General features: G+C 37.8%; 2 protein-coding genes across 2 annotated transcripts; one reads left to right on the top strand and one right to left on the bottom strand.

Annotated features, from left to right (window-relative positions):
* Nucleotides 1–44,054: 44,054 nt before the first annotated feature.
* On the top strand, nucleotides 44,055–121,512 carry elfn1a (extracellular leucine-rich repeat and fibronectin type III domain containing 1a). The gene is made up of 3 exons (XM_026164452.1): nucleotides 44,055–44,635; nucleotides 94,836–94,916; nucleotides 115,618–121,512. The coding sequence occupies exon 3, from the start codon at nucleotides 115,954–115,956 to the stop codon at nucleotides 118,324–118,326; it is 2,373 nt and encodes a 790-aa protein (XP_026020237.1). The 5' UTR covers nucleotides 44,055–44,635; nucleotides 94,836–94,916; nucleotides 115,618–115,953; the 3' UTR covers nucleotides 118,327–121,512.
* Nucleotides 79,830–82,184, bottom strand: LOC113020463 (uncharacterized). Its single transcript, XM_026164453.1, has 4 exons — nucleotides 81,133–82,184; nucleotides 80,836–80,943; nucleotides 80,510–80,717; nucleotides 79,830–80,320 (listed from the first exon to the last, which is right to left on the bottom strand). The coding sequence occupies exons 1-4, from the start codon at nucleotides 81,306–81,308 to the stop codon at nucleotides 79,856–79,858; spliced, it is 957 nt and encodes a 318-aa protein (XP_026020238.1). The 5' UTR covers nucleotides 81,309–82,184; the 3' UTR covers nucleotides 79,830–79,855.
* Nucleotides 121,513–144,179: the final 22,667 nt, after the last annotated feature.

Raw genomic sequence — 144,179 nt, 5'->3', positions numbered from 1 at the left:
CCATGGAGAATAATCAGTGCTTCCTGATCAGCTGGTGAATGGTTGATGGAGCTTCCTGGCAGTGATAGTACTCTGTTTGGTGAAATTGGTCACAAAGTAACATGTAACATGTAACATGTTGCAATTAAATCTTCCTTGGAATTTCTTTGGTTGCTTACAGATGATCACATTTGCCTCTTGTTTGCATGGAAAATGCTGACTTGTCTGAAAGCACTTCGAAGGCAAACCTTTTCAAATTTACTACTGCTCAGCCAGTTGTTGTGAGTGTTTGAAGACAAGTTGGTTTCAGTGCAAACTACAGCTGTTCGTGGCTTTCTGCTACTGACCAAAGCAGGAGGTTTTTGGTGCAGCACCCTCTTTGTGACCAGTTTCACCCAGGGACAGCCAGCAACTGCCACTCACCAACTGGTTGGGAAACACATAATCTTCCTTAGTGGCTGGGGAATGCCAGGGATGTTACTGCCTGATATCTAGGGCTGACTGACTAAAGCTTTGTAACTTACAATTATTGAAATAGTGCACACTTACATGTTATGAATTGAACTGCCTTTATTCTTTAGTAAACACTAACAGATGTGTTATCTGGAAAATCAAGCTTTCCAACAGCTTGATGTTAAGTTACCTATATTGCTAAACTAAATCAGCAACATGTCCTGAACCATTTAGAGTGAGTACACCGCTTATCATGACTTAAAACTGCATCTGAGAATCAATGCTGACACGTGTCTGTGAGTGTGGGGGGTGAGGCGGTAGTAGCTGATGAGGTTAGGGAGGTGTGTGGGTCTCTGTGGTATTTGCTTCAGTTTACAATCTGTTTGGAAAAGACTCACAGCACAGGCTCAAATGTTCAAGGCTGTGTTTTTTCGAGTGTATCCAGTGTCCAGGGCTCGTCAGGCATACAGCAAAAATCTGCCAGTTTAATGTGCTCACTGAACAGGAACATTGTGTTTGACTGCGGCTGTTCTTATCTGCCCCTTGGTAGTATCCTACTCACATTCTAATTTACTTTTCACTGAAAGGCATTTTTGTTATTAAATTATTCAAATGAAGACTGCCACAGTATATGAAATAAACTTAAAGAGAATGGGCTTAGATTCCACTTTAGGCAATAATGGCTGCTTGCCATTTTCCAAAAAGAGAATCATTTAAACCAATAACCCTCAAACCATGTAGGAGGGGAAAAGCAATAAAGCCTACTCTGTCATGTGGATACCACACAACAAGAAGTGGTAAATCAAAACCCTCTATGAAGAGCATTTCCTTCTAAGTATCAATGCCAGTTATATTAAGTAGAAGGTATAATTCTTTGCTAATTTAATGCAATTCATGTTGCTTTAGATCATTTTTGTATATCGTCTTTGTTAAAAATATATAAAAAGGTAGAAATGTAGGTGGAATCAAAAGGGTGACCTACAGGGTTTAAGTTTATCATATGAAACTAATTCACTATTTCATTAATCTGACCATAACAAATAACACATGGGAAACAAAGTACACTAGCCCCACTTTTTCAGGAGTGTGTTCACTGAAGTGAAGAGCATAGCAGCATTTTTCAGAGCTTTGTAGAAGGTTTCAAGCTGAATTTCCACAAGTAATCTTTCAAGAATTTATTAGCTTAAGCTTTGACGCCACAAGGAGATATTTTGAGTGGAGTCTTACTTCCACTAGTGGTGGATTAACCATGTGTTGACAATAAATGTGATATTTATTTCATATCATAAACGACTGTGTGAATATTCTTTTTGCATGATTTAGTACACTAGATCATTGCACTTTGTTTTCTGATTTGGTTAGAGGAAGAAGTTAGAGGGTAATCTCCCTGTTAGCATTTATGATATATTATGGTATTATATTTCAATAAACATCATTATTGTGAAGTTTTTTGGCCATGATAATTGTTTTCTGAAAATCCGATATCTTGGCATCCCTAACTTGGATGTTGTCAGGTATATCATTTGCAGAGACTGATCCATTTAGTTTCAAGCCATATTAAATTGACTAGAAATGTCTGATGTTTGGATGGGACAGCTATGTTAATTTCACTCCTTTGTGGAAAATGACATGAAAGACCATCACATCATATTCACCTCATTACATTTGTACCTGTTGCTTGCCATTTAGTGCTTCTGAAGTCCAATAGTGTAGAGAGCCAAAAACATAAAAGAACAACAACAAAGCTGAAATCTGACAGGTCATTGCAACATCTGTGGTACGGCACACACACACACAAAAGGAAAAGACTGGCAAGAGTGATGATTGTGAAAAAGTAAACTTTTTTGAAAGTAGTTTAAATTACAGGAAAACTGCACTAGGAGGAAATTTCATTTAGTCTAAACTAAGTCATGCTATTTTGTAAGACAGTGATCAAAATACACTACATAAACACCACATACCATTAAAAAATATCACATGAAGTACAAAGCAAAAGAAAATGAACTCTTCCTTCAAGACATGCCAGCCTAGGTAAGGCTATTGCACCAAGCAGCCTTATTTAAAAATGTCTTACACCTACTAATCTATATGTGGTTCAAATATCTTTATGCAGGTAAGGGAATACCAAAGCTGATTCAGTTCATCTGGATGTTGTGTTTTCAGTGGTAGAAACCACTCATACGAGTGGCTTCTTCACTCTGTACAGTCTAGCCGAGACTGAAGAAGTCACATGGATAAATGATGAAATATTTCTCCCTCTGAAAAAACTACATCCAAATGAACAGAACAAACTTTCTGGCATATATATGTAAGTCATTACTCCCCAACGAGACCGTTTATACATTGCTGCACCTCCTTGTGGATGGTGAAGGACATGCAATTTCTTAACTAGATGTAAATAAATAAATATATAAGTAAATATGTCACTTATTTTTCACAATGCACTATATCTCTTTTATTTTTCAAAAAGTCTTTGATAGTATCTGATTGATGTTCAATGGTTACCTAGGTTCAGTCAATCCTGAGCACACGGTACACCTCACCTGCCAACACAGCAGCACAAGAAAATCTTTGAAAAGGTGAATTTTAGATATCTCAATATCAGATGATCTGATACCCTTGCTTAGTCTATAAATATAGTGTCAGTGATAGATGGTCAAGATATTTTATAAATCAGGCTTTCATAACAGCCAGTGCCGAACTGCTGTCATACTGTTGTATGCCTGCTATCAGATCATCTCTGGCTTTGCTGGTAAGTAACAGTGTAGGTGGGTGTTATTCTAAAGAGCGGGTCCTTGCAGGTATTTTCTTTGCTTGCTGGCTTTACCAGTAAATAGCGGTCTCTGTTTTATCATCATTGTTTATTGTGTAATTCTGCCGGACACTGTTGGTGTGTGTAGCTTGTTCTCCGTACGTATTTGATTATTATTTTTTTCATTGACAGATGTTATGTGGTTAGGTTATCATTAGGACAGATATCACATAGGAAGGCATGCATGACTAATGCACATTTTACAGCATATAACATTTATACATATTTTATTCATGTGCATATTGAGAGTGCTACCCAGAACTCTAACACATGCTGTGCTCCCCAACACTGTTTCTATTATTTACATCCAAAGCCAATACATAATGCAAATGTGGGCATATTTTTTATGTAATGCAGTCAGAAACAAGGTTCTGGAGTAAAACTGGGGTAGTGGATGGGTGTATGAGGTTGGAGTTCTCAGTCTTTTGATGTCTTCTAACATTTGATAGCAATGAACTGTTTCGCCATTTAACAAAAATGAAGAATAATTAATAATACAAAAAGATGCACCTGAATGCATTGTGAGGCAGGGTATTACACCACAGGAAGGTTTACACACTCTTCCCCCCCAAAAGAGACAAAAAATAAAAAATGCTGTTCTGCGTTACCATTAAACCAAATATTACCTATTAAAAATCCTCTGAATACCTCCAACAAAATGGCTTTGGAATCACCAAAGGCAAATGGCAATAATTTCTGTAACTCATTTTTACAACACTTCATCCCCAGAAAGCTGTAGAAAAATGTTAACTTTGCTCCTGCTGAAAGTGACTTCAGGCCCTGAAGCACTTTGGCAATTAATTAGAGATTTCTAATGATGGAACCATAGTTATGAATAATCTTGTCCCAAACCGCCAGAGTTAGCATAACCTTAAGGGAGCTCTACATGCAGGCTTATTGTAAGTATCATTACTATTCGTTTAATTCTTCCAACCATTATATATCACCCTTTGCTATCTACCATCTGATAAAATCTGTTTGCATTGCTCTGATCACAGCTCAAGTCAGACATTAAATAAACCAACAGTTTGTTTATTATTACCCATTCCCTTTTTCGCATTGAGAGTTTAGTAATTTTATAGCATCTCTGAGTGTTTTTTTTTCCTATTAACATCACAGGAAGGATTACTGTTGTGGATTAGAAGCACTGAGTCATGTGTGGGTAGAACAGGTAAGCAGAAGCGAAGTGTTGCTATGGTGTTGGATTTGAAAGTACTCTTTATGTTTCAAGATATCAGACTTGCGTGGGCAAAGTCTGTGCAGTTGTCATCCAGCCGACCTCCAAGCTCAAGTCACATTTCTCTGTGCAGCATTTGATCTCAAATACAATGATAGATGGATAAATCAGAACTGTGTTTGCAGCAATAAAACTGTGAAAATGAGTCAAAAGCTTGTTTAAAGATACAGCAACATGGAAAAACATCAAATTATTAATACTTCTGCAAGATATTTTGAAAGAAAAATAGTAACTATAAAAAGTTGCATATGATGAGTGGAGCTGAAACACAAAGAGGAAAATGGCAAAACTAAAAGAGCCACATGTTAGCATTTGAAGAGAAACCAGCAGGTTTCTGCCTTCCAGCAGAAGGAACCTGTTTTAGAAACCTACATTGCCTCTCATTAAATGTTCATAATATAACTATGTCATCCAGTGCAATCATTAACTTTTCAATAGCCAATAGCCAAAACTCATTAAATTTTACTTCAGCTCTACATCTACTCTACATTGGCAGTAAAACAACACACAAAAAATATAATTTCCGTGCTAACAGAATGATTTGTTCTGTAAACAGTTGAGAAAATTTCCCCCAAAATCACATATTTTCCTAAATATTTGCTTTACATAAATTCAAAACTGTAACTATTAAACACTAACTTTCTAAAGCAAAATGCCAACTGAATGAGATTAAGAGTTAAAAGAATACAGTATAAAAAATATAACATCAACTGTCCACAATATGCTGAACATGTCATCCTTTTGTGTAGTTTTCAAATTCTGAAAGCATATCATTGCAGATAAAAATATCTTATCATATCCTGCAGACACTATCACCTGTGAAGAGAACAGCACAACCCCCATAGTTAAGCTCTGGCATGCAAAAGCAAAGCTCCAGTAGACAAACACACATTCCAAAAAATAAAAATAAAAAACCCACCACACAATGACTTCTACTTCCCTTGTTTTCTTCCTCAGACAGGCATCCCAGTGGGCTGAACATACTGGCTGATATACTGTACAGCATGTGTACAAAAAAGTCCCATCAGTGCAAAAAGTGATCCAGCTCAGTCACAAATTGTTTGCCCTCTCTGCCTCAACATTCTGTGTGCCAGCAAATAACATTTTTAAGAGGCAGTACCTGACAATGAACCCCCCCTCAGGTATCTGGAAACTGTTGTCTTCCCACCAAATTCAACAATGCAGAGTCAAAATCTCTTTCAGTACAAGTGAAAAAAAATATTCATGTGAGTAGCAAACAGTAAACAGGTTATTTAATGATTTATCCAAATAAATGGTAATATGTTTAATAACCAAGTATGGAAAAAAGACTGGAATCATTTTTTCTTTCTAATTCATTAATGCAGGCTTTTCATTGCAATCAATGTTGGAATGACTCTTAATGCAATTAGTGTAGGCTGCATAAATTGGACTCAAGTCAGAATCAAGTCTTTGCTTCACTTTTGGTCAGGTTGGTTAAAAAAATAAATATGAACAATTATGTCTGCAAATATGAAAGTGGTTACATGGCATCATAATACTGTAGTTTCCATCCAACTCTAATTGATTTGCTGCTGCCAACATATGTGATTAGACTTGTTCTTCATTCTTCTCTTCCCTGCATTCTGCAGCTTTTCTTTAAAGTGTGATAGTATCTTGACAGGGTTTTGCCTATCTTTTAGCTCCATTCAGAGTCACCGCTTCACATACTTGTGTGAAACATCAATTGTCCAGGGTCCTGTTGCTGTAAAATTTCCTCTAAAACCCAATTAGAATCTGACACCTCTCTTTGAATATAGCTTTATTATATCACCAAGTGACCTCCTTTTATTCACAAAAGTACAATTTTGCTGTTATGCTTAGATATTCTGGCATTCTGATTATGTTAACTTAAATTCAACATAAAGGATGGGCATAGCTTCCACATCTGAAGGCAGAAAGTCCTTAAATCTAAATTATTCCTAATGACCATTTTCCTTGACAAAATGACCACACTGCATGTGATTCATGTTCTTACCTCAATTATTTATGGTCTCAACCGTTATAAAGTCCTATTTAATACAACACGATGTTCATTCTATAAATTATAGACCCTGGCAGAGTAAAATTGAAGCTCAACTAAGATTTGCCCCAGAGCTTAGCTACTCTACAAGTCCATACTTATTGGTTTTTCAGTTAGATCTACCACTAACTCCTGACATGTGTTAAAAAAAAATAGATGGTTATGGCCAAAATAGTTAAACGGGCCTTCAAAAACCAGTGTGTGATGTTGTGGTTGTAACCATCGACTGTTACCAGTTTTCATTAGCAGAGGCATCAGAAACGAACAACAGTACTGTGAAAAGCTATGAACTCCTGGTAAACCAGCTGCGCACATCACTGGGGCCCTGTGGTGTTATTTTAAGCATGAAAGCATCCTAATAAACTCTTAAGCACTCACAATGATTAGCTATTGCATAACTGTGCCAGGGTTAAAGCCCAGTTTTAATGTAGTTTGGGTATTACTAGGCTTTGGTCTTGGGCTGTATTCCAAAAGGACAATTTAGGAGAATTACTGGAGGCACTTCAAGATGTCAAGATACCCATTCCATCAATGAAACTTTGTGCTGCTGAAGAAAAATACATCTCTCACATGTGGCCTTTGCCAATTTGCCACATGCATACTTTAAATTAACTAACATACAACAGTACAGCTGACTGACTGCCAGACCACTGCATGCTTTATTCTGTTTTTCTTTCTGATTAGAAAAAGAACTGTCCACTGTGTGGGCTGATGCACAGAAATTCATAACAACATAATAGCAGCAGCCTTTTGATTTCATTTGAGCACATTTATAAAGAGAACATTTTTGTGTTAGGAAGAGGTGGGAAGAATTCATGGTATTCATATGGGTTACTACACTTACATACATACAGCATCTTTTGCACATATGCTGTTTAACATCACTGTCATCGCTAATATCTGCAATCGCATTAGAAAGCTAAAAAAAAGGAAAAAACAAATACCAATAAAGCACTGTGAGCCCTTATGCACTCCAGAGGATTTTTTTGTTTTGTTGTTTATTAAAAATGAATTAAAGTGATGTTCACTTTGGCAGGAAGCCTTGGATACACCAAGCAATTAAATGCATTATCACTTCTGAAATACTGATTTTTCAATGTTCTGGCAGGTACTCTCCATGCTTCCATTGAGAAAAAAATTATGTAAAGGAAAAACAAAGTGGCATGAATGCTCAAATGGAGACTTTGAACATGTTATTTATTTATTTATTTATTGTTAATATTTATTTTGCTTATTACCAGCATTGTTCCACAGTACCAAAAGATATATGGAAAAATTTAATGAACACATAATCGCCGTCTCTTTGAGGAGTCTCGGACACTGACTGTGTAAGAAAAATGGATAAAAGTAACCAATGTGCAAGCTGTGCCAAGTAAAGTAGATCCATCCCTGCAAAAACAAACATAATATATTAAATATTACTATTTCAGATGCATAGTCTTTGCCAAAATAATATACTAAACTTCAAACATCTACAAAAATTAAAAAGATTAATCTTGGTGATAAACATAACTGCATGAAATTTTAAGTTTTTCCTTTCATATGATCAGATGGTTGGAACATAAGGCTGTTGGCTCTGTCTTATTCTTTATTTGTATCAGACTTTTGATGATATCCACCAAAGCCTCTAACTTTAATACAAAAAATAACAATTTAGTTATTTTAAAGTTAGGTTAGCTGATGGCAGAGTATCCAACCAAAGGTCTTGTAAAGAGATGCAGCTGATATCCATTTTCTGGAGATATTTTGGCAACTGATAAAGAATTACTCATTTTTGAATCAGACCTTTTCAAGGGACCTTCAGCCTGCATGGTTCTTGTGAACTGACTGAGAAGAACTGACTCACAGCAGCTTAAATACTGTGAATCAGATATGCTACAATTCCTTACTATATTTTATCCTTTATGAATAAAATCCAAAGACCTCGCAAAAAGACGCATGCACTGCAATTCATTCATTGTATTTGAAAGTTCTTCTATATAATATCTTCTTTATTTAATCTCTATTTCTGTCTAAATTTACAATTTAAATTTACTCTGTGTATAGTAACTATGCTGGGAAATCACATATTCAAACACGCTGTAAATGACAATGAAAAAAATACGTCTTGTCAGACAAACTTTAATCAAGTCCTCAGGCCAGATACAAACAGAACCTGCATTCACTGATAAGTATTCTTATTGTTATTTATTGCAGAGCAAATAATGTCAGTTGAGTTGGCCTTGTTTATAGCTAAATACCATCAATCTGTCCATATATATACATCTTTTCTCAGCAACTTGTTCAAATTAGAGTCATGGGGGATTAGAGCCTATAGCTGTCACAGTGTAAAAGCTACAAGTTTAAAAGTTGGTAAGCGGAGAAACCAGTGACCAAAAATACAAACACCATAGATATAATAGCATATACACTGTTAACCTTTGCTGTATTTTTCACAGTAAAATACCACAAAATGCCCAGTAACTTACCTGAAAACATTTCTACAGTTAATTACTGTAATTTGCTTTGCATTATGGGTATATTAAGGTTATTTACATTTACTTACTGTATTTTTTAAAATTGCGGTAGTAGTTATACCTACCGTTAACACATTAGCAGTAGTGCTACTGTATTATGTGATTTGAATGGTTCATCATACTGTTTGTGTATTTTTACTCTTTCAGTGGTTGGTTGCAATAGTGCATTACATTTTAACTCTTTCACTGCCAACCATTTCCAGATTTTCCTCCAACCTATGCCATTTGTCAGTATGATACCAGTGAAAGTATTATGGTTTTGACTTTTTAGGGGACTTGCCTGTGTGTAAGGTTCAAGAATTCTGATCATCTAATCTGCTGCATGCAGTTGTATGCACATGCACAGCTGCTGCAAGTGTGTGCTTGCCACTGCGTTGCCAAAGGCGAACTTCAGTCAGTGGAGAATATTGTAATAATTTGGCGGAGGCTTCTCAGTCGAGCAGTAACTGAATTGCTCATTTACTGAACGTGCAACATGTACAGAACTCTTCTGGGAACTACTCAACCCAACTTAGTGAAACACACACTGAATGCTTGCTGGCCCCGCCCACCCAACCACCTCTACCAACCACCACTCCATATCCTGACTGACATGACCTGTGATCCAGTGATTGACAGGAGAGGAAAGACAGTCCAACTTTGTTAACTCTTCGTTACTATATGCTCGAGAGGACAAAAGATTTTGCACCTCGTTATTGTTGGACCTCTGTGTGGAAACTGTAAACGGGACGTCATAAGGTAATGCAAAGGACTCTCCTACCTAACATACTCGTTTATTAATTCTTAAGAGCATATATATTTGTTGTGTGGGGGGGAGGGAGGGGGGGCTTAAAATCGGTGTTAGCTTGGTCGGAATAGCACATTAGCTGAATTATTCTGGAAAAAATAGGTTGTGTGTGTTTTTTTCTTTTCTTATTTAAATATATATTTAGATATATATTTTCCACGGGGAGGGGCGAGGAACACAGGCGCAACCACAGTCTTTGTCTTTTTCCCGCCGAGTGTGGTGCATTGTCCTCCTGCGCTTCTGTTCTATGACTATTGAGAAGCTAGCCACGCTAACAGTGGGACATTTAGCTTCAGCTAAAGCAGCAGGTAAAAATACACATTTAATGAGAATAAAGAAAGACAACTTTTTTTTTGGAAATTTAGAGACTGCTAAAACAATCTTATCCAGTTTTGAGCTTGCTCATGTAGGTTAGCCTGCTTTATTTAATTTTGTGTGAGCTGCAGTACACAACATTAAAAAGTTAATATAACATTAGGTTGGTGGCGTGAGGAACTCCAACCTAAGTTTAATATTTATTATTTTTTTAGGTGGGAAGGGGAGCATGTTTTTTTTCCTTTAATACAACGTCTTCCAGGGTCTTTTTCATAGGAAAACCGTGTAACGTCTGTGTTAGGTTGGTCAAAAGAGCAATTAGTTGAATTATTCTGGAAAAGATGGGTTGTGTGTTTTTTTTTCTTTTATTTACTTATGTAAATATATTTTTCAAGGGTTAAATAAATGCAACATTAAATTAACAATTGTCTCTCTGTCTTTTCCCGCCCAGTGTGGTGCATTGCTGTTCTCCTGCCCTTGCTGACTGCGCTGACAGTGTGATGTAGCCTCAGTGTTTGTGTTTTAAAGGCTTTTTCCACCAAGATGTCTGTTGAGAGAGAGATGACCTTACCTATCACACCAAGGGTAATAGCGCTTGGTAAGTAAATAGTTTCAATCCTCTTGTAATATTTTTGTAAAAAATCTATGTAATTATTGTGGTATTTGTACCCACAACAACTTACTTAACAGGGGTTTGTCTGTTTTATATTGTATAAAAATAGAATACACACAGTTTGCTGCTGTTTCTCTTATTATTTATTATACACAATGACCAACAGGAAAAAACAGCCTAACATTTCAGCACAGGCCAAAATGCCAAAACATTAGGCAGTTTTTTCCTGTAATTGATCATAATTTTCATTACATAATAAATAATAAGAGAAACAGCAGCAAACTGTGTGGATTCTATTTTTTTACAGTGTGAGGCCTGCTATCCAGCATTCTTGTGGAAACCTTATTTGTAAGGGTGAGCACATTGTCTTATTGGACTCTTGTCTGTTTTTAGGGAATAATTTCATGTCTGCAAGCCGCTGGATGATCAGTTTGGAGGGCAAGACATTTTATGAGCCTGAGCAGATGCATGACTTTGCCAGCACCCTTGCTGTCTTCTTTGCGTCATACTACGTTTTCAACCTTGAGTATCAGGAGTCAGCGTCCCTCACACTGGAGATGATACAGAGGTAAATACTTTACACCATTTAAGAATGAAATATATGTGATAGCTTGACTACAGTTGCAGAAACATATAGGTGATTGCTGTAATGTATGTTTTAATTTTGAAATTAAAGCAGCCTTTTTTCCGTTAAAAGGTTCTTTGTGAGGATCAATCCAGACATGGAAACAAAATGCCCTGCAAAACTTGGTACAAGCTGCAAGACAGGTCGTGTCGTAAAGAGGAAGGTTACAAGCATCAGCCCTCGGATCACCACCTTCCTCCAGCGGCTCTCTGAGTTTGAATGAGTTTTTTGAGTTTTATTCAGTTGAAAAATGTTTTTCTTGTTAAAAAAATATCAACAATAAATGTTGGTTTAATTCACTATTCTGAGACTACTTTATTGAATTATATTGTTTTTTGTAAATGTTCTTATATTGAATATGAATGTTAATATTATTTTATATGCTGTAAAACACAATTACAGTCTAAACAAATTATACTGTACACAATTACAGTGTTATACCATAAACCACATTTGCAGTACAGTGATACTATAAAACGTAATCACGGTAAGTCTTTCTAACTGTAAACCACGTTTACAGTAAAGCTGTTATACTGTAATATATGTTTACAGTAAAGTGGTTGAACTGTAAAACATCACAACAGTAAAGATACTGTAGATCAGTAATTACAGTAACTTACTGGCAATAGTGTTGCCAGTAAGTTGCTGTAAAAATACAATAAAATGTCTAACAGTGTACAAACAGCAATGACTATACCCTAATAACAGAAAAAACGACTGGACACCCCTAATACCACATCCTCTACAGGGAACGTTACAAAGTCAGTATAATAAGAGAGGCACCTCAATATCAACTATATTTAATTTTGTGTACATATAAACTGGGATATTTATAATTAGAGCTATTTGTATATATTTTGCTTTATTGCAACATATTGTATTATTTAGTTTAGTTTAGTTATCTGCTGTTTTTACTGTCTTGTGATCACATAATTTTCTCTGGGATTAATAAATTATTCTGATTCTGATGATTCAGTACAAAAGTCACCATACCTAACCTCCATGCTAGGCTTCTGATTGTGTATTCGGTCCAAGAACAGGGTTATTACACAATTCATCAGGTTAGTTCTGTTGTTAAGTGTTAGATACAGTAGGAGTGCTGGATTTGCTTGCATTAGTATTTTCTTTGTTTTCCACTGGGAAAGCCCAGGCTGTCCTGCTGTACTCTCTGGATATTACGAACTTACCTGATGGACACTACCTGAGCATAAATATTCAAACTCGGTGCCACCATCTGTGCTGCCACATTAGAAATAGCATTATCATTTTACAAAACAAAAGCATTAATACCATACACTTGTAGAATTAGAATACTCCTTTTCAGCCTCAGAAACACTATGGCATTTTTAAGAGTGCACAATTATTCAAATTCTAGACATGTTTTAAAAGCGCAATTTGCATAATGCAAAAAAGGTAGGGCAGGGATTCACAGAGGTGCATTATTACCAGTGACACTGAGGGTAAACAGATGAAAGCACCACAAAATACAGATTTTAATCAAAATAAATGTTATATACTATTATATATAATGCTAACAAAAATACAACGATTTTCCTTTTCATTTTCTTTATGTTTTCATTTTAAACATTATTTAACTTTATATGAGTACTTATGCATGTGTTCACCACGGATTAGTTCTAATATGGTTATCCTAGCTTATTTCTTACAATTACCACTGAATAAAATCCTCTGTACAAAAAATTAAAAACAAAAACAAAAAAACCCCAACTGTTTTTAATTAAAGCCTGTTGCTTAGAAATGCTCAAGCCAGCCTCTAATCTCAAAGCAGCATGATGTTGAGTACAAGGGTAGATTATTTTCAGGTCAAAATTTAATTCTCTTCCCATCAAAATCAAAGACCTGAACAAAGGACGTCACTTCTTCATGTTGTCGAATTGGATTTTTCCCTCCTAAAATGTAAGGGAAAAATGTTGTCTGATGTCTTTACTGAGTAGAGGATGTCAATGAAGCTTTTTATGTGAGCTGCTGTCTAACTGCTTTACTCTGGTCTGCTTCATTTACTTAATAGTTTTCACCTTTTTAGTACAAGCTATTTTACTTTTTTACAGAAAGTAAAAAGTTTCTGCATCAGAAACTCCTGAAACCTGGAAGCAAACACCAAAATGCAGAAGAACAGCATGTGAGAGAGAATGTCTGCATTTAACAGTTGGTGAAATATTTAGTTTGGAAAATCCAACATTTAACTTTAGTTAAATATTTAGTTTAGAAAAACCTTAATTTGGGGTTTACTGAAATATTTAACTTAGGGAACACTCTGCGTGATTTCATTAAATATTCATTTTGGAAATGTAACATTTAGTTAAATATTTAGTTTGGGACCAACTTCTGTTACAGCAAAAGCATTTTTGCATGTTTTTAAATAGTGTCTTAAAACATGTTACAAAATATCACTGAGATGATATGATATGATATAAATATAATGTATTTATTCCACTTATTTTATCCATACAGTTCTTCAGCAGCCACAATATAAAGTTTAGGCTATTCAAAGATCATGACATACCACCTTTTCCTATGGATAACATGTCATATTAAACATATATCCCTCTTGGGAACAGCTAACATTTAAACTAACTGGAGCTGATGAAATCTTACTTGATGAAATGTAGTTGTCCACATTTCACTGAACCAGCAGATCAGAAAAAAACAAAAAACAAATAGGCTATATCTGTAGAGTGGTTGAATTATAATTCACAAATGCGTTTTATTAATTTTACTTAATTCAGGGTCCTAGGTGGGTTGGAATCTAGCCCACCGATTAACCTATCATACGTGTCTTTGGACAGTGTAAGGAAACCAGAGTCCCTGAAAAGAAACCACACATACACATAGAAAAGCCCCAGCTGACCAGCAGATTCAAACCCAGGCTCTTCTTGCTGTGGAGTGCAACCACTCCACCACTCAGCTACCCTTTAAATTAATCAAGTTGAAATTAAGAAGATAAAATTACAGACCTTACCTACACACATTATCTAAGAATATTACTTGAGTCTCAGTCTGGGAATACATCTAGTCTGCATACATCTAGTCTTATTTCACACATTCTAGGTGGGCCAGTGGGCATCCAGGCCAAGACTTCCTGTTCCATCTGCAGGTCATTGTTACAAATATTATACACTTTAAAAAGCTAATGGAAAGTTAAATTGCCATCAGATGATACGCAATGATTTCAATATTGTTTTTCATCTAATCCAATCTATCTTTTGCTCTCAACACACACTGTTTATTTCCAGACAAGTATTTGGGCTTTCAACATTGATATCTAGTAGCATCTTGTTTTTAATTCTTCTTGTTCTTTTGGCTGCTCTCATTAGGAGTCACCACAACTAATCATTTTTCTCTTTCTCACCCTGGCATACTCCTCTGTCACACCAACCCTCTGCATGACCTCCTTCACAACATCCACGAATATTCTTTGTGGTCGTCCTCTTTTCCTCCTGCCTGGAAGCTCCAACAACCTTTATCCTCTGCACATGAGCAAACCATGTCAACCTTGCCTCTCTAACTTTCTCAAAACTACTCATCCTCAGCTGTCCCTCTGATGTACTCATTTGTAATCCTGTTCATTCTAGCCATTCCCAATGAAAATCTGAGCCTCTTCAGTGCTGCCATCTCCAGCTCGGCCTCCGGTCTTTTTGTCAGTGCCACTGTCTCCAAACCATACAACATAGCAGGTCTCATTACCACCTTGTAAACCTTCCCTGTCACTCTATCCTGCCATCCTTCTGCCACAAATCACCCCTGACAGTCATCCACACCTACTCCACCCTGCACTCTCTTCTTTACCTCTCCTGTGCATCGTCCACCGCTTTGAGTGGTTAACCCCAAGTATTTAACTCGTCCGCCTTCATTGCCTCTGCTACCTGCAACTTCACTGTTACATCTGTCTCCCTCTCACTCACACGCATGTATTCTGTCTGTCTTCTGCTGACTTCCATTTCTCTTTTCTCCAGAACATATCTCCACATCTCCAGGCTCTCTTCTACCTGCTACCTCCCTACTCTCACTATAGATCACAATGTCATCTGCAAGTATCTTAGTCCATGGACACTCCTCCCTGACCTCATCTGTCAGGCTGTTCTGAGAAATCCCTGAGAAGGGGCTCAGAGTCAACACTGATGAAATTCCACCCCCCACCTGTCACTCCTACTTCATCTCACCGCTTTCTTCATCCTGCACCACCCTCACATACTTCTCTGCCATCCTGACTTCCTCAGAAAATACCACACTTCCTATCATGGCACCCTATCATATACTTTCTCTAGATCCACAACGACACAGTGCAACTCCTTCTGACCTTCTCTATACTTCTCCATCAACACTCTCAAATCAAACATCGCCTCTGAAGTGCCCTTTACAGCATGAAGTCATACTGCTGCTCCTGGCTGTCACCACTCTTCTTTACCTAGCTTCAACAACTCTGTCCCATATTTCATGGTATGGCTCATCAGCTTCATCCTGATAAGGACACTTCTTCTCCATTCCTCAGGCATCCTCCCACTCTCAAGGATTGTGTTAAACAGCCTGGTTCAAAAGTCCACTGTCCTCTTTTCCAGACATCTCCATACCTCCACAGGTATGTCATCAGTACCAACCATCTTTCCTCTCTTCATCGTCTTCATAGCTGCCCTTTCTTCCCCCTTACTACAGCTACTTTCCCAGTCACTGACAACATTTCCCTACCACCCAGAGCCTATCTCAGCTCCTTCCTGAAGTCTGTGCAACAACCTTCCTTCTTCAACTTCCACCATTTAATCCTTGCCTCTTCCTGTTTCTAACGTATTACTAATAAAGAAATAGTTGGCTCATTCATCAAATATACCTTTCCCCAATAGATCCCAACCAGGTGAGACAATGAGTCAAAACATAGTCCTCCATCTATATAGGTTTTAAACAAGCAAGTCAACAAACAACCTCCAAAAGAGGAGAGCAAAATCTGTGAGTTCCCCGATGCTTTGCATGGACAGAGCTGTCTGTTTTCCTGCTGTTAAATGCTGGCTACAGTATAACACATGTCTTTCCATATATTTTCCAAGCATACTCTGTTCCTATAACACGCATTTCTAGCTTCCTGAAACTATTTGACATTCATTTATATATTATAGTTATTCAGCCACACACGCACACAAAAGCGCGGCTAAGCCTCGCTCTTCTCTATGCTCCCATGCACTGAAAACCTTAGATAAGTGCTTTCAATAAACGACCTTGCACAAATAAATGTTCAAGACTGGAAGACTTGTTGGAGAGAATGTTCCTGCCCCTGAGCAGAAAAGCAGGAGAGAACCAAATCCAACAAGAGGCTAGTAGAAAAATATGATTTGTGTTTGTGTGAGGTTGTTTTTATGCTCGTTGATGGAAATCAATAAAAGCATCTCCAGAAGGACAAAGACACTGAACAATATGAATTAAAAAAGAAAAAAAAGGAAGATTCTATAAGACCGTAGAACATCTTTATCATCATGTCATCATTAAAATGCTTGTTTATGAAAGTAACTGTTCATTAGTTTAGCTCTTGTTTTTCCGATTCAGCTTCAAAAGGTATTTTTGTTTTCTTACTGAACATCCGATAAGAAATCTGCACAATGAGTAATGACAATCTCATTCTGACATGGGAATCATACTGAAAAATATGCTTATCGCTCTGTAACACAGTGTGAATATTAAACAAGCAGTTTATCTAAATGATGAAGTTAAATGATAACAATATTTTCCGCCAGATAAAATTATCATTTCAAATGTCTCTCTATTCAGTAGCCCCCTCACCTTTACAACCTCTCCCATAAAGTGAAAATGTCCTCTGAATTTTAAATCTGCAATATAAAGATACTTGTTGTGAAAAGGTCAGAGGGCCTCTTTCATTTAGCCTTTGAGACTTTCAGGGACTGTTATCATTACCAAACTTACGTTCAGTCCAAACTGCTACAGCCTCAACATGCTTTTGATGATGTTAAATTTCTGGGTGTTATTTTAAATATTCATTGAAACTTATGATCTGGTTTGAGTGCTATGAAAATGCCATCTGTGCAATCAAACTTTCATGATATATTGATTCTAAAAAAACTGGATTTAAAACAGACCTAAGCCTTTGAAGAGCACAATCCCATCCCATATTTTCCACTCCATCTGCTATGTTGATTTGCCAGCTTTTATACGTTGGCTTTATTTGTTTTTTCTTGAATCATATGCATTTGCAATTCCAAACTTTTGCCAAAGTAATATCTTTCTTTAGCACAGAGTGGACAAGCAAGCTTATCTGTTGAGAGCCAATTTTCTTTTAGAACTCATTCACAAAAAAAGAAAAAAAGAAAGAAGGGAAAAAAACATCACTGCAAGCAGCAAATTTCACTAATAATGTAAATTTCGTGTCTAATTGGCAGCTCACCAGCTGTTTCTCATCAAAATAATGAGTCTGTTTTTCCTTTATGAGAAAATTATCTATCTTCTTTAGACACTGAAAGCTTGGCTTCAGTTACTGTGTATTTCTACTGATGCAGTTTGCCCTGACTACACCACTGCACCCTGAGGTTTCCAGATCTGGCCTGAACTTGCCTATCATTGCCAGCAGCTAAAAAGGCGAGGGAGAGAAAGAGAAAGGGAGCGAGACAGAGAGAGACTTTAACTACCAGCAGGCAGCTCATTCACTGCTTAAGACTTACTGATTTATTTCCTGTCTTTGTTGGTTAAGACAACACAGACCCTTTCATAAGTCTTCCTGCTCATCTTCATCCTCCTTAATGGCTCACTGCACAGTTTGATTGTATGCAGATGAGGGAATCTGAGGAAGTCTCTTTTTTTGGACATGCATAACTGCAGGGTCTTAGATCTGCCACTCGAGTGTGACTTATTAATGATTTCTGGGACTTCAACCCTTGCATATGCACTGAGCAATATAAAAGGTTAATAGGTATTTTATTTTCACAGTCTGGAGAAAGGCTGGTCAGATTACAGTTATTGGTGGATATTAAACAAATGCATTATAAGCAGTCAGCATAAGAAATTGAGTGGCAGCCATTCAGCAGGATGAGCATTGGCTCAATAGATTGTTAAGAGAGAAACTACCTACAAGGACAAAAAAAAAAATCCAAGCAAAATCCAACCAAACCACCAAAGTGGGAGAATATGACAAATTTTCTGCAATTTTCTCATTAAAGACACAGGGAAATTTGAAATTTGGACCTGGTGATAGTCAGTGTAAAGAAAAGCTCAAACTATGGAGATTTAGAAACTCAATTACACAAGCACATTAACATACATGCCTCCTCAACATACACAAAACACTTTTGACACTTGCCACTATACATAAACATTAGTGTGAAAACCATAGCACTCCAACTGAGTTTCATTGTGACATCAGATATATTTCCAAAGCTCCACTTAGAGCATTTATGAGTCATTTTCTTCTCCAGCACAAAATATATTGCTAAGTGACTGCATGCAATTATGTAGTATGAAAGATGTGATACTGAGAAGGTTCACAGCATGAAGTGTCATTGTTCCAATATACATTGTATAGCGTGTTCTTCAGTATTACCTTCATATTGCTAATACACTTCATAAAGAAAAAAGTGCATATATATATATATGCTTATTGAATACCTCAGGCAGCAGAAATCCAAGATAGAGGAGCAAGAGGAGGAACCACTATTGAAGGTATGTACCACCGGTAGATAGAGGAAGTGGCTGAACAAAGCTGGGGTCTATCACACCAGGCAAGACACCAGGTGCAGGCTGTATAAAGATGCCCCTGACACTATCCAGCACATAACAGCAGGGTGTAAGATGCTAGCAGGCAGGGCATACATGGAACGCCATAACCAAGTGGACTACATAGTATACAGAAACATCTGTGCCAAGAATGTCCTGGAAGTCCTGAGGTCAAAAGGGGAGACGCCTCCTAAGGTGCTTGAGAATGACCGAGCTGAGATCCTGTGGGACTTCCAGATACAGACAGACAAAATGGCGGCGGCTAACCAACCAGACATAGTGGTGGTAGACAAGGAGAGGAAGACGCTCCCAGACCTCTGGTAGAGGACCCAAGGTTGAAGGATAGACCGCCACACATGTCTTTCCATAGATTTCCCAAATATACCCTTTTAGTATAACACACAGTTTTAGCTTCATGAAACTATCTGATATTCATGTCATGGTACAGTTAAAGCTGGAGACAGAGCAATACTGGAATAGCATTGGGGATATCTAAGAGCAGACCACGGCAACCTCCTTGAACAGGGTTCAGTAACCATCACAGTTACAGTCATCCAAGAATCCAAGGGTCTCCAGTATGAAGAGTTGGACAGCACCAGGCCCCAACATGATTCACACCTACTAGCTGAATAAGCTAACTGCACTCCATGAGTGTCTGGCAGTACAAATGAACCAGTTCCTAGTCAACAAGAGACACCTAGAATAGCTGACCAAAGGCCAGAAAGTGCTGATCCCCAAGCATCCCCCTGAAAGACCAGACTAATAATAATGCTCCTATCAGGCATTATAGCAGCACAGATGAACAGGCACATGGTTCAGTACATGTGCGGGACCCAGAAAGGAATTGGCAGAGGAGGACCCAACCAGAGGAGTGAAACACCAGATCTTGGTAGATGAGCAGTCGCCCAAGACTGCAAGACCAGGCTGACTAACCTATGCACCACCTGGTTGACTACAAGAAAGCCTACGACTCAATGGCCCACACCTGGATCCTGGAATGCATAGGACTATACAAAATCAACAGGGACTTAAGACACTTCATCAGGAACTCTATGGGAACAACACCAAAGGCCAACTTCAAGCCAACATCCCAAGTAGGCATCAAGTGCGGTATCTACCAAGGTAGAACACTGCTGTTCTGCACCCCCTCAGTGAGGTTATCAATATGATGTATACCTTGTATACCCCTGCTAGGTTTACATCATATACCGTCTCAATCTGCAGATTGTGGTGTTGATCTTATTCTTCCCATTCAGCGGACTCCTCAGGACTTGCCCTACTCTCTGTAGGTATTTGGTAGTTGCGGCTTTCCGTAACGGCCCTTTTATGGTTCTCACTTGCCTCTGGGATTCCCAGGTACCTTTAGCTGACGTAGATTTTTGTGGTATTGCCTTCCGGTAGTGTAGTCCCCTCATTTCTGACTGCCTTCCCTTTCTTTGTTACCATCTTACTACATTTCTACAGCCATTGCTGTAGATCCTAGTGGTATGGATCAGTCAATCTGTCATGTGAAGCTGTGTGGCAGGCAGGATTGGACCCAAATGCATGACTCATAGACGGAAGGTAAAACTAAAGGTGGCAGCTTTATTGTTGGGAAAAATGGTCAAAAACATAAACTCACAAAAAACAAACTAAACTTTAGAAAAATGGAAGGTAGAAACATAAACACTAGGGAAAAGAAAACTCTAACACCATGAAATAAGAGACTCACGCACATGAGGTGGTACGACATGACAAAGGGCAAAGGCAAACACGGGGCTTAAATATACAGAGGAGTAAAGAGGGAATGGGAAACAGTGGAAGGGAGACAGTTGTGATTAATTAGACATAACGAGACGAGGGAAGCAAAACTAGAAACTAGAGATGGCACGATACCACTTTTTTATGTCCGATACCGATATCATAAATTTGGATATCGACCGATACCAATATGAATCCGATATAGTGTATTTTTTAATCAATAAAACAGTTTTTTAACATCTTGCTGCATTTTGTATAAGTTCAAACTCAAGTTAAAAAAAAAACACACTAAAGCTATTCTGTTATACCTGTATGCAAAAAATACACTGCACCCAAAATATTTCATAGTTCAGCAATACTGATCAATCAAATAAACTTAAACCTACTCCATCATCCCTATTCTGGTATTTTAAAGAGTAAGCAACCTAACTAATAGGGTTGCAAACTCCCAGCAAAAAATAAATAAATAGGGAACCACTCCCCACCTCATGATGCTTAATCGACGTAATCAACTTTAATTTGATGCAGTGTGAAAAAAAAAATGCACAGAAATGCTAGGGTATATCAGACTTAATAGTTACTATATACAGTAATGGACTTCTATACATTTTTCATCAGATTAAAACTTTGGGTGTAAGATTCAGATATTTACTTATTAAAAGCTCGACATTTTAAATGAGAATAAGAAAGAAAAGTATGTCTTTGTGCCCCCTTTTCCCTGTTCATGCCCTATCGGCCCCCTTGGCTAAACTTTGCTAGATCCACCCCTGCACAGTTACCAGTGTCAGCTATGTAGAAAAAGATCCTGGTCTAGAAAGTAATATTAAATAAATTCTAACAACAGATTAGCAAGCTTAAACGTGCTGCTGTTGTTCAGCCGCTGGTTTCCTCTTTCTGGAGCGAAATGGGCGATAAACAAACAAGAGAGACTGACTCGTGACAGAAAAACCGATCAGCTGATCATTAATCAGTTTCATGATTGAAGTAGCAGCAGGAGAGGAAGGGAGAGAGAAGAGGCAGTCGCTCCATATATTGGTTGTTAAGCTTAACGCTGGAATGCTTTACAAACATTCAGAGAAGAACTTACACACTTGCTTTACTTGTTTCTGGGATAACTTTCTCGGAGATGAAATGCCGGTTTGGTAGTGAGGCTCCAATGCTCAACCAGACAACAGGTCTTGCACGCCACAGCCGCTCTATCACGTGATGCATACTGCTCCGACGTGCTACAGTTATGAGCCGAGTTATGCCATGTCGCAAGTTTTGTGAGGTGCTTTTTTGATATTTAATGGATCGGATTACATTTTTTTTTATTTCTCTCTGATATCCGATCCAGTAATTTAGATCAGTATTGGACTGATACCGATAGGTAATATCGGATCGGTCCATCTTTACTAGAAACACTGACATGAGACACAGACTTTCAAAGTAAAACAGGAAATATAACACAGAGATGCGGACTTGACAATGAGACAGAGAGACATGACTGACCGGGGAGACAGAGGGAACATGAAGCATGGAGACAAAGGGTAACCAAATGTGAAACACAGGGAGGGTACAGAAACAGAAACTCCAAGCTTCTTTAACAATAATCAAGAATTATAAATCAAACACAAAACACTGGGTCACACCCAGGACCACGACAGAACCAATGTCTCATTCACTTTTGACATATAGCTTAATGTCATCCATGTAGCGGAAGTGGCTAAGGATTGCTCCATTCCGTAGTTGGTATCCAAAACCATCCTGAGCCACGTTCATGTATGAAACTATGTGCCTGTTCATCATAGCCTGACAGGAGCTTTCATGTTGTACTGATGAAGGTTATTGGCAGGTAGTTGGATAGAATTGATCCTTTCTCAGGATCCTTGGGGATCAAGACTTTTTGGTCTTCAGTTAGCCATTTGTGCTGCCAAACACTCATGACACAGTTAGGTTCTTTACCCAGTAAGTGTGAATCATATCAGGGCCTGGTGCTGTCCAGCTCTTCATATTTGGCACTCTTTCTTGGATGTCTGCCATTGTGATAGTTACTGGAGCCTGTTCAGAGAAGTTGCTATGGTCTGCTCTTAGCTCCACTAGCCAAGTATGTACTCCTTGTGGTTTCCAACTAAGTTGTCCTTTTAATGTTATGATAATTTAACATTATTCTTGCATGATTACATAACATTTGCAGTAAATTGTACACCATCTCTAAGAGGTAAATCCTAACAGAAATGAGCAAACTGTCAATACAGCTGACTTTTATATCTTATGAGTCACAGACTGGAATACAGCGGCTATATTTACATTATTGTTTGTTTTTTTTAAATCACAACTAAATATATGTCAGTTAATGATACAAGTAAAGGAGAAAAGATGTGCACAATATGACAAAAGTTTTGCATTTACATCACATTAAGTCTGTGAAGGTTCTCAGTCATCCAGGTCATCGTAGTCAAAGGAGCTTGCAAAGAAAAGCGTCTGGACTTCGTTAAGTTACTTGAAGACGTTTCACCTCTCATCCGAGAAGCTTCTTCAGTTCTAAGGTCAAATGGTGGAGAGTCCCAGATATAAACCTAGTGGGAGTGATCCCCACAGAGGGACAAAAGGACCCCCTGATGATCCTCTAATCACCTGAGCCAAGGTGTGAAATTGGGTGTGGGACCCAATCAGCCAGAGTTTCGGGTGTGTTCATTGTGAAACCTGGCCCCACCTTGTCATGCGAATTCCTGAGGTCAGATGGCCCAGGATGTGAGTGGGCGTTAAGGCGTCTGGGAAGGGATCTCAAAACTGGATTATAGATGGCAGAGAGTTGGTGTCGTAAACCCCCACCTCTGTTCAGAGACCAAACAGCCACTTCACAAGCGCATGGCACAACACAGAAGAGCCACCACCACAGGACAAGACTCAGCAGTCCATCTGCATCTTAAGGATAAAGGACACTCTTTCGAGGATGCCAATGTTCACATTTTGGACAGAGAGGACAGATGGTTTGAAAGAGGAGTGAAAGAAGCCATCTATGTCCACTGTGAGCGACCATCTTTGAACAGAGGCGGGGGTTTACGACACCAACTCTCTGCCATCTATAATCCAGTTTTGAGATCCCTTCCCAGACGCCTTAACGCCCACTCACATCCTGGGCCATCTGACCTCAGGAATTCGCATGACAAGGTGGGGCCAGGTTTCACAATGAACACACCCGAAACTCTGGCTGATTGGGTCCCACACCCAATTTCACACCTTGGCTCAGGTGATTAGAGGATCATCAGGGGGTCCTTTTGTCCCTCTGTGGGGATCACTCCCACTAGGTTTATATCTGGGACTCTCCACCATTTGACCTTAGAACTGAAGAAGCTTCTCGGATGAGAGGTGAAACGTCTTCAAGCATCTTAAAGAAGTCCAGACGCTTTTCTTTGCAAGCTCCTTTGACTACATCACATTAACAAGAACTCATGTCACAACTCATCAACACATGAAGGCAACCTTGACTAGAACTGCATAATCTCTCCTGCTTGGGCTATTCAAATTCTATTTACATGTACTGAATATTGAGTGTTGAATTCAAGGTGAACTCAATCTCAGTCCAGTCTTAATACACTGATATCTGTAATGCTTCTATTGAATGTTTCCACATTTCAATACTTGTTAATGAATTTTGAAAATTGACTTTTATCTACAGAACTGCAAGAGAAATGTTTCTTGCAGTTCAAGCGATCATCAAAATAATTAATGTTTTGCTCAACTGCGAGATGCTGATGTTAGTTTTGATACATTACAATTCTACAGAATTTGCTAGAAGCAGTAAAGTTGTAACTTTATATATTTGTTCTCTTTGGAAAAGTTAATCCATCCCACATGCCCTAGTAGTTGACACACAGTAACGTCATAAATACTAATGCAAGCTGCAAACACATTTGCCAGGGGATGCAGCCAACAGTCTGTTTGGAATAATTGTCTTGGCTCTTTTTGTATAGTCAGTTAACTAAATAGCTGTATTTACCTCATATCAGGCCTTACTCAGAGATAATGTCAGTGGTGGTGAAAGTCAGGCTTGCTTTCATGGCAGCAGCTTGTTGCCACTCTGAAGACCCGAAGACATGGGACCAATCAACCACGAGAAGGTATAAATAATGTTTGTGCTGCTTATTAATATTTTTTTATATAATTGATTTAGACAGTATGACAGTTTTACTGTTCACATATTTATGTTGTTAAAAAATGGAAAATACTAATATTGGAAGAATTTAATGTTTGACACTTTATTGGAAGTATAGTGACAGATATTCAAGTGAAGCTGCCAGGAACTTGCTCATTCATACGCAGACTTTATAAATCCTTTAATGAGAATTATGCATTTGGTGTGACATAATGTAACCAAATTCTCTAAGGCGTCCTCTAAAACTTCCATTTGGACTTTAATTTAATGCCAAAGCTGTTATGGATTTGATGTTCAAAAACAATGAAAGAGGAATGAAAACTTGTAAGGTGACAGAGGAGACTGTATAATTGAAAACAAAATCATAGAGCCCCTGAAGAGCCCATAGTAATTTGCATAATAATGAATACGCATGTGTTATTTTGTAGTCCCGTACATGCTGTTTAACTACACTAAGACTTTGAAATTGTTTGTTCCTGGGCTTTGAACCTCTTGCTGTACAGCTGATGACTTTGCGCCGAGCAAAATGACAGAAAAATAATGGAACACCATCTCTTTCACGTCAGAGTTCTCTGTAAATTCATTTGAACACATCTGTTCCCCTGGAGTGTCATCAAGTGATGCAGCTGTAAAATGTGGAAGCATCATCTGTTAATGGGGATCAGCACAAATGGCTACCACAACCCATCAGCTACCATTTATTTAGAAATAAAATGGACTTATTTGTATACTCAGTCAGCTTTCTCTGCTCAGGGGACAACTGAAATGATATCCTAGCAGTGGAAACAATAAATTGGAATTGTACCTAAATGCTGAATAAAAACCAGTTATCTAATTTATCAATTAAAAAACTCACTTTGCCTGCCCATATGCCTGCCATTAGCAGTCTGTTATTCCTCGTGTTGGCGAACAAGTGCTTTTTGCCCTTGACCTGAATGAAATATTCAACAGAGAGCTACATACACACTCACACACAAACTCACATAGACGCTGAACAAATGCAGGTGCTAGCTTAGGATGAACAAAAAGCAGACATCTTCATCTCCAGTCATCGGAGTTGTCATTGCTCGGCTCCAAGCCTCTCCAACCTGCCTGACACCTGCATCATTTTAATGGTTTGATTAGCTTGAGCCTGAGAGATATGAAGAAGGATTACTGCGACTGCATCTGTACCACTTGAATCTGGTGGTATCACAGTGTCACATAAGTGTATGACTGAAGACCCTACAAAGTCAGAACTCACTAACACTCATTTGTAATGTTTTTTGTCTTCCCTGGTAATCCAAAGTGGGAAAAAAAAACCCAGTTAAATATCTCACTTTAATCACAATTTAGCACATACATGTACAGCCATGCAAACGAGAACGTTTTCACAGGAACCTCTTGTACATCCCACAGTTCAGCAGCTTATAGAACCACTTTTACCAGCAATAACTTGAAGTAACTATTTTCTATATGACTTTATCAGTTTCTCACGTCATTGTGGAGCAGTTTTGGCCCAATCATATTTACAGTATTTTTTCAATTCATTAAGGTTAGTGGGCATTCATTTATGCACAGCTCTCTTAAGATCCCCTCAGCATTTCAACCAGGTCGAGGTACCTTAATTCTTTTCTTTTTCAGCCAGTCTCTTGTAAATTTGCTGGTGTACTTAGGCTCAATTTCTTCTTGCATGAGCCAATTTGGTCCAAGCTTTAGCTGTTGGATCGATGGCCTCACATCTGACTCTTGAATCCTTTGGTATACAGAGGATCTCCTCTTGACCTCAGTGACTGCAGTGTGTCTAGGTACTGTGGCAGCAAAACAAGCCTAAATTATCACTGTGTATATCAGTTGGTATGGAGTGTTTGTACACATAATGCACATAATGCATTATCAGCACAAACACGTGACCATATTAGAGTTTTGCCAAATCAGGCACTATGCATTATGACCAGACATCTCCACCTCTCATCTGGTCAGTCTAAAGGAAACTATTCCTGAAGTCTTGTGGTTTGATTAGATACCATTTTACAAACCTAGGCTGTGCTGCCATGTACTTTTTAGAGAGAAGAAGTTTTCTCCTTGCAGCCCTTTCAACTTGTTTAGCCTTTTTCTAATTGTACTGTCATTAACTTTAGCATTTAATATACTAACTCGGGCCCATAGAGTCTGAGATGGAGCTCTTGGGCTTTTGAGCGTCTGACCTTGGGTTGAAGACTGTAGCATTGTGATAACACATACCTGAATCCTTGAGCTTTTAAATAAGTGGTCACACTTGCTAATCATCAGGTAATCAGGTAATGCACCTGATTTTAGCACTGCTTACCCTCTTAATTCCTATGGAATTCTCAGTGTTCATATTATGTACCCGTGAAAGCTATTTTTCACATGACTGCATTCGTGTGTATATACATATATAATACATGACTGTAAATACAGCTACCTTGAATTCAAGATTCAAGATTCTTGAATTGACTGTAAATACAGTTACCTTGAATTAAGGCTTACTAAGCTGTAAATGTATTTGCTGTTAGATGTTAGGCTTTGTAAGAAATGTACATATGCTATATTAATTTGTCTGTGTATTAGTGCTAGAATGTGTAGTTTGAACCGATACATGCTCAGGCTTAATTCCCTCCCGCCACCCACCAGTTACCTGTTCAATAACAAGGTTTATATAAAATGCCAAAAGGAATGTCTTTAAAATCTCCCTCACTAAATGTTGCATGGATAATGGCTACATTGTTGATAATGAAATGTATGTGTAGCTGTGGTTTTTTGTGAGATATGATGTGTTAATTAAAGATTTCATTGCCTTAGGACAGAATGAGGCTAGCTGATTTCCTCCTGTTTCCAGTCTTTGTGTTATCAACCCTAAGTACCTGCTGGTTGCCACTTCACATGCTAACTACATTTTTGAGAGTGGTGTCAGTCTTCTCTGACTGAAGAAAGCAAATGAGCATGTTTCCTTTTCTGTTGACTTTTCATCTGTTATTATGATTAATACAGAAAGGTGCTTACATACGCGCCGAGCAAAATACAGTTTTACGTTGTCTTTGCTGAAAGAGCCAGTGGGCTTTTTTGGATGAATGAGTCCATATGCTGCATCCCTCACACATAAGAGCTGCAGGCCGGAAACAAGGCAGAAGCTGTTCTCAGTGGTCCTTACGACATGCTGTCTCTGTCTCTGGGGCTTTTGGGTTTGCATGTGTGAGACCAAACTCATACAGCATTAAAATCCTTCCTCTGTTTCACATAAAAACCCCCATTTACTTAAGCTACTTTATCTCACTTTAACCTAAATGAATTTGTCCTAATCTGCCCCTAAAACTACAAGTTATAAAAAAAATTAAAACTGAAGAACTTGTCCTAAGTCTTACTTTTGACAAATATGTAACCATTTGACAGTGATGTAACAATCTTTTTGCTGACAGCAGATTATTCATTAGATCATAATAGTAACACCAGCTGCTGCCCTTATACTTGCTGATTTGTGTGTATTTGACACCTTTGTAAGCACTCAATGTGGAAGTATTCATAACTCTTCCTGGCACACTGAATAGAGCAGAATTGGAGCATTTTTTTAAAATGTACAGTAATAATTAAAATGCTGCTTTTGCATGCAGCAGAGATTTCATGATTTATTTCTCCTTGCTCGTTTCAGGGACCCCCCTGGTGATGTACTCACTCGATTCAACGTGTTTTCCTCTGAGAGCAGCTCTTTTAGAAAGTGATGCGTGATTATCTCCGCTAGTCACAATTCTAATCAAAATAAAGTTCAGATGTACCGTGGAGCCAGCATTTTGGGAGAAGCACAGATGTTTCAGATGGCATGAATCAGGTGGTACTCTCATTCTGCTAAGAACAAATGATGTGATTTGCAAAAAGGGAAGAAAAACCTCTAGAATTTTATTGGAAGTACAGTATAAGGCTTTTGAGTGCTTCTACAGTGGGGCAAAAAAGTATTTAGTCAGCCACCGATTGTGCAAGTTCCCCCACTTAAAATGATGACAGAGGTCAGTAATTTGCACCAGAGGTACACTTCAACTGTGAGAGACAGAATGTGAAAAAAAATCCATGAATCCACATGGTAGGATTTGTAAAGAATTTATTCGTAAATCAGGGTGGAAAATAAGTATTTGGTCACCTCAAACATGGAAAATCTCTGGCTCTCACAGACCTGTAACGTCTTCTGTAAGAAGCTTTTCTGTCCCCCACTCGTTACCTGTATGAATGGCACCTGTTTGAACTTATCTGTATAAAAGACACCTGTCCACAGCCTCAAACAGTCAGACTCCAAACTCCGCCATGGCCAAGACCAAAGAGCTTTCGAAGGACACCAGGAAAAGTATTGTAGACCTGCACCAGACTGGGAAGAGTGAATCTACAATAGGCAAGCAGCTTGGTGTGAAAAAATCAACTGTGGGAGCAATCATCAGAAAATGGAAGACATACAAGACCACTGATAATCTCCCTCGATCTGGGGCTCCACGCAAGATCTCATCCCGTGGGGTCAAAATGATCATGAGAACGGTGAGCAAAGATCCCAGAACCACACGGGGGGACCTGGTGAATGACCTGCAGAGAGCTGGGACCAAAGTAACAAAGGTCACCATCAGTAACACACTACAACGGCAGGGAATCACATCCCGCAGTGCCAGACGTGTTCCGCTGCTGAAGCCAGTGCATGTCCAGGCCCGTCTGAAGTTTGCCAGAGAGCACATGGATGATACAGCAGAGGATTGGGAGAATGTCATGTGGTCAGATGAAACCAAAGTAGAACTTTTTGGTATAAACTCAACTCGTCGTGTTTGGAGGAAGAAGAATACTGAGTTTTATCCCAAGAACACCATATCTACTGTGAAGCATGGGGGTGGAAACATCATGCTATGGGGCTGTTTTTCTGCCAAGGGGACAGGACGACTGATCCGTGTTAAGGACAGAATGAATGGGGCCATGTATCGTGAGATTTTGAGCCAAAACCTCCTTCCATCAGTGAGAACTTTGAAGATGAAACGAGGCTGGGTCTTCCAACATGACAATGATCCAAAACACACCGACCGGGCAACAAAGGAGTGGCTCCGTAAGAAGCATTTGAAAGTCCTGGAGTGGCCTAGCCAGTCTCCAGACCTCAACCCCATAGAAAATCTGTGGCGGGAGTTGAAAGTCCGTGTTGCTCGGCGACAGCCCCAAAACATCACTGCTCTCGAGAAGATCTGCATGGAGGAATGGGCCAAAATACCAGCTACTGTGTGTGCAAACCTGGTAAAGACCTATAGTAAACGTTTGACCTCTGTTATTGCCAACAAAGGTTATGTTACAAAGTATTGAGTTGTATTTTTGTTATTGACCAAATACTTATTTTCCACCCTGATTTACGAATAAATTCTTTACAAATCCTACCATGTGGATTCATGGATTTTTTTTTCACATTCTGTCTCTCACAGTTGAAGTGTACCTCTGGTGCAAATTACTGACCTCTGTCATCATTTTAGGTGGGGGAACTTGCACAATCGGTGGCTGACTAAATACTTTTTTGCCCCACTGTATAAGACTTTTAGTGGCAACATAGGAGTATTTGTCCAACTGCTGCAGTGTTTTGATACAGTTCAGTGCATCTTTGCAGGACTTGAGAGACACCAACATAGCATTCATGGTAGAGCTAGCAGGCATATAGAGTAATCCAGAGTTAAACAGGTGGTCAGGCTTTAATGATATTAACACAGTGGAGCTATTGTGTGGTAAACACACACAAACTATGTTCTGTTTGAAAGAAAACTTTGGGTGTATGGTAATGAAAAATAAAGTTTAAAGACTAGTTAAACTAGTTACATTGACCTAAAGAAAAAGAGTGGGTGTATTTAATTTTTGTTATGTTTAATATATCTGTTATTGTAAGAACATCAGATCTCTTTACATAAACATTTTATTAATTTTAACTGAAAAATCATTCATGCTAACATCACAAATCAGTAACTGGAACTATCTAAACAGTCTGAACTGCATAAGGCTCATGCATGGCTTCACTTTGTTCATAATTGTATTTCATTGTAAGCAGTCATATCATATTTGCTCAGGACAGAGAGAAAAAAAGCGTAGCTGGAGTTCTGGTGCAGGAAAACTCAGTATAATTATTTTACTGAATAATACATTTCTGATTTCTGAAACAAGTTTTGAGAGTTCTGTGTTGCATTTTAATTAAGAAGCACCACAGGCCCGAAGACATCTGATTTCTTCAAATTAAAGCAAACAGCTTTTTTTTTTTTTGCTTTTTTTTTTTTTAAATAGAGGCTACACACAAAAATGTGAAAATCCATTTCCCAAATATCCCTCTAGTTAAAAAACTTGGCAACCCACAAGGAAGCAGCAAAAGTTAAAAAATTATCCCCCCCAGTACCCTGTTGGGATAATAAGCTGGCCAAAGAAGGAGATAGAAGCCTCTGACCATGCATGGAGGATTCACCCCAAGTCCATAACCCTAAGATTGTAGGTTAAGCAGAATAAAGGAGGCTGGAGACTAGTGAGTGTCAGTGCCACAGTCAAGGATGAGGCAACAAACATCCACAAGTACATCAGGAAGATGGCCACGACTGACTGTGTCCTAAGTGAATACCTCATGCAGCAAAAACCCAAGAAAGAGGCGCAAGAGAAGGAACCACCATGGAAGGACAGGACCATGTCCCGTCAGCAGATACAGGAAGTGGATGACATCCAGAAATCCCACCACTGGCTGGACAAAGCTGGACTGAAAGATAGCACAGAGGCACTAATCATGGATGCACAGGAACAAGTTCTAAGTACAGAATCAATAGAGGCTGGGGTCTATCACACCAAGCAAGACCTCAGGTGCAGGCTGTGTAAAGATGACCCTGAGGCAATCCAGCACATTGATTGATTGATTGAATCTTTATTTTGAACATGTTGAAAAAGTATAACAACATAGAATTAAAAAGAGACAAATAAACAAAGGAAAACAAAAGGAAAACAAGCAACCACAACTACAAATAACTTTCATGTTCAAAAAGGAGCAGGAAGAAGCATAAGCTTGTTTGATCCCACCCCTTTTCCATTATCTAGTAATCAATAGACTACAGAAATACCACCTTGCAATTGCATTATATGTTACGTGTATTTTTATTTATTAATTTATTAATTTTTATATTAAAAAAAAAAACCCAGCTTGCCCCTGTGGGCGGTTAATCCTTCAAGCTCGGGTCCTCTACCAGAGGCCTGGGAGCATGAGGGTCCTGCGCAGTATCTTAGTTGTTCCCAGGACTGCGCTCTTCTGGACAGAGATCTCCGATGTTGTTCCCGGGATCTGCTGGAGCCACTCGCCTAGCTTGGGAGTCACCGCACCTAGTGCTCCGATTACCACGGGGACCACCGTTACCTTCACCCTCCACATCCTCTCGAGCTATTCTCTGAGCCCTTGGTATTTCTCGAGCTTCTCGTGTTCCTTCTTCCTGATGTTGCTGTCATTCGGAACCGCTACATCGATCACTATGGCCGTCTTCTTCTCCTTGTCTACCACCACTATGTCCGGTTGGTTAGCCACCACCATTTTGTCCGTCTGTATCTGGAAGTCCCACAGGATCTTAGCTCGGTCATTCTCCACCACTCTTGGGGGCATCTCCCATTTTGACCTCGGGACTTCCAGGCCATATTCGGCACAGATGTTTCTGTATACTATGCCGGCCACTTGGTTATGGCGTTCCATGTATGCCCTGCCTGCTAGCATCTTGCACCCTGCTGTTATGTGCTGGATAGTGTCAGGGGCATCTTTACACAGCCTGCACCTGGGGTCTTGCCTGGTGTGATAGACCCCAGCCTCTATGGATCTTGTACTCAGAGCTTGTTCTTGTGCTGCCATGATTAGTGCCTCTGTGCTGTCTTTCAGTCCAGCTTTGTCCAGCCACTGGTAGCCCTCCTCTTTCTTGGGTTTCTGCTGCCTGAGGTATTCACTGAGCACTCGGTCAGTTGGGGCCATCTTCCCAATGTATTCTTGGATGTTTGTTGTCTCATCCTGGACTTAGTCTGTTTCACAGCTTCACTCCACACACATAGATGCAAAAGCTTTTTAATGTTGTACGATACAAGGATGTTTTAAATTTAATTCCCCCCTCAAATTGTATCCCCGTTCCCTTTTAGAAAACAGTTTTAGAATATTGTCAGGAAGCAGGTTATTTATTGCTTTATACATAATTTGTGCAGTGAGAAAATGAACCTGTGAATTTTAGAATTTTTGATTTTAAGAATAGTGGATTTGTATGATCTCTGTAACCAGTTTTATGGATTATCCTTATGGCCCTTTTTTGTAATATAAAGATTGATGATAGCGAACATTTGTAAGTATTTCCCCAAACCTCTGCACAGTAATGCAAATATTGTGCATTTAGGGAACAATAGAGAATGTGGAGTGATTTGTGGTCCAGAATGTGTTTTACTTTACTCAAGATTGAAACACTTCTTGAAGTTTTGTTATGTATATGATTTATATGAGACTTCCAGTTTAATTTATCATCTATAATCACACCAAGAAACTTATGTTCAAGTACTCTTTCAATTTCCACACCATCTATATGAATCTGAACTTGTGCATTTCTAAGGGAATTCCCAAATAAGATTATTTTAGTTTTACTTCGATTTAGCGATAATTTGTTCCTGTTAAACCATTTTTTAAATTTTGTGCATTTCTGAAGTAATTGTATCCAGCAGCTCCTTTAGATTCCCCATTTGTGTGGTCTGCAAATAATACAAATTATAATATATCAGATGCCTTACAAATATCATTTATATAAATAATAAATAATTTTGGACCCAGTACAGAGCCTTGTGGAACACCACAAACAATGTCCAAGCATGATGAGGAATGGACACCCAGCTTCACAAATTGTTTCCTGTCACTTAAATTATTTTTCACCCAATGCAGTACAACCCCCCTGATCCCGCACCGTTCCAGTTTATTAATTAATATGTCGTGATTGATTGTGTGTAAGATGCTTGCAGGCAGGGCATACATGGAACTCCATAACTAAGTGGTCGGCATAGTATACAGAAACATCTCTGCTGAATATGGCCTGGAAGTCCCGAGAAAAATGGGAGATGCCCCCTACATTGCTCGAAAATGACTGATCTAAAATCCTGTGGGACTTCCAGATACAGGAGCTTGGATAAAAGGATAAAAGGATCTTGACAGATTAAAGATCTGTGTTCCATTACAGATAAAAGGGGCGAGAAGGGAATTTTTACAATTCTCCACCTCTGGTCCTCTACCAGAGGCTTAGGAACTTCAGCCCCCTAAACAATATCTTTGCTGTTCCTAAGACTGCGCTCTAAGGGAATTTACTATTTACTATTCGTGGTTCCCGTTTGTCTGTGGGATTCTCAGGTAATTGTAGCTGCCCTCAATGTCTGCAATATTGCCTTCTGGTAGTACAATCCCCTCAGTTCTGACTGTCTTCCCTCTTTTGGTTGCCATCCAACTACACTTCTCTAGTCTGTATGGCATTCCGATGTGATTGCTGTAGATTCTAGTGGAATGGATCAGTGAATCAATATCTTGTTCACTCTTGGCACACAGCTTGCTGTCATCCATGTAGCGGAGGTGGCTGATGATTGGTTTACGAAGCCTGAGTGTTTGTAAGATTAGCCTGCTGCAGTGGGGCTAACTAGTAATGAAGTTATGCATATTTGAATATATATAATAAGCAGTATCCTTGTATGCTGAGATATTTTAACAGCATCCCTGTATTAATATTGTCATGCAATAATAATACAAGCAAAGTTAATACAAATAATGCTTTGTCTAAAATGAGTTCATGAATAATTCTTCTCCTAATGACTGGTTATTAATATGTCAAGCTAATAAGCTTATGGGGGATTTTGTGCTTCATCAAAACCTTGGAAATTTCTGCTGAGACTGAGGCCGTATATGCCAGTCAACTTAACAGAAATCTGAGTGTGCAGTTGTGTCAGTGTTCATGCATGCCTATGTGTGTGAGTCATGCTTTTATTGCTTTATAGCTACAATAACACCACCTGCAATAATAGGTGAGCATGTTCCTGCTGCGTGTGAGTGCACTTCACTTGCCCTCTTCTCACCTTAACAGAAGCAGTGGTGTTCAAAAGAATGAAGTGCTTTTAGCCCGAGTTTATCAAAACAATCCCTTTCTCTGCACCATCTGTCAGAAATCATGGGTCAGCTCGTAACCTTTAACCTTGGGGTTTTTATTCAAGCATGGCAGCCCAGTAATGAAAAGTTTTAAAGGAACTGAAACAAGTATTTCCTCTGAACACTTTCCAACCTCCGCTGATCATACACTTCACAATCTGCTCTGGTTTTTTCATCGTTACGTGAGCTGGGGAATCATTTAGACAACACAGTGTAGGCGGATGTCCTTTTGTCAGTGCGCAGCATCTGTGTGGGCTGCCTGCTAGGCTCAGCTCTCTTATGGATAGGGCACTGGAAAGCACAAGCTCCCTAGCTGCAGTCAGACAGATGCAGACTGGTGGGCGCCTTATTGCTAACTGCCTGCAGACAGATGCACCAGCACAGGCTACAATGTACCAACACTTAGTTGGAAATCACTGCAAGAGTAATGTGTGTATAATATACATGTGTGCCTCAGTCCACTTCCCTGGCCTCTGACCCACCATCAGTCTGTTTACATCCTATAAAATGAGTCAGATGTTGTGAATGAAAAAACAAGACTGTGTAGGATGAATGTTTTATCAGGATGTATGCATATATTGTTGCCATAACTGTTTTATCTGTTACTTGCTCTTGTATCATTCAGCCACATGTACAGTTGTGGAATGAGGCTTACATATGCTCATCACAGACATGAATTTCATGGTATTTTAGGTTTTTAATGATTTCTTTGAACTGTTCTTTTTTACCAGGGTGGAATGATTGTACAGCATAAATCTTTAATGACTTAAAAGTTTCAACTTATTTAGGGTTTTATCTAATCCACACAGGTTCAGAAGTATGCATACTAGCCCAAATATATGGATACATCACCGCTAATATTTGCCTAAATGTCCCTTAACAACTTCCACCTTGGTCAGGAACTTTTGGCAGGCATTATAATGGCTAGATATTTGACCACTCTGCATGGCAGAATTTGTAGAGTTCATTTTTATTTGCTTGGTTTCCTGGCACTGAACTGGCTTTTAAACACAGTGCACAAATTTTTTATATGTTTGAGATTGGGTCTTTGGGTAGGCCATTACAGCAGCTTATTGTTAGCCTGCTTTATTCATTTCAAAACCACTTCTGATGTGTGCTTGCAATCGCTGTCCTGTTGGAACACCCAACTGTGTACAAGTTTCAATTATCTAGCTAAATTTGGAGATCATCCTTCTTCTTCATTATTTGAGCAATATATCAGCACCTCTGCTAGTAAAACAGTCGCAGAGCATGATGCTGTCACTACCATGCTTGACATTTGTTGTAGTGTTCTTAGGTTTGAAAGCCTTAGTTGTCTGTCTGTCTCTCTTTCTACGTATTTTTTTCTTTTGAGCCTCTATGTATAATGTATCATTTTGACACGGATGAGAGAAAATCCAATGTAGATTATACTTAAGCAGCCAATTGTTGTTGTTTTTTTAAATCATTCTAGATGTATGCTGTACAATCATTCCACCCTTTGAAAATTATGATGACATTCATGCCCATGATGAGTGTATGTAAACATCAGACCACACCTATACCTCTGCCAAAGCTGTAAACTCCCTCCATGCAAACCAAAAACAGAGTCTCTGGATGATCAGGATGAGTCTGTGTCATTTTTATTCAGAAAACTTCAGTCAGACAAACTTCAGTCAGACAGTATGCATTTGTGAAGATACGATGCCAAATGTCCACTATCCAAATCGTAAATAATCCATCCAAAATTTCCTGGTCCCAGATCCAGAGTTGGATCAAATACAAAAAGTTAATCACTTCTAATCTGGGCCAAGCCTCACTTGTGGTGAAAATTTCTTGAAAATCTGTAAACAACTTTTTGAGTAATCCTCCTAAAAACACCAAACAAACAATCAGACAGACTGTGCCAGTCGTATAACTATTTTGGCTGATGGAAATTTTTTTGAAAAAATATTACTATTTGTTTTGGGGTTTTTTTTTAATATCTGAGAAAGTTAAAATCAGTGTGGAAAAATACTGCATCAAGATAGCACGTTGGAGTTGATTAATCAAACAAGCTGTAAAACATTTCTGAACTTTGGCTTTGCTTAGAGGTGTATTTACTTCATGTTGGAGGGAGCTTTGCTGTCTATGCCTCTCTGTTTTCAGTTTTCATAGAAAGCTGCTCACTGTAGCTTCATGTTTATCATACAGACACGATTATCAGTCTTCCCAGAAGGTAAGTGAGCAAATATGCAGTATTTGTCAAAAGTCAAACAAATTCTTAAAAAACACTATCAACAAGTTGTTTATTAAGATAAGACCTGGCATGATGTGTTTTGCTGTTGTAGCTGTCAGCCTCTGAAATATCTCAGTATTTTTAAAAGCAAACATTAGCATTAAAAGGTAAAAAAAAAAAAAAAAAGGAAAAAGAGAAAAAAAACAGGTTTTGATCAAATCCAGTCGCAGCCATTCTGCAAGCTGATATTTGCAGTATGCAAATGTAATATTAATCTCATCTAATAAACAAATAGTTTCCTTGTACCTATATAACTTAAAAATGGTGTTTCAGCTAACACTAGGAGGGTTATGTTTATATATATATATATATAACTATAGCTCACATAATTACCATTAAGAAATATCATAAAGAACCTGAATGGGCAGCACATCCTTCACGGTTGAGTAGTTTCCACTAAGCCCCATGCCGACTGCTTTATTACATGTCTGTACTGTCTAGTTGAGATGTTTCTAAAGACATTTTATATGATGAAAGAAGGCATCAGTTCCACAAGATGAATAATTAACTAGTGATTTTTACCCCTTTAGGCCATGAAGCTGCTGCCAGTCTGTGTGCAGACAGGTGAGAGGATTGCTGACTGTATAAACGATGGCACTGAGTCAGAGGATCTCATGGTTTCACAGGCATGCAGCCAAGCTTGTTAATAAAAGGTAGGGTATTGTACTGAATTTAAAGTTTAAAATTTGAATAATTCAAATACACAGTTATACAGTTTACCTACACCCTTGCTGTTCTTATATATATATTCCCTATAAATATCATACGTGGTACAATCTAATTAAATATTTTTCATTACTCAGGTATTCGTGAAGCTGTCGGCATCAAAGACAAGAAGTGCTCACTGCCTGAATATTTGCTTGTCAAATCATCACGACATTGAGGTTAAATCAATCTGTCAAAGAACTTCAAATTTCAAGTCATTGTACTTACTGACATTGGAGAAATTGAGCCTGCGAGGAGTAGCAGGCCCCTGAATCATGCATGTACTACAATTCTCTAAGGTGTGATGTGTGAAATATAGGTATGGTCCTATTTCACTTTTTGCCTCCTAGCTAATGGATGGAGGAGTAGTTGGCTAAAGAAAAAAAAGAAATAAGACCAGAGTAGGCACACAGGCACTTTGCCATTTTTAATTATATATGGTTTGCATTCCTGTCAAAATAACCCCACTGTGCTTTCCTTGTAAGAGTATATACGCTGGTCACTATTTACGGATCTGGAGCTCCATTTCATTTAGTTGGAGGCTGGGCAGCCAATCCTAGACCTAAACCGAAGTAGCTGAGCTCTGAGAGCTGAAAGTACCCCCATCAGGTATTTTCAGCCTTTCTTCCATCTAAACCATAAATAAAACCTTGTTCATTTCAGAGTCACAGGGTGCAGGCTGCATGTCACAGCTGTCGGAATAGCCGTGTCTCTTTTGTAAGGCTTTTAGTGTAGGTGTAGTGTTTATCCCACCGGTCACGCTGAGGCAGCCACCATGGGGCCTCAGCCCTCCTCTCTGAGTGTTGGCTGAGTTTGCCCACGCTCTGCTCTCCACTGTGTGTTGTCTGCCTCACCAAGTACCCAAGTTGTCAACTATCTTCACAGGAAACATACAAGAGGAGGGGTGCCAAGAGGAGCCGTAATTCTCTCTAAATTACAGACCAAGCATGACCCTCACTCATTTATTTTTTTATAGCTCTTCTGGAAATTAGGAGGTAGGATTGTCACCTGGCTGCTGGATGATGAGTGCAGACACAGGCAAAGCAGAAAGACAATAAACATCCTTAAGGGTAATAACTTGGTTTAAGTAAAATTTCACTATCCCTTGAGAGCTGCCAATAAAAAGATAAGATCTCAAATTGGTCTCCTTGTCTTAGTTGAGAGGTGATTGATATTCTGTCAGAACAGAAGACATCTCTAATAAGCTAAACCTAAACCTGTGGATCTGAATGAAGTGAAAATAAATCCTTTGCTCAGTGATTCCATTTTCAAATCTGCAATGTAGAGCACATTGTAGAGTACAGTCAGTTGTTTGAGATGAGCTATCTCAATTTGTCTGCACTAACTAAATTAAAAAGAAAATGCAAATGGGACTCCCACATTAGCTCAGGGCTTTGGTTCTGTGTCCTAACCTGGTCCCACTCAGTGCTCCACCTAGTGATTATGCAAATGATTCTTCAGCATTAGTTTGCTTTTTGCAGTTCTTTGGGATACATTCCTATCTTCTCTTCCTAGTCTGATTTGACCTAGCCTTGCAATTTAATTTGCCCCCACACGATTGTGGCAGCCACTACTTTAATATTCTGTGACACTTTGACATCATTGTAAAATAGTATCAATGGAAAAAACTAAAATTTTTAAAGCTAAAACTCCAGGCAAGTTTATTTATGGTGTTATGACATTAAAGAAGACAAATTCATTCAGACCGCTGGTCAGACATAACAGGACATGAGAAGGCATCAACTAGACCTTAACTCAGGGTCAGGGTCGAGTGGGGTGTGCGTGTGTGTCTGCTTGTGTGTGTGTTTGTGTGTGTGTGTGTGTGTGTGTGTGTGTTTGGGGGTTGTTATTCCCTGCTATCACAGGGCATGAGAGGTGGAATACATTCTATCACAGGGCTAACACAGAGAGACAACCATTCTCACCTGTGTGCAATTTAGAATCGCCTATTAACTTAGCATGCATGTCTTTGGACTATGAGAGGATACCTGGAGAGGCATGTTCTCAACTCCATCTTGAATCTTGAATCTGGAATTCAAGTGATTTCTTCAGTCTTAAAGGTCAATGTTAGGTATTTGACCATGATCAGCTAACTTACTTCAGACACTTTATTTGTAATGTTTGATCATTTTCTCTCTTTGTCTTTTCTTTCTGTATTTTTGGCCGTAAACCGTGGTGATAACAGAGAACAGACATATTAATGCCGTGCCACATTCATCCACTTCGTTTCGATGCCTATCAAAGATTCAGCACTCCATCTGTTTGCATGTTGCTTGGTGGACAGTAAAGGTTATGCAAGTAGAGCTTTTAAAAGGGAGCAAACATCTCTGAGTGCACCTTCCTATACCTCCCATATAACCTTATCATTGGTGAAGTAGCTGCAGATGTCATACCCACTGCTTAGCCAGTAAGATAGATCTCCCGCACTTCACTGACAGCAGATATTCCATTATATCAACCAGCAGTCACCGTCTCTTCCTCTGAATTATTACCAGCCCTGTCACTTGCCTCAGCACCAAATTGGCTTAGCCAGTAAATGAAGGATTTGAATAATACAGTTCACCTTTTTTTTTCTCCACTCTCACTGCCTGGACTTCATTTACTGACAATATAATCTTTTCATTTTCAGCATTTTGTTTTTAGATAAACAAATCATTTCCTGTCCAGTCAAATGCAAAACAAGTCCAACTGCCTGATAGTGAAAGTGCCATTGATTTAATTTAATATAAATTATGCTTTTTAACTTTAACAAATGTTTCATCTCAAGCACAGTAGAGTTGAAAACAGTAACAAGAATGATATCACTGTATTTCCTCAAATGTTAAAATTTCAGGGGCAGTTGTATTTTTGAAAGATCCAGTAGTAGGTTTGCATTGTTGCATATTATTAAATACTATTATTTCATATGAATATCATTGCTTTTTAAATACTTTAGATTTTACATATTAAAATTGAAAACTGTATATGCTGAAGTCAAAAATGTACTTGTTGGTGCATACACTCACTAGCCACTTGATTAGGTACACCTTAGAAATAGCTAGAAGGACCCTTTTCCCTTCAGAACTACCTTATTTGTACATTTTTTGTGCCATAGATATAATTATATGTAATCATGTAATGTCATTTATTTCCCACACCACCATGACCACTAGCCTGGGTGGATGCATACTTTCATATCGTTCAAATTCTGACCCTGCCACCTGTCACATCAGAAATTGAGACTCTTCACACCAGGCAACATTTTTTCCAGTTTTGGTAAACTGTAGCCTCTGTTTCCTCTTCGGAACTGCCAGAAGAGGCACTCCATATGCTCTTCTGCTGCTGTTGCCCATCTGCCTCAAAATTTGACGTGTTGTGTGTTTAAACATGCTTTTCTGCATACCTTGGTTGTAACAAGTGGTTATATAAATTACTGATGTGTTCTAGCAGCTCAAAGCAGTCTGGCCATTCTCCTCTGATGCCAACAAGGCATTTTCACCCAGAGACCTGCCTCTCACTTGGTATTTTCTGTTTTTTTGAATTATTCTTTGTAAACCCTAGAGATTTACAGGAAAGTCCGAGGAAATCAGCATTTTCAAGTACTCGCGTCAACAACGTCACAATCATGCAGCATTCAAATTCACTGAAATCACCTACCTCCTCCATTATGATGTTCAGTTTGAACTTAAGCATGTCGTCTCGACTGTGTTTACATGCCTGAATGACTTGAGGTGCTGCTGTTGTTTGGGCCGATTAGATATTCCAATTAACAAGTAGCATAACAGGCATACCCAATGATTTGATCAAAGAATGTGTATTGCAATATTCAGTTTAATTAACTGGACAGTGATAGAACAGAAGCAGAATAAGTGCCAGTAGTAAAATAATGTAATAAAATGTATCTCAGAGGATATATAGACTGTTATACAGAGCATAATTCATTGTTGTGCTTCCTTGTTTTGAAAAACCAGTCAACCTGAATATACAGTAATGTGCATTATCAGCCTAAAAACCTGTGAACCTGAAAATGCAGTCAAGTCATAAGTATTACAACAAAAAGAGCTCAATATTTTCAATAAACCTATTGCCAGTTTTGATTATATCTAAAGTCTGTTGCACGCAGTATGCATTTCTACTGAAACATATAAGAAAGGGAGACACTCAAACTCTGGCAGCCTTTATGTCAATAAATTCAATGCTGGTCTGACATGTTGCCATTTGGCTTTGAAATGAGAAACAGACTACCTAATACATACTTACAATCCATTGTAAATGATTAATGTGTGATGAACAAAGACAGATTCGTCCACTGGGAATCAAAGCTTATACAAGGTTGACATGAAAGCATTCATGCCCTCTAGGTAAATTCAACTGGGAAGGTTATGACATCCCATCAAGCCCACACTATTTGCTGCACTTGAGTCTTCATGTTGTCGCTGAAATAAACACAACAAAGAGAAAACATAAAGACTTCATATAAAAACCACTGACTGAGGCATTTCTGATGTACCCTAAGAATTTCTTTGCACGTAAGGCTTCAGAATTGAAGCAGAAACATTAGCATTTGGCAGCGTTCACTTTACCTCCTCAAAAGAAGAATAAGACCTTTGGCTTCATCCTGCTCTTCTTTATTCTGCCAGCTGCTGTTCCTGATATCTTTAAACCTTTATTTTTCAATTTAGCGTGGTGCGCAGTGGCAGCACAGGCTCAAAGGCTACAGCGTCTATATGGGGTCACATATCAGGCGCTCCTCAGGGTTGTGAAGATATTAGGGAGCATGATACAGTGTGTCTGTCATTCTCAGAGCTGCAGCTGCAGTGCTCTGACTTCCTGGGCCAGGCTGTCCATCTCCACATTTCACAGCTCCAACGTGACTGCTGCAATGAGACAAGGAATTGCAGCGTCTGTGCCAAGTCCTAACACAACCACTTGCTCCCTCTCAGAGAACAGCATCTGCATCCTGGCTGCCACTTCCCGACTTGCTCGGGTCATCCCCCAGACTACGTCATTACAGAGGACATCAGGCTGCACTCTCCATAAATTAAATCTGGGACTGCATTTACACAGGGAGAGACAATCTGGGTTTAACCCTTGATGTACAGATGATGTTTTTCCGTAGCTTTTCTAAGCAGGAAAATGTTACGCTTTCAGCTCTTTCTGCAGTTATTTCTTGTGAATGCCATCCTGTATCATATTGTGTGGACACACATCCATATGGTTTGGATTGTGTTGTGAAGGTTTTTATATTCAATAATCTATCAATGATATGTATTGATTTACTATCACAGGAGCTGAGGCCTGACTTCTTCACTGAAGTATGGGGTACTTCAATAGATTTCTTAGCTCCTCCTTCTGCTGCCTTCTTATTATTAAAACTCTGAAATTCACAGACCTTCTACCAATCCCAGTGGGGTATTTTTCACTACTCTAAGGGAGCTCCTTAATGGTTTTCATTTGGATTAGTGTGCCTGACTATTGACACGGGCCACGCCTGTAATCCCATGAATTTCAGAGGACATAGAGACCGAAAACACAACAGGCAAAGGTGGATATTATTTGTTGTTACCAGGGGGAGTGTATTATACCTACCCAATAGCCTCACCCATAGCCGTATTCCCCGGATGCAAATTTTTAAAAGTATATTCACCAAGTATTATTAAATAGTCATGCTAATAACTTCCTTTGATTATTAAACTCCCACGCCTGCTGTTTGGAGCAGTGGACCTTTATGTGAGGAAGAAAATGGTCTCCCTTCAAGCAGTACCAAATTAAACATACCCCTAACCAGACTGTGAAATTGAGCAATTCAAAATCATTTCCAGCGCGTTGGTGCAGCCCATACTCAGAGGAAAAAAGTTTTCTCATAGATAGGACTGCCCAAGCTCTAAAGCCCAGGTGACGTAACTGACACTTTCCCCCCCCGACTGTCTTCATTAAGTCGAACCGATTCAGTTTTTACTTCACTTCAGTTTCCACTTCAGCCGCAGGAGTTGCCGTAAAACCCTCCAGGCATCCGTGTTGAACCGGCCACCATTTATAGCCTCGCGGTGACAGGCAATCTTATTATGAGATTTAAACTTTACCTCGGCTAGATTGGAGGATCAACACGCGCTCCTGTCGCAGTTATTCTCCGCCGTTTCCCAACTGATAACACACCTACTCTGCCTACCTACACGGCTCCTTTTATTGTGGTTAAACGCTGGTGTCAGCTCTCGGTGTAATAGAGAGAGAAAAAAGAGAGAGGGAAAAAAAAAAAGCCAAGCCAGGCTCCGGGTCTCTTCAGCATACATAAAGGCGAGCAATGAGAGGAGCTCAGCCTTGAATTAAATCACTCTCCGCTAAATGGATCTTTGAGACTCACCCTTGGCGCAGGCAGCTGCTGCTTTGCGCGTCTTTAAACCGAAACAGAAATCTGGATTTTTCTTTTGTTATTTTCATTTTTGTACTATCTGCCAGAAACATCTCCCGTCTCTTTGAATATGTCTTGTGTTCGCGGTGAGATACAGTAAGCAGACAGCTTTGTATCGGGAAGAGGCTCTTGCTCTGCGATCGTTAAGCAGGTAAGCTGTTACACTGTTACACTGTTGCCCGATTTTGCATTTTAATTTCGCAGACTTTACAGAGCTCGCATTGCACTTGACACTTGTGTTTTCTATTAAGGAGCAGTGGTTTTAGTATTTGAGTTTTGTTCAGCTGTTGTGCACATGCCATGCAGATAACATAACTCATATTACTAAGTGAATACAGAGCTTTCGAAATGCACCGTTTAACTTGGAAAACAGCACGCTACCGCCGCAGCATTTTGCATTTGCTTCTTTAAGATCTTAGCACATTGACGGGCACTGAAACGGGACATGGGGGCACTTTTTGGTCTGGGCTGCGATTCGTGTTACGAATTACGGCAGCTGCATTAAGTTCCTTGTTTTCCTTCCTCTTCTTCTTCTCCTCTTTTGTAAGTTATTTTCTTCATTAACTAAAAAAAAAAAAACGCAACCCACGCGCGCATTTGCTCTGCAAGCATTCAGTCTGCTACAGCTCCAGTCAAAGTGAAGTGGATACTTTGCAACTGTAAACCACCAGTAATACTGTCCGCTGGAGATGTCGCTTCAGCACCACGGACAGTTCCTCCACGACTCTACATAACCACTTTATTTTACACAAAGATACTGCTGTTACTTGACTTTGCACCCTGCTGTAGAGAGGGCTAGCTGTTGCTTTGTCAAATGAACACATTAAGCAAACACATACAGTGCGCATAGAACACACACACACACACACACACACACACACACACACACACACACACACACACACACACACACACATACACATACACACACACACATGTGCTCTCGACTGCACCTCTTCTGCTTCCTACATCTCCAGGCCAACACACCCTACACAAAAGTGACAAAATGACATCTAGTCTCAGTAATGTACACGTACAATTCACAAGCCACTATTAAGGGAGGTCATGACATGGTTAAGGCAACTTAAAAGCCCAATCTTAAATGATTAGTGCATTGCATGACCTGAACATACAGTACTATGTTGTTATTACACAGTCTGGTCCTTAGTGTAGCCCTGTTCAGTCTCACACAGATTAGCTGAGGATTTTGCTGCGTCTCTGCCATCTGTCTGGGAAATGCAATCTATATACTGCATTCTAGACGTGTTTATTTATTTGAATTGCCCAAGGCTTCATAGGGATTGATTTCTCTCTTTTTTTAATTCAGCAAAGACCTAATTTTCAAATAAATTCAGCCAGCTCTGAAGTGGTTTGCACAAATAAGCATCTGTAGTCTGCGGAATAGTGGTTTGAAAATGCAGAAACAATGCCAGGTTTAATATAAACTACGCCTGCGGTCACACAACGACCAAAGAAATTAGAAGCTATAGATATGATTCTGTGGTTTTCCACTGTGCACGTAGGTGTAGGAATGCTGTATCATTCCTCTGCTGGTTAAATAAGGTGCTACAGTCCTAGTGGTATTTAGAGCCTGGGAAGCATTTAAGATATTAAGCTTAAACAATCTGTCCAATTCCACCAAAACTGCGGGCAATGTATTGATTGTCAATGCTCGCTCTCATTCCAATAATTTCATTAAGATGATCAGACCCAGCTTTAACCCTTATCATCAGTGTGAACAAGTGTCTTACTTCTTGAAGATTTTTTTATGGCAGGAGTTAGGAGTGTTTCAAAACATCTTAATTTTGCTGCTGTTGCTAAAGCTATCTCTCGCATTAGCCTTCATATCTCTCTTTTCCTGTCCCCGTCTCCCTTATCTTGATTATGCAGCTGTATGATTGAGTCAGCTATTTTGTATGCAAGTTGCCTTAGCTTGGTTCTTTTTGGAGGAGAGAGAAAGAGAGAGATCGTGCTGAGGATACTGAGAGAGAATTACAGCTTCTCATGGCGATGAGGAGTAGAAAAGACGAGGCTGCCCTGTTCGATAAATTGCTGTTTGAGAGAAAGACAGATATCCTAGGGGGACAGTGGTTTTGGAAATGTGACCAACCTTTCTAAATGGAAATGGCAGTGCGCATTAGTTTTCCACAGCTCTGTACTGTAGACAGCATGAACTAGGCATCCAAAAGTCTTGGTTACCAAGTTATCCTGATACAAAACAATTTCATTCATCTGAGAAAGACTGTGAAACCAGCAAGCACTGTACCCTGAATGCACACATAGGGATAGGTGACAAATCTATGGAAAACTCTGAACCCTTGACCTCTGCAGTAAAAGGATCCAGTGCCTTTATTATAACGTCGGGGGCATGCTGCTGGCATGGTAAGATGAAACATTTCTTTCATAGCCCTATTCACAAAGTTCAAGGGGTTACTGAGTGGTTTAATGAGTATAAATAATGAATCATGTATTATTGTCGACACATTCACGAATTTAGTTCCCATCTATACACCCACAGAAGATTTTGGATGGACACGTCAGACGGTGCTCCCATTAACATTATTAAAAGACCAAATGAGGGGATGCTTTTTGAAAGAATGATGTTTGCTTCCACTAGTAGAGTTGTAGTGAGTCAGAGAGTCAGTGCCAAGGTGCACCGGAGCCCTTTTTGCTTTACATGTTGACACAACACCCTACTAAAACAGTGTATTCTTTCCTATAATTTGTTCCCTTCTGTAAATACAGTAGTAGTAGCATCATAGACAATTGTACAATAAGAAGCGTTTTTAAAAAGTCATTTTTTTCTGCTATAATCTCAGAAAATTCTTAGCAATTTGAAACTTTTACAGTATATCATTGGCAGTTATGGCTTCTTGCATGTTCTGATACTTTCTATGGCAATTTAGGGGCTAAAAGGACATAAAATGTTCTTTTCCCCCTTCCTTTATTGCTGATCCTACTTATGGTATTAAACTGGCAATATGTCTGTCCCCTGTCTATATGTCTCAGCTTTAAAGCCAAATAGTGCAATTTCCAAAGAGAAAGATAGAGAAAAACTGCAAAACGTTTCATGTGCTGTGCATTTTTTTTTTCTTTTCACACTGACGTCATGTTCTGAAAAAGTTACCCAGGCTTTGCCAACTGTATGTTCAGGCAGCGATGCTCTGGTTGTATGGTTAACAATGTGTAAAGTGTAATCAAAGGGGCCAGGCAGGGTTTGTAGACAAAGCTGTGAAACATATGGTTCAACAGCATGGCACATTTCAGTTCCACGGCTCTCCACAACCGTTAGGCTCAAACTGAAACTTCCTGTGCTGTGAATAGTGTTTGCCATTTTTACAAGAGCTGTTGTACCACCTCAATCTGCAGTATCCCATGTGACACTCAGGTGGGCTTGTTTTCCTCTGTGGTGAAGAATGGCAGGATCATGAAATTAGTCACAGAGGGAAGACAAACGAAAGGAAGACAAAAACTGTGTTCAAAGTAATGAACAGGTAAAACCCCACATGCATAGTACAGTCATACTGGATCTAAAAATCTATTTCTGCTTTTTTACCTCTGATACTGTTATATTACAGAATTATTTTTCAGTGTTATTAGCCATTTATATGATAGATAGATAGATAGATATTTTTTCCAGTGGCAAAACTTTTGAAAGGTTGTTGACGGTGAAGGACAAGACCATAAATGACACTGTCAGAGCTATGCCTTAGGACAACAGACATTGGGAAAGGTTGGCAATTGGTTGAGGATTTCTCAATGTCTAACGAAGGCTGTAACAAGCAGATAAGGTTGAAAATACAGAAAAAAAACAACCCCTGAACAAACAAACAAACAAACAAACAAACAAAAAAAAAAAACTGCTGTACCTTCAAATGCAGCTGCCCTTGGGCACCTTTTATTTAGCCAATGCAAAATAAGGGTGCACCTTTGTGGAGACAGTATCTTCTAGAAGACAAAACCATTAGCAAACTTCACCTTGAATCAGCACCTCATGAGTCATTAACTGCACATTCACAGAGCCGTGGCCCAGTCTCATCTCCGGAAAGAATGTATTTGAGTTTACTCAGGGGACGCTACTGAAAGTGGCAGCAATGGCCCTTTGGATTCCAGGCATGTTTCAAGGGAAAAAAAATATGGCAGGTTTAACCATTATCTCTCCTATCTCTTCAACCTTTTATTTTCTTATATGCTGATTACAGTTTAGCAGGAAATGAGATGACTGCCATTTATGGGGATTTTTACATATTCCCTGAAAAACTGATCAGCCCACGGCGCTACGGATATGTAAATGAAAAGACAGCTGCATACAAGCAAGTAGGAATCAGTTACTGTACCACTGATAGATTGTGGGGATCAACCCAAAGATGTAGGGATTCACTTGAGGGTGTGAATGAGTTATAATTAATTTAGGCGTGCACTAAAATTAATCCATCAGAGAATGCCAGAAACATTTCTGTGTAGTTTCCTCAACCACCTGCTGGCTGCCTTATGATAGACAAAACCTTTAGTAAACAAGGATCCTGAAATGGCAGAGTGAGGCAAATTGAACATTGCTGTTCACTTTCTGTCTTCTATGCAAAAGAATTAGATCCTAGAATGCAAAACAACGCATATCTGCAGGCAACTCCACTGCTTGAATATCCTGCACATGAGAGCCCATTAAAAGCGGCATGTCTGTTTCATTTCTAAATTGCAGGATTTCGTATTTCAGAGGACTGATCACTGTCAATTAATGCTTTTTCTAACACCTTGTGACCTTTTACGTTGTAGATAAAGTGCAGGGAGACAGGTTGAGAAATGTTCCACTAAAGTAGAATTTGTAGACACATTGTACACAGACATAGAGGTATCTATATATATGATTGGCTGCTGTATCTCAGTGAGGTATGCTACATATTTCCTCTGTGCATTGTGTGCAACACAGCACAAACAAAGAGATTATACATGGCATAAAAATAACTTTATTAATGAAACAGTATGTTTTTCTTACTTTTAGACAAAAGGCACATGACAGCACAATAATATATACTTTATAGATTTGCTTAGCTATATTTATTTAAAAAAAGAGTGGTAAAGGTAGCTTTGTTTCTCCATTTCTTGATAATTCAATTTGTCCTAATGCCAGGAAAGATTGAAAACAAAATATGATCTTGTTACTTTGCAAAAAGGCTTTTGTTTTTGTAATATAGTCTGGCAAAGAGTTGATAAATAAATAGGTGAATCTGACAGCTAGACAGTTTAGTGCATATCAAAAACAAGACAAGGATGATATATTGCAGCTTAATGATGGAAAGGATGAATCATAGCGCTGTTATTTGTACAAACCAGCTGCAGATGCACTTGTTTAAACATGTGCTGCTCTTACCTGCTCAGTCAAAGCAAGCTAATATGAATAAAATACCAAAGTTCATCAGACTGGGTGTAAATGTACCACCAGGTGTGAATTAACAATGGTGACATAATGACATATTTTCCTTTATGGAAGCTGAACACCTTCAGTTGAAATGCTGTTGCAAAGTACAAGATGAATTAGAGTTTAAAAACATCTTAAGAATCATTAAAATGACCGATACTTCATTCACTGGCCATTATTTTAATGACAGACCAAAAAAGGTCCTTGTACGCTACTCCATTACACAGAAAGAGGCATATATGTACAAAGCACACAAACATAATCTCTGTCACTGGGAAGTCAGGACACCAGTCACATTAATTGCTTCCTTGGGGAAATATAAAAAGCAAGGAGCTGCTCTGTAAAATCTAAGACTTTCTAAGACCACCAAATAAGAAAATATATTTAAGGTTGTGTGCAGTCAGTCAATTGAAGCCATTTATACTGCAGACTTGATTTCCTGTGATCTGCTTCAAGCCATACAACTTCTGTTTAGATAATTAAGTTCGATTTCTGTGCAGTTGCAAATAGTGCTCAAAGACGCCTCTGATTAGATCAGTGATTGGTAATGCAGCATGATTAGGCAGTTTGCAGTTTCCTATCAATTATGAAATTTAAACCAACACGCCTTTAAAGACGACAGATGCTCAGTGAATAAAGCCACTCCCACATGCTAACATGAAAGCAAATGCTGTTTATCAAAAAGTGAGGGAATTCTTAAAAGTTTAATGGGTGCCAAAAGTCACATCATGATAATCAAAACATGGCCCTCCTCTCGATGAATGTTAAGCAACTCTGGTCTGAGCTTGTAAACAGCTTAAGTAGTACACTAATGATGCACTTGAGGTAATTAACCTGTTCAATGGCTTCTACGAGCATGAAACGCTAAATGTGTTGTCTCTTTTTTATTTACTTTTTTTTTTTATTGTGGACAGCATTTAAATGTGCGGGCCTGGCTTATAAGTATGTTTTTTTTATTTTTTTTATTTCAACACTTTTTATTAAAACATTTAAGTTACCAGTTTATTCCAGCGTATACTGGTATATAATGTTTATATTTTTCATTTTTTAAATTCTTTGATGATTGAATTACCATATTTTTTCCAACTCAAGCAATGCAGTTAATTCCTAAGAACATTTCTATGTAAATACATAACAGTAAGGACCTCCTCATGCAGAATATGATACCAAGGAAATTAAGGTGGGAACAGTCATTTATAAGTGCTTCATTTTATCATAATAAAATAAAAACAAAACTCTTCTAAAATGAGCCTTTTAATTGTAGGCAGGTCAAAGAGAAAACTGTGCCTCCTTTACAGTTTCTGCAAACTATTTCAAACCTTCAGAAAAGTAATGTAAAACGAGAACAGAGTTAAAAATAACACACGCAATTATGCTCCAACTGTCCTTCACATTTCAAAAACAAACTGTGAAGGACCTGCGCTGCTCATAATGTTGTATAGTGTCTCCACTTTTTAACTGAAAGCACCAGTGGTCAAGTTGTTTTCCCTCTGTACCCCCAATTGGCCCTGGCCAGCTGAACAAACATTTCTGTAAGTGAACAATTATCTGAAGTGAAGCCTAGAAGACAAGGAGCAATCAGGTGATCAGACTCATCTACACTTTGATGTTGTGTGAAGGTCATTCCTTATTCTTTCTCCAGCACTACAGCCAAACACACTGGCTGTAGTAGAAATGTCTGATGGATGATTTGAGCAAGTCAATTGCTTCCCATTGAGCCAACCCAGTAAAAGCCATGCTGGGGACATATTGCAATTCTTGTGAGTGCTTGATGAGTGATGGGCAACCCCCACAAACATCCAGCTGGCCCAGATAACAAGGTTATCTTGGTCACGATCAAACAGTGTTATAGGAATTCAAGGACTGTGACTGAACTTCTGACCTGCTAAAATTATTTCTAGTTATTTGGATAACTATTCATACCACTTCCCTTAAAAGGTCACCTGAAGGTGAAACGTTAATATAAACAAAACAGGAAGCACATCATTTGAGTCACCTATGGCAACCGGCATTCCTTAAAGGTTTACTGCAAACTAACAAGCACAATTCTCTGTCGTTTAAGAGCGTAGGGCAGATGGACCTCAAACTGATATTATATACACTTTAGAGAAAAATGTATCTTTTCCTTGTCAGCCTCTCTCTACAAGACAAATCTAAAAGACATTTGTTTTCTTCTTTCATTTTAGAACAAATAAGCTTTTATTGCACTTGCAGTAATAGAAATACTGAGTTAACTCAAGTAATATTATGGTCACTTCAGTGTAGTTTCCTCTGCTCAGCCAAGCAAGCAGTGAAACAGGCACTTGTACACACTGATGGAAGAAACAGAGCAACCACATGTAAGAGCAAAGATGAATAATAATTATGATTAGATAAATAAAATTAGGGAATCAGGTAATTAAATGAAGAACCCCTAGAATGGAGATTTAATTGGAGGGGGTCTAACTAACAGTGCAGTCGCTTTAAGGTATTGCATTTGCTTAATCGAAGCGAATCATCAGATAAACAACTATGAAATACGCATATATATAAAAACATTAATGTTCTTTATGTTTTCTTAAAGTTACGATTTTCAACACCACTGCATTTACGTAACAATTGTGGTTACTTTATTTTGCATGGACAATTTACAGTGAATTTAAATACACCCGTATGTAGCTCTACCTTATTGAGCTACTAGATGCCATAAAAGCGTCATTAAAAATTAATGTATCAGTAGTTCTCATTTAGCTGGGTGCTGCTAATTTACTTAAGTAAAGGATCTGAACATTCACCTCTCGAGTGTTTTCCTGCAGATATACTATGAGAGATACACTGTGGCTTCCAAATTTAATTCTCATTCATAATGAAGAATAATTTCACAAAGTGATTGCAAGTGACAATTTCCACTTCCTGCCATAACAGGCTCTTGACTCAGTGTGCGGCTGTTGTAACAGAAGGCTTTTTATCTCAAAACAATCCCAGCATCTGTTTTTCCATTAAAATTCTGTATTCTTGCCTTTTCAAAGGTGGTAGAAAAAGAAAACTTGAACTTCTTTCTTTTTATTTTCAGGACATTTAACAGACACTTAACAAAGTACTATCTAAAAAAAAAAAACATTGTTTAAGAGAAGCTGAGGTATTCACAAACCATCAGTCCCTAACTTTAGTTCCAAGGGACCAGTTAGTTTTCAGTATCACAAAGGATCTACAAAGATTAACTGCACCAAATGATAAGATGGCTGCTTTAAAGACCAGCTGGGAAGAGCAGGTTTTAAATAAAAGGGCCACTGACTCATCAATAATTTCATCAACCATATGTCTAGCTTTTGCAATCTGTGAGTGACCTTGTTGGCTGTAATGTAGAGATCAAAGGTCAGTTCATGAGAAAAATAATTAAGAAAAATGTCTTTGATAGCTACTGATATGCAAAGTGTGCAATATCCCAGATTTCCTCAGATACAGCTACACCTATCTGTACTTAAACACCTTTAAGCACTTTTGTCTTGTGCATACCATTCATGCTGCAGGCTTGGAAATAGTTTTGCTCACCTGAGCATGCCCTGTCATGATTCAAGAGTGTGATATGTTCCAAACAAGCTGTGCAATGTCACGGATCGCTTGGCTCCCTATTAGATCATACAGTAATTCTTGACAGTCTTGAATAGAGTTAGTTCATTTTTAAACTGTAATCCTGTATAAATCTACAGATTGTCACAGAGAAAGTGAAGATAGGACACCGTTACCATAGAAACTGATTCCAAACTTGGAGCAAACATACTAGCATCTACTTATAAAAATGTGCCAGTATTCACACCATTAGCAGGCCACAGTGTACCATAACACTCATACTGGAGAGCATCGCCGCATACTTGACTTACTGTTCATTGACACTATCATAAGGCTTTAATGTAATGCAAATTATACAAAGAGCCTGATTTCTACACAGTCATCTCAGTGAAGTCTTGAATAGGCCTTGGTGTAAGTGCTCTAAACAATGACTTCCATAAAGGACCTCAAAACATCTAACATTTTAAATTAATTAAGGCTCATACAGTAAAGAATTCCATTTAATCACTTATGTTGTTATCTTTATGGCTAATCAAACAATGCAGTTGCTATGCTTTACAGAGTAGGTTGATTGCAAAGCAACAAATAAAGGCAGAACAGTGGGCTAACTGAACCAAGCCACATCAACGGACCAAAAAAAAAAAGAAAGAAAAAGAATCTCTATATTCAGTGTGCCCAGAGCAATGAAGTCAGTGTTGTACTGTGCCAAGATTTTAGAGTGCTGTTACCAAATACTACAGATCATGATTCAGATAGGATGCAAGATCTTTCTTGGCAGCTTCCTTGCTGCTTACAGCAGCAAATCAGAAACATATCAATATTTACCTGGATAACTGCCATGCTCAGAACTTAATTCTCTGAACAACAGCCAGATGAACAACATCTTGTGAATATAAGTTATTTCTCTCAACAGCTATGATATCACAGACAAATACCTTGGTAGCATGAACATTTTTGCAAACATACTTTTTTAATGATTATTATCTAGGTCGACAGCTGGCAAGAAAAGTGGTCCATCCCCAGCTGCAGAGCATCAATCTGACGCTCCACCTGTTGTCTTCTCACTCACGCCCTCCATTGCTCATTAAACAGTGCTGCCTTTCAGGCCGAATCAGCTCAGACTGGTGATCACCCACTGTGAGACTAGAACACAGAGAGAGAAAGGATCTGGGTGCCAGATTGTCAGACCTGTGAGGTGTTATTCCTCAAATAAATATGGAGATTATGTGTAAAGCCTGTGTGCCAATTATGCTTTCCCACTTCTTTAGCAAGATCATTTGGAATCTGTGTAAAGTTATGCACAATGATTAAAATGCACAGTTAGGGTCTATAGAGCATGACTGCAGGACATGCTGTTAAAATGAGCCTTTAGTCAACAGCAGGTGACATTAACAGACTGTGTTTCTGTACAGCTTCTGTTGGTGTCTCAACAAGCCAATTCACTGGGGCAGTGAGTGTTTTGTATGACTGTCCTTTGTAGTAGGCTTGCATAATGTGAGCAGGGCTTCACCATTAAGGTGCTTCTCCATATGCAAACTTTAAAAAGATCCGGATTGAGCCCAAGCTCTGGGTTTAGGTCAGTCTGTCGACGTGGATCACGTGAAGGAGCTGGGCAGTCAACTTAACTGACCCTGCAAAATCTTTTCCTGTGTGGTAGGACACTGAACAATCAAGGGATTTTACCACATATTTGGGCATTGCTTATTCAAAAGTGTGTCATGTTTTTCTACCATTGCAGCCCTGAGACATGGTTAGTGGCGTGCCTAGGGTTAGCTTTCCAAAAATGTATAACTGACATATTTACCAAAGTCACAAAAATTGTATTTAAGTTTAAGTTCTGTTCTCCATGTTCATATGTGGACTCAAAAACCCGATTAAATATGAATGAAGAACTGTTATCATATATGTGATTTTTAAAAATTAAATAGCACTAACAATTTCAACCAACTGGACTTTCAATCGGTATCTTTTGATTGTTCTCATTTTAAAAAGTGACTTTATTGAATGTTTAGACTAGCCATTAACAAACAATCTTTTAACTTGTGCTAAGTTGGCTGGAGATAAAAATAGACCAGATTCTGTTCTGAAAAATACAGCTAATGCAGATGTGCTTTAACACTGCATTCTTCCCTGTGGCCAGCAGGGGGAGACTGTAGTTGTAAAAAGAAATATAAATACTATGGAAAAATTACCTTTTGGTCACTTGACTTAAAACCTTAGTATACCTTCCTGATGAATTTGTAACCTCAATTGTTAGTTCAATGCCTTAACCAACAGAATATGATGTTACTTTTTTAAAAAGACCTAATTTGGTGTAAATTGCAATCAGTCAGGTTTTTCAGTCAGTTTAACGCTCAGTTGTGACATCTAGCTTCAAGAAAAAGAGGAATAAGAGTGCAATGGGCAAAATGCTGAAGTCAAGGCTTCGAGCAGGACTTCAACATGACTGATATGCCACCCATGACATACCAGTGGTGACTTCAAGATTGCTGTCTATTTCTTACAGTCTATAGTTAAGTGACACTTTAAATAAGAAATCCACTTATCAGCCCAGAGCTTAGACAACATGAGTAGTGGATTCAGATCCACAGTCAAGTCTTTGCACACATCTGCCAAATGCATTTATAGCTGGTAAAATTCAGCAATGCTGATCAAAATCTCAAGCACGCACTGTTGAATACAAATTATTATCATCAGCCATCTTTTGCTCGGTAATTTGCAGCAGATAAATAATAACAGTGGCGTTTGGTGGGTAGCAATTTCAGTAAAGTGATTTCTGCCTTTCCCTAAGATGTTTTCTATTTAAGAATGTTTTCAGCTGACAGACTGAACAAAAAGACCATTTGTGTGTTGTAGAAGCACAGCAGAGAGTGTCGAGACAGTTTAAAGCTTCAACACAACATTTCTACAATTTTGTTTTCAATTTAAAATTAAACTTCACTGCTGCATTGATATGGCGATAACATAGAATGAGCATAAAAAAATGGTGATTTAAATAATTCAAGTTTTTTTGTTGTATTAGACCGAGAGAAAACAGGTATGCTGGGGGGAGAAAGCACTGGGAAGAAACTCCCAAAAATACATCAAATTTGACAACTTTATTAAAACTTGTTAATACTACACATATTAATACATAGATAAGATATGTTCTTCCACACTTTGGGATTTTATTTTGGTAATACTTGCTGGGTAAAACTATGACCTCCTTTTGTTCTTCTTTAAAACTCCGTCAGTGTGCTTAGGATTGTTATTATGTTGGACTATTCCTCTACTGCAGAGCTTGTGGGGCCTCATCTTGTCATTCAGTAGTTTGGTATATCCACAAGCCTTCATGCCATCTACAGTATAAATATAATCTCCTCAGCGCCTTTTGTTCCTTTGCAGTTCATAATCATCCCACTCCCTCCTCTGTCTGCTTCACTGTCCTGGCTAGGTTCATGTCAGCAACTCCAGACTCTATTTAAGCAGAACAAATTGATCCAGATCTTATCTGAACAACGAGTATACCCAATATTCAACTGGCTTTATTATTTAATTATTTTTTGGATTTTGTCCACAAAGGCAAACTTTATACAATGTCAGTTCACCAACTGTCCATTCATTGAGCAAGAGGAGCATTGTCCATTGCTTTAATTTAGGAGGCAGTCATTGTCTCTGGGATTAGAGGTATGACTCATTCCATACCTCTTGATTACTGGTGAAACTTGCAGATCTTTCAATTCCTTCTCCACTTCTTTTTCCACGTGTAGCCTTAATATAGAAAGACACAGCCTATAAGCCCCAAAGTGAAAAACCTACCTTATGTGGACAAAACTTTCTGAAGAGAGCGTAAATATTAGATAGAAACATAGAAAAAAAGTGCTTGTCTGAATCTGTGTATGAATGGGTGAATGAGACATGTTGTGTAAAGCGCTTTACAAAATTTGAGCGTGATACTGTAATAGGATGCCGCTGAAATTTCTTCCCTTCCAAAAGGAATTGGAAGCAATATGATTAAGATTTGGCAATATTTAGGAAAGACACCAACTCAGTTCAGTACAATTCAGTTCCATTTATATAACATCACAGCAACAGTCCCCTCCAGGCACTTTATACTATGAGGTAAAGACCCTACAAATAATTAAACTCACCGTGTAAAGAGTGGGGGTCACTGAGCGCTGGATGCACTGTATATGAAAGGCAGCAATGGTCTACTGACTCAACAACGAGTTCCAAACCTCCTCCGGCATTAACAGCACAGAAACTGTGTGCTGGAGGCTTCATGGCAGAGCATGCCCTGTAGTTGTAATGTGTAGTGGCCCAGTACTTTTTGTCACTATAGTATACATAGTGTTCACAGGTCATTTCATAATTGTACATTACATTTGGTTCAGTGATCACAGGTTTTCTAATCTGCATGTTAGTGGTTGGGGTTAAGAGTGAGGGGTGAGGGAGTGTGCTGGAGGGCAGTTTTCATTTGAAAATGTTTTTATTATCAAGAGGAAATATTGTGCATGTCAACTTTACAAAGGTAATGCAATTCTGAATTATGTGAAATTTAAGCGATATTGTACCAGGGCGTGCACTTCTGTTGTATAATGATTCCCAGATAGCCAATTGAGCTTTAGCTGAATTTTAAAACATGACAATATAGTCCAAAAGTATACAATTCAATTATATCAAATATATATCTCCCTGCTCCATGAAGTCACCACTCTTCAATATCCCCAGAGTGCTGGATGAACTTCAAAAATCAGTCTGAGAACAAAATCTTTCTAGAGTATTCTGTGTGTTTTATTCGAGGACAGGGCTTCCCTTGAGGGTCAGAGTGCCTATTAGCCCTGGGGGTGTGCCTGAACAGACTTCAATCCTATCTGCTGTGGGCACAGTCCCTCTGTCAACTCGTCAGTGTTGTACCTCGAGTGTCTCCTCCAGGGAAGTTTTCAAAGAGGTACATCTGTTATGTCACAGTAATGTCAGTGATAACATGATGATCAGCTTGTAAGTGTTTCTTTTCTTTTTTTATCTTTGCAAATTATCAAAAGGATTTTGTCAGTTCATTTAGATCTACTACATCAAACAGGCCAACTATAATAACCAGTGTAACTGCAACAATGATCAGAGGTCTTAATTTAAATCAATAACAAAATCAACTTTTCAAAATTGTTCACGCATATTTGTAATAACACCATTCATTCTGTGATAAATATACTCCTGGAAGTGTGTGTGAGACAACCCCCAAATTAGCATGTAATGCAAAAATTAGGTTTATTATAATTACATTAATCAGAGCATAAAAGAGGCTGAAATTTTAATTAATTTTAGCCTCGTTTGATAGTCTGTTAAGATATGAGCCAGATTAAAAAAAAAAGTAATCCATTTTGACCAGCGTATAAACTCACATCAGAGGAAGCAGATATGTCCATGAGGAAAAAGTACACACTGTAGTGAGCTCTGTACCTTCTTATTAAGGTTCAGGCTGACGAACTATATCTTTTTCGGTCTAATCTGATTTACACAGCTAAATGCTTATGTCTACAGTAGTGTCACTGTACTTTTAATTAAAAATGCCACATCTTTTATTTTCTATAATTCTTGCTGTTGAAGGATTTTCTGTATTCCCTGTTCGCCATGACCTGATTACAAAGATACACGCTGCATCTGATTCTGACTGGAGACACTGAGCATAGCAACCTAGAGAACAGGTGAAGCAATCACTTCACACTGGCTTGTAATTATCAGAAAAATGTAAATAATCACTTTAATTTACACAGTTATTGCCTAATTAAGATTCTAATACCTTCTTAAGATATTACATAAGCAACAGTGCAATAATGAGAGCTATATACAATGTGTGCACCCCATAGCGAATAGGCCTACGTTGCAGAACAAAGTTCAAAGCATACTTATCTCTTTCCACATTAATTACCGCTCTGCATGTGAAATTAGCTTGAGGGAGTCGTGATGCATAGATCTTTTATGTGGACAATGTTCAAAGCAGGGACGATGCAGCTTCTATACAAAGATCGTAGCATGTACTCATAGTTTAAAAATTAAATAAAATTTGCCTGCATGTACGTCAAAGCTTTTACAGTTTTTGTGGCTGAATGCATCGGTGACTGGAGGCCAAGAAACAGGAGCTGGGTTCTGCAGGCGATCTTGGCTGACGTCCCTGCAGCTCGGACTGCAGCCAGCGTTTCAACTCAGGCAGAACCACAAAAGGATGAAGGAACCCCTCATAAAAGAGCCCCATTTTGAACTTTCTGTTTTATTGATCGAGTGTGTTTTCTAAGTTTCCTGTGAAAATGAACTCCCTGACACTAAGTGACTTTGACCCTTTTGTCCCATCTTTCATTAGAAGCTTTTATTTGTTTGTTTTGGTGTTTCTTTTCTTTTCCTAAGGTGCACAAAAGTTTTATCAGAAGTCTATTATAAATTATAACGGATGACAGAGAGTCTAAAAACACAGCAAGCTTAGTTATCTATTGTTTTTATTATCTCTATCAGATATATCAGATATATATACATACATATCTCAGAAGAATTTTTAGTTCTCTTTTGTTGCTTTCTATTTTTCTATATAAAGCCTGCTGTCTGGTTCTGCTGTAACCTGAACTGCCCTGTCATGATTCATTTGCATTTATATGCATCACAAACCATGCAAGCACTAACCACACAGGGCTTCCTGGTGACCCAGTGGTGTAAGACGCATACCATTTAACCAAAATGTCCTCAGTCGGAATCTAGCTGAGGGGTCTTTGTCACATGTCATGTTGGTTCTTTCCCTTTCACTGGTATGTGTCATGGTCTACAGTGAACTGTCAAATAAAGGGAAAACAACACAGAATAATACATCATACTAATTTAACAAGAGATTTAATTTAACATAGAAAAATTATGATGGTGATTTAGATCTTTTTTTTATTATTCTAATTTGAGTCTGCATGTGCAACAAGCACCACTTGCCTCCAGTGTGTCTGATAATCCTACTGTATCCAGTAATTACTCTGTGTCAGGATGTAGATTTACATTTTGTAACTGCCACAGTACATATGAATGAGCTTGACTGCTTATATTAAGATAGACAGCCAGCAATGGATGATATACAGTATTCAGGATGCAGAAAAAACTGTAAAATATGTTCATAAGATAGATTTAACACCTGGATTTTTGCTTTTTCTGCTTTAAAATGAAAAGAGGGATTGCACTATCTGACTGTAAATTATATGCTTTGTTTTTGTGAATAAGTACACATTGTAGTCTGTCGTAATGTTTATTTTTTCATGAGACTTGGAATTTATGCTCATAGTAAAATACAGTATATGCAGCATATTTTATGCTTGGCTCGCACTGTCAGCTCGGTGTTTTGAGTGAATGTCACTGTGCTTGTGTGTGACCCACATTCAAAACAAGACATTGTAGTTTCAGGATTATTCGGTGCCTCAAAGGAAACATTAAAGACTTTGCGAGTACACATTCACAAATATCGTAAAGTCTGCACATTTTCTTTCATCTTCTTTTGCTACTTTAGTGGCCGGGCTTTTGATGACCGCCAGCCGTGTTGGTTTTAGCAATAGACAAGGATGAGAAAACAGGCTCTTGTGCAATTACATAACAAGTCCTCTCGCAAAACTGGAGAGATGCCAATGGCAGCTTTGAGGGACCAGTTAGACATGAGTTCTCTTCTCTTTTTAATGTGCTCTGGATACAAAGCCATGTGTTATCACACTTCCCCTGCTAGCCTACATACACCCTCCTCCGTTTTTTGGCCTCTGGATTTGGTCTTTATATCCTGCAGTATCTGAGATTTTTCAAAACAACAACATTAGTTTAAATGGGTAAGTGGGAGGATTGCTCACCTTTGTATGCTGTTTTTATTGACTCAGACAGTTGAAAAGCACAGAGTGAGAAACTTGGGAGAGGAAGCAAGTGTCACATTATGTATTAGGCAGTTTATGTTGGGAGACTCATTAATACTATGGCAGCATAATATTGTATTGCACTGCTAAATTGGGCAAGATGATAATGCAGAAAGCACCAGATCAGACCAGAACAACGTTTATCAAAGCCAATTAGAAAAGCACAGCAGCTTTCAGATATTCATGTGAATGAATCGGAAAACAATTATATTATCCATCCGTTTTCTTCTGCTTATTCAATTCAGGGTTGAGGGGGCTAATTGAGAATCTCAGTTAACTTAAAATGCATGTCTCTGAAGTGTGGAAGGAAGCTGTGGTATCCAGAGGAAACCCATGAAGCATCCAATCTCCACACACATGAACCCATGACCTTCTTGCTGTGAGGGGACAGTGAGGTGAAAGTGTTGACCACTCCACCTTGCTACCCACAAAAATGATATCAATGTTACCTTAGTAACCTTACATGGTTGGCTGTGATCTTTGTGGAATTTTGCATGTTCTTCTTGTGCCCACTTGCTTTTCCTTCTGCTTGTCTTCCACCGACAGTCCAAAGCAACGCATGTCAGGCTGACTAAAATGCATGTCCCTACCCTGACCGCCCACAACACTGAATTGGATAAGCAATTAAGAAAATGGAAAGATGAATGAATCAGTCAAGATGCCTTAATTATGATAATTCATTTTCTTTCTTTTTTTTTCTTGCATGACATACACTTGTGATGAATGAGGCTTTTCTGATACAAATTAAATAAGAATTAATCAGATTATGCAAACTCCAAAAAACCAATTTACTTACATGGGGGTAAATGCTGACTCATAGTAGTCTATATATTTAAAAAGAAAAACAACCAAGTATTAACAGAAAACACTTTAATTTGCCAATTTGTCAAAATGTAACATAAACCAATCAATCAATCAATCAATCAAAATAAATATATACACAATATTGCACAAAAGACTTGAGTTTGAAAGAAAATATGCTGCCCATCTTAATTGTTCAGCACCACCTGGACTCTCTTCAGTAATAGTCCTCCAGGCTTCTTGAAGATGCGTTGATGGTGTTTTTTAGTCCAGATCTTGTCTGATTAGGCATACCTCAGCTTTTCTTCCTGTTTCCCATTCTTAAGAATGGCTTCTTGCCAGTGACCCTGAGAAACTGTGTTATCTGCGGTATTTTTAATAGATTCAACTAAAGAAGGAGAAACAAATTTTTCAGAGTAACAAAGGGCCTAAAGTTAGAATTTAAAATTGGCTCTTTCTTTGCTGGTTAAGTGTAGACATAACACTAGTTCATTCCTTGAGAAAAGATGCCTTTGGCAAGAAAAAGGGTAACTGGACTGAAAATGGACAATGACCAGAGAAAAACTTTTAAATGCTATTAGCCTGAGGAACTATTGTTCAAGATCACTTTAAAAATTACAAGATGGCCTGACTCCTGGGAAACAAAATACAAAGAAATGAGGGATAGCTCAAGACTTTATTTGCCAATTGGCCAATACTGATTCATCCATCACATTCATTCATCCATTCATCTTTGCTGTTGTACGCTCAGCCACCTCCTCCAGTTCTTCTGGGGAGAACACAAAGGTGTTGACAGTCCTTAAGGAGACATAATGTCTTCAGTATGTCCTGGATCTGCCTCGGGGCCTCCTCCTGGCAAGACACCTCACCTGGGAGGTGTCCGGGAGCTACCTAGGCAGATTCTCCAACAATCTCAACTGGTTCCTTCAGTGTGGGGGAGTAGGGGCTCTTCTTTGAGGGCTCCCCAATGACCCCTTTCAGAAAACACATTTCAGAAGAAGGTAATTTCTGCTGCTTAAAACTTGATCTCTGATTTTAAATTCCAAAAGACTTCACCTCCCAAAATCTTAGCATTTCAGTACATTTTATTGTGAAAAAAAAAATATTGCATAGTTTATGACATATCTGGACAGGAATTGTTGGTGACACTTCAGAGAAGAGAGGAACCGGACACCTGTGCTTGGCAAAAATCCAGAATCCAAAACTTTAATATCAATTTGGAGGTCTTAAAATTGGGGGCATTCAGCAAGGTAAACAAAATAAAGAAGGAACAGCAAAAATGCAAAGTCCAAAAACTGTTTGAAAAGCCAAAAGTATAGGTAGAACCTTACTTCATTAAACAGGATCACACAAGAGCAAAAGATCCAGGAAATGGCCACAAAGGTCATACAAAAAGAAAACAAACCTAGAAATGGCTGTAAAGCTCGACTGCAGCAACTAACAAGACAATCCAGCTCCTGAATGAGGAGCAGCAGGGGGTTACATAGAGAGAGGAGACTGACTGAGTGATTGAATTCAGGTAGCGCACAAAAATGGAGAAAAAATAAGCAAAGCCAGGAATTAAAATGAACCAGGATGCATTACAGTGGTTATTTTAAACATACAGTGGTTATTTTAAACATACAGTGGTTATTTTAAACATAAAATAACACATAAGTGAATAACAAAACCACGACAAGGAACACCACTAAAAGTCTATATGAAAAAAGAACGACTATCATGATACCACAATAATATGCAGATCTACTAAAAGTTTCTTCTTTTTTTCATCAGTAATTTGATTTGAGACCAATCCTGTTGTCACTAATAGATGGACAAATAACTACCGTGAATTTGACGTTTTGCTTTTTGGTCACATTCATCATCATTAGGTGCCCTGCTAAATTAGGTTTTAACTCTTCTAAAATATCTGTTTATCTGGACATGTATTAGAACTGCCAAGCACTTTGATTGCTTATAGTGTTACAACCAAGGCCACACAAATGCCCTGCCAGTCGTGGAAGCTGTGAGCTCTCCCATGCACTGCTCTGAATTACCTGTCAGCATCGATTACAGAGAGTCTGTGTGGATGGGATCTTGGATTTTCTCTCCCTCAGAATTAAGATAAGCTCCTGCCTGCCTGTTTGAGATGCCCCTTGTTGACCCACCTGTTGAGTGTGATGTGAGATGTGTGTTCCGCCACCGTGGCCATATTATCCTCCAGCCCCACACACATGCACTCACACCAGGCTGGCAGCACTCCCTGTCCTCATCTGTTCATTTCTCCCTATCGCCTATGTTGCTTGTCTCTCCTCTAACCTTTGTTTTCAGTCCTTGTTTTTGTTCTCTCTTCTCTAACCTCTCTTGCTAAGCTATCTGTCTGCTTTTATTCAACCTCATCTCTCTCGCCACACCTCGTTGACAGCAAATTCCAAAGAGAATGCCTCATTTCTGCTGTTATCCAAGCAGAAAAGTGGCATTCTGTTCATTTGCTTTGGGAAATAGCAAATACATAAATTTAAATAGGCCATTTCCCAATAGTTAGAGTGCACAATACCATCTACTATGTATTAAGAATGCAAGAAATGCCTTGATGTTTAAAGTCATACTCTAGGTTTGCCTTTAATGCATAAAATTATCTTTTGCTGACATTAAGTGCAAGGTTAGAATAATAGACTGTACACAAAAGATGGCACTGTGAATGAGAACAGTGCCTTAAATCTGCACCAGATGGGGGCAACACCCTTGATTTTAAATAGAGATCAAAATAGAACTTAATAGGAAAATAACACTTCTAATATAAAACCTCAGTAAACATTTTGTGATGAGTTTATGGTCCCAGTCATTAGTCTTGGTCTTATTGAATACATCAAGATGTGAATTTTTTAAATTATGGTCACATATAGAGAAAAAAAAAGATGAAGAAGGGCATGTTTAAGTCTATATAATAAACATGCTCAAAATCAGAGAAGTTGAAATATGATAAAGTACAACACAGAGGCCTTTGAAAACAGTAGTAGGGCAAATGTGTGCATTTATTACAAAAGCATAACCTTCCTGGCATATGTTCACCACAGTTTCACCTGCAGTAGAACTTGGAATCAAAACCACAAATTGGAATAGCAACAGATGCATGCCCGAAATCAAATTTTGTTTGCCAATTTTTTGAAAATATTTGAGAAAGTCCCCATCACATTACTTCCTCTTTTGCTCCTTACAGAGAAGATAATTGCTTTGGCACTGTTAGGCCTTACCAGAGGTAAATAACAATGCTAACAGTGGTTGCAACAAGTCTGCACTAAACTTTGTTAAAACATTTTAAACAATAATAAATACAATTTAAAAAATGAATAAAAAATGAAAATAATTTTTGTACTGCAAATGTGTTTTCAATTAATACATGCATAATATAGTTCTTATTCAGTAAGATTTCAGCTTAGAGCTGGCAGATATTTTTAGAGGACTTTGATCTGCTGACGTTTTGTTTCATTATCAGGAGAAAAAGAGAAAGATTTAATGTCTCTATGTTTAATATACAAAAGAAAGTGACGGGCAGATAAGGTAATACTAGCAGTGAAGAGAAGATTTCTATTCTTAGCACAAGGATTGATTACTTTACTGTTAAAGGATGTAAAGCTCCTTGGGGTCAAGTTCGGACAAACTATTTATGAGTCATCAAAGTGTATTTCCTATTCATTATCAATGACAGCGCTCTAGGCTGTGCATCAATATGACACAGCAGATAAGTATTGCTTCTCTGGCTTTGAGAGTGACTTTTTCATTATCATGGATTCTGATTATTGTTTCTGAAACCCTATGAAAATGATATGTGACTTTGCAGTGTTCTAAAACCATCACAAAAGGCTTCATCAGGGGAGAGAAGCCAGCCCTTAAACGAACGCCTTCCATAATTTGCTAGCTTCAAGCCTAATGTTAGGTTGATGAGAGTCTCTTGGAAGGGAGTCTGAAATCTAATATAATTTCAGAAGAGGGCTGATTATACTCTAAATGGTGTGCAGATTTTCAATATGTTGGATTAAGTAGATACCAGGAAAAAGTATTTTTAGGTTTCTTCAGATGGATTTCAATTTTACAAATACTAATAGGACTTTTCACTGCCAGGAGAAATAAGCAGTGACATTGTGTGGTTTCTAAAACTAAAAATACAATATCAGTAGGAACCTGCTAGGTTCCAGTGCTGATGAATAAATCATATTTTTTTATCATTACTGTATGCAACGTATAGTCATAATGAGAATATAAACATTTAAGCTATCTCAACAATGGTATGCGGACATCAAGTGATTCCAATTTTTTATTAAGTGTGCCAATACTCTTTACAATTTTTTTGAGCACTTAGGAGTCAACCTACCTCGGAGCCAATTTGCATGTCATGTTACTGTTGCAGAATTTCCCTTTGATTTCCAGACTTCAACAAAATCATGAAAACAGTATGTTTATGATGTTTATAATATGTGGATGAACTTAAACATGGAAAATAATTCAAACCTGACTCAGTTTTGGCCCAAACTTAAAAGAAAAAAAGACTTCACCCATCAAATATAATAGGAAAAAATCTCCCTGTTTGTTATTATTAGTATATGATTTAGACTTCCGAATGTCGTGATGTTATTGAAATCAAAACAGGCTATAAGTGATGTGTTGGTCTTTTTATTACAACATTTTGATCTTTGCTCAAATCATGTTTTTAAATGTGACTCATTTCCTGCTTTTATCAACTTTCCTCAAACACGGCAGGGTAATTGTGTGCACATCGTGCCATTTTGTTATTGTACTTACAGTAGCTAATCCCTTAGCTAATCCCATCGACTTCACTACAGCCTCAACCTCCACGGTTGAGCTTTCCTGGACAGCTGTCATCTCCTTTTATTTAACTGTCAAACTGTTCAGACAAATGAGAGTTTATCAGCAAAGTATGACCTGTTCAGTAACTTTTTTTATTAGATGCGGACGGCTGACTAACTGTTCTTTTATGAAGACGTGAAGACTTGTGAGGTGCGAAAATAACAACCTTGTAATTGGATTCATTGGGAGATGATCATTGTCCCCATTAGTACCATATGTGTACAGTGATGTAGGCTTAATCTTTCATTGCCTCCTCCTCTCCCCTTGGAAATGAACAATTATCTTCTGTAAATTGATTTCTACCACACATCGAATTGCTCATCAAAGACATGCACATAAAAAAAACCCACTCTGTCCAGCATCCCTTTTCTCTCACTTTGTGGTCATGCTGCACACCTGCAAGCACACTACACTTTATATTTTCCTTAGTGCAAAAACACATCTAGGTCATGAGAAAATTCAAAACATATGATTCGTTTTATGTTTGCTTGCCTCTAATCCCCTTAATAATATTTGTCATGCTCGGTGTGCGCTCGCCATTTTTGAACTTAAGTGGGCTCAAGTGCTACTGGTGGAGAAGAACTCAGTAGCTGTGGTTATCAGCTGATAGTCAACACCACCTTGGGCATATCCTATCCTGAGGTTGACATCATTGCTTTGTTGAGCTCACCGATCTAATGCGTCTAAGTTGTCCAGAATATGAGCCAACTGTACAGAGAGGATTTAATATCACAGATCCTATGCAAAATACATCACCTAAATGCTCAACTTGTTTGTTTGGGGGGGGGGGGTTGTGCATGTATCTGTAGTCTCTGATAGTCAGAGATAACAGTCAGAATAAGAAGTTATTAAGAATAAGAAGAGTTATTTCATAAAATTAATGCCATTCAAGGTCAGGTACAGCTGATTAACTAAGCACAAAAACAGAAGAACTGTTACCGTTAAAAGACCATTGTGTTTCGTGTATAAAAATACTTCAATTTTTACAGTCTATGTGACTATATACTGGCCAGGCACTGTCTGCACCGAGGGCTTGGCCAACAGTCAATTAGCCAAACTGCAAGTTAATGTTTTTTCTTGTCTTAAGAAGTAAGATTTTTAAAAAATGATGCAAAGAAAAAACAATTTTCCCTTTTTTGTCTCTGAATAATAGAAATGCATTTCTTTGATGTTAGTTACAAAGCAAAACAAACACTTAAATTCTGTAGTAAATATCCCCGTGTCTTATTGGCTTGTGTAGAGGATTAGAGCAAAAAGCCAGAACAAAGCAGGGCTCAATCTCTGCATTGTTTTTTCATGATCTAGAACAGCTTGGGATTTCTTTACATGCAGAATGTTCACAAACATTGTCCAAACTTGGAAAGAAACCCAAGCATTATAATAAAGTACTACTACACTGGTTGCAGAGCCCCCATGGAGCGCAGTATAACACCTTTATATGCTGAGCTGGAGGCTGGAGGTATCGTGTAGGTGCATAAGCTTACCAGGTGTTGTTTAAGATGCAGTTTAGACCTCAGTCTCCTCTCTGCTGCTGCCTTCAGGCTGTCCAACTTCAAATCTACAACACAGCCACTCTGTCTCTCTCTTCATTTATCCTGCCTGCCTCCACAATATCCACCACAGAGAGAGGAGCACTGACTGAGCCTGTTGAGAGGAAAAGGTTCCCTCATTTTTGTACGACTTCCACCTCCTCACAGTGAGTGATTTCTGTGTTTGCAACTTCTGTTGAGCAGCCTATTTCTTTTTTTTTTCCTGGTTTATGTAGTGCACATTTTGAATTTTGCTCAGAAATGGCTAAATGTCTGAACTTGTTTAGGGAGGTAGAGCAAGTTGATAATGAATAAGCAACAGAGACTTACAACTAAGGATCACTGCAAATAAATAAATAACTAGATGAAATGCAATTAAAAAATAGTGTTTGTATTTTTGGTTTTAATCTTTAAAGCTGGGTTGGGGAACTCCAAGCCTCAAGGGCCATTGTACTGCAGGTTTTAGATATCACCCCGGGTCAACACACCTGAATCAAATGATTAGTTTAATACCAGGCCTCTGGAGAACTTCAAGACATGTTTAAATCTGCTGTGTTGAATTTAAACGGCTAAGGAAGGAAGGAAGGAAAAATGGGTTTAGTGGGATTTCACTAAACCAACTCATCTTTATGAGATATGTAATTTTATTTTTAAGCTTATTCTGTAAAATGCATTTGTATGAAAAATTCTCATGCAACAGATCTGAAACCCATTAAGCTTAAGAATCTTTCTTCAATAATACTTTTTTCTCTTGTTTAAAGTGACTTAAATGAGGCAAAGTTAAATACAGCAGCTTTCCCAGCAGTTTTCTACAGAAACACAACCATGTGCCCTGTATTCAAACACACTATAGTATTCTTGTTGAATGGCAAGCTACCTAAAAACTGGTGTGGTGAGGAAAAACAAAAGAAGGATTTTTGTTGGGCTGCTGTGGCTCAGGAGGAAAAGCGGATCATCTACTAACCAGAAGGTCATTGGTTTGATCCCCAGCTCCTCCCATATGCATGTCAAAGTGTCTTTGGGAAAAGTCCTGAACCCTGAGTCACCCCCAGTGCATCCACTGGAGTCTGAGTGTGTGAATGGTAGGTAAAAACTGCTGTGGTACTGAAAACGATTTATGGGTTAATGAGGCTTGTATTTGAGTGCTCAGAGTAACATTATATAAGTACACTACCAGTCCATTTGCCATTTTCTTCTTATACGTAACTATGCTATAGTTTTACTGGTCCGGCCCACTTTAAAGCTAGTTGAGCCGTACAATATGCAGCACTGTTTTAGCTCTCTGAAGCAGAAACACGATGTCACTGACAGCTTCAGCCACTGCGAGCGATATTCCAAAAATGTATTTGCATAACAATTTCAGCTATCATGTTACTGAACCATTCAAAGTCTGTTCTCTTGTTCAGAAGAGTGTAATTTTCAGTACATAGCAAAAAATGTTATCATCTAATTTTAAAAGTGGATTCACTTTTCTTTGTACTACACGGCCAGATAATCTTTAGAACTAAATCTGTTTGGCTTAGTGACACTTGTAAGAGTCTTTCATAGTTATTATTCATGCTATGTGAGTCTCACACTGAGCAGCACTGCTGTTCTGAATCTCTGAGGGAACATATGCCCTTTCATTTGTTGATTTGTGATTTTACAAGGCTTTCAACTTGCATATGTTGAGCCACAACCTATATACTGAGAAAACACGCTTGTCCTCTGATGCTTGTTTGGGTCCACGGCAGCCTACAGAGTTGACAAGCACCTGAGAGATGTGCTGCACCTTCCTGAGCACTGAGGCATGACTCAATCACAACTCTAAGCACAGGACATCCCTACATGTCCTATCACCCCTCAGCTCCTTCTATGTAGAGTGATGTATTTGTGTCAGTTGATAAAGGAAAAGTCAAGTGACATACACCAATCATTTGCTTCCTCACATGTCGGCAGCTCAGTGGCTTAATGTAAAAAGAAAGATAGAAAGGACGAAAGTGTAGCTCAGTTTTCTTGGAAAAGAAGGCCTCTTCCTACAGATCAGCTGTTAAACTCACTGAACTGACAGTTGGTTCTTGTCTTCCTCAAAGAAGGTGTAGACTGCTTGGTGTGAAAATGTTCCATTTTTGAAACACTGTTTCTTGTACAATACTCCTCTGAGTATATCTCCTAACGGGTCTGGACAATGTTTTCTTATCTACTAGTTTATAGAGAAGGCTCAAGTGTTCTGACAATTTGTGAATGCACTACAGTCATTGAATACAATCCCAGATGGCACCATATCTGCCGTATAGGTGTGACCACACCTGTCAAATAAGCAAGTTTTTACAATTTGTGAAATACTGTGAAAGGTGGGGTTTTTGTCACACCTGCTCTGACACTTCCAGCAAGACTGCATGAAGTAATTGCAGGAAATGTTACAAATGATGGTAACAAATGGTAAAGAAGATTTTTGCACAGATGTATTGGTTAGATGATTATTAAATATGCTAAAGTGATGGACAGATAATTAATCAGCAACTTTTGAAAACAATGAAACATTTTCCAAGCAAAATGCTAAACATTTCCTGGCTTCAGTCATTAGAATTACAACTGACAGTTATCTAGCTCTGTCAACCAGTCAAGTTGCATGTCCATTTGTTTGTCTGTCCTTCAACATTTTAACATTTTTGATGTTTACTTAGATTAATGGAAAACTCACCCAAGGTTCAAGATTACTGTGACTTCAGGTAACACTTAGTGTACTATTTATGACAAAATGTCATGCAAACGTCCAAAACTCTTATACGTTCAGGTCAAAGTTTAAGTATAAACTGTTACGTCTTTGAAGTTTTCATTACACAAATGGTTGCAAAAGAAATCAAGTTTTTCATTATGCTTTTCACATTTTATACCCAGTAAATAATGGGCCTGATCTTGTGAAAATTAGCACATTAAATAATAATGAAAATAATCAATATCTGCTTTACATTGACGTTGTGAACCAATAGTCAGGATTTTAAATCAGTAAATCAGCCCAACAGACAGCTATAGAGAGTGCGGTTGTTTTTTTGGTTTTACTGATGGAATCGTATCCCTCTTTGTGGTGTCTATACAGTCCAAGGGTGCAGAAATTAATGAGAGCCAAGGGGGAATTATTAAGCACTTGTGATTAGCTTAGTTGGTAAATTTCAGGCTTTTCTGATTGCATGAATCGGACGTCATGAAATCAAAGCAACCACATGGGTTGCCATTAGAGATGCACGATATTGGTGTAAGCAGGAAACCTGCTGGTTTTGACAGCACCTGTGGATCCATTGTTCTAAAGCATCTATTAAGCGTAAGGCTACTGAAAGTGTGATTAAAAGTTGCCATGGTGATGAAAGTTACATATAGCAACTCTAGCTCTATAATCACGCTGGGCTGTTTAATGGGGCTCTCTGTCACCTATTTCTGAATCTTGGTTAAATTTGCATATGCTCATTCAGGCAGGATGATTTAATTCAGCCCCTATGGGAGCTGCTTCAAAACCATACTGCGCTTAGGTTTTGTGTTAAAGTGCTCCTAATTAGGTCTCTGTCCTGGCACTTACTCATCAACAAAATTATCTCTGAAGTTAGTCCAATGTTTAACTCTCATGTAACAGGTCAGCAGAGATAGTCTGCCAATTCTCTTGATGAAATATGTTGTGTCTCACTGGCAAGTAACACTAGATAACTTCCTTTCAAGTCTGATATGAGCAATCTAACAACAACCTTTGTTCATACAGCAGCTGATGAGTAACCGGATGCAACTTTTTACCTGTGAACTGAGAATCCAACTGTGTAGGACAACAGACAGGAAAGACAATGCCCGATATGCCACTTGTTGCACTGTATCTGGAATGACTGGACATATAAAACCAGTTGTTAATATCTAACTCTCCTAATGCACTTATTTCTAACACCTTAATGCATTTACACTGTGCAGTGCTCCTTCAGTGAATCAGCACACAAGCTTATGTAACAAAAACAATACAAGAATGTTTCCACTCAGGATAACTATCACATAAAAATAAATTTTCTGCTGCTTTGATCAACTTTACTGGTAGCAAAGAACTTTGACTGGCACTTAAAGAAACATTTTCTCAACCCACAAGTTCTTCTTTTAAAGTTTGTGTGCATTAGGTTATAACTCTTTCTCAGTGGGCATTATGCCAGTTCTGCCCTTTGTCAAAGATGCAGTTCATAACTCTTATGGACAACATTTTTTTGGTGCAATCAAGAGGTGTAGGATGTCCAGTGTGGTGGGCTCCAGATTTTTTGCAGTTAATGTGCTGGAGTGCTGACCTCCAGCTTGCACTAGGATGGTCTGAAGCCAAGTGCGAAGTGATCTGGGTGAGGACTCGCCATGGTTCATGACGGGATAAGGTGAATTTCCCCCACAAGTGGATGTCAAGACTGGGAGGAAGGATAGAGCAGGAAGAATGGAGCAGGGAGCATGATAGGCACCATGTGCAGTGATGCACATATTGTACCAATCTGTTCTGGCGAAAAGCGATCTGAGCTGTCCATTTACTGGTTGATCTACTTTCCTGCCCACACCTACGGTCATGACCGGTAGGTGTAGTGACCGAAATAATACGATTGTGGATGCAAGCAGCTCAAAGCTTTTTCTAAAGAATGTCTGGGGTAAAAGATTGTTTCTCTTGGATTGTTTGGGAACGCCTGAGTATCCCCTGAGAAGAGATAGAGAAGGTGATGGGGGAGAGGGAGTTCTGGGCAGTTTTGCTTTGATGCAACCCTGACCACGATAAGCAGTAAAAAGTAGATGGACGAAATAATGGTTGGAACTGTTTCTTGTTATGTTACCTTAACATGAGTTTTTGTTAGTTAGTTTGAGCTGTACAAAACAAAACCTGTATTAATATGGCGATTTCCATAATCCTGAAAATGTATATCACACGGATAATGAATCTGTAATAAAAGCTACAACAATCCTTTGTAACATAGCCTGTGTTTTTCAGTATTCCCAAAGTCTTCTGAATCAGATGGTTGTGGACATTTTTGCAAACATCTCTTCCCAGTAGAACGATGATGTAAGCACACAGGCTTTTAGCTTGCTGGTGTGCAGCCAGGTAGAATGACATATGGCAAAGAGGCATAGGCAATGTGCTGCAAATCACACTTAGGTGAACACAATCTCTGCCTTGACTTTCAGGTTTCATAAATAATGCAAAGGAAAACATTTGGATTTCCCAGGAGTGAAGACAAATACCTTTGAAACTCTACTTTTAAGTGCACATGTTTAAAAAAAAGGAAAGGAATGAAGATATTCTTATCGACTGCAGCTACATGATAGTAGAAGACTAAGTCCAAGCATTTAATAGAGTAGGCTGAAAATACCACTTTGCTTGTTTAACTTTGACCTCAAAAGTACAGATCTATTTTAAAACTTGACATAAATCTTATCCATGCTGGTCTCAAGGTTCAGCAGAGACAGATCAGTGGCTGGTTCAGTGACATTTGTCCAGCTGAGCACAGTTCAAATAGATTAATGATGAAGCCTAAACTAATTGATCGTGATTTCAGTTTTTTTTTACTACATAGTTAATGTAAATATTAAATTGTCTATTTTTAAAGACTTTATACTGATAAGTCCGGAGAAGTCAGCTGAGCTTCAGGTGATAAAATAGTGTGATAAACAGTGTTAAAGGTGTGTAAATAATAGTCGGTGTTTGTATTGGAGATATTGTCAAATAAGAAGGATTTAGGTCCTAATCAGGACTATATAATTATCCTCTGGTGTTTTATTTTTTCAATCAAGGGTTAAGCTTTTTGATTATTATCAATGGGGCCTTAAATTTCAGGGTAATAAATAAAGTAATGAAATAATGTATCAGTACAGAATTTAGAAAAAAAATAAAAGAGAGATTCATAAACAAATTCTGGTAATAGTGTTTTTCCTCAGGTGTTTCTTTTTTCAAGAGAGACTTCCCTGCTAAAGAGGATGGAACAGCTAAGCATGTGCATATGTGCTAAGGAGACACATTAAATAATAGATGTCTCAAATGCATTAAGTCTGACTTCATGGTGGACATCAGACTTCAGAGGGCAGTGACACTGAAAGAACCGGAGTAAGACATGTGTAAGGTTACAAACACAGAGTGCACGGTGACAATAGATAGGAGACAAGATCACTTTTCATTTAAATGAAAATACTGAGTTCTGATACACTGAAATCACACTTTTACTGTACTGTACACACTTTTAAGACTCTGAATTTTGTAATACATATGCCATTTTAATAATATGCAATATTTTTTTAAATTAAGACTAATGTATATATTAAGGTGAGGCACCCACTAACACAGTAGCACTGAAAACAAGTCATAAATAAATGAGGGCAGATGTGAAAAAGAGGGCAAAGAGGGAAAAGAGGAAAGACGGAGAGAGAAAAATAAAGCTTTTCTACCTCTCACAGCTTGTGGGCTTTTGTTCGATAGCTGGTGGCTGTGAAAAGATAAGGTTTACTAATGGGGTGTTCAGGAGAATGTTTCATTTATTATGATACTTTACTAATGCGACTGTGGAGTAATATCGAGCGGCGGCGCTATTCATGCAAGCCCTGAGAGGTTTACATTGTAGAGCCTGTTACCGGTGCTTCCAAAACTGTTAGCTCTGGCAGTCACAGCCCTGAGAGGCTCTTAGGAAGCTTTAGCATAGCACCTGGAAACATTACGTCCACGGGTGTGACATAGAAGCTTTGCTCTTTTTCTCTGCATATATTTTCAGGCTATATTACTGAAATATCTACTTTACCTAACTTTGCTTACTAGCATAAGAATGTCACCACACCCACTATGTGTAATGTTTTTTAAGAGCCAATTTACACTTTCAGTGCTTTAAATATTGCTGTTTTTTGTTGTTGTTGTTGTTGTTGTTGTTTTTAATTAAGACACTGGTATCTCTGAGTTTCACACTTTGGCACTGGTGCTCATGAGAGAGTGTCACTTCCAATTTTTCAAATGTGGATATTAATTCAGGACTGCTTTGTATTACGTTGGAATGCAAAATATCATTTTTCACTTGCAATATTAATGTTGTGAAGCTGCATTTTTTTCAGTTAGTGGTGGCATTTTTTTTTTGATTAATGCCACTACAAAGTCTTTTGCCTCCTTATGTAGATTCTGTCCAGACCACTGTTTCTCCAGCACCTTCTGACAAAACTACAGTATTTGCTGCCCTTTGGTGAGAGCATATTGGTTTACACTTTAGCCAAAGATAAATCATTGGTCATGAAAAATTAGCAATATATCATGATGACACACACACACAGCCATAGAGCCACAAGAAACTACAAGGAGATCGCAAAACCAGTCACACACTACTCCTCCTAGTACACATCAGGAATGTAACACTCAGAAATGCTGCTTCATTTCACTGGACTCTCATCAGGAATGTTTGGGTATTTTTTGATCATATTTGATTGACCACCAATCCATCTATGTTCTACTTCTAATCAATGCAGTGTTAAAGGTTTGCTGGAGCCTTTCTCAGCTGTCACTGGGCAAAAGGGAGGTCTATTGCAGGGCTAACACATGGCCAACTTTCAAATTGCCAATTAACCTAACCCATGCATGTCTTTGGACTATGGGCAGAAGGTGGTGAGTTCATGCAAGCTCCACAGAGAATGACATCAGTCAGCTAGAGGATTCAAACCAGAACCTTCTTGCTTTGAGGCAACAGTGCTAATCACTGCACTGGAGTGCTGCCAGATTGACCAGCTATCATAATAAATAGCTACACATTTTTCTTAACACTATTACGTGATTTAAATATGAATCATATATCCTACTCTCAGCATATGGACCCCACTGACTGCAACAAGAAAGTGATTTTCTGGGCTTTTAAATATGAAATGAAAACGTGAAATTTAAGATGTGTTAATTTAAAACTCAAGGCCAAGATGGTAAAGATACTGTACTGTATAGACATGTAATACGTAATACACATTAAGTATTAAATATGTAGTAGTTGGTATGTTGAAAGACTTCTAGATTCACTTTTGGTTTGAGATGGTATTTGTTATTTTCAGTTGCAATCTCTGAAATAAAAGCTTTCCAACTGTTGTTTTCTGGGATATTTCTATTTCAACATTTAATGCACTGAGCAAGCCACCATGCTCTCTACCTAGTTTTGATCTGAAGCCAAAAAGCAAATGAGAAAGAGCAGCATTGTTGCTGCAGTGCTTAGCATCGTGATATATTACCTCATCAGTGAACATTTCTCCTGGCTCTCTCCTGATACTTACGCATTGTAGTCGACTTTATTATTTTGTCAAGTTACCATCTCTGATGTTGGTGTGGCAGAGTTTCTGTAGGAGCCATTAAGCAACACAGATAGTTTATTATGAAGAAACCTTTAAATGCAATGAGATAGAAAATTATCCTTGTAAATGGGGTGGGTAATTTTATTTAATTTATTTTAAGAATTTGATAATATTAGATATTATGAGGTGGGGATGGGAAGCTATACTTTTTGCTCCTCTGACCGTTTAAAGCTTATATACCACAGGCAATGGAAAGATCAGTCATTTTTACTTCCATAATATAAGGGAGATTAAAAATGAGGTATATCCTAGAGAGTATCGAAGACAATACAATCAAAACACGTGAAACTGATATATAAAAGCCTACCACACAGCAGATAATCAACAAGAAGGAATGCATGCAGACACTGGACAACACCAACCCAGAGGTGTTCTGGAAGCAGAGAAAAAAAATTGAAGCTGAAGAACAGAGCCAGCACAAACAGATGTTGGAAAATGTACCAAAATCCAATAAAAACACAAAAAACTGCTAGAAAAGGTCAACTTAACCAAATCATTGCTAATTTGTAAGAGGCCTGCATGCAAGATAACAAATTAAGATCAAAAAGACATTTAAAAGGAAGGCAAATGCATTAGCTAAAAAACCACAGTGCAACACAAATGCAGACAAAAGTCAAGAGCCTGACCAATTTGATCAAACTCTGGTCTCGGAGGTCACAAGAATATAATACGTGGTTCAACAAGAAGGCTCAAAACAAGCAATCTACAAGGGAAACAATAGAATAGAAAGCATCACAAATAAGCTCAAAGACTATAAATTGCATCTTTCAGCTTTGATTCAGTTCCGACACACTGCATCTGTAATAGGAAACAGCAAAGGAAGCAAATCGAACCTGGAAATGCAACTTAATGTACTTAACATGCAGTTCTCTATTGATAACTAGAATCTCATTTTTTAGACTGACAGATGAACCGGCAAGTCTGACTGCTACTGAAAGCCAGTCTGAGATGCTATTGTTCTAAGTCAATTTGTGTCCAAGGTCAAAGTATGCTACAAAAAATCCCACTTCTGTTCCCCTTTCTTACTACCAATCAAGCTCTATTAGATCGTGAACCCTTTTGGGAGGGGAAACAAGATCAAGAAGAAATGAGAGAAGAATTGGAAAAGGGAGGGGAAATGGGTCTGCTTTTGTACTTCAGCATTAATAATGAGACATTAGCCTTAGCATACATAGAGCCCCAAGATAACCCAAGTAACTAAACCTTTGATTGCAAATTATAGATGTCACAGTTTTATTCACTGTTTTAATACACTGAAATATATTAAATATCAGAGAATTGATAGTATACTATGATACCTAAAAATGAATTAGTTGTAGGGATGTCCTATAGTACGTTGTTAATGTATTCTTTCATTCTTTGTTACCTTTTCTATTTTTTAAAACACAAAGAACAATACATATTTTTTATAAAGAAAATGACCAAACATGTTTTGGTCTTCTAACTCATCAACACACACAGTGGAACATTAGGCCAGTGCAAAATTCATTTGCCCTGTGATGCTAATAGTGTCCAGAATTAGAACAAGAATTAGTGAAACTGTAAAAAACAAAGACGAAAGATTAAATAGAAACTCCTTTTGTCATGCAGAGATACAAACGTACTGAGAATCTTCATAGTGAGATTGAACCTTAAGCTTTAGGTGCACATGCCAGTGCCTATAATTTAGTTAGTTTAATCTTCATATCACAGTAGAACTTGTCTTCATTTTTGAGAGTAAATACTGTGTCACTTTGTTATATAGAACACATATTCTATAGTGACTTTTGAGTCAAATTTAAGATGTTTTTTCAAACTATTTGAATGTAAGTCCTTTTTACTTGAAGATTTTCAAACCAAGCTATTTACTTTATATTAGTGCTGTCCGTTAAAATTACGTTAATGCCATAACCGTATTAATGCGGCAAATCTTTGTTAGCGAGTTAGAGCGGATCACCCCATGCGTGGGGATGCACGGCGCTAAGGCGTTAACTAACTAACCATGCTAATGCGTTGACGCTGTGCAGCCCCACGCACAGGCGATCCGTGTTAATGCGGTTATGCCGTTAACATCATTTTAACGAGATGATGCTGACAGCTCTTTATATACGTTATTCATTCAACAATTTCTTAATTTTTGACACTTGCTGTGTACGCAAGATATATAATGTCAATATCCCCTTATAGATGCTAATAAATAGTTTATAGCTATATTATTAATTAATTTGTAAATGCTTTATAAACCATTATTAATGGTTTATTATGCATTAGTTAAGGGTGAGAAAGAGGAAAAAAACTGACCGGTTTCTTGCCAAATAGTGAGCCAAATGTGTTCACCTATATATTTCATCTAGAGTTGCTATATTAAACATTTCAGACTAAGTTACTATCCTGTAAGCACAATCAGCATTTGTAAACATATTTTTTATCATATAAAATTGTACTTCAGAAATGCATTATAAATATCCACAACTATCAATCGGAGCTTTGTTGTAAAGTGTAAAGCATAAAACCATTTATTAATGAATAATAAATATTTATAAATGCCAAATGGGAGCCTTATTGTAAAGTGTAAAGCATAACACCATTTATTAATGACTACTAAACATAAATGACAAAAGAGAGTTTTGTTGTAAAGTTTAAAACATGTCAACATTTATTAAGGACTAATAAACATTTATAAATGCCAAATGGGAGCCTTATTGTAAAGTGTAAAGCATAACACCATTTATTAATCACTAGTAAACATTTATAAATGACAAAAGATAGCTTTGTCGTAAAGTTTAAAACATGTCAACATTTATTAATCACTAATAAACATTTATAATTGCCAAAAGTGAGTCTTAAATGTATAATGTCACCATTTATAACACTTAGACCTAAATTACAATCAGTGCTTGAAATAACATTTAACTACTGTCAACAATGGCAATGTTTTGTAAGAGTAACACATGTAAAATTAAATGTGTTTTTTAAAACACCAAACAGTCACCCACTCCAAAAAAAGTTCATGCCAGACTGGTTCAAACTGGAAATATTTTTTGTATGTCCTTAAATAAGCGTCCCAGTGGTCCATCAGGGAGTCGCGAACCAAGCCAAGATGACCACTCAAGAACCATCAGGTGTTCCTCCAGCAACTTCTCAGTGCGATTTCCTCTTAGTCTACGGACATGTCCTTTGATGGTCATCCAAGCCCTTTCGATATGCTGTGTATGACTGCCAGATTGAGGATCTACAAACCACCTGCTGTGATTTACAGTGTAATGTCTGTACCTTATGTTTGTCAAAACATTCTTGTAGGCTCTCCACTCATCACTGATAATGGCACTACCCAACTTAACATGCTGTCTGATCAGAGGAACAAGGTGGCGCCTTGATCGTTTTTCAACAAGTTTTAACACGAGCCTTCGCCTTTTGTCTTTAATTCCCATCATTCCAAATACCCATTTCTTCCTTTTCCATGCATTTCCAAAGCGTCCACGTGCATACTGAAAACAAAAAGAATAAAATTAAACAGAATTAAAATGAAAAAGAATAAAATTAAATATCTACAAAGAAACATTCAAAAAGATGGTTGCTTCTACTAATTTTTTTTACTTATGGTAAAGGTTTCCATGTTTAGAGGACACAGTCAGATCTGCATTGATTCTAACAAACCTGTCTGAGAGTTTACCAACCTTTCGCTGATGACGGAGACAGCTTTCATCTATAACCACAAATTCTCTGTCACCACCAAGACGGTGTCCATTGTTTATTCTGTGTCTTTTAATTGCACGTATACAAACATGTCGAATGTGTCTTGCCATGCTACTTAGTGTTCTGGAGCTGCCAGCCACTTCATCATCGATCATATCTACTTGTCTGAGCCTGAGCCCTTGTGAAAATCTGTGATAGAAATTGAGGCAATTATTACTTACTGAGGCCCTAATTTTATTTCACAAGTCTCGTATTGGTGTTCAATTATGAAAGGTGCATTGCTATTAATGTCTACATCTACATATACCTGTAAATGAACTTCATCCAACTGAAAAGAGATGTTTTTGATTTCTCAAAGAGGGAGCCAGTTCTAATTGTTCTGGAAACTTTCCTATGACTTGCTCTTTTGCAGCACCTGAGAACATATCAATGAGTTAAGTAAAGAAATGGACCCTTAAACAAGAGCATTAATTGAAAAGATAATCACAAAATTAAGTATGAAGAAAATAATAATGAAAAGAGGTTAATGCTCCCTCTTGCATTGATAACCGAAATATTTTGTTATATTTACTACATGCACTACATTATCATGCATTATACATACCACATATATTGGTCTTTCTTCACCACGGAAATCATTTTCATCTTATGGTGACAAACAGGACATCTAAGCTTCTTTTTTAGCAGGTGTTTCTTCTGCAGCCATTTAATGAGCCTTAGTGCCTTATATTTAGTTTGTTTTCCTTCTATTCTGGCGCGCAATCTCATTCCCAAAGACATTGTGGTGGAAAAAAATGAGTAATTTATTTTATTATCACCTCGAAACACCGTAAAATACTCTATGGGAGTCTAGTGCAAATCGGTTCAGAGTTAAAGAACTTCACATGCTATATAAAACAAGCCCTATAATCAAAAATAGTCCCACGCAAAAAAGAGGATTGTCTCACCTGTTATAATGTATCTCCGACTTTGTTATGTAGATCTAACCCGCTGGATTGATGCTAAAAAAAATATGTTCTGCTGCCAAAGGGAGGGAAAACAAATTTAATTTAAACGCAGAGGAGCTTATACAACCATCCAATCACAGTTAACTTTATTAAGGAAAGCCCCTCCTCTCAGAGCGCGACAGGCAGTGGAGCGCTCTGGAAGGTCAAGCCAAAGGGGCACGAACAGACACACTGAAGGCGCTCGTTCAAGTTGCTGCGCCATGGATGGAGCAGAAGATAAAAATTTGTGTGCGTCTGCGACTTACACAGTTAGCACACGTTCGAAGAGATACAAAAAGCAGAGACTGGATGATCTAGATTGCACTAAGCCAACGACGTCAGCAGTTAGACATGAAGGTGAGTATAATGCTAGCTAGCTAGCTACCGAGCCATTTGGCTGCTAGCTACAGTGGCTAACTAACGTCACATAACATGTGAATAGCTCTATTACTATTGGTTATTCCAAACGATTGATATCACTTAGTTGTATATTTTTAGTTTTGTTTATGTGCATCATTAAATTTATATTAAACACCCTGGTAAGGCAGTACACATAAGAATTATTTGCCTTGTTTTAGAAATGTCTGAACCACCACATGTGTATATCTTATATATGTTTTTGAAAATCAGTTCATTGATCCACTTTAGGCTTTTTTGTCACACACTGAAATCTGAGGCAATTTTTAACATGAGTATGTCAAAAACTATTAAAGATACATAAAAGATTATCTGAATTTTGCTGAGTATTCCTTTGATAAAATATGAAAACTTCCACACTCCTTGAGTTGTGTAATTCAATAACATATCATTCAGAAATCTTCAGTGCAATTTAAAAGATTTTTTTACTCTGCGCTCAAATATGCGACTTTGCATAGATGTTAGACTTTTTTCTTTTATTTAGTAAGCTCATCATCAGACATTTTTTAATGCATCTGATGTATCTGTTGCAGATCTGGATTCATTTTGATGGTAAGAAAGAGAAGTGAATTTATTTATTTTTTCTTTTTGCCACAGACTTTGAAAAAATGGTTTGACAGTGGGTAGACAGACTATTTTCAAATATATATATACATTGAAAAGTAAAATATATGATGCTAAGATTTTCACTGGAATTATTATAAATATTAAAATTTCCTGTCATAACATTTTAATGGGATGGAATGGCCCACAGTCCTTCTACAAGTGTTGATTAAGGAAACAGGAATTTGGAGGCACTGTTCTCATTTGTGCTGCCAACCTAAAATGCAGTAATATCATTAAGTTGATAAATTTCCCATAAAGATAACTTTTACATTAATGTCTCGTCATGTATGAGCAGTGATGGTTAAAATCTTAAATAAAATAGTTTTGCTCCTTTGCGATACCCTGTAAATTGAACCATGAAATGTAACACCAGTTTCTGCGCAAGGCTTTTAAAGACAACAATACCTGTACATGCATGTTTCTCAAGTTACTTTCTACTCATTGTATTATAGATGATGTTCCTTCGTTATCCCTTTTTAATTATTCAGATCATTTACAGGTGCAAATTACAGCAACTCATCTCTCATGTTGCAGTAAAAGTGAAGTGGCCAAAACGTCAGTTTGATGTAATTTTCATAATCCAAATTAATTTTTCTACATTTTTTTTTAGATATTTTTGTTGGGATTTTTGAAATAGAAAGCAAACCTTTTCAGGCAAGTCCGCTGAGTCATGACAATTCATCCTCACAGCCACTGACATTAGTGTCTTAGCGGCTACAGAGTAAAGGTAGCGCTTTGCACTGTGATTTATTGAGTGGCCCCACTGCAGAGGGAAGTGGAGGGAGAATAAAGTGCTCTCACCTGAAAAGTGAGGCTCACTTTGGTCAGAGAGATTTTTTTTTTTTTCCAGAGGCTTCACTGCTCACATTACTGTAAAAAGAGCCACCGAGGTCTGAATGATTCCATATTCATGAGTGGATTAATGAACAGTTGCAGGAATCGTGTCTGCGGCAGTAAATTAATTCTCAACATTTATCAGTGTTGAATATATGAATGGACAAAAACAAGTGTGCAGGAGGCTAAAGCGCTGACTATTTGCACTAAATAATGAACAGAGAGGGAATGTTTGCATCTTTCTCCTGCATGTTCAGATGAGTGCCTGGGATTTGACCCTGTAAACTGCTTGAACATACTCTTCTTCTTGGGTTTACAGATTTGTGCTATTGTAAGTTTCTGTGTTAACATATGTACAGTGCAGTCCATGAATCCAACACTTTCTGTGCATGTTGAGTTTTAGAAGTTCATGTCCCAGATTTAACATATTTTATCACTCCCATATAGTGAAACCTTCAATATGAGTAGGTTATAGCATAAAAATAAACATGAGTAAAAGGATTTTATGGCAGTCGGTCATCTTGACAACTTCTACAAACAACTTGAGGGCCTTTTTTTCTGGCTTTTACATCTTCAGTCCTCTAAGTCTCCTCTGATCCCATCAATTAAACTGCAGGCCTCTCTTTATAGAGGGCTTATGGCTTTCGTCCTTTGCACAGACAAGGTTGCACAGAGCCTCCACATAACTTGACTGAGTCGTTCACAGTAAATTGACATGAGTGTAAATTTTATTATATTGAATGTAATGTACAGTTACTATCAAAGAATATTAGCAATACATCAGTTTCATTAGGATTAAAAGTCAAATACAATTTAAATGCTGGGATTAAACTAACTAGATTAAGCAGAATTTTTCATTTTAGCACAATGTTAAGCATGTCTACATCATAAAGTCAAGATATGTGCTTCCTTTACTGTGTCTCAAACAACAACATTGCCAGGACATACATAGGAAATATATCTATTAATAGTATTAATATTATTAATATTAATTTGATGTAAATGCCTCAGTCCAAAGATCAGTCTTAGACAGGCCGCCATGCTCACCATACTATCCAAAATGTAATACAATTAAATAAAAAAAAAAAAAAAAAAAGAAGGTTGGGTTGTGCCTTAACTTACCTTGTCAGGTACTAGTAAGTGAGTGGCAACGCTCCTGACTTGATCTTCCTGGAAAACCCTTCTAGTCAGTAAAAAGAATTTCACCATCAACTCAAGGAAAGTCTCTATGTGGTCATCCCCACCCTACAAATCCTAAACCAACTCACACTCACATCTCATCTCATTTTCTGATGTAACTAATAAGGATGGGGATTGATAACAAATCCAATTCCATAATTCCATTATCATTATCACTTATTGATTCGATTCTCATTGGGATCTTATTTGCTCTCCTTTGAGAGTCACCACCATTGCCACCAGTATACCGAAGAGATTAGATTGGTGGAAATTGCATGCTGCGTGTTCAAATGTTTGTGCATGTGAGGGGTATGTCCCTTCTTTGTTGTGATCAGTGTCATGGTCGTTAGTCAGAAACCTGCAATGTATTATACAGATTACACAGAACACTTTTTGAAGCAATGCATTGCATAACATTACTTTTTTGAATCTCTATAAAATGACCTGAAATGCATCGTCTTATAATTGCCATTTAACAAAATAAACCTCAGGCTACAGTTCCACACACCAACACAAATCCCTATCCCAGTGAGGAAACACATATGATCTTTCTCTAAATCTTTAGGTATGAACATAAAGCTGAAAGCACAAAGCAAAGATGAAAACCAGCACAAAAGAAACTGGCACAATGGTTTTACTTTAGAAACATGTGCAGATAGAAATGGAGGCTGCAGCCTGACTGCTCATCACTGTCTTTGTTAGCCACTGCCACTGTCTGGCTGCTGGACTGGGGTTTGTATTCACTCAGCTTACTTCACTCTCGGCTCTTTGCTAGCTTAGCGTTAGCATTTAGTATGTGCAGGTGCTTACAAAGAGCTGAAGTTGTTTTGCTAGCATAATGCAGCTGTTTCTGTCCTGGATGCAGTTTTTATTTTACCATCAAGCTTTTGTCCTTTTGTGCTATAAAAATATTATTAATTTCTGAATCCACCCTGTAGACTGCACCACTGTTTTCCGCCTCTGGCACGGGAACTAAAATCAACTGACTTTAGTGCGAGTGCAAGAACTGATAAGTGGTATCGATAGGCAAGCAGACTAACGATTCCAAGAAGTTGAAATACTTTGAACCGGTTCTCTACATGAATTGGGAAGAATGAAGAGAATAAATTTTGTTAGATTCACATACTAGTTCGAGTCTCCCAAACACAGCAAAAAAATCAATTTTATGTGGACAAACAGAGTCCTTAAGCAAGGAAATTGCAAAAGTGGCTGCATTATAGATCAGAAAAGCCTTGGTATGCATTTACATTGTAAAAACCCTTGTTTTTTAAAAAGTGACTCATCTATAATCGTGGGAGGTTGTGGCCAAACTACGCAAACATCTTTTTAAATCAGACCTATGTGTTAATTTTCCACTGATGATATCAATTACACTGATTAACGCTTAGAGAAAATTGTGGGAAGCTTCACGGACATCCTTTGTAAACCAGTAAATCTCAGTTTAAAATCAGGTTTAATGATGGCCCTGATAACAGGACTCAAATTAATGCTTAAGCTGCCCATTTGTTCTGGTGTTGAACTTGACTGAATTCTTGCTGTAGTTCAGGAGATGTCCTTCAGCTTTGCCTAGTAGAAGTGAAGGACAATGTGTCACTGCAACATCAATGCTCCATTGCATCATATCTTTCCCGATGTCCTCGGTGTTTACTCATGGGCATTTTAGAGAGGATTCACATGAAAAAACTTTTCTGCTGTCTTTGTCATGGATGGCCAGTTCTGTGGTTATGAAAGGATGCAAAGATTCTCTTGTTGGTATTTTTCTTTTACTGTTGTCTTTTAGAAATATTTACTTTTAATACTGCTGAACAGGAACACCATACAGTATATGTTTTACGTGACTCCAACTGAACAATGCAGGATGACTCTTTTCTTTTCCTTAAAAGAGCTTCTGTGCATTAGTCCGTTCTCAGCGTGCACATCTCTCTAACTGTTCTTCTCAAACAATCTAAGAATACCAAATGCCCTCTTTAGCTGGTCCTGCCCTGAAGAAAATCTGCTAAAAGCAATAAAAGCAACAGTGTAAGACCACATAGAGCCCCTGCTATACTTGTCATCCTTATCATTCTACCCCACTTATTCCAGATAATAACAAATTATTCGCCATGCCACTCAAGAAATCCTGCTTTTGCCAAGAATAAAAGTCATTATGGTGCTTCACAAGATGTCCTTGATGAACAATCCTCGAGAGCAAAAACAGACATGGGAGTACATTAATGTCTTCATCACATGCATGTGTAAAGGCCACTCTTCATCACACCACTCTGCCACTCTGTTATTCATTCATCACTACGCAGGGTTGCCCTGGAAGCATGGACGAAGAAACTACGAGACAAAGATCAGACATTAAATGAATGACTTCTCCAGAAAAACAAAACAGCCCCAGAGTTTGTGCCACTTAATAGCTTTTCTGCTTTTGTACCCTAGGGTCCAGTCTACGCACAGAGCACAGAGATGGCTTTAACAAAAGATTATGAATGTACCTCTGAAACCAAGTGTCAACAGTAGGGTGTCTTTAAATATGGCAAAGGTTAAGTGCACAGCTTGTTTAGGTTAAAGCAACACAGGAGGTAGTGCACATATTTTAAAACAGTTTTATACAATATACAGTAATACAGACAAGAGGTACTCTGTTATAAAATACTGAAAGTGAGGTTAAACTATTTAAAATCTTAAATTCCACTAAGCATTTTGCTATTAGGCCTACTCTACTGAAAGTTGTCTTGACTGAGATGTCTAAACTACATGCAAGCAAGCTAGGATGGAGGATTGGAAATTTATACTTCCTCTCTAAATATAGAGAGGAAAGTTTAGGGTCTCTGCCTGCCCGCTCTTGCTTATTTCTAACTTTTGACACTCTGAAAGGCTGGGGCTAACTGATTTAACTGATATTAGTTAATGTATGGTTGAATAAATACTAAATACTAAACTGATATTAGAATTTACAAAGAGCTAATCAGGGACAAAATTATTAGGTGAACTAGTGAAGCAAAATAAAGAGAGGGCATTGTAACGTTCTGAGAGGAGAATATCCAGGGATGTTTTACTCGGCAAAATGTTACCACCTCCTCTTTTATAAAGAATATGCCTAAACTTAATAAATAAACACAAATTGCAAAGTTATTACCAAGATAAAACAATGTATTTAGTCTAATTTGCCTGTCTAAGAAATATTCCTCAATTAAATCTAAGGTTTTATGTATGAGGATTTCAAATAGCAGTGTTTCTATACCCTTTCTGCCTCTGTGTAAGTAAGCAACAGCCAGGCACAACTATTATAAGATCATTCCTCATCATCAATGATGTTAGAGAAGCAACTGTTGCTGTCCATTATTCTGGGAAGGGTTATAAGGCTATTTCCAAACAATAAGGTGAGAAAGAGTATCCATGACAGAAGAATTTTTTTTTTAAAATGAAGAGGTTTGCCTCTTGAAAGCCTCTTCTTTCTAAAGAGAAGATGGCAGCACAGCTTAGTTTTCCAAAGTTGCATCCAAAGAACCCACAAGCCACAGGCCTGGACACCTTGCAGTCAGTGACCCGTCCAGGAACACTTTTTCTCTAGAGTCAGTGATCATACTGATAATACTAAATGGTTTTGTTTCACAGGCATACATTTGTTTCCAAATTATCACCCCCAGTTTCTAGCCAGTTATTACAATACATAAATTTACTGTCATTAAATTTAATTAAAGGTCTTATTACTCAGCTATAACCATTGTTGTTACACGATAACATTAGAATCTTATTTGGCCATTACTTTGGTGATTAAGTGGTAATCATTTCCTTCTTCCATATTATTATCTTCTTATTGCCTCCTGGTTACCTCACTAATACCACACTATTAGAAAGCTGTAATAGTTTAGCAAACAACTACAACCTGACAGAAAGTTTAGGTTTCATCTGTTGTAATTTTAAAACATACAAATTCACGTAAAAACCTAAAAACAATAAACTATAAATAAATGTGTTTGAACTGTAAAATTCTATAACCAAAATTTAGTGTCAAGCATTCATGTTGTACTTTACAGATTTTCTCAGTTGTCCAATTGACTATTTTTAAATCACAGTTACACAGTTTCCAAAATAAAAAGAAAGTCAATTTTTTGTTTGCTCTTGAAAACTTTTTAGAATTTTTAGACAGCTGTCTACAGTTTGAACAAATATTAGTTTACTGTATATGGCTTTGTGAGCAAATCGGGTCATGTTTCTTTTAGCTGCACAGTTTCACTATCCATTATACACCAGAAGATTTTAATTGTGTATGATTATTCTAAAAGGGGCGGCCTGCTCAGATTAATATTTAAGCCTTCAGCTGCCTGGAAAAGTTGCAAAAGAGGACAGATGTGGTCTAAATGCTGGTTCTTTCCCTGTTGCATTGCAAGGAGCAGCGTTAGACGTGACGGCGGTGACATCTGTGGCTAAAGGAATAGGAGAAACAGAACAACTGCCTTCACTGTTATATACAATTCCACTTTGTAGGCTTATGTTTAATTCCTCTTGTTTAGTTCTGTGAAGTGCTGCATTATTTTTCTTTTTGTTGTTACTTTAGTCTGTGTACTGTATTATTTAAAGGCTGGCTGGATTATTTTTGTTCTCTCTCCATACATGCAAATGTACATGCTCTTTGTCTTTACAAACTAATAATGCCTTAAGCCTTTTGACTGGTACTTATATAGCGCTTTTCTACTCTACTTGAGCACTCATTCATAGCTAAGTGCTTTCTTTCTAACATTCAAACACATTCACACGCCGATGTATGCATCTTGCACAAGGATAGGTGGCATGCAGACTGGAGCAGCCAGGGATCAAACCACCATGTACTAATTCGCAGACGAACGGCTCTACCGCCTGAGCTCAGCCAACCCAACACTGGAAATCAGCATTTGAATAATGTTACTTTTGACACATAAAAGAGGACAATTCTCCCTAGAAAAGTTATTGTCAAGTGCACTGTCCAATATTAGCAAAAACATGTGGGACAATAATTTTTCAATTAAAAATGAGAAATGCCTTCTAGACTCGATCATTGGACAAAGAAAATGTAAATATTTCAAATATTAAATATGCATAAACCCACCCTGGTTTACATATTGCCAAAGGACCTTTTGATTTTTGTCGCAATAATTTATTCACTGACACAAAAACAGACAGATTAATTAAAAGTTTTAGGATTTGAAGGGAAATGCATCTTCGGAGCTGACAACTTCAAAAATATTGCGAGAAATGCACCAAAGCATTTAAGAAAAACTGTAAGCAGCAAAGCCATGTTCCATTTTCTGTAAACCCATTACAACATCATTATAGTGGCTCTAGACAGCATGCCATGCTACTTTAATATTGAATGAGTGAGGGAACAGCACACCAACATCTTGCTTTCATGAAGCTATCAGGAAACCCATTCTGTCTCCAAATGTGTTTTTTACTGTAGATAGGGGTTGAGGGCACAGTAAGTATGCCTGTCTATTTTTAGAAATGCAATTTCAAAGTTTTCTGTCTTCATACACATGCACATGGGCCAGTTTTTAAATGAAAGGATGAATTTCCATGTGTGTGTGTGTGTGTGTGCGTGCTTTACGTGTGTGTGTGTTTTTGCTTTGCTTAGGGCTTGTTTGTAGTTTTAACAGGTAGCAAATACTTTCCTCTGTAGAGGAAACGAGCTGTGAAACTTTCCACTTCCTTACCTTTAGGCTTAAATGGGACTTAGTAACTGAGATATAAAATCTAGAAATCACCTCCCAAGTATTACCAGACAAAATGTAAATTTAATGACTTCACCCTCTAGTTCAGTTATTTCATGGTAGGTTGGAAAGCTTGGCTATAGTGTAATCACCTGAATTTAGATTTGCACACAGCCTCAGGTGATGGTTTCCTGCACTCATTTTTTTTAGTTCCCACTTGCCCAACACCAACGCAGTCAGGAAGCTTAACTAAATGGACTCACAGTGCAGTGTTCATGAAACACCTCCTATCACACAGTCTCTTTCTACATCAGAGTGGAAGTTTTAAAGAGCAGCGATACTTTTAGCTAGTCTGCTTCTCACTGCAGGGCTGTTGCTTGTGACTGCGTTTGGCTACAAAGATGGGTTGTGCCTCCTCCACCCTACTTCGGATGATTTTAAGAGCAACTAAATTATCTCAGCGCTTGCTGAATGACAGCTCTGGAAGTACATAACAGAAAAATGTATTTACCAGCATAACCTTGTCATCTTATCAAGATAAAAAAATGTCTTGATGTAATAAAAGGAAATGTGACTCATAGTAATTCCTGTGTACAGTTTTTGAAAAGCAAGACTCCTGTCACATCTTAACACCTCTCACAAGCTCAGAGTGAGATCTGGCCTTTAGCCAGTAGTAGTAAATGTGTTATATTACAAGACAAAATAACCTTATCAGAACTGTCAGTCTATGCAGCTTGACTTTATAATCATGAACAATTAAGAACTTGAATTTTTTATAACATGGTCCATATTTTTAAGTTGAACTTCACAAAACTATTTCATTTCCATTCGTTTTAATGTATTTTCAAGTTGTATGCCATACATAGCTGTCTACAGCTTAAGGTACTAAGGTCAATACTTTTCTAAGGACATGTTCTCTAAATTGCAGATGGTTGTAGCTGCCACCTGATGCCCACAGGGTTCATCCAGGAATGGAACATTTGAGACGACTCTCTTGAGGCAGAGCAAGAGCTGAAATCATGTCTTTATGGAAACACTCTGGACTGGCCAGAGTAACAGCTACATGCAGTTAATTCGAACCAGTTTAATTTTCAGAGTTGCTCCACTGAAGGTGGACTCAAAAGTTAAAGTAACATTTATAACTTTTTAATGCAGTCTTTCTATTAGAATTGTGAAAATGTGTATGAGAATATAAATGTTAAAATTAGCCCCATGCCACACTGGGCTAGTGACTGGTCAGCGAACATCTGGCAATTGGGTCACGAGTGAAAAATGGGTTAAGGTGAAACTGGTGAGCCTTTTGAGATGTCGGCTGAAGCAGAGAGGAGCAACTTTTTTACTTTGAAGGTCAATGGACTCCTTTTCTGCCACTTTTTCAAGTCTTACCACTGGCAGGAAGCGGGTGTTTGCAGACAAGTTGCTGTCTTCCATGCCAAATATGGGCAACCATGGCAATCTGCTACTGACCAAATCACAAAGAGGTACCATCTTTCCAATACAACACATTTTCCCCCAGTGACCAGAGGTTGCCAGTGGGTTATCAGGGAGTCACGATCTGCTCTTTAGGCTTCTGTGACTGAGCTGAATCAGACATCAAACACCCTACCACTTCTCCTATACAAAGCAAACCCCTAACCTAAACCAACCGAGCGTTTCCAGACAAAAGAACCTGGAGGATTTCCTTTTGTGTGAATTTATTCTCCCACCAAGGTCTTTGTCACTGAGGTCACTGACAAACATGGAGCTGCTCATCAGGAAGCGTTTGTACACTTTGTAATCAGACTGTAAAACTAAATGTTAAAGAATGCCTAGCAGCTTCCAGCCATTGTGGCCTCCTATGATTTAACAGTGAGATGAGCTGAGGTGGTGCTGATGGTGGATTACAATAACAGGGCTTACTGTTGCTGACATTAAGGGCCATGATACATTATGTCTGATGTTGCCATTGTGAATTAATATATAAATCATAGAACTGAGTTCTTGATGTTCAAGGAGAATAGAGACATCACCCAGTTGGAGAATCTATAACCGTTTTCTGGGTCATTCCTTGTTCTTTTATGTATTACAAAATCAGAATATTATTTATTATCTCTCTACTGTCTCTTTTTTAGTGCTAATGTGGAGACCTTTCTCTGCAAACCACTTAAGGCATTCATTTTGCTGCTACTGCACAGAAACAACAAGATTATTTGTATTTTTACAAAAGAAGAAGAGGGAAGCAGTTGGAACTTGACTTGTCATTTTTTCTTTATATGTCAGACTGCAAACAGTAGGAGAATCTCTCCAAGCATTAAAAAGTATTTTTATTTTACAGCTTTCACTTAAGAGAGTAATAGTACAAATAAAATGAAATTACATGAAACATCATTTATACACAATATCATACAGCACTCTTTTATTGTGACAAGTCTTTCTTTGTCTTAAAAGCATAAATCATTTCATGATTTTATTTTCATTGAAACTGTATGAGTCATCTCGGAAAAAGTTTACATGGAACAGAAACAAATGGCAATGATTTAAATTCTGAACAGTTGCGTCACGCTGTGGTCGATACAAGCTATTTTTGTACTCATATCCATGTGTGCTCCTCTGCACGTCAGCAGCTGAGAAAAATCAGTCAGATTGGTGCCAATGCTCAACCTTCCAACGCTCTGGGTCAGCATCCTGGAGATGTGCCAGAAAATCCAGCTTCTCGCGACCATATGGGGTCTGCTTCTCTTCACCACCTCCGCACCTCCCCTCCTTCATCCCTACCTCCAGGGCTGCCACCTGACAAATCTTCAAATATATCTTCTTGCATAAAAAGCAAGAAAAAAGTAAAACAATAAGACTTTCTGTTAACAACAAGGAGGAATATTACTTTGCATCCCAACATTTAAGTCTAGATGGGAAAATTATTTAAAATTAATACATATATGATGAAAACTTGACATTTATGCCATAATTTACTTTATTAAGTAACCTGTTATTAGTGCAATGGTTCAATCTTTGATATTAACAAGAATAACAATGGAGGTTGGAGCTTTAAATGAAAATATCTAGATTTTTAATTATTTTGCATTTTTTTTAAATACAAGACTTTGTCTTTAACAAAGAATTGTAGGTGGTCTTGTTGCAAAACTTTTTTAAACAATTCACTGCAGAAACAAAACAAAAACTAGTTATTTGCATATCTTGTTCCTTGCCAGCTTCATGGCAGGTGCCAACACGACAAACTATCTTTATTCTTCATGAATGTTTTGCGCATTTGATAATTATTGTCTTCCATATAATGAGCACCTCTTTGAACTGAATTCCCTCGCGGAGTGACATTCGGTGCATATCTAATTTGTGGTGATGAAGCCAGTGTGCGTATGTGAATGTATTTGAGAGCGAATTCTTGAGCTACCTGACTGTTAGAGCCCAGTGTAGGGAAAATGTTCCCTATTGGTTGAAAGATGGCAGCAGGGGCAGCTGCAGGACTGACCCTGCCAAGGACGGAGAGCTTCCCATGCCTGTTCAATGCCATAAAATGGGTCATTGAACAGCTAAATGGAGTCATTATGATGAGTAATTAAAAGAATACGGCTAAAGACTCCCAAATTCCCCTTTTCTCTTGGTTCCGCTGCTTTTTGTGTTGTCATGGGTCTTTGCTGAAAGGCAGCTGTCTTGGGCCACTTTAACTATCACCCCTTTCACTGGAATGCAAATAGCAGCCTCCACCACTAATTGGATCACATTATCTATTGTCCTCTCATAGACTGAAAATCTAGCCATTTTGCCGTTTTCCATAACTGATTGTTGGAGATTTGATTTTTCCAGTGCTTTTCATTTGACCCAACATGTTATACACTCTGAATCACAAGAGATGAGAACAAAGAATTGTTTGCTTAGAGTAAAAAGAGTAACATGAATACTGAGTGTAAATGTCATTTAGAGCTTGCTTATGTAGATATTAATATTTATGTAAGTGTGAAAATTGCAGCCTTGCATTGCGAACAGAGAAATATACCAGCACGGATGAGGCATGGACAAAGGATGAAGAAATTGTGTTTTCCTTCTGTTTTGATTATTGCAGCGAATACAAAGCGTGGCTTTCTTTTGAGCGTAAAGCTTTTCTTTCTCTTTATTTTAACTTCCAATAAAAATGCATGAATTTGTGCACAAGTTGCTTCCCCCTGGGCAATGTGTGTAGAATATTCTATTTTGCTTTATAGGCAGTCATTAAGACGATGGGGGATGGGGTGGAGGGTGATGTTTGATTAATTAGTGAGCCTAAGTTTGGCAAGACCGGAAACTGAAACAGAGGATTTCATTAGCTTGTGCTTGTTAGATAAGGTTAATGAGGTAGTTCTAATTCTTGAAAAGAAAATACATATATTCATGCAGCTGAATTCATTTTGGAGACTATAAGCCAAATGAAGGTGAACAAGCAGGGGGGGTGTTATTGTTGTTTGTTTGTTTTGGTTTTTTTTATTCATGATTCATTGAGAATGGTATCCATGGATTCTATTAAGATGTTGACTTAAGGTTAAATGGTTGACATACTGACATAAAAAAAATCAATTTTATGAACCTCTTTGTTGAAATTGAAATATTTACATGATTCTCTTTCAATTATTGTTCCTCAGTTGACATCTGCAGACATCTGTATTGCTGGAGGACACCAGGGATGCTTTCCCTCGCTGAGGATTTCAACCTAGACTACAGTGGTAAGTGCAGGTGTTTGGTACAGTCTCACATAGCTTGAGTCAACTCGAGTGCTGCATGAGCAATCACCTCCTAAGAGGATAACAGGCAATCCATCGCTAATCCACCGGTCAATATGCATGACAAGAACAGTACAGTAGCAAAGACAAACTACTCAGAGGACATGTCATTCTGAGAGTGGACAACTCTTTTACCATTTCACCATCTCAATTTTTTTAAATTAATTATCTTTTTTCAAAAATATGGACCCGAAATGTCCATACTTGATTACTCTCGCTCTTTCTGCCTTTCTGGCTATATCTATATATCTATATGTATAACTATCTATCTATATGTCTGTGAAGGTTCTCAGTCATCCAGGTCATCGTAGTCAAAGGAGCTTGCAAAGAAAAGCGTCTGGACTTCTTTAAGTTGCTTGAAGACGTTTCACCTCTCATCCGAGAAGCTTCTTCAGTTCTAAGGTCAAATGGTGGGGAGTCCCAGATTTAGGTTTAAATCTGGGACTCCCCACCATTAAAGCTGGAAGTCTGTAAACCATGGTAGAGGCTCTGTCAGGGTTTGGTGCTGGATTTTAGTCAGTGTTGTTGGGGATCTTGTCAAAATTCACTGAATTATGACCAGAGAAGTACCATCATATTTTGACCCACCATGAAATACCATCTGCATCAGCATGACAATGATCCCAAGAACACTGCCAATGCAGTTAACCCTTTAAAGCCGGTGGGAGCGGACACGCTCCATTTTGCGTAACTATTTTTAAATCCTGGTAGCACTGCAACCACGTAAGCTAGCACAATAATTTTTTTTGCATATGAAACCGGAGGAGTTGTACTTACATCTTATGCCATCAGCTTGTCCTAGGTCACAGTTTCCTTCCACATATAGCTTTTCAAAAACTGCATAAAAAGCACAGAAACACGCTTTGCTGATCCGATCAGCTGTTTGTAACACTTCCTATGTCCATCAGCGTGAACTATCGCATGTCCGGCATGACCTGCCCGGAAGCGGAAGTGACGTCATTTTGCGGAAATGTGGTTTTTTACCATCGTGGCCTCATGAGCCTATACTTGTGTTTTTAAAAGTTTATTTGACTTTATGACTTTCTGTGTCGTTTCTGGGATGCTGAGGACTCATATTGCACTGCTGGAAATATTTTATTTTGATGCATATGCTGTTATTTTGCAAATTTGCACTATAATATATTTTTTCATTTTTCCTGCAGTATATGAAAATTGGTGTATCTCAAAAATAAAACTATGAAGACACTTAAAATAAATTTCCTTTGGTGGGAAACTAGTTTGTGCAACTTTTTTGTATTTACAGTTTTGAGGGATAAGCCTCTTAAATTTCTCTAACTAGAAATATATGTTAAAAAAACAAAAACGATTTTAAATTTTTTTGTATTTTATTGCACTTTTTTGCAATTTATGTAATTACTATGCACTTAATGCAGACATATTATTAAAATTTGGGCTATAGTGGTTGTATTGATGTATAGCAACTTAAAATGCTCCAAAAAATGGCTCCACAGCATGTAAAAATATACTATAAGCTCTGGCGGACTTGGTTCTATGGTAGGTCTTAAAGGGTTAAACACAAAATAGAAAAACACATAATAGAACACTGTAATTCATGAATTCACATCCCCAATATGGACTTCAACATTACTGAGGCAATGTGGGATTATCTTAACAGAGAACAGAACAAAAGTCAGACAACTTTCAAAGAAGAGCTTTGAAATGACCTTCAAGCAGCCTGTAGAATGATTATTGAAGAATACTTGAAGAAGTTACAAGGAAACTTATTTAAGAAAGTTTAGGCTGTGCTGAATAATAAAGGTCGTCATAGCGATATCATAGGGAATGTTGACTTTCAGGCTTGTTAGAGGTACACAAATTGTGTTTTGCTGTATAGTTTCAAGTATATCTGCAGATGTGAAGGGTGGCTCAAAACCTTTGCATAGTAGTATATCCTATATTAACACTGCATTAAAATAAATACATTAAAATGGACAGGGCCTTGAAGAAGTATGGTCAGTGGCCTTATACCTCAACGTCCACTTTCTACGTCCCATTGCTTCATATTCATGGGACAAAGCCATATTTGAACTCATTTAAATAAAATACCTTATCACAATGTTGCTGTTTTTTAATAATATATTCAGTGAATCTAGACAGACCAGCAGATACAAACACCTGCCAAAATACTAGAAACAGCCTTTGTTATAGTACACACCCAGACAAACACACACACACACCAGCCTGGTTGTTGCAGTGGATAATAATTTATCATCGCAAAAATGGGAATGAAAATATCTACAGTCTGATAACAGTGATACTGTATCACACTATTGATTAGAGTTGTTTTACCTCATACTGTATAATCTTATGGTTTTCCCCTACTGGGACCTTTTTTCTTTTTTTTACTTTGTTTATCACGATCCTACTGGAGAAGCATTTTTGCAACCTCACTTATGTTATACTGAATAGAAAGTCTTACTGAAGATGGTGATTTTCATGATCACAGTATACGTTTCTGACATTTTTCTGACCGTTTTAAAGGTATAATTTTGCCTTCCATGATAATTCCCATTTATTTATTTATGCTTTCTTGCTCTGATAAAACTGAAAAATAATGAAAAATTAGAACTCATTAAGTGGCCCTTCACAAAAGAGATGCAGAATCATCAGTGACTCACTTCCTTGCAATATATATTTACATAACCTGCAGAACCTTTCAACTTAGCTGACTCACTAGTTACTCAGCTTGTCTGTCATGTAACAGAGAGTAGGAGGGAAGTGCCCTATGGGCCATGTTCACACAGTGACAATTTTCCTCTGACATTGCAATGAGGGTGGGCAGATGAGGTGCTGTAATAATGCTTTACTGCTGTGGTCCAGTTGTATAAACGTAAAGGCTCTGACAGACTGTTACATCCAACTCAAAAGCATACTGTATTTGGTGCAAAAATTGTGTGAAAATACACAAAAATTGCATAGACGGAAATATGAACTCTACTGAGTCAATATGTAAACATGTTCACTTACATATTGGCAGCTAAATTTGTACTAACATGTGTAAGAAGTTGCAATAATGTTGGTGTTCCAGCGATTTTGTAACATGCCTGTAAAAAGATTTAAAAAAAAAATAAAGTACATTAGATATTTAATTCAGTCCTTCAGACTATTTAAAAGGATGAATTTGACATTTTTTCACATTCCACAATCCAAATTTCCATATATTTTTGTGTCACTGAACACAGCCTTTCATCAGCCTAGTCTGGTACGCAATGATTAATGTCTATGTACATGAAATCAATATTTTCTATATTTAAAAGCCAAAAAAAGTCTACATTACGAGGCTGGATGGGTTGCTGGTGTAGCATAGCATTTTTCTAAAAGTCTTACATTACTGGACTACTGTCCCAGTTTTCCATTTATTTCCATTCTTTTAAAATATGTAATTAATTATAAATATTGTAGTCAAATAACAAAAACTTGGTTTGGTTTAATCATAAAAACTACTGGCTTAGAAAAAGATCAGGATTTGGGTTAACAATGCAACAATGTCTTTAAAGCTTTGATTTCTCAGTCACACTCGCCTGGTTTCAAAGGACAAAATATGAAATTCTAATACAATTTATGCTTCCTATTGAACTACGTTACTTAAAAATTCATGCTCATGTATCATGAAAAGATACATTGCTTTTCATGACTAATTTACATTTTGAGCTGTACATTCGGGACATAATTGGTCCATTACTGTTAGCATGTTAGAAAACAATTAGTGCTGATGTTTTTTTAGTGACTTGAAAGAAGGTTGTGTTTAACGATCTGTTATGAAAATGTGTATTAATATCACATCAGTTTCCTTTTAGTATATCGTACTGACTATAGCCTCGACCCCTACCCCGAACAAGAGTAGAGGCAGGGGTCTAAGAGCTAAACAAATTGAAATGAGTAGTTGAAAAAAACCCCGAAATGAGTAAAATGTGTCTAAAATAAAATTATATGTGTTGGTAATTTCACAATTAAAAATACATGCACAATACACGTGAATGACTGGCCTTCTTGGTGTATTCACAGGTGAGAAAAGGACATTTTCTGAACAACAGGACCTTAATGTAATTATGACCTCTTAATAGCATTTAAATAACAATAATAATAATAATAATAATAATAATAATAGTAAACAAATATTATTTATAGATTGCTTTGATAGAAGTTTGAATGCAGAATGCTCAAATGACATATTTAAGGAAAACATAAGTCACACTAGCAAAAAAAAAAATACACACACATACATATATGTATACAAAAATATTGATACTGATTGATAAATAACTGCTGTGGTACAAGTGATCCAGGCACTATGAAGAAAATATGTCGCGGCCTTTTACGTTCCAAACACCAAAAAAGTCCAAGAAAAGGCTGTGGGTGGCAACGGGAGGTTTGTTTTAGAACGCACTTCTGACTCCATTGTTATGCCGTCATATGCCGTTTATTTCGTGGAAAATTATAAACAGAAATCAGTCAAATAACTTCTTAAAACTTAAAATTAAACGAAAGTTAACTTAATTTGCTTTAACAACTTCAAAAGTGGTCAAAAAATCATTTTCTAACCCTCCCGTCTTCCCATCTGACATTTGGCAAACAAAAAACAAAAAACCTCTTTACCACACCCATCCAGGGTGCTCTTAATCTCTTGATTAATGGGAGGGTCCATAAGCTAATAAACCAATCACTTTCCAAAAGCTTCTCCAATAAAATTTATTACAAATTTACATAACAAAACTAGGTCAGTATATTCTTACACCTTTAAAGAAAAAACAAAAATGAATACAAATTTTAGTTATTTGTAATCATTTCAAAGTATACCTAATAACTCTCCACAAATCAAACCCTAATAAACAAGACTATGCAATCTTTAAATGAAGTAGATTAAATAATAATAATAATAATAATAATAATAATAATAATAATAATAATAATAATAATGACTCTGTAGAAAATTAATGAGTCATCAATAATAAAGCTTCCTTCATTGTTAGAGATGTTTTCCTTGGTTTTTTGTGTCATCAATTAGATGTGCCGCTGACAAGCCATTCATTGTATGAGGTAACACCTAAATGGATAGTGACTCTCATCTTTTATCTACCAAAGAAATCATCTTTAGTACTTTTTATGTAAAACACTCCTTAAAACAGTTTTTTTGTTTGTTTGTCTTCAAAGTGGGAGTGGATTTATGTCATTTTAATCAAAACCAGAATTTCAAAGGCAACGGGTCTTTAAGTGTCCTTTATCCTTTATATACATTCTTGTCAATCATATAAGGATAAACAGTTTTAATAGGCACCAAACATCAAATCCCAACATCAAGCATGCAGTGATCAATTGACTGACTTGATTAAATCCTTGCTGCCTTTCAAGTGCAGCTAAAGAGATTCATTTATTTTTTTTACTTCTTTACCCATTGCTAGGGTATAAATTTTAAACTATATTATGCAAAGAGCATAGTAAGCTGATCTGCTCTTGTTATTTACTGCTATCCTAAAACAAATTTGGCAGCCATTGAAAAAAGGAGTGCAGCTATGCTTTAACCACTGTCAATAAAAGATGTGGGTCTGCTGAGTTTCAAGTGACAGATCTGTGAGTTCAGAGCTGGAGAGGGACCACAAAACTCCCAGTTTAATTATTTTATTCTTGAAAAGAATGTCTAGAGCAATATTGTTTTAGGGCACCCATATTTCCTCGATTCTGTAGAGACGTATGTGGTTTTACTTCACTGATTTGTGCTGGGTTTGCAGTGAGCACGAAAGGAAGAAACATCTAAATCACACTGAGGGATAATCTTTCTTTTAAATTGATTGTTAAACCCCTTTGCCTTTTCCTTAGGATTTAGTTTTACAGCTGCACCAACCTCTTTTAATGGTAATTTCTCAGAAATTCAACAGAAATTTAGTTCTATTGTGAAAATCTAAATCAAAATTGATACAGGATTCTGAATATCGAGTCTTCGATCACTGTCCTACCTAGACAGCTAGCCCTATCAAGTTGTATAGTGCCAGCTCCTCCATTAACCTGCATTCCTAATTGATAGTGCTAGAGAAGAGTTATTTGAATGGATTACCGTAAAGAGCATCATGGATTAGCTAGTGAGAGACATGGATCTTGAGGGAGTCTTAAATTAGTCACATAAAGTGATTATAAAACATCCATATGGTCGGCAGTGATTGGGCTCCCTCCTTATCAAAGCAGTTTAACCCTTCTTGTAATTTCCTCAAAGCATTGATATCAGTTTGGCCTGTTAAACCTTACGTTGGCTGTGATGTGCATGGGCAGAGTACACTATGTTGTGATCAATGCCTAGAGGAAAGAAGTGCAACTGACCGTAAACATGGCTTTGGTTTGTCATTGATTACTTAGTTGCCAGGACATCAAGCTGGTAACACATACTGCAGCGAGTATGTGTGAGACCAAAGTCTCTTTAAATCATTATGGTCTTTGAGGAAAGACTGATGCAACGTGCTGTATTCTCTGAATATGACTGAACCAACCATATTTGAAAGATAAAAAGGCTTTTTTTAGGCCTTTGATAACATTACTGGTGGGAATGACAGTGCTATAGCATAATAAAAGAAAATCCCAAACTGCTGCATCTTCTGTGGTGCTGTTGCAATTCTCTATTGGTGCATTTCCCATAAATTAACTCATCCACTTGCCTTTCCCAGGCTGTCATCAGCCTTAATGCACTGCAGTTTTAGTAATCACTTCACTCACTTGATGATACCTCAGTACATTAATTTGTTGATGAGATATATCTATTAGAAATATTGCTTTAGAATTTGCACCACTGAAATCAAAAATATACATGAGCCAATATCCTGTACACCTTCTACTACTTTTGTATATAGACTTGTGTTAAAAAAAATTTAAAACAAAAGTAAAATTTCAAAAGGGGTCGTTTCACTTCAAAATGCTTTGCAGCAAATGGGTCAGTTGCACCCGAAAATAATCAAATCCACTAAAAGTGCCTACACCTTCAGAAGAGCAATGTTAAGAGATGTTTTAAGCATCTTCAGCATGCATAGATAATTTGAAAAATGTAGAATGTGAGACTATGATCAGGAAAAATCCTGTAAAGAAGTAGCGGTGGTCTCAAAGGAACCAATATTGGCTGCTAAGCTACTTCTGAGGAGGGGGAACAAGGCCAAGTACACAGACAAGAATTTCACAGTGTGTGCCTGGAAAATAGTCCTATTTATGAGTCCAAGTTTGAGATTTATGGCAGCAACCAAGGGGTGACAAGCAAGAAAGATAATGATAATTCAATGTATCAAACCAACCGGCAACCACGATGGTGAGAATATTTAAAGTCTGGGGGTGTTTTTCTCTCTGGAGCAGCACTACAGTGCTTTACTTTCAGGTTAGCATCTGAGTGAAGCATGCATACTGCAGCGTAACTGCATGTTGTCAGATTTTACATAAAACGTGCAGATGTACAATCTCATTGAAGCAAAATGGAAACAAAGGAAATATTTATTCACACTGTCCAAAGACAAGATTATATTAAATTCACCATAAAAGAGCAAAAACAAACTGGAACAAATGCATGATTCCAAAATGTTGACAGTCCCGACAAACATACTTACAAGTCAACCATAAAGCCAATCAACACAGTGCTTGTTCTTATATTGTCATTTCCATTATTTTAATTAAACCCTCTATTTTGTTAATAAAGATGTGCACAGGAAACCAGTCTGTGACTCGGCAATGAGAAAAGCAATCATGGAGAAAATGAATAGAATTTAAAACATGGAAGCCCAGTTTTGACAGACAGCTGTCAGCCATTCATTACAGACTCCCTAATGATTTTTTTTCCACACCGCTGATGAAATGCTGCAGCACCTTTCTCTGCATGACAGGGGACTTTTCCCATAATGACACCTCAGTTCTTCCATCTTATTACATGCCACTCATTTAGTGAGTCAACTGAAAACAAAACCCCCTGCCTGTACGGGAAATTTCAGTGATAAAACATACTGTAAGCAAGCCACAAAGAAGCTGTTTTTTGTTAATGAGTACACTGCTTTTGAAAACCAGATTTAAGAGATGTAACTGAGTGGAGAAAGCGGGAATATGATGCTTGTTACATTGGTATTTAATTAATGTTTTAAGAAATTTGCAACTGTGCTTTATACTCGGCAAGTACTTTTGCTGAACAGGCCAGAGAGGATCTAGCTTTATAAAATTCCTAGAGCATCACTTCTTTTCACATTTTTTAAAAGAGATGGAAATAAATTTGTTTTGTTTCAGCATCCTGTTCGCTCCTTTGTGTTTTACAATTTATTTGAGTCAGTGATTCATTTAATTTTCATTTGGTTTTTATTTACACTTTGACTTGGTGCTTAGGTGTTGATGCCAAAAACTACTTGGTTAGGTTTACAAAAAGGAAAGTGGTTTGGATTAAAATATGCCCCTTTGAAAAGTAATGCTGCATATTGAAAGGAGAACTGACAGACTGTTCTCACAATCAGGTGGATTCTGTAGCATCGCCAAAGTAACCCATAAGTATGATACACCATTGGCTTTGGCAAAACTGCATTTAGCAATGCCCTGGGAAAGAGAACAGGTCACAGGTGGCTCTGGAGCTTCATCTTGCTCTTTTGCCCACATCTAGTGGCTCCCTGTGGTTTTTACAAGCAACTAGATATATCTTTATTAATATGAAAAGGAACAGTTGTTGCACTTTTAATATTTTATTGGTATTTATCATCACTGTAAGTGGTTCTTAAAAATTTCCAACCGTAGAAAAGTGCAGACTATACACTCAATACATTTGGCTGCTGTCCCCATTAAGTCTGGCTCCTTAGAAGGACTGTTAGCTTTCTAGCCTGACCAGTGTTTTTAGATAGCTCCGTGGATCTGGTGACTTGCTTGTAGTTGTTTTTCACCGTGACAGTGACTGACACAGTGAAACTCAAACTTCAGTTTCTATGACAGATTAATCTGATTTCGATTTTGATATCAACACTGATGGGAGGTTGTTCTCCAGACATGACCCGGTGACCAAAAAGCAGCTCATCAGTGGAAGAATGCTCACTCTCCCAGCTCTTAAAGTGATGCATCAGGTGACCATGAGCACACTTCTTTCTCCTGAGGCATCGCATTGTCAGATTTCTTCCATCCAGTAAAGCGTAATTTCTGACTGACCTTTAACCAAACAAAAAATAAATACATAGCAATGAAGCACTAGTCCTTATGTACTAATAAAGGTTGCAAAGTGTGATCTAGACCTTCAGCTTTGCTTTAATGTTACAAGACTCCTGCCGTACTTGGATCTTGAAAAAAAAGCATATTTATCTGACAGTTTGACAGTTTAAAGTCTATGATCATGACTAAAAGCAATCACTTCAACAGAGCACCATAAAAGCAGAGTGCCTGCATTGGTGAAATGATTAATCACATCACAAAACCATCTGTCTATGTCCACTGTGTAATGTGACTTGTCATGTGACCTTTCGACTCTGCTGAATGATAATTGCCTTTGTCTCTTTCCCTTAGTAGGTTATGACACAGATGACATTTGGTGACTGCACACCTCTGTATAAGTACTTTAAAAGAAGTATGCAAAATACAACACAGATGAGGAGAGTCTGCAAGAGAGGCATTTATTTTAATTTGGAACATTTGTATTATCTATAGTGGTGACTGAGGCTGGTGTTAAAAGCCTGACTGCAATGGCTCTCTAACTAGAGCGAGATCTACCTTAATGCCTATCACACAGGGGGCTCACTCACATTACATCACAACACGCAGTGTTTTTAACCTCTATTTTTTACCTATAACTTAAGATATTTTAACCTCATGAAGAAATAGTTCAAAATATAGCAAAGCAAGTACTCCTCATTATGCATGTGCAAGTTAATTCAAATGGACATCAACAGTAAAAATGCAAATTGTGCGACACTATCATTAGAGCATTTATTTGTTTATCATCCAAAATGTATGTTTGCTCTCTGTGGATTTATCCATTGCATCCTGCATACTAACAGGGATAAAAGTCCTCCCAGCAGTGTAGCTATCATCTCTTGTTGCAATCTCCTTCCAGTCTGCACCCATGTTTTCTGTGGTGGACCAAAATGCCTTTCACTCCTTTGATAGCAGAGCACAAGCTCAGCATTACATCCTCTGCCCCTTGTTGAGCCTGAGAGAGTTTGTCCTGTCAGAAACAATAACTTTCCTTTCAAGGCAGGGATCGTTTTATTTCTTAGAGTAGCGATCACACAAGGTGGTTGTTTCCATTTGCCACCCTGGTGTTCCTTTTCATTTTTGCACTCATCGCAGATGTTTCAGTGCCTACAAAAGTTACATTTTTCTTGCATCCTTGCTACCACCAATTGATTTTGTTTCTTACCACCTTGTCCATCCGTAATGGACTTTTGTGTTCTGCAGAAAGAAATGATCATGAGAGACTATGTAGTCGTGATTTCAATCATATCAAGTAATAATCACTTTATCTTTCTGGCCACTAACTACACAGTTCATTTGCATAACAGATTACAACATGTTCTCAATAAATCTGTTCTTTCTGATGCTCCTACTGGCTGTCACTCAGCACCAGATGCTTAAGTGCAACAGCCATGAAGGGAATATTACATTTGGGCACAGGCCTCAAAGCATCAGCTGAGTGATTGAAAAGTCAAATTTGCTGAAGAAGGTAAATTTGTTATAGTTTCCTGATACCAAAACTAACTTCCCACTATGTAGATTATTGTAGTCAAACTCGTCTTGCATTGTCTTTATGGAGCTAATCTGAAAGTGATAATGTCCTCTTCCTAAATGTGTCAGGTAGCCCACTGGGTCACACAGATATAAACATTCAGCACAGGGAATGACTGCTCTGGTTCACAACTTGTCAATCAGAGCACCAAGGCAGGTTGAGCTGTCACTCAGAAACACGGCGCCGCAGTCCAGTATAATTGAATTAGCTACTGTCTCTTCCTGAAGGTTAATTGGTGGGGAAACCTCTGCTGAGCATGGCAAGGCAATTGACAAAGATAAGAACTGCCGTCTTATCTGTCAGATTTTGTCAGCATATGTGAACTTTATCATTTCTGTAAACGTTAAAACTATAAAGAAGTTAACAAAAAGCAGGTAAATTGAATCCTCATAGATTGTAAATTCTGCATAACTTTATGTCATGCTCAGAACTGCACAGGAGCTCCTACTTTAGTTCAATATGTCATGAGTCAGCAGCTAGAGACATTGCTGACAGATGCTTTGGCTTGGAGGGCAGAATAACGTGGCAAGTTGATGGTCAGTTGATGGCCTGGAAAATTGCATTTAAACCTTTAGGTGTTATTCCAAGTTGTATCTTACTCTCAAACACAGAATTAAATTAAACTCTACTTCTCTCCTGTCCGTTTGATAAATGCTCTCTATAGCCGAGTTGCTTTTCCTCTGTTCAGCATGCGTTCTGTAGAGCTGACCTGTTATGGTTTTATTATAGGATGGAATTTTTTATTCTGCGGCACAGAGATCACAGCACTTCAAGATGCTGAGGATAGTTGGACAGGATACAGTTTCTGCTTTTGTGTTTTCTGCCAACTGTTGTCCTAGGCTGCTTTAATTCTCCTGCAGGGTTTCACTGATGCATCTGTTTCCATCAACGCAGTGTGATTCCACGCCATTCTCCGTGGCTTATCATCTTTATAAGAGGTGTCACCCAAAGTGGAGCTTTTAGTTTGTAATGAGATTTTTTGCTCTCGTCTCAGCTTGAATCGTACTAGGTCATGAGCCTGCTGAAGGACTCTTGATACACTGAAGAACAATAGAGTGAGATATTGGGAATTTACAAGAGATGGCAGGGCAGTAAGTCATTTAAAGTTTTACAAAGTATGACACCTGTGTGGAATACCAAGTAGGAAGAGAGCTGAATGTAACTTTTGAATAGACCAAGAGGCAGTTAAAATTCAGGATGCCTGTGCATGTGTGTATAAGCCCAACCTTTGCACTTGAGGCTTTAATTAACCAAAAAAGGATATGTTATTTGACATTTACCACTAATGTATCATCAGCATTAATTGAAATCAACCAATACTTCTGCAATACTAATTATTCCAATGCTAATTTGGAGCTAATTAGCAGGGGCCAGTACTAATTGGCAGCTATAAGATTTTATGTCTGATTTAATTTCAGGAAAACATAAACAATTCTAGGATGCTAAGACAGGAGACATGAATTGTGTTCATTCAGCTTTTTCTGGCTTGTCTTTCTCTTTCTTCTTCTTGGTTTTTATTTAAATCTCTTTTTTTTTCATTTTTACATTATTTTTTTCCACTCTCACTATGTGACAGTAAGCTTTTTTCTTTTTATTATTATAAGGTTATGACCTTACGATATAAAGTGCCTTGAGGAAACTGTTGTTGTGATTTTGTGCACATAAATAAAACAGAATGTAATTGAACTGAATTTTAAATACCTATTAGAATAAGTCTTAGTTTTTATTGTTGTCATTCTAGCTTAATCAATGGAAGTAATACAATTTTTACTATATTTCAGTTTAAGTTTCAACACATGCATGAGGAGAAAATCTAAAATGTCCACACACTACATTTAGAAATAATAGTGCAGAACACAATGCAGGATACCGATGATTCTACCCATGGCAACCTTGCTATACCTCAAACAATCTAAACTGAGCACATGCATATATAAATATGTTTTCTTTAAACAAATATCTGCATATAAATATTCAGAATATGTAGGCAAAGACAACATTTTAATTAAAAGCAGCTTTCTGGTTTCCATTTTTAATCTTATTGCAGTTCAAGTAGTATTTAACAGTGATGTTTGAGCGAAAGAGTAAATGCAGTCTGGAAACCACTGGTGTGACAAAAATTTAGCTTTATATTCATCACTTAAATAATGACTGGCAAAGAGTCAAAGTTCCTACCAAGATAACAGAATAGTTTTACTGCTGCCTAGCCAGTAGGTTTCCAGATTGATGGGTACATCAGTCTCCCCTTCTAGAACTGCCATTCTGATTGGCTAAAGTGAAGGTGCATTTGTGATTGTGATCATCAAACTTGTCCCTATTAAATATAAAACATGTATAGTATTGTTAGAGCTATTCAGATGAGTCTGAAACAACACTCCAACGCTGATAATATCCACATGTAATCCCAATACATCTAATGTAAACTATGTGATTAAAAAAACCTCAATTAACCAGGGAGGTCAAACAGAAAACACATCTACTCTTCTTAAATTACTTATTTTCATACTGTATAACTCTTACCAGTACATACTAGTAGTGCTACAGATAAATATTGTTTGGCCTTTTTGTGCAAGTAAAAGAAAAATGTAATTGCCAGGCAATGATGTCATAATATATATACAGTGGTCCCTCGCTATAACGTGGTTCACCTTTCGCGGTCTCGCTGTTTCGCAATTTTTTGGGGTGCAATTTTGCATGCTTTTTTTTTTTTCTTAAAGCGCATTGTGTCAATGCACTCATAAATCATCGATCACTAGCAGTGTGATTCTGAAGTGCCGTACTGTATGTTTGTAAGTTTTCTCCCCAACAAACACAACAATGTCGACGAAACGTTTTGCAGCCTCAAAGGCAACCGCGGGTGCTTTTGATTCTATAATACTGGACTTGTTTTTCTACAAAGGTTTGAACTCTGAGAGTGTTTAAACAAGAGAGAAAAGTGTGAAAGTGTTTGTGCCTCTCTGAGAAAAGTGTATAAAGAGTGTAGTGAGGGGTTTTACATCCTTAAAACAGGGGTGTCAAACTCCAGGGCTCGAGGGCCGGTGTCCTGCAGGTTTTAGATATCAGCCTGGATCAACACACCTGAATCACATGATTAGTTCATTACCAGTCCTCTGGAGAACTTCAAGACATGTTGAGGAGACAATTTAGCCATTTAAATCAGCTGTGCTGGATCAAGGACACATCTAAAACCTGCAGGACACCAGCTTTCGAGGCCTGGAGTTCGACACTTGTGCCTTAAAACATCTATAATAATTGTAAAAATTAAAGTTGGCTACTTCGTGGATTTCACATATCACGGGTTATTTTTAGAACGTAAACCCCCGCGATAAATGAGGGACCACTGTAGATATATATTATCTATCTATTGATAGATTCCTGCATTTAATATAAGTGACTGAGATGAGGTTACAGAGGTCATTGCAATGCAACCATTGCAATGGGTACACTGGAGCCTTTAGATGTACCTTGGTAGTTTGGTTGCTAAACTCCTGATGATCTTTTATTATCTTGGTCCAGCTACAGTGCTGTATCAGTTCAGTTTGCTTATCAAACATGGAATTTTTTCACATTATCTTTTTTTTTTTACCACCAAAGGAGGTCATATGGAACTTTTAACAGTATTCAACAAAGGCAGAAATATCAGCTCTTTTTTCCAGGCAATAATCTCAAAGTAATCAATGTATGAGTTAAATATCCTCTCATATAACCTAAAATATATAAGCTCTCACTGCGTCTAAGCAATTCAAAAGCCCAGTAAAATGTAATGGTTCCCTTCCCCAAGAGAAGTAGTTCCATTTTAATTCAATTGATTTTGCACTTGTGGTTTCCCGTTGCCACATTTTTCAGTCCCACCAAGATGGTCCCTGCATTTTGAATAACATCAAATAAAAGGCAATCATTGGTATGGATGAGGAGGGCCCTCCGAGACTGGGGCACCTTCACCATGACAAAGACCAAATAGGAAATAAAAGGCGAAACAAGAACAAGTGGGGCCCACAAACTCTAAAACCAGATAATTTGATAGCATCCTTTTGTAGAAACCTGGACAATGAAAAGAAAAATGTTTGTTTAGCATGCAGAGGGAAATTGTTTGGACAGACACAGCGGCAAACAGAAGGGGACTGACAGACAGAGATAGCCAGAGTGGGTGGTGAGGTGTTTGTGGGTTTGCATACAATAAAATGTTTGTGGGGAGAGTGGTGAACTATTTTCAAGAATTGTTTTGTCCATGTGACTTTCAGACGCTTTTGTCAAAGTTTGCCTTGAAGCACTGACTCTTGTGGAAGAGAAGCACTGCTTAGGCTCTATGTTAGAGATGAGAGAGAGTCCAGCTCCATTGCAGCTCCAGCTACTTCAATCCTCTCAACATTTTACCTGTTGCGGCATCTACCTGGATAACTTTACAGACACATTCCTTTTCTTAGATTTAGTTGTTTTATAGGCCACCAAAAATCACAGGCTAGGTCCCCATCTGTCTATATGTACAGCAGCTTTTGTATTGTCATATTTTGTAACCTTTTTCATGAAAAAGGAGCCAACATTTACAGAGTAGAAGTGAGGATGCAGCGAGCAACTGGAACAGAAATTTACAAAGCTGTGTTTGAATCATTCTTCAAAACCAGGGTTTCAATAGGTTATCCACAGAAGAGGAAAAGAAAAAGAAAAGCTTTCATTACCCAGTGCATAAAGCCTAAATGGAAAAGAGACTGTGGAATGGCTGCCTGTGTCTGATAGGGGAATATACTCAGCTCTGATGCCTTGGGTGTTCTGGCCTGCTGCACTCAGGGCTAGCACTGGACCATACAGATTGCTGCCATTATGGAAAGTGGGTCTGTGGTGGCAAATAGACCTAAGCACTCACAAAGCAACGTACACTGCTGTAGAGATCTGAATATACAGTATGGAGTGATTTGCATGAAACTAAAGCTCAAAAAATTAATTTTAATGTAGCTTACTTTGTTTATCCCTTAACAACTTGACACCTCAGGCTTTGATTTTATTGCCATATGTTTTGGATACATTGGGATACAAATAAGTAAAATATTATGCAATATTTAAATGCAAAATCCATGTTTTATTAACTAAAAGTTGCAGTATTAACTATCAGTATAAGGCCATGGTTGTGTTTACCCTTACAAGGGGAACAAGCATGGCTCTAATTTGTGCACTGGTTTCAGTGGTGAGGCAGTGACTCATTTGGAGGCTCGTCTAATTGAGTCATGGCGGATAAACAAAACACAAGTAATGCATTCTAAAGGAAATTTAAAGCTAAACTTCAATTTAGAGTCTAAAATAATCTAACACCAATGCCATGCTGTGAGCCAGTTTAGGTCAAGCTTGGTCTAATTCTCAGGGTATCAAATATCACAATTTTTGACAAAGCCATTGGCATCTCTGAGATATATACAACATGCCCTTCGGCGCTGGTTTCTTGACACCCTGGGCAGAGAAAGCAAAGACCCAAAAAGTCCCCATGAGGTGGCAGGTATGATAACGTTGGCATAAAATCACACAGATGTCAACTAGGTGACAGAAGCTTATGCCCTGTGTGGGAGGGCTTGTTTTTGTGCCTTGTTTTTCTTTCTTTCGTTCTTTCTTTTTAATATACACTTTCTTTTTTACCCACTCTTTGGTTAGGTTGATGGATGAAAAAACTTGGCCATTTTTAGGAAAAGGCCACAAAGTAGGAGAAAATTACCAATGGCTGCACTGTTAACCAAGCATGCTAGAAAATCCTACCAAATAATACCCAGTGCATTCTCCTAGCAGTCCTGACCAAGAGTCTGTATGTCACAAGTTGGTTCCTAGATCAGATGAGCTCCATGTCTGCCATAGTGGATCAAGAAATAAAAATACAGCCTTTCCTTAGAAAATCACCAGATATTCTGCAGAGCTGTATTTTTCATATTCATTTCATGGAACATTTGATTTGGAACCTCTTTCCTCCCAGGGGTTTTCAGTGTTCTTTTCTTCAATGCTCCTCTGCCACTGCTCTTTTGTCATCATGAAGGTGGTTTTGTAATGGCAGCCTTTGGCATTCTGTTCCAGTGTCCTCCACCACAGCATTTATTTCTGCTCTTTATCTGCACTTGAATAGCTGAGTAGTGCTTTTACTTGATTATCTTAGCCTCATTGCAGATAATTGCTTAGTACTGTGTGAACCAAGGAGAACTGTAATTGAAAACTGTTTCTCTGCACCTAAATTGCCCTTCATTTGTGTTGCAAAACGATGTCTTTTGTTGCATTTTTGAATAAAATTTGAGCCATTTGCTTTTAAGTGATTATAAGGACAGATTTGCGGACATAACTTGAAAGATCAATAAATAGAACTCAATTGTGAAACAGCATAAAATCCTCAAACTGCCTGACACTAAACAAAATATTATGAGAGGTAATTCAAAGCCCTGTTTCCATATATACAGTAAACATCTTGCTGTGCTCTGCATCTACACATTTGGTCGAGCAATAATGTCGTGGAAATGCTGAACTGACAATGAAAACATACTAGCTTTGTACCTGGCGATTTTATCAACTATAAAAGGAAAAACAGGCTAATGTGTATATTTAAAATTACATATAATCTCATCCTCTAGGCCACAGATATCAAAGCCATGTTATTGTCTGGGCAACATGCTGCCCACTTTGATCGTAAGTCGGCCACTGTAAAGTTTAACCACACTTTTATTTCCTTGGATATATTAATATAACATAAAATAAAATAAAAATAAAAATAAACACAGTTCCAACATTATGTTCCAGTTTTTTAATAAATTTGCTATATTACATTTATAAAATCTTTGGTATTTTGGTATTTCTGGTAGCTCATTGGGCAAATGGGTTGTAATTATAACGCAGGAACTTTTTGTTAATTCACAGAAAACTGTTTTTTGGGACCTGTTTTGAAGAAAAAAAAATCTATATTAGATAGTGAAAAAAACAACATTTGCTTCTTTCATTTAATTGTTTATGAATTACTTAATTACTTTGGTGTAGTATGAATGGTCATGGAGGAGGCCTGTAGAAAATGTATGCCCCCATTCACATTTTCCAAACTTGTCCAGTGGCCGGATTGGAATCCATGCCAAGCTGATTCTAGTCCCCAGGCCTTATGTTTGACACCTCCGTGCTAAACCAACTTAAATCAGTTTTAAATATACAAAGCCCTGGGTAACAGTACTAATGTCCAATGTCAGTTTATCAGTATGCTGTGTATTTTCAATTTTTGAAATAATTCAGAGCTGGAACAGATGAAAACATGCAGAAAAATCATTCTGTAATATATGAGCTTCAATTGTGGAATTTCAACCATGGGCACTGTACAGTACTACACTCACCAGAACAAGAAGGTTTTGGCCAGGTCTGATTACATCTGTGTGTTCTCCTGGTAGTCCAGCTTCCACCCACAGACATCCATGTTAGGTTAATAGGTGATTCTAACTTGGCTATAGCTGTGGATGTGAGAGTGTGTGCTTGTCTTGTCTTCCTGTGATGGACAGGCAACCTGTCCAGAGTGTGCCTTTCCACTCACTCAAAGTCAGCTGGGATAGGCCGCAGCCCCTGTACAATTCTAAGTTTGATAAGCGTAAAGAAAATGGATGGATGAATGACGTTTCTTAACCTTAACCAGACCCAAGACAACACATCTTTCTCTATCACCATGTTACATAACCCTACCACACAGTCCTCAGGAAAAATGAATCTCCATCACCCACTCCAACTTACTTACATACTTGCATACAGTAAAATCACGGCTTTTCCTTCCCTTGAAAGACTAAACAAAAAAATATACTAAACATAATTTGGCAACACTTACATTCACACAAATTAATTCACAAAGCAAATTAGCAGCAAGTAAAAGTCATTACAGGCAGACAGTTATTCAATTGAGACATGAGGATGTACGCTAACTGAATGGTAAGCCATCATTTACACTCCTGCCATTATTATGACCTAAAGTATTTGCCTCACAACACATGGTTATTGATGCTCATCCTATTAAAAGACAAAAAGGAAAACAGATTAGGGATTACTATTTAGTGTAGACAGGAGCACCATCGGGGAGGGCAGGAGGAGCACAGGCCACCCGGCCAGACATTTCCAAAACTGGAAATTATGTTTTTTGGTGTGCCACCCAAGACTTTTAGTCGCCCTCATCTTTTTTAAAGAAAAAATTCTGGAGGCACCCCTGAGTGTAGAGTGTATGATAAGCAAAACTACAAATAGTGTGACTGTAATGTGATAAACCTACACAAAGGTCAAATTACAGCATGAATGGTCTTTAAATCCACAGTGGCATGTGTGGTTTCAAGTTGAAGTATATTCTTTCTGCCATAAACTGTCACATCTACTTGAGTGTGGTGTGTAGAGCCATGTCCTCTAACACACAAAAGCACATTCTCACTCCAGGTGACCCCTAATTCCCCACAATAAGCAAACTTGAGAAGATTTTTGTAGTTTATATTTTGGTTGTAGTATCTGCATAATTAAAGTCCAGTTAGTTTTCTCACAATATAATTCGTGTTAACTACGCTATACAATAAAATGATATTGAAGTTCGGCGTAAATAATTAGAAAGGCTAGTAACTACATAATTAACTGTGTTCAAATTAATATAGAAATTGCCCATTATAGGTTCGACTGATTAAAATGCATAAACAGTTGGCTTTAACAAGTAGACAGATGAAATCCTTTCTCTCACATTAGAACAGTTAATAAATTTGGTTTCCACAAAAACATCATTTAGACAGCAATTAGGTACAAATATGGCCACACTGCAAGTTAAAATTGATCCAGGAAATTGTTTTAATGACATGCTATTATAGGTGATTGAGGTTTTCCCCACCACTGTATACCTGCGCGGCAGACATTTTTTTTATTTCTTTGTTAGCAGTAGGAAATCGACCCTTGAGCAATTAAACACTGTAATGGAGTCTGTAATACTGAGTCGTGATGTAACAGAATATGACTGTGCTCTGGAATGGAACTGAATGTATTACTACAATTTGTTGCAAAGCTATGAAATTTTCAAAGAGAAAATAATACACTCAGTATTTAATTATTTTTATTATTTTATCATTGAAAAGTTGTGTATATAAGCTATAAAACCCTCTTGATATGTTTACCATATGTCGGGGTTTTGGAGGAACAGCACTACTATGTTATCTAACAACTAGATATTTGTGTACAATGACAAAATAGGATCAAGTGCTTTTTTTAAACTTTACTTTTTAACTTTATTAAAAAAAATATGACTCAAAATGTTCAGTAAAATCTCAGAAATCTAAGAGCAGAATAAAGTTATCTTAACCCAAATTCTGGAATAAGATATGTTACCATAAAGTCTTCAACAGTGAAATAGTATCAACTGTACAAAGAGTAAAAACAGCGATCAAAAGAGATATTACAAAGAAAAATGATGAGTCTGTATAAAAACAAAAAACTTGCAGAATTAAAAGTGAGAGTTGCTGCTCACTTTCCCGTTCCCTCACGCAAAAGATTTTAATTGAATTTTAACACTATGGTAATCACACCTGCTACATGATTTCCCTCTTTCCTCCAAAATAATCCAGCGCTCAGAAAGGTTTTAATTTATTCATGAAGGTTTTCAGAGAGAAAAACTAAATACATGATGCAAATTGTCATTTTGCATGGTGCTGTATAATTGATTTAATGCAGCTTCTTAACATTGGCCTCCCTCAGTTGCATCTGACAGGCCTCAGGTTAATGGTGTGAAAACAGGGACACTGCTTCCCCCAACCTGTCAAATGGTAATTGGTCAACAGTCTTCTTTAATAGCAGGCTGCCATAGGCAACAGCAAACACTTCTTAAATGGTGTACAAAATAATTGGTGAGGAATAAACAAGGAGGGCTTGAGTAAGTGTACTTAATGTCAACTGTGTGTCCCTTTCTGTATTTTACAGGTTATTCATCCATGCACACCAGAGAGGCTAAGGATGCAGGAAACTGGCAGAAACAACAAGATGAGACCATTTAATGATGGTACCCACTAAGGAAAAAAGCACAAGCCAAGTTGAGGTGCTGGATGCTCTTTTAAGTGTTGCCACAAGTTCACTGCAGGCAAGCCTCAATCTGAAAGCAGATTTTTCTAATTAATACATGGCGATAACATCCAGCATCACACATCTATCAATGAAGAGGAGGCAAATAAAAGGATTGTCTCTGGCCCTGAGATTAGCTGAACAGCTGTACTGAAACGGCAGCGGTATCACACCCCTTTGATTCTTTTGGCCCTGCACATGACTCTCAAAGAAGCACCAATGGCCTGCAGCTTAGGCATGGTGATGAGTGCCTTGTTTTGGTCTGTAGCCATTGTATATTTGACTCATATTGGCAGAGTCAGTGGAGACTGCTGGTTAATTGAGGGTGAAAAGGGCTTTGTATGGCTCGCAATTTGTAGTCAAAACCAGCCACCTTATGAGGCCATCCCACAGCATATCAACAGCACCATTGTGGACCTTCGTCTGAATGAAAACAAAATCAAAAGTATCCACTATTCTGCCCTTAGCCGCTTTGCCAACTTGACCTACCTGAACCTGACCAAGAATGAAATCTCCTACATAGAAGACGGGGCCTTTTCTGCTCAGTTTAACTTGCAAGTCCTTCAAATGGGCTTCAACAAGTTGCGGAACTTGACAGAGGGGATCCTCAGGGGTTTAGGAAAGCTGCAGTACCTCTACCTCCAGGCAAACCTGATTGAGACTGTGACACCTAATGCCTTTTGGGAATGCCCCAACTTAGAGAATATTGACCTCTCCATGAACCGAATCCAGCAGTTAGATGGGTCTACGTTTGCCAGTTTAACTAAACTCACCACCTGTGAGTTGTACACAAACCCCTTCAACTGCTCATGTGAATTACTTGGTTTTGTCAAATGGCTCTCAGTTTTCCCAAACAGAACAAATGAACGAATGGTTTGCGACTCCCCACCCGGGGTCTCCGGTTATAGCTTACTGAGCCAGATTCCTAACAATCCAAACTATCGAAATGCACTGTACATGCTTACCAAAGTGTGCACTGATGAATATGTAACACCATTTATAACTGTGCCCATTGAGTCAACAACACTACCACCAGACTCAACGCTTTGTGGAGTGGAAGACTGTCCATCAGGCACAGAACCAGAAGACACTACCATCAGTACACCTGAAAATGATGTTCAGGGAACTCCTCTGATGGAAGTGAAGCAAGTAACACACACAGGTGCTATCATCACAGTTCAGATTCCTCATCCCTATAAGAAGATGTACATCTTGGTTCTTTATAACAACAGTTTTTTCACAGACATTCAAAACCTAAAAGATATAAAAGAGGACATTGAATTAAAAAACCTTAAACCCCACACCAACTACACATATTGTGTTGCTTCAATACGCAATTCTCTTAGACACAACCACACATGTCTGACAGTCTCTACTGGCCATCGAAATGGAAAGGGCGTAAATGTGAAAGAACCGACTCCTACTCACTACGTTATGACAATTTTGGGCTGCCTATTCAGCATGGTTATATTTCTTGGAGTTGTGTACTATTGCTTGCGAAGAAAGCGCCAACAAGATGAAAAGCACAAAAAATCAGGAAGTTTAAAGAAAAACATAATGGAACTTAAATATGGACAAGAGCTTGAGGGTGGGACTATATCTCGAATGTCGCAGAAGCAGTTGTTGGCAGGAGAGAGCATGGCACGTATGCCATACTTACCATCTGCAAGTGAAATGGAGCAGTACAAATTTCAAGAGATAAGTGATACTCCTAAGATGATGAAAGGAAATTACATGGAGGTGCGAAGTGTGGATCACCATGACCGCCGGGAGTGTGATATGGGAATGGCTGGGAATAGTCAAGGATCAGTGGCAGAAATTTCCACAATTGCAAAAGAGGTGGATAAAGTCAATCAGATAATAAACAACTGCATAGATGCGTTAAAGTCAGAATCCACCTCTTTTCAAGGAGTGAAATCTGGAGCAGTATCCACTGCAGAGCCCCAGCTTGTACTAATATCAGAACACCCACAGAATAAATCTGGCCTTCTGTCTCCAGTGTATAAGGATAGCTACCACCACTCTCTGCAGAGACATCGGTCTTCTGATGTCTCTCCAAAGAGGCCCAGTACAGCCACGGGAGGGCCCATGAGAAGCCCCAGGCCTTATCGTTCTGAATCCAAGTATATAGAGAAAACTTCTCCAACAGGAGAGACCATCCTCACTGTAACACCTGCTGCTGCCATCCTGAGGGCCGAGGCAGAAAAGATCCGTCAGTACAGTGCCCACCGACACTCCTATCCCGATGCTCAGATAGAGGAGCTCGAAGGACCTGACAGCCACAAGTCCTCCATGTTGGAGCCTCTTACTCACTCCCGCTCCAGAGACTTAACATATTCACAGATGTCCTCTCAGTACCACAATCTAAGCTATTCCTCCAGTCCTGAATACTACTGCAAACCTTCACATAGCATCTGGGAGCGTTTCAAACTCCACCGGAAACGGCATAAAGATGAGGAGTACATGGCTGCAGGGCATGCACTGCGTAAGAAAGTCCAGTTTGCAAAGGATGAGGACCTCCATGATATTTTAGACTACTGGAAAGGCGTATCATCCCAACAAAAATCGTAACCTATCTAGTTTTTTTTTTTTTAGTGGACTACACATTGCAGAAATGACACAACCACCTCATCTGACAACTGAATCAGTGGATACTTCCATAATAGAATTAACTTCTCACTCACACGTACCACATTCTCTTTCGACTGTGAAGAAAATGGGGTTAAGATTCTTTCAATTTGTCTTATTATGTAAAGCATTCATGGGAAAAATTATATTGCAAATAAATAATATATATGTTAAAATGGATAATAGGTTTTTTGGGTATCGCATGGCCAAGTCCTGTGACAGTGGATTTGCTGTTGTGTAATATGAAACTATTATAAGAAGATATGTCTACTGAAACCTCAGTATTTTTTGAAGAACTGTTCAGACCCTCAATTTGAACTTTTTTTTCTTCCCTCCTTGCATATATTTAATTCAAAACTATGTACAGATTTGACTTTCTATATTTGCAGTGTTTTCTGTGTAAATGGAAAAGTGTTAGTGGATGAATCAGGTTTAACAAATGGAGCGCTGATCATTCAGATGATCTTGTCTATAAAAAACCGCAAGCCCCACTTTAAACCCATGAGATCATTTATCATTTTATCATTATCAATGCCTGATTTCTGTTTTTGTTTTTTTGTTTTGTTTTGTTTTGTTTCTATGAAGGCTTTTACATCTTTTACATGATTCAAATGGATTAAGTACCCTGACTCACTTAGTATCTTGAAAGACTTCAAAAGTGCATACTTTAGTGATGTTCTCTTAGTTTCACGAACCACCATTTGTAACTTTAGTACCAAAGTAAAAAAAAAAAAAAAAAGGCTGAAATGTTTACAATATTTCTTCATGGCCTGGGGATCATAACATGCAGTGGGTCCATGAAGATTTTGCTTTTTCTGTCTTATCAGTTACTTCTTCAAAAGAGAAACATTGGGAAATCACAATATCTACACACAGGATGTGGTGTCCAAGCCTACTATTAATCACTAAAATTTCAAAGGGAAGACGGCTATACTTTGTCACCTGTCATTTAGGTACATGGACAGATGTTGTGCCCTGCAGGAGAGCCCGATGGATGAATGTAACAGATATGTATTTTGATCTGTCTATGGCAGCTTTTTATGTATATTTTCAAGGAAATATTTATTTAATGTTATAAACTACGGTGTTTTTGTTTTTCCTTTGCTTCAATATTTCTTCCAGTGTATTATATTGCATAATGTCTGATCCAATAAATGGAGGAAAGTAGTTGGTTTTTCAGATGGGCCGTGTTGCTTGCTGAGAGGTTTCATTTTATTTTTTATCTGCTAGGCTATTAAATCTTTTTGTATATTATGAAAGCTTCATACCAGGCAAATATCAACAGCTAGAGTGAAATTTGAGAATGTGAAACTGAATCCTCTGACTTACTGGCTGTGAATTTGTATATTTTGAGTTTTTTTTTAAATACATATAATACTTAACACTTTTTTCTTTCTAAGTTGTTTATATAAATCATTCCAAACAGGCTCATGTTGATTTATCACATATTTATCAATAATTAGTTGCTTCTCTCTTGCTCATTTTGAAGAAGGGCAATGATGTATCTTCAATGTAGGATTTGGGTTTATTAAAGAATTTGTGGTAACATTTTACATCATTTACTCTATAGTCATGATTTCAAAGTGTTCTCATCGCTGTCAATTTAAGGAAACAAGGAAAACTGCTTATCCAAGTAGAGGTAGTTTTATTTTCAATTATCTCTTTGCATGTGTTCACTCGTCCAATGGATTTTTTTTCTTGCAAAATGCAAATTAATGTACATTTTCCATCCATCCAAGTTTTATATGAAAATTAAAAGTCAGTTAATCGGAATAAAAACAGTTGATGGACAGTCTAGTACTGAAGATGCAGAAGAAGAAAATGTAGTGAGATCAAGTACCTGAAAGAGTCATTGGTCAAACTTCAAATGAAAAAAAGCAATGTGGAAGTAATTTCCATTTATGTAAATATAACATCTTGATTTGCTTTTTGCATTATTTTGAGAGACATAAAGTCTCCTCATTGCTTCACACAGATCAGATCTGTTCACTTGATACATATGTGACACTAAGCCTGTCTCCACCGCACTTGGTGCACGTTTTGTTTTCACTGATTTACAAATCCATCCTCCTTAGCCAAGCGCAAAAGCCTTTACACTTAACAGATCAAATTACAACCAGTTGGTTATCTTTTTCTGGGTACGAATCCAACCCTATTGCAACAATCCGAGTTAGATAAAAGAGGCTGTAGTCCTCAGATGGCTGATGACGCATCACCTAAAATATGGTCAGAATTTTCCTCTGTGGGAGCAGGAAACACATTTCTTGTCAGGTGTCTCCTTGCTGCTGTTTCTAAAAAAACACCACATGCATTTCTTAGTAGCGTACAAATGCAAGCACTTCAAATGCAAATGAATATTAAACAGTAGATGATCAATGAATTAAAACATGAAAGAATGGCAGACATATGCTGTTATGTATGAATTTTGTATTAAGGCGAGAATTGAGAGTCTACAATCTGACAATAGCGCTAACCCGAGGAAAGACAATTGTCTGGTGAAAAATGTTTTCATCAGCTCTTTCTTTTCATCCAACACTGAGTGTGTAAGTGTAACTGCAGGCATTTATTACCCTATTTATATTTTTTCTGTCATAATTCTGTGTCCATTCCATCTAAGTGTGTCATGAAGCTGTTTTTATTCATTAATGTGAAATGAAGCATTCATGAGCCTGATGTGAATGTCTTATATAAGCACCTTGTAAAGTGTTAACTGGGTTGTCTGACTTAATACTTCAACCGCCTTAAGATTTTGGGATACTGTATGTGTACAAGAGTAAACTTCCTTTTGTTTTATTTCCAATGTTGATACTGTCGTTAAGTCTCCATTTGTTATTTTTTATAAAAAGCATTTCAGTATCTCATGAGAGCTGTCAGGTTTCTTGTTCATTTAGCTATTTAGCAACCTGTTTTTATACTGCATATTGTAGCACTTCTGTGTCTAATAAGAGTTTTAAGTGTTGAGAAAACCTTTAGAAAGATCAACAGTTGTTGTCCAAGTGCATCAAAACAAACAAGAGCACAAAATGTGGTTTTTTTATTTTATTTCTTAATACTATGTTATCTGCTTTCAGACAAAGTACTGTGAAATAAAGTTAAGGGTGCACATGCAGTGTACACTCAGCATCTTTATTATATGCTGTCATATCAGAATTGCTCCATGTAAGTATTGTACTATAAATTAATGCAACTGGCTTATATAAGTAACCTAAGGGGTAACTGTTTGAAATTGGGTATAACTTCCCATTTAACTTGTGCTATAAGAAATGGTTACCCAAGATTTTATGCCATGATGACTAACTCTGTATACATAAACTGCCTGATGCAGGTTATACTCACGATAATAGATCAGCTTGACCTACTGAACAATCGAGTCAAACGGCATTACCATCTCTTGGATATCCCGTGGACCTCAGTGTGCAGGTTGCCTCCCTGAATTTGGCTGCAGTAAATGCATACCTTTTTGCCTGGAATATATATTTGAATTCCCCATCCCCCTAGTGCAGGGGTCGGCAACCTGCGGCTCTTTAGTCCTTATAGTGCAGCTCCGCGTGGTTTGGGAAAATAAATTAGAAGTATTTAGCTGAAGTGTATTTTATTTACGTTAGTTCTTTTTTAACTTGTAGTTCTAAATAGGAAGATTATTGTGATATTGAAATATAAAAATAAAATTATATTCTGTTATTTTTTCATCACTCAAAATAAGCGTCACACTCGCAGAAGCCGATATACCCGCAGAAACGCCATGCATTTATCGAGACTTTCAACCCCAGGTAGGCCAGTTATGGATCTTCGGATCCACATTATGTCAGCAGCTATTCTCCACCGTGAACTATGTTAAAAACAAACACCGCTCACCCCTCACAGATGACAGCTTACAGTCCTGCGTGAAGATGAAAGTGACTTCGTACAGCCCTGATTTGCAGACGCTGTGCTCAGAGGTTCAGAAGCAGAAGTCCCATTGTAAACTTACCACGGCAGACCAGACGAGTTTTGCATGAACATGCTTTTCAGCATCTCTTTATTGACCACTTTTCACACAATAATAATAATAATAATAATAATAATGACTATGAATAATAAGAATACCTTTTACTTTAGGCAGATTTCAGAGCATTCAAGGGTACCTTACACATTCAAAAAAATTATTATTCACCCTCAAATAAACATGAAGACATCATTTTTGAATAAAATGCAACTGAACTATATGAAAACAAAGGTTTATTTATTCAAATAATCATACAACATAATTAATCAATGAAAATGTGCTTGAGTGTATACCAATGAGGTAAATTTATATGGAAATTTTACATGTTATTAAATTGGTCAGCATTTGGGCATGTTTTCTTCTGTTTGAGTAGACAAAAGAAGAGGATTTATATGACAGGTGAAAGACAATCAATCTTACTACTTATCATATTACTTACTTATCACAGCATCATGTAAAAACAAAAAACTTCATTAAACATTCCTTTTCTGGACAATATTTCATGGTTCAGGCAGGTTTGGAAAAATACTTCATTAGCCAAAAAATATCTGTCCAGCATAAAGCAACAAACCCTCTTTTTACCTGTTTACCACTTTCCCTGCCAGAATAATGTTCGAACTATTGTTTTTTTAATCATTATTTTTTATTATATTTTTGTTCCATAAATATATGCAAATTTAAATAAAAAAGAAATAGATATATTTAACACTACCAAATGATGTGGAAACACTAATTGCTACAATATTTAATTATTAATATGATTAATTCAACAATAAATTTTTTGTTACTTAACAGTATGACCTTCTTCAAGCCAGCATATTTTTCCTGTGGATATTACAGTGTAAATTTTTAAGCATATAAACAGATTTTTTTTTGTCACTCTATTCATACTCATGTTGTGGCACATTGTGGCATCACATATGTTATAATGGGCATTTGGTGCACTAAAATGCATTAAAATCCTGTAAACTTGCAGTTCCTGATGGCGAAACATCACATTTGCTAAAAATCACATAATCTCCTTTCATCTTGGTTATGCTTGTCTAACTAATTTTGTCTGTATATTTCTTTATCCAGCAGATATGTTTCTATGCTCACCTAGTCACACATTGTAATGTGATTAAGGTAATGAGGACACTAAGTACTGAGTGATGGATTCTATTTTCTAAACCCATGTTGCTGGTTATGTTTACAGAATGTCATCTTTCCAGGCCATTTTAAACCCATCACACAGGGACAAAAGGAGAACCAAAAAACCTTTTGTTTCAATAGACCAAAACATAATGTAGCTACTGTTGCAAAAACTCAGCCAGTGCCGTGACGGCACAGTTTTCACTGTGAGAGACTGCAAAAGGCTTTCAAAACTTTACTTTCTCTTTCACAAAAAACAAAGCCTCACAAGTCAGAATCGTCATATTTAATTTTTTTAATTTTGCTCATCCTATTTGTGCTTCCTGGAAAGCCAGTATAAGAATTACAGGGTTGGAAATTAGTTATGCTAATTTCCAACCCTGTGTTTGTTTTGTTACGCTCAAGCAAATTAGGTTTGCATGATTTACAATTAAAAATAATGATTATATATCATATGCTGATCAAAGAGAAGCCTTTCAGTTCATCCTTTGTCTAAAGAAGTCACTTTGGCGCCATCACTTATTAGGTCTAGAGACCAGTGCCTAACACCCTGGTGACTGCTGGAAGCTGTAGGGAAACATATTCACTGACTGGTTTGCAAGTGATTGTCACATTCCTGGGTCTATTGACCCAGCGTTTTGAGTTTTAGTTTGGATGTTTTAAGTTCTTTAGGGTAGCTAAGTTCATTTGTTTATTAGTTTCTCTTTGTGTTTTCTACCCCTGTATTTGAGTTTCCCTCTCCCTGTTTCATGCTGCGTTTCTTATGGTGTCAAGTTTATTTTGTCTTGTCTACATCTCATGTTTCCTGTTTTATTTTGAAGGTCTGTGTCCTATGTCAGTGCAGTCAGCTCATAAACATGCCCATGAATCTTTAAGACAGTGTTTGTTTCAATATTCTCCTTAGAAAAACCACGTGGATTCAGAATATAATCACCCACCTCATGCTGCTATGAGCTGTGGTGACAACCTGACAGTGAATGAACAGAAATACACAGACTAAATACACACAAGAGTGATTAGGGGAAGTGGAAACACATGGGGAAACAGCTGACACTAGTCTGACATAACGAGACAAAGGAACCAAAGCTGACTACACTGACATCCAACTTAAAACATTCAAACTAAAACTCAAAACGCTGGGTCAATAGACCCAGGAATGTGACAGTGATTGCTGGATGAAATTGGTGAATGAAGAATGTTCACCCTTCAAGTAAAAGTTTTGACCTACCAGAAATATTTCAACACATATCAAAAGGCACAGCTTTTACTTTTAAAGGGAACACACTCTGTTTCCTGTTTGTTCATATTTTAACTATTGCTTTGCAAGTAGTTTGTGAATGTTTGCAGGCATCTTCCATACAAACCACCTCTTTGTGAACAATTTCACCTTCTGACAGCAAGCAACTACCTGCAACTACCTTCCGTAAAGACCGATGGTTACTGGAAGTCACCGGCCTGTCTCTGAGCCTTTATGACTTGGTCCTTAGGCTAATTTTATTCTGAGAGGCTGATTTTTTCATGTGCTGATGTTATTATTCGAAATAATGTTAGACATTCATTGGGAAAATTGCAAAACTGTTTTCTGATCATTCATGTTGTCTCATTTACCTTGCTTAGGTTTCCTATATTCCACAACATATTGAAATTGTCTTTATGTAATATCCACTAATTTCCCAAATATATAGCAACACTTAGATGTTTGCAGCCGAAAGAAGAAAATCAACAAGCTACCTACCCTCGTATACTGTACACTACCTAGGAAGTGCTCATTACTACTTTCCTATAAAATGCACTGAACTTTAACAACAAAGCACTGACCATATAGATGCACTTTGCTTGACTCACCTCAGCCATCAATAGCTTGTTTACAGTGCTGCTTTTTCTGCCTTTCTATTGCAGTTTGCTTGTTTGGCTTGCCTGGAGGGAAATGAAGGGGAGAGACTCCAGAAGGCTTCTTTGATTTGTTGTTGTTACTCACATCATTGAACAACAGAGGTTGGCAACAAGGCAGAAATTACACACAGACTCATAATTTCCCAGTTAATCTTTGTCTGCAGAAGCAATGACTTCTAGAAGCGGAAAGTTTTTTGAGCTGCATCAAAGTTGTTTGTTCATAGTGAGTCACTGATTAAAATTCAAATAGTATTAATAATGATAAAGTATCCTCGACAAAAATGCAGGAAATCTGACTCAGTGCAAAACATTTTTCCATCTCAACTAAGTCTTAAGGGTTTGCACGACTGTTTTCCTTGAAGAAAACATCATCTCTATCATTTCTGATGATACAAAACAATGATGACTTTAGTAAATTTCTGAAATCTCTGTGCTAAAAGCCAGCATTACCATATCATGATACATTTTAATGTTTTAGCATGTGGGTGGGCCAAAATTTTGTCATTAACAGTGGAACACAAGTAATTGCCAGAACATGGCAGTCTGGGACAAAAGTGGAAGACTTATTTTCATGTAACAACTGCAGAATTGACAGGCCAACAATGGCATCTTGATCGACACACTAAATGCAGAGTCAACAGTCTATCAAAATTAAACGGTGCAGTGTGCTCGCTGATATTTGGGTGAGTATTGTATTTCAAAGACTCAGCTCCTCTAGCTGTACCTACTGAGTCTACAAGGCTTGTATTTTAGATTAATGCCAGATGATTCATAAAAGTCTAAATTGCTGCTTCTTTAATAAATAACCCGCTAAGTGTTTATAACGTATGGGCTAATTATTTGATGAGTGGGTTTGGACACAGCGCAAACTGAAAGAGGAGCCATAGATATAATTCTTTGAAAAGTCGCAGTGCTCCAATGACAGAACTGAGAAATTATTCAAGGGTTTATGTTCATGTTAATCACTGATTTTTATCTAAAAACAAACAACAACAAAATAATAATTTACACTTGAACATGAGCCACAAAGAAGTTTAGTGATGAGCAGTGTTGGGGAGTAACGGAATACATGTACCGCCGTTACGTATTTAAAATACAAAATATGAGTAACTGTATTCCGTTACAGTTACCGTTTAAAAAGGTGGTATTCAGAATACAGTTACTTTGTTGAAATAAATGGATTACACTGCGGTACTTTCCTGTTTCATATTGTCGCGGGTCAGGACTGTTTGGGTTTTGTTTGACAGCTACGTTCTGTTGTTCCAGGCGGCAGCATTACGGTTGCCATGGTTACAGGGCGACGCTCTCTCTCTCTCTCTGCGACTGTGTGCTTCCTGGGTGAGAGAGCGCCTTTTCGTTGTTGTTGTTGTTGTTGTTGTTGTGCTAAGCTAACAGGCAGAATGCTACAAGCATAGCTCTAAAGAATGTAGCATCGTGGGCAGTGTAGTCCGTGCTGCAGGGAGAATGGACTGCCATACACGTTATGTGTCTGTGAGCGAGGAGGGAGAAAAAGGGGAGTGGAAAGGTACGAGCTGTCATCGAGGAAAAACGGGAGCTGGAAGCATGTAAATATAATAATAACCACTTCAGCCAAGAAGAGTGCCTGACGAGCCCAGTTGTAAGTAAGCTATTAAGACTCGACTGTACGCTGTGTTCGTGTTTTCCTCCGAAAACAATAAGTTCCGTTGGAGCAGCCTTTCAACGCCTCTCTCTGTCTCTCGCAAGAAAAGTTGACCCACACAACAAAGTAAAGCTATTTTTCGGCTACGAGCCGACAGGGACCCAGTATTAGTCAGAGGTCCCTTTACTACAGTTCGGAGTCGCGGACCTTCAGTAATAGTAATAAATCACAGCAATAGTACATTCACGTTGTTGTAAAAAGCATGATAATATAGTAAGTAATCCAAAGTATTCAGAATACGTTACTGTCATTGAGTAACGTAACGGAATACAGAATACATTTTGGGGCATGTATTCTGTATTCTGTATTGGAATACATTTTAAAAGTAACCTTCCCAACACTGGTGATGAGACATGGCACATATCTGGACATAGAAGAATGCATTAATCTTGAACTATTTAAAGAGGGGAAGCAAAGTTCTTGAATTCTTGTCAAAATAATTGAATAACTGGATGTGGTTAATCAATTTAAAAGAATTTGCATTTACAGCAATCTCTACAAATGACATATGCACAAAGGTCAGATAGTTAGAATAGTTAGCAGAGTGAGTTTGTTTAGAGCTGCTTTGAAAACTGATGAATTCCACAGCAACATCCAGGTTTTGATGACCTGAAATGAAACAACCAGGCTCTCACGCAAATAAACCTTTCATATAATTTTTTTTACTGTGTATTGTAAAAAAGTATATTTATTCAGGTTACACTGTACTTTTTTCTTGTTCTTTTTTTTCCCTTTACACTGTTTGACATTCCTTGTCACGGTATGCTTGTAAAGCATCAAAAAATGTCAGCAAAAAGTGAAGTCTGTTACAGATGTCACTGCTGAAGAACAACATGTTCCACTTTTCCACTGGACAAAGAAACTATGAGACCTGTGACTGAATCAAAGCAAATCTTAAATATGACACTACCAAACATCTTAAAAATGACATTACCCTATGCTTAGGTAGTGGGAGGCGGTGGGTCAGGCCTAGTTTGTACTGTTTCAGCTTTCATCAGTAATAATGTGTCTGCACAGAAAAAAGTAGCCAGAGCTGAAAATAACACATTTTCTGGAAGAAATCCTGAAAACTGAATCCTTGTTTCTTACCTCTCCTGCTATGTATGTCACGTATTTTATCAAGTTAGTGTAAGCATGCCCCTTGACTCTACACCAGTCTATTGCAATTTGTCATTTGCTGTATGTGCAGCAGGCAGGACTAAAGGTATTCTAAACAAAGCAGTTGGAGCTGCTCTGTTGGACAAAATCTATGTGATAACACCAATTTTAAAATACCAAGAGTAAGTTATGCATTTCAAAAATTATTTTAAAAAACCAAAAACATTCAAGGACTGCTGACTGCTTTCATTACTGGTTAATGGATAATTATTTTCACTTTTAATCAATTAAGTCATCAAAATATTAATTATTATTATTGTTATAATATTTTTAAATTTACATATGCCATTTTTATCCTCCCATTGATAATTTCACACTTAATTTAACTTTTTTAAGCTTCTCAACTGTGAAACAGCCGACTAAATTGGTGCCTTAGCAACAAAGCACAGGACTTTATTCAGGTTGTTCACCGTTAGCATTGTACTACAGCTAAAGGATTATGCCTACTGTTCTGGCTTATTGCCCAAGAAAGAACATTATGAATGAATCTATCATGTTTTTACCAAAGGGTGTTGAAGACTGTGATCTACGAGCACCTTCATTTTGATGGGCTAAAACTCTTCACTCTTGTTAAGGAGATTTATGCTGATAGATGACAAATAGACACAAGACCTGCTCATTAATACACGGCACAGCAGCTCCAGACGAACGCTTCGGTGTGCACCGAGCGAATTACGTGAATGATCTTTCAAATAAGCATCATGCAGAGGCAGGTCACAGGGACCACCGGTCAACACTACTGGCAGAGAACAGGAACAGGAGAGTCTGAACGGTTGATTATGATATGAAAGTGAGAGGAAATCAAAGAGTTTTCACACACTAGGAAACATGAGACGTGTACCCACACAGGTCACGTGACTTCTGTTCCCCAAACTTTTGCTTCCAGAAATAATGAGCCATCCTTTCTCTTCCCCTCATCTTCAGTCCTCCTCTTCTTTTTTGCTGTCAAACAAAGAGTCCTCTGATCATAGCGGAGTACACATGAGAGGAAGCTGAGCCAAAAAAAAAAAAAAATCAATGGTTCCATTCTTGTAGAAGATAAAAAGCTTTTAGGTTGTAATTATCTCCCCCTTGTCTCTTTATGAATTTGCTTACTACTCAAATAAAAGTTGAGGACTTCCTTGAACACAGATACAATAGGCTGGATCATTACGCATTCTTTGACCACATCTAAAATATCATGCTAATTATGTAAATGGCCTGTATTTATATAGCGCTTTACTAGTCCCTAAGGACCCCAAAGCGCTTTACATATCCAGTCATCCACCCATTCACACACACATGGCAAGCTACATTGCAGCCACAGCCACCCTGGGGCGCACTGACAGAGGCGAGGCTGCCGGACACTGGCACCACCGGGCCCTCTGACCACCACCAGTAGGCAATGGGTGAAGTGTCTTGCCCAAGGACACAACGACCGAGACTGTCCAAGCCGGGGCTCGAACCGGCAACCTTCCGATTACAAGGCAACCTCCCAACTCTTGAGCCACGATCGCCCCATGTGGCTATGTGACTGTATTAAAGGCAGGAAATCTATTTAAACTATCTTGACTCTTGTTTTTAATCAACAGTCTTTATCCTTTGATTCTTTATTTGTTTAGTGTTTTAATTTCATCATTAAAAGTTAACAAAAGGTCATTGCAATCAAATGTATTACAATTTACTTTATAGTATTGGGTACCCAACACTGTTGGGCACAACAGGCAGTTCATGGATTTAAAAATTCATAAAAAAACTATGACATTGGTTACTGCCAGTCATCTCAAAAAATGTCAAAAAAATATTTGTTGAAAATGTGGTGTATTCTGTACATTTTGATTACTCTTAGAATAACAGACTCATTTACTTCTCCTCGGTTATCTTCAGCTACAATGCTGCCTTTTTCTGCTGCTCACTATGTGCATGTGTGTCAGAGATGGGTGAGAACCTTTATGAGAGTTTCATCTTGCTCATTTGGCTCACTCACGGTAAAAAAAATCACTTTTAATCTTACAGTATCAGCGAAAACCCTGATATCAATCTGATGGCCACATGGTGAGTGTGACTGTATAGCATGTTAAAAGTTTGGGGGTTTGGAGGGGAGGTTCTTAATTAGCCCATTTCAGGTTGCTACTGTATGTGTTTACTGTGCCTGTTCATTGTGTGATGAAAATGTAATTCAGAGCCATTGCCATGGGAAACACTGTACTTTAGCAGCACTTGTATGCTTGTATAAAGAGCAGCAATTATAATTTATTTCAACTGACAGGCACATTTCACCCTGTAGTCTTTATCGGGGTCACAAGGTACAAACCAGAATGCACTGGTTAAATATTAATGGTAAATGGAGTGTCTTATATAGTGCTTTTCTACTCTTTCGGAGTACTGAGTGCTTTGTATTTAACATTCACATATTTTGGGGATAGTATCATACCCAAAGATATTTGACATGCAGACTGGAAGAGCCAGGGATCGAACCACCAACCTTCCAATCAGCAGATGAACTGCCCTACCTCCTGATCAAAAAAACTCCAAGACACTCTTCAGATATGAAATTTAATTACCTTTATGTTCACGGCATGCATATATTTAATGCATTTCCAATGCATTTCAGCATATAGGCGTTAACCAATAGAAATAAGAGTACATGAACACACTGAATATATTTTAGTGCCATTTTACCAAGAAGGGCCTTCCATAGAGTACAAATAAGGATTTTAGAGCAATCTTATTTTGAGAAGTGGAATCAACAAATGACTAGCTCTGTACTACATCTGAGTTATCACTGCAATGATCTTCTAGGATTCTCTAGGTTTAGGGTCCAGTCACGTTTCCTGGGAGTCTGGCTGAAGATGGCTATGTGCAAGTTTATCCTGCAGAGTGGGAAGTCTCCTAAAAGTAATTAATAGTGATTCAAGGAAGATCTGGCTCATTGCATCATCACTCTCAATAATACTCTACTCCCTTTTAATTATCTGTTTAAATATTTACTATATACCTATTAAATAATTAACTCTATAAGTGTTTGTGTCGTGACAAAGGCTGCTCTATCTTTTGTTTGTTTGGGAAGATTTTGTTGTCGTTGCCTGTTTGGCCTTAGCGTAGGCTGTCTTTCATTTCAATTCAATTCAATTTGATTTATATAGCATCAAATAACAACAGCAGTTGCCTCAAAGTACTTTATATTGTAAGGTAGAAAGTCTACGACAATACAGTGAAAACCTCAACCATCAAACGACCCCCTATGAGCAAGCATTTGGCAACAGTAAGAAGGAAAAACTCCATTTTAAAGGAAGAAACCTGTGGCAGAACCAGCCTCTGGGAGGGGCATCCATCTGCCACAATTTGGTTTTGGTTTATATCCGTAATCCTGAAAACATGAATCCATTTCCTCAGATTTTGCTTCAGACTTTCTTTCCTGGTTACACATTCTCCTCACACATTGGAATTGATTGAACTGTTTCTGTCTGTTGGTTTTCATATGTGTTGTTGCTATGCAAAAATAGCTAAATATTGAGATTAATGTAATAAAAACACATTTAAACAGCCTATAGCTCTCCCTATGATCCAAACCAGGAAAATATCATCAGTGTAGAGCTCCCACCAAACTGTATTTTTCTCCTAAGTAAAAACAAAGTCTTCTTCCTATATACCCAGGTACAGGCCTGCATAAGAAAGACTATAACGTTTTTTATGCTACAAGTGTTGCTGGAGCTTTAACCTCTTTAGACTTTTTGTTCCTCTCTGCACACTTTGAAAGGTGAAGTTGTGCCACAGACTTCTGTTGTATTTTTGCCATCCAAACTCCTCAAAGAAAATTTCTGACCTAACCAGAGTGAGCCCTGGATGTTATTGCACCAATATGCTATGTAAACAAAACATTTTCAGGGTTTTGTTTGTTTCTCTGTTTGTATATAATATTAAGTTGCAGCCCCTGTATGGCTTTGTGTTATTATAAGTAATGTGTGTGGTTGTGTTTAATAAAGTGTTTGTAATAACCATAACAACCATACCTGTGAAGGTACGCTCTGAAGATTTTGTTGTTTGTAACACTACCTGTTTTGTCTTTTGTCATTCACAAGGATGCACATGCAATTCATTTGTATTCCTGCCAATGATTAGCACTACTGCCTCATAACAAGAAGATTCTGGGTTTTAATGGAGCCTGGGGCTTGGTATGTGGAGCTTGGATGTTATCCCTGTGTCCTTGTGGGTTTCTCCTGGAACCCACGTCCAGTAATTTGCTTCTAAATTGGCCATAGGTATGGATGGTTACCCTGTGACAGATTGGTAACGTGTCCAGGTGAACCAGCCTCTTTCCCTATGAAAACAGTGATAGGGTCCAGGACCCCCATGACAATAAATTGGATAAGTTTAAGAAAATAGATGGAACGGTTTCACAACAATTTTCAAGTGGTGGTAAAATGTCAAAAAAAAAGGTGAAAAACCAAAAAAAATAAAAGTAAAAGGGAGTGGTCCAGATAACAAATGACATGGCTGTACACAATACAGTGTTCAACATATTGTGCAGATGTCTACACACATTTCAGTGTTTATCTGCAATTTTTAAATATAAAATAAAATGCATTACCCAATAAGAATAGCTACGTTTTTCTGGAAACGAAATAAAATAAAATAAAATGCCTTTAGATTTTTGTGAACACTGCATGTTCTTGAACAGCGATGTCACAAAATGTGAGATTGCTTTCTCCCATACTTGTTGGTGCTTTTCCAGCTGGGAATTCACCACAGCAATGTCCTCAGTGTGATGTCTTTTAATCTCAAAGCACTACAATCACTGGGTTTTTTTCTTCTCCAGAGGACATGTTTCTGATTGCTGAGGCACTTATTATTTCCTGGATGAGGCTCTGATGCATACTACAGTACTCTGAGCTGTTCAGTAATCATAAAGTCACTGAAAGGTGTCCCTGATTGCCCTGATAGTGACATGATTTTTGAAAACATAAAGAAAAGTAAATAAAAAATAATTGGCTCACATTATTAACTGGAATCTAACAGTATTTAAAAATCTAGATAAATAAATAGCTTTAATACACAGCTTGCAGTGTCCCCATATTAGCTAACTTTATTCTTTATACGATCTAAGTTGATCTGAATTATGTTATTTTAGTCTTTATATTATGTTTAACAGCATGTACATCAAACTGCTAAGAATTTCTGATAAGACCATGTTAAGATTTCTCTAAATACATTTTCTCCTTTTAGGAAGAAACATTTCTTTATCATTCTTTATGTACTAAGTATTTACTCACACCGAGAAGGAAGGAAGTGCCATGATTCTCATAGGCAGGAGCTCTCAGTCTGCTCACTGTCACACTTTTTCGCAAATGCTGAACTCTTGTGTTCTTTTCTCTCTTCTTTGACATAAGAATCCAAACATTAAGCTGTAATAGAATAGCTTAGAACCATTTGGGGGGGATTAGCATGAATGGAACATCTGCACGGAGACAGCATGAAGGACACTGACTTTTAAATATGATGGATCAGACAAAAGGGGGTCTGGAGCTAAGGAATAATAATAATAATAATAATAATAATAATAATAATAATAATAATAATAATAATAAACTGCAGTAAGCTTTCAGAAATCCTCTTCCTCATAGCTTGGTTGTAATGAGTTCCTATCAGCTCAAAGCAGTCAGTCTATTATCTTCTGACCTCTGGCATCAAGGGAACTTCTGCTCACTGGATGGTTTCTCATCAGACCATTCTCTGTAAGTCTAGAAATGGTTGTGTGGGAAAACAGATAGTAGATTATCAGCTTTTGAAAAGACCAATGTTTATAATCCATTCTGATCTTCAGTTTGAACTTCGGCAGTTTGAACAGTTTTGATCAGCTCTACATGCCTAAATTCATTGAGTTGTTGCCATGTGATTGATTGATTAGATAGTTGTGTTAATAAGCAGCTGAATAGGTGTGCCTAATAGAGTGGCAGATGAGTGTGCATCATAAGTTTTGTAGATGTAATTAGATGCTATTGCCATGAAATTACAATACAGTGCTTGTGTAATAGAGATGGCACGATACCACTTTTTTATGTCCGATACCGATATCATAAATTTGGATATCTGCCGATACCGATATGAATCCGATATAGTGTTTTTTAATCAACAAAACTGTTTTTTAAATATCTTGCTGCATTTTGTATAAGTTCATACTCAAGTTTAAAACAACAACTACACTAAAGCTATTCTGTTATACCTGTATGCAAAAAAAAATATTTCATAGTTCATAGTAGCAATACTGATCAATCTAATAAACTTAAACCTACACCATCCTCCCTATTCTGGTATTTTAAAGAGTACTTAGCATAAATATTAAGCAACCTAACTAATAGGGTTCCAACTCCCAGCAACAACAAAAATAAAAAAATAAAAAATAGGGAACCACCCCTCATGCTCCACCTCATGATGCTTAATCGACGTAATCAACCTTAATTTGATGCAGTGTGAAAAAAAATGCACAGAAATCAATTATTTTTCAAGAAATATTAAATAGATTTCTTCAACAAAATTGCAGACTGCACAGATGGTACCTTCCCAAAGGGAAAAAGTACTATAGCTTACTAGGGTATATATATTAGACTTAATAGTCACTATATACAGTAATTGACTTCTATTCCTTTTACATCAAATTAAAACTTTGGGTGTCAGATAATTATTTATTAAAAGCTAGACATTTTAAATGAGAATAAGAAAGAAAAGTATGTCTTTGTGCCCCCTTTTCCCTGTTAATGCCCTATCGGCCCCCCTGGCTAAACTTTGCTAGATCCGCCCCTGCACAGTTACCAGCGTCAGCTACGTAGAAAAAGATCCTGGAGTAGAAAGTAATATTAAATACATTCTAACAACAGCTGATCAAGCTTAAACGTGCTGCTGTTGTTCAGCCGCTGGTTTCCTCTTTCTGGTGCAAAGTGGGCCAAAAACAAACTAGAGACACGGACTCACGACAGAAAAGCCGATCAGCTGATCGTTAAGCAGTTTCATGATTGAAGTAGCAGCAGGAGAGGCAGTCGCTCCATATATCGCTTGTTAAGCTTAACGCAGGAATGCTTTACATTCAGAGATGGACTTACACACTTGCTTTACTTCTCTCAGGATAACTTTGTCGGAGATGAAATGCTGGGTTGCTAGCGAAGCTCCAAATGCTATCCAGACGACAGGTCCCGCATGCCACAGCCGCTCTATCACGTGATGCATACTGCTCTGACGTGCTAACGTTCTGAGGTGAGTTACGGCGTGTTGCAAGTTTTGTGAGGTGCTTTCGTGATATTTAATGGATCGGATTACATTTTTTATTTTTCTCCGATATCCGATCCAGTAATTTAGGTCAGTATCGGACCGATACCGATACGTAATATCGGATCGGTCCATCTCTATTGTGTAAGAGGTTATTTTAGCCTGTAATTAAGTAGTTGCGACACAGCATGATGACACTGTAATATCTGACATAGATAATAATCTTCAGAAGCTTACTTGTGTGGCAAGGTTGCTTTGTCAGCTCCTGATCATAGGAATTTGCAGACTGCCATAGATTATGTATTATGGTTTTTTCAAAGTTGTGTGCAAATTATTATTTTATATCTCTCTGCAGTGTTTTTGGAGGTGTTTGTATCTGTTTTATTCTTCATAGGAATCCCTTTGTGATCAGGGCCAGCCAATCAGATTGTATGAGGGCCCATTGGCCCTGCTTGTGCTTCCATTCAATCCTTTGGGTACTTTGAACAAACTTCACACGAATAACAAATGCTGACTTCATACTGTGACTAAATACTGTGTATGAAAGACCACTATGAAAAAATCACTTGGCCTTCAAGCCATTGCTCTTTGTAGATTTTTTTGACATAAGAATGTGCTTTGTCACTGCAACAAAATCTAGTTTTGAAGGATAAAGTGTACAAAAAAAAAGAAAAGCTAGTGATAATTTGGACTCAACCTCCTCTGCATTCTACTTAGCAGCAACACTCATGCTGAATAGAGAATGAGGTGCATCAGACCAGGGAATGGTGTGTTAGTATGTACTGTGACTAAAATAAGGCTTTGTTCTGTGTTTTTCATCTCTGGCATGCATTCTGAATTCTAAGATTAAAGCTTCTGTAGGTGGTTGTGAATAAGGCCCAGTTTCTAACTGGTAATAAAGCATAAAAATATATATATTTTAAAATAATAGAAACAAAAGCAAGTATTGAGCACTTATGGATTGTTTTTTTAAATGTGCTGCACAATGAATGATGGAATTTGCCAGGTTGTACAGTAAGGGAATTTATTTTATTTCATCTGTCTTGAGGTTCTTTTGAATGCTTTGTCAGTGATCTGTTATCCTCCCACAGCCCAAAGACTTGCAGGTCATGTAAAAGAAATTATAAATTGCCTGTAGCTGTGAATGTGAGTGTGAAGGTGCTGGTACCTCTTACCGATTGCTTACTGGGATATAGTCAGGCCCCATCTGAACCTGAGCAGGATGAGAGTTGGATGGGAGATGTGGACCATCCAAAAAACACCCGTACATGCGTAAGCTGCAAAGATGCAACTTCACACTGATAAATTCAAAAGGCATTTTATAGCCAACTGTAGTTTCACAAATAGAGTCCTAAGAATCTCTATTAGATCTCAGTAGAAGCTTTTGCGACACTGAAAATAAGTAGTAATGACCTTGGATTTCGTAAGTGAAAACATCAAAGCAGTAGCAAAGTGGTATTTTAAATTAAGCTCAGTTACATAGTTCAAAGACAAATAAAGTATCTGTTCAAGAAGGCATACACAGAAAAATATACATGTTAATAGCCCTACCTTCTCTCAGCAACATTCTGCAGCTTTGAGTTTATATGTGTGGGCATGTTTATAGACAGGAAGGAACACTCACTGTAATATGCCATAAATTTAAGGACAACCTTGAAACTTGATAGGAGCTCTTACAATGGATTTATTGTTAAAATATGCCAGTTCTATTTGTGATGGTATTTCTTCAAGGACCAGCTGTTTTGTTTGGGAAAATGTTAACAATGTTAACGCTGTAATAATAAAGTCGCATTGACTGTATTGTACTGTTCTTATTGGTAGCTGCAGGCTAAGACTACCTGATGCTAACAACTCACTCAAATCTCTGTAAAGCTATGCAGTACAATACTGAATCACTGCTTCAGTGCCTTTTTCAATAAAGACATTTTAACATGTCGAGGTGAAAAATGTACTTGTGTAAATAATAAAATTAATGAAGGCTGAACTCTATTGAACTGCTCAAGTTTAAGGGTTGAAGTATTTTTCATGGTGGCTGGTTGTCACTCTCAACTTTACTCATTCACTATTCACTAAACGAACATTCAGTTTAGTCTCTGGAGCACAGCGTGTAGAGACTTTGGACTCCTAATCATCATCTTTAAAATGTTAGGGGCAAACATGGCAACTATAATCAGGTACTGAAATGACACCAATTTGATACCAGTGCATTTACAAGTTATAATTGCCCAAAAACTAAGCATAAGGAAAATGTATGTTCTCGTCACCTAATAATATTATTAGATATTCAGCTTCATAGCTTTTCCTGTTCAGGTTTTATGGTATTGTGCATGCTGTCTCACTGCCATACTGGGCAATCAAATTACATCATTAATTATGTAGTATTATATGTGCAGAATATAATTAACTGTACTCCACTATCAGCTCTTCTCAAATCAAACTGGGCTAAAGGTTTAAAAAAAAAACTTGAGTGACTGGTTCCTGCTTTAATTTTTCACTCTCTTTTTAGGACTACTGCAAGTAGGCTGTCTCAATGAGAGGGTGAAGTGTCCATTTGTACTGGAATATATTCACTTCATTACTGTGAAGTACTGCACACAAGCTACTCAAGTACTGACTGGTTTTGATTTACTCTGAAATGAGTTGGCTCAGAAGTAGTTGGAAATCTGTCCAGCAGGTCGGTGGGACATGTGCAGAAAGGATGATCAAGTGTGGAAAAAAAAAACCTCTGTTAATCCTGTTTATTTCTTTCTGTGCTGAAAAAAAAGCTGGATTTTCCCATCAAATGTATTCATTCTGACCTCTCTTCTATTGATACCACCCCCAAATCTTCACTGCGATATCTAGCATTTCTTTGCATTGTTAATAATGACAAGATTAGATTTCATGGACACAATAATGCAGTTGTGTAAGTGGAATGATTAATAGTAATCAGAAAATTAATTCCTAACAATTTTTAAAATTGATTAATCATGCATGGCATTCATTGATAAAAATAAATGGCAAACTAAATTGCCTGTTGGTTCCAGCTTATTGGCAGGCTTGAAACAACTTTACAGGCTCCTTTAAAAAAAAATCTCTTCATCTGCTATAACTTCCTCAGTTGTGTTATCAATACAGGAAATATTTTTGTTTAATTCAGTAACTGAAATTAGGAGTTAGGTAAAGTCTAATTTTACTCATCTCAACTATTTCAAGCCACAAAACGGAATCTCCTGATTGTGTTTGTGGTGTATATTTTAGTGTATGGGTCCTGCCTGCTTTCAACTATCAAATTAAGGCAAGAAAAGCCCAAAACATAATCAAAGGAAAAAGGAACATTAGCTGGATTTCTAAGATTATTCCTGTTTTGGCTTTAATATCCTTTATCAGGGCTAACAGTGCTGCCTCTGGGGTCTATTAGCAGATCCTTAAATTGAAAACTTATATCAAAGTAAAGCCAGTGTTGTTTTAGTGATTATTAATCTTGTGTATGCCAAGTGACAATTGTCTTTATCCCAGCCTTAATAGCTACTCTATTTCAAAATAAACTTAGTTAAAGGTAATGCCCTTTTACAACAACAATCAATAAAGCAATCTGAAACTCTGTAATTGTACCCAATGGTCAGACACAGTGTCCCTCAGCCAGTGCCTCCTGTGCTCCTATTAGTGTTCTCTGGTCAGTTCTGGGCACAGACTCAGTCTATGTGCATATTTAAACTCAAAATCCTTCACAGCTTCTGCACTCAAGACAGCACATCATCAGTTTCAGGTCGACAACTTTTTCGATGACCTGCTTTGACTATAAAGAGACACTTAAATATAAATTTAAATGGAATTTCCAGTGGTGAGTCTGTCCTTTTATGACCATTTGTGCAATCTGAATATTTTCATAAATATTTTTTACATTGCAAACTACTGAAAATGCAAAATATTAAGTGTGCATTATAATGTTATGCATAAATTAAAGCCATATTCACATGCATATCACTGCAGCTGCAAATTAGCAGTGTGTCCAATCTGCTGGTTGTTCCCATTATGCCTCTAATCCTACAATTTTTACAGATGTATTAAAAGCAGTGCACAGATCTGGAAGATCGATGAACTTAACTTCTGATTAAAATTGCTGCAGGTGTGTTGAAGTGAAAGATATGGTAAATGGCCTGTATTTATATAGCGCTTTACTAGTCCCTAAGGACCCCAAAGCGCTTTACATATCCAGTCATCCACCCATTCACGCACACATTCACACACTGGTGATGGCAGGCTACATAGTAGCCACAGCCACCCTGGGGCGCACTGACAGAGGCGAGGCTGCCGGACACTGGCGCCACCGGGCCCTCTGACCACCACCAGTAGGCAACGGGGGAAGTGTCTTGCCCAAGGACACAACGACCGAGACTGTCCAAGCCAGGGCTCGAACCGGCAACCTTCCGATTACAAGGCGAACTCCCAACTCTTGAGCCACGATCGCCCGCTTAATCTGTTATTTTAAACAGAAAATTACAAACTACATTACAAATGAGGGTGTCTCTTGGATTCTTTGCCCATACTGTGATTCACAAAGAGATATGCTTATTGAAATTTTTAATTAGGAGCAGTGCATACATTGCCAGTAATCATCAGAGTCAAAGCCACTGTTGAAACATTGTACAGGACACTTGTTCTGACATGTGTGCTTTGTTGTGCTATATGTAACATGCTTTAGTCTTTTTCGCAACCCTCCTAATATTTTATTTTACTAACATGTCCTTACAAAATCACAATAATACAATATTCAGCTTTAAATTACCCCAATGTGTCCTGCTTTAAAATACATAAAAAAGAAAATTATACTGAAATCAAACACCGTCACACAAAAGGAAAAATTTCTCATCACCTACTCTGTTCATTCTGACAGATATCAAGACTCTACATGGCACAAAAGGCAGTTAAAACACAAAAGTACTTCACCCTTCACTCCAGTGGTGATCAAGAGGGAAGATTGGAGTCTGTAGAAAATGAGAGGAACCCCTAAACTCCACTCAGCATTGTAAATTTTTCTCCAGTTGAACACAGATCAAAATACACATATTTTATTCCACAACTGTTTATAGTAATTGCTAGAAATGATTATTATGGTGGACAGTGGCTAGTTTTTACGCTGACAAGTACAATTATATGAAGTTTAAAACCATTAAGCAGAGTTCCAGAACAAATGCTGCCCTGCATTTAAACAAAATTCATTGCAGAGAGCATCGTGACTTAAACAAGTGATATATCTAAGCACAGCCCTGGCCGGTACACTGGTAGTGGTAATTAACAATAGCACAGAGAGTTGGGACCTCTGCAGTTATTGATCAATTGTATTAAAGTTAGGTCTTCAAAAACGGGACCAATTTACTGTTAATTCACTGTTTCAGGTCGCTACATCAGTCACTAAGGAGCTTCGATTCTGACATCCTTGTCGCGTCTGTCAGCTCTCTGAACAGAATAGTTTCATATTTTGGCTCCTGGCAGCAGTCTTTATATAAAAAAAAGTGTAGGTGGACTGAAGAGCACAATGTGGTGATTATATGCTGCTCTTACAATGTTCCAGCTTATTTATGGATGGGAGGACAGACAGAAAGACAGACAGACTGCAAGAAAATCAAGGGATCCAATCTTTCATCATCTAATCCACTGATTTTTTTTTCGTTAGCAGGTAAAACGCAGAGCAAAATAGAAATAGAGCAGTCAAGCTCTTTTTGTGCTCACACGGGAATACTGCAAGTAACTACGACTAAATCCAAATTATATAAACATTTAAATGCACTGAGTAGGCACTGGGAGATATTAGGTAAGTACATCTAAGATCAAAGCCTCTGGTGCAGAGAATAGAACCAAAATATCTGTGGAGGAAAGAAAGCCATTTCTCTTCTTTGAGATGAGCAATAGGCTCAATAACTCTGGCATTATTCTTCTAAGTCTCACTGCTTAGGCCATCCTGTTAGTTTTCTCCCCTCTTCTTTGCTTTTGCTTAGTGCCTGCTCGATATGGTTTCAGCTTTTGTGGCTTTTGTTTGTTTTGTGTTTGGGTGACACCTCCTTCAGATTGCATCAGCCAATACACCTGGTCCTCAATGCCTCTGCCAAATTGCATGTTCTTCCTCATTCCTCATCTCATCAGCAAACAGCATTTAGATCCCAGTTTTTCAGTCATTGTTCACAAGATTGCTCGCTGTACTTGGCTAGCAGATTCTCTCGGGCTTCCTAGGTCTGCATCTGTGCTTCAGGTTCCTACTCTTCCTCTCCGCCTCCAACTCTGCTTCAACCAAGCTTGCCTCATCAGCCACGCCAGCTCTTCTCACTCGTCACAGAGCTGCATGCAGCATTCTTCTCATCCTCTTAGTCACCCAACCACCACTAGCACTGCAGCTTCATGTTATTATGCTTTAAACCTTGTTAAAGTACTTTTCTTAGCCTAAATCTGCTTTTGGGTCTCAAATTCTCATTGGTCATAACAACAGGATCACACAATTTTAGATCTAATAAATGTAATCACTTTTGCACCGTGGGTGCAATAAATTCTTGATTCAGAATGACTTGAGGGATGTTTAATTTCAGATAAGAGGATATAGCTTTTACAAAGTGGGTCTTATCATTATTCTATATTAATGTGCTGCTGTGATGTGAGCATGCTGTCAAGTCATCAAGCTCCACGGGATGACTAAGTAAGACTAAATTCACAGAATTTATTCAGGTGACTATACTTTGCATAGGTATATTCAACACAGGTAATTTGTCACGTGTCAAATTGGGTAGCAAATTTCACTGCTCCCAACAATTACACTCTTATTAATTGAAGGTAAGTGCTCATTTCAAGCCCTGGTAAGCACCAATATACAGACTGCTTCAAAATAAGCTCCAACAATCCACGTTTATTTTCACAGTTGTTTAATCTTGTGTTACTTGTGGTCATGGTGCAGCAGTGGCAGCGGTTGACATTTTTTAACGCTTCTGCGGGGGTAGTAAGATGAATGCTCAACTGCAAACTTTCCCAGTGTCTTGTTAGCTTGTTTGATAAGATCTCTTTCAACAAATTCTGGCCTCTGCACTTTCTGACTTAAAAGCAAAATAACCAGTTTCATAGATTTGATCTGACTTGACACATGAAGGAAAGATCCAGCAAATTAGATGACTCAAGTATATAAACCAAGGACATACGGTGTATTAGAGCTGTTTTTATAAATGTCCTAACATCATCCACACCAGAATCCAAATGATAAATCGTTATCACTGTGATGAATAAAAGAAATGATGGCCGAATAAATATACGAACCAATAAAATACACAAAAACATAGAACACAGATTTTAAATCTGAATATTGTATAAATCAATCAAACTAATGATTAGAAGTATGTACACAATACATATTTTGCTTTTATATTATGACATAACAAACAGCTTTTATTTTCTGGGCACTATGTGGCTGGAGTATGTATATATCCCAATAAAAGTCAATAAGTATTTCATTGCAAATGAGAATGAGATTAAAATGAAATGCTCTCATTTAACTTCCCTTGGCTCTGATCTACACATATAGCTGGAAATCGCACAGCAAGTTTCCTAACAAGATGGACAATGCACTAATGTGATTATAATGCAAGGACATTAAACAAAGAGAAGCACATCAGTGAAACAGTGCAATTCCTCTTTGGTAAAAATGTTTCTTGCGAGAGATACTGACGCTCAGTGTTCTTTCATAGATGTGTTATCTAAGACTCAAAATAGAAAACAAAATCTAAAAGAAGTATTGTTTAAAGCAGAGAGATTTTTTCCCCCCTCTCTGTGAAACACACAGATTATTTTAAAGATTTGGAGGTCTTATTTGTGTAAAATGAACTCATTGAGGCAGGGGACAGTTCGCGCTCTTACAGACTCTTTGAATTCTTCTTCACTTTCTCTTTGCTGATGCTTCCCACATCTCCCTTGTGCTCGTGTAGCATGATTTAAACAACCAGGATAATAAAAGACTCGAAATTAGATTGTGGCATAAATCACAGCAGTGGCAAATGGGCTGTGACCAAGACTTGAAACAAAAACAAATATCTGTGTTAAGGTACAGCAGATTTTTCCTGTGCAAAATAAACAGCTCAAACATGTGTGGTAAAATTATAACCCTGTGTAACTAAATCTGATGTAATATTTTCACTTTTCATTATAAAGGCAGGTTCTGAAAATCTAACCTAAGAGAGAGGAAAAGACTGAAGTGAGGGAAATTTACAAGGCTGCCTGTCTTTAACTGTGCTGACGACCTAAGGTCATCACATTGGAGCGACTAGACATAACAAAGTAGACAAGGACTCACTCATCTGTCTGAAAGTATGGAAATGGGCTTATTTTTCTTATATGTGCTGTGATTCATTAAATGTATAGATGGAAGTTTTCCCCATAATTTGTTTGATCAAGCTGACTTACTGTAAGGTCACATTTTCCAGACAAGTGACCTCGCGAATCTGAATGTCTGTACTCAACAAGAGTAGATCATTTTTTAAAAATCCTCCATGTTTATGTTTATCACGGTCTAATATGTGGCCCAAGAGCCAAAACCGGCTGGCCGCAGGGACCAATACGTCCCACTAAATTGCTTTGCCAAGTGGGAAATTTGCAGAGGCGTCATTAAAATTTTATCAATAAAATGAAGTGCTATTCCAGCTGTGAGGAAAGCCTCATTACTATACAAGAAAAATTATAAGAATGTAATTGTTTGGG

This window comes from Astatotilapia calliptera, chromosome 4 (assembly GCF_900246225.1).
Source record: "Astatotilapia calliptera chromosome 4, fAstCal1.2, whole genome shotgun sequence".
Classification (NCBI taxonomy): Eukaryota; Metazoa; Chordata; class Actinopteri; order Cichliformes; family Cichlidae; genus Astatotilapia; species Astatotilapia calliptera.
Note: the sequence above shows the minus strand (reverse complement) of the source record. Positions and strands in the feature narration are given on the sequence as shown.

What these genes read in the sequence shown, in the direction of transcription:
- LOC113020463 (XM_026164453.1), bottom strand. Translation starts at nt 81,308, where the DNA reads ATGTCTTTGGGAATGAGATTGCGCGCCAGAATAGAAGGAAAACAAACT. An exon ending in TGGATGAAGTTCATTTACAG is followed by an intron (nt 80,718 to 80,835) that starts GTATATGTAGAT and finishes TTTCTATCACAG; the next exon opens with ATTTTCACAAGGGCTCAGGC. An exon ending in GTCTCCGTCATCAGCGAAAG is followed by an intron (nt 80,321 to 80,509) that starts GTTGGTAAACTC and finishes TTTTGTTTTCAG; the next exon opens with TATGCACGTGGACGCTTTGG.
- elfn1a (XM_026164452.1), top strand. Translation starts at nt 115,954, where the DNA reads ATGACTCTCAAAGAAGCACCAATGGCCTGCAGCTTAGGCATGGTGATG.